Genomic DNA, 139640 nt, shown 5'->3' with positions numbered 1-139640 from the left:
TATTTACGAGGCTGAGATAACTCTAATGATCAACTCGAGACGCATCTTGGAAAGTAGGAAGCTAGGCTTACAGGGCTCTTTGTTGCGCTAAAATGCCCAGATCCTTAGCAACGACAGAGAATATCACATTTTTGCGGCAACGTACCACTCGCTTATCTTGTATGTTGGGCGATTCTTTAATTGCCCTCCCTGGCAATGCGTAGATTGCCTAGTCCGCCAAGCGACTGGAAGGATGGTTCCCTGTGGCAGCCTTTCTGCGAGGGGGACTGTAATAGAGTATTGAAATGTGTTGCGAAGGATCTGCGTGATCTTATGTATGGCTATGTTGCTGCTGATAGCATCTAATAATAGGCTCTTGAATTGGCTATCATGTACTTATCGAGACGATCGGCACACACTAGCGTAAGTTGCGGCCGCATCTTCAGGGCGGTAGGGGACGGTATGCTGCTACTGACTCGTATATGACCCTGTAGATAAGCAAGGCTAGTTTAAAGAGAGCTAGATGTCTCTGGTTTAGCGCAAGTTACAGCCGTATAATAAGTTAACCTGCAACTCATAAGTGTCGCAGACTTTCAAATCACCGCTAGTCTATGCGAAATCTCCACGTTTAGATGCTACTTTATAAGCTGTGTAGGATTAAGCCTACCCTGTCTGCTGTTGATCCATCACCCGGCACCCAGGATGTCATCATCGCACGTCGACCTGGCTATTACAGTGCCTACCTTGGTAGGATCTGTGTTGTCAACCATAGCCATAGTAGTAGTGCTGAGCCTGCATGCGATATGTCCTCCTACACGTCGACACGTTCGCCACGCCCTTATTATCAATCTCCTATTATGCGGTACGGGCACCATCGAAAGGTTAACCATTTATGGGCTTCTAACAACCCGCTCAAGACTTGGCAGATATGATAAATAATACTATATCAGGCAGTCTGGCACTTAAGTATGGCCCACTTGACCAGGTTCTAACCAAAGGGCAATGTACCGCGAATGCGTGGGTGGGCCAACTCACAGTGCAGACGATTGACTTTAACATATTATTTATATCAATAACGGTTCTACTCACCGTGCAAAAGGCCTATCTACTACAGGATTCGTCATTGCGGGGTATTATGTTAATATGCCTTTGTGCATGGATACCAGGGATCATTACCAGTATGTGATTTTTCTAACATGGACTGCAGTTGACACTCACTGTTTTGCAAGGCTTCACCGCCCTAGGACTACAAGCATATGGCCCGGTGGGCGGCAACTGGTGCTGGATTCAAACGAAGTATCCTATCCTACGCTGGAGCTTGTCCTTTGGATGGCGCCTCTGCATATTCTTCTTGGTCATGGGCATTTATACTACGGTGTATTTCCAGCTCAAACGGACGTTTGGACGTTCCGGGGTCTCAGGGGCTTCTTCCGACGGAACAAATATAACCACGACAGACACAGCCTTGCGCAATCAGCACGCCACTACTCCAGCTTGGCCGCCCATCATGAAAGTCTCGTCACTTACCGTTGCTTATGAACTCGGAACCGTGAATGATGCAACCAGTTCATCGTCTACAGCACCCATGAGCAACCAAGCTCACTGTTGCAGCAACCCGGAGCCTGATTCTTCCAATGCCTCGGCTGCTGCCATAAGACAACCGGCGTGGAACAGAGCGTCGCCGAACCTACGGAGAATGATGTTGCTGAACGGCTATCCACTAGGATACCTTATCCTCTGGACTCCCGGAGTGGTCAACCGATTCATTGAAATTAAAGGCAAATCACCGCCATGGCTCGTCGCCTTACTGGCTTCTACACAATACATTGGGCTGGTACATGCAATCACCTATGGCTATAATGAGCAGTTTCGACGCTCTATACAATCTTGGAAGGTTTTCCGGCAGAGACGGGAAAGGATTGAGGATTAATTAATAGAATAAGCAGATAATAGGATCTTATTAAACTAATTAGGCTATCAGTCTCTTTTAGATAACTTTTATAAAATTACACTTAGTATGTAATAGGCTGCCCCTATAATTGCGAGCTATAATAGCCTGGCTTTAAATAATAGTAAGCTATTTAGCTCTTGTTTTATTTCTTATTTATTAGGTATATATATTAGTAATTATTTCTTATTAGTTTTAGGTATAAATTAATTAATTAAGAAAGATTTACTAGCTTATTAATTAGCTAGAAATAAAATAAAATATAATAGAAATTAATAAATTATGTTTTTATTTGCAGGGGTCTAAGGGATTCTCCCTATTTAGATAATCGATGCGATATACATGCTGTATCTTGTTTTCTTTTTTAGAGGACATGTTATAAGAATTAAATAGTAACTAAATTTCAAACTCGTAAATGGAAACTATCATATCATCTGCATGCGTTAAACCCCAAACTGTCCCGAACGTCCGAACGATCTTCTCCATCCAGTCTGAATCTCCATAGACAGGGTCAAGAGATGGCCTGACAAAAATCTTGGAACCGCGACATTCCATGTGCCTGGTACATATACACATCAACTAATCACTCAACATGACTCATAACCTTCCCCTTGGAATCAGAATCTTGGCCGGATCGTCGTTCGGTTTCATAAGGATTGACATAGGTCGTTGCAAACTTCCTCGCGGAGACGCCCTGATCGAATAGCATGTCCAGCTCTGCATAAGAGCGGTCCTTGGGCTCTGGGAGTCGGAAATAAGCCCATACAAAACACAAAGCGCAGTTACCGGCCCAGAAGAATGCCGATTTAGCTCCCCAGTTCCATGCCGTTGGGTTCAGCGAATATAAGCCGATGATATTAGTGTATGCAACCCCAACGATGTTGTAGGCATTTTGCGCTAACACAATCGTTCTTTGGCGAAGTCTCGACGACGGCAGCTCAGCGACGAGGGAGTAACAGACGGGGCCGACTGTGATGTCATAGGTGAAAGTGTAAACAAGAAGCAGTGATCCGATTCCCCAGGAGCGACTAGCTGCCTTTGGAGGAATACCTAGGCATCCGGTGGCGAAGAGGATCACAGTAAGGAGGAGGAGGCACCATACGTAGATCTTGCGGCGACCTACCCGGGCCATCAACGGCCAGGACAGCACCGTACTAATAAACCCCAGGGCGAATTGGGCGATCGTCAGGTCGAAAGCGGAAGAATCTGCAAGACCGGCCTGTTCGTAGAAATATGTTAAATTGCCCATGAAGGAGGAACTACAGATAGTCTGGCAGATCCAGGTTAGGCATGTAATCTTAGTCTTACGGAGATTAACTTGTCCCCGGAAGCAGTCCAGGTACCCAGTGCCTAGGTATATAGTAAGGCTGATATGTTCATTTGTATCTTCTATATGATTATGTTTTGCTGCCTGGTGGCACTCGGTGTAGCATCCTTGGAATTTAATAAGTCGTTCTGCTAGCTCTTGTGCGAAATGCTGAATTGGACCTGACTTACCTTCCCCCATGTGTAGAGAGGCCTCCAGGGTCGTATCAGAGATAATATCTTGAACCAGGTTAGGACCTTAGTGATTTGAAATAGCTACTAGATCTCTATAAAGTAATCCTAACCTAGATTAAATTAATTAAACGGGCTTATCTAGGCATGGTTAGATTATTGCTATTTTTCCTCTTTATCCTCTCCTGGATTAAATTATACTAATATATATAAACTACCTACTAGGTAAATTAGTAGAATTAGAAAGGTCCTCTACTTATTAATTAAGCTCTATTTGCAATTAGGCTTGCCTCCTGTCTTAACTTTAGGTAATATTAGTTACTGCTTTTTTTTATAACTTATATACTTTATAAGTTAACCTTATTTAAATACTATTTAATATCTATTTCCTTTACTATAAGGTAGCTATTAATTACTACAGATTATATAATATACTTATATAGTTAATTATAAGAGGCATAAGGGAGTAAGTTATAACCTTAAAATAAAGGTTACTTATACTAGTAGTAGTAGCCTTAGGGTAAATCTTAGCTATATAGCCTTTTATAGCCTTAAGGTAAGTCTTAGTTATATAGCCTCGTATAGTATATAGTAGCTTATTATATGCCTTTTTATTAACTAAGGTATAGGTAATTTTTATAACTTAAAAACTTATATATATCTATCTGCAATCTGCTTTTAAAGACTTATTATATACTATTCTACCTATTAATATATTTAGAATTCTAGTTCGGGCTATAAGTAGCTTGGGATTACCTGTTATATATGCGCCTGGCTTTTAATACTAAATAAATTTAAAGTTAAGGAATTATTATTATAACTCTTTCTTTAATCTTAAATAATAGGGTTATAAATACTTTATAAGGGATTTTGCTATAAACTACTAGGTTTATTTAATAAGCTAAAAGTAAAGTTCTTTTAACTATAATAAAGTTCTTATACTTTATATAATAAAGTTTGGCTAATATAATAATAAACCTAAGACTGCTATTAATCCTAGGTTTAACAGAGGTATTAAGTAACTTAGCTGCTAGCAGGTTCTTGGCTAATACTAGCTTTCTTAAAAAGCTTTCTTTATTATAAGTTTTACTTTACCTTAAATATCTATTAAAAACTACTAGCACTTACTATCCTTAGTCCTAGGTACTAATCCTCTTAATATAAGATATAGGAATACTTAGTAATATATAAAAAGGTATTAATAAAGTTAATAGTTAAATACTTATTTATTTTTTTCCTTTACTTTTAACCTTATAAGAGGCTATCTAGCTTTTTAGCTTTTGTATTAGTAATATAAATAAAGATACCTTTATAGCAGGCTATTATAATAGAAGTTAATATTAGATAAGGTTTACCTGCCTTAATAATGCAATTACTGCCTTAATTAAGCAGTATAAATACTAGCTATAGGTCTCTTAGCAGCTAGATTAACCTTCTTCCTTTAACCCACCTAAAGGACTACTCTTGTTAAATACTTATAATAGCCTATTTTCTATTAAAATATATTATAATATAATATGTATTTATTAATAAAGCTTTTAAAATAATTTATTTTCCTAATAGTATTATAATTAATTATTATTTAAATTAAATAATACTTAGGCAACTTTCTATAAGTTTTTAATATAAATATAATTACCTAATATTATAGCTATATTATTAACTATAATAGCTAGAAGACCTTTATAATAAAACTAAATATAATTATTTAAGATTATTATATAAACCTGTAGGCAGAGGTTACCTTAAATAAAATAAAAGATATTAGCCTTTACTTACTATAAATAAATATAATAAAGCTATAACACAATCTAATTAGTAATAATATTTTCCTAGGATATTACTAAAGCTACTTAAGACCTAAGTTAATATAATAACTAAGGCTAAAGAAATACCTAGTATAACTATTATATTTTATATATTATTAATAAAATGTATTATTACTAAAAAAAACTAAATTAATAATATTTAAGAGAAACCTTAATATAGTCTAGTTAATATAAGACTTAATTTAATAATAACTATATTACTGTAATATTTAACTAAAGCCAAGGTTATAATATACTTATAAAAAGCCTAGTAGCTATAATAGCTCTTATCTGCTGTATTATAGCGCCTCTTCTTAGGAGTAATTATACCCTTTAATTATAACCTAGAGATACTAAAAAAATATATTTATTATCTTAATTTACTCTTATACTATTAAGCCCCTAGAATATTAAGCTTAAACTAACTTTAACCTGGTTATAAACTTTTTATTATTATACTAAATATAATTAATAAAAATAGATATATAAACTATTTATAAATAAGATAGAAGTCTTAGTAATTAAATAAAGCAGGCTTTAAAGGCAACAGAGTGTAATATTACTAAGATACTTAAGAATAAGACCTATAATATATAATATTCCTTATAGATACTAAATAATTATTATTTAAAATTTATTAAGTTATAGTAATAATAGCGCTTACTGGCCAGGTATGCTTAATTAGTAATATTCTTATTTAATACTGGCTTACTGCTAATGCCTTATATACTATTATAAAGCTATAGGTCTAATACTAAAAGCTATAAATTTAAATTCTAAAATAGATATATATATATAGTATTTATAATCTCTTTAATAAGAGTATATATCTAGTTATAAAAATATTTTTATAATAAAGTTAAGACCTTATAAGTATTAATATAATTATATTATTAATATCTTAAAGTATTAACTTATAATAAAAGTTTTAGCTAGATATAGGAATATTTTTATTATATAATTAATTAAGGTAATAGTAAATATAATAATATTACTAAAGATATATTTAAGGTTTAAGTAATAGAACTTTATTAAGTATTAAGTAAGTCTTTTTATTTATATTAATATATAGCTAGTTCTTATATATATAAGAAAAGTCTAAAATATAATATAGCTTATAGTTAAAGTTATTTATAACTGCTAGTAAATTATATAGTATATTTAGGTATTTAAATAAAAGTTTAATACCTTTTGCCTCTATATATAGTTTTATATTATAAAAGTCTTTATATCTTAGTTAATATATTATTATAAAAATATAATTTTATAGTTATTATAAACTATATAGTAGTAAGAAGTAAGATATTTATAATTAGGCCTAATAATTAGAAGTATTAAGTAAATAATCCTTTACTTAAGGAGTTTAATAAGTAGTTAATATATAATAATAACTTATAGGCAGGTGCTAGAGTTTATTAATATTATAAACTTAATAAATATTAAGATAGAAGATATTATTAAACTAACTTAAGAGCTACTTATTAATTAACTAATTAAAGTTATAAGAGTATAATAAAATATAAAATTAATGCCATTAGCCCTTATAAAGATAAAATATAAGATATCTCTTAGTTATAATAGAATTAACTAGGCCTGCTTTATATTTAAATTTATATATTTAAAGATTAAGTAAATATTTATAAAAATATTTTAATTATATTAAAAAGTAAAATAAAATTATATCTTATAAATTACTATTATAAAAAAAGTTATAAATCCTAAGATATTATTAATATTAAATAAAATAATTAAAAAGGTTAATTATAAATATTTAATATAAAAATAGACTTATTTAAGCTTGCCTTTAAATTATCTAGGTATATAATTAAAAAATAGCTCTTATTATTAAGTATAGTCTTAGCTTAGTATTTTATTATAAGTTTATAATTTAAGAAAATACTATTTATTAAGTATATAAGGTATATTATAAAGAAATATATTTATAATCTTATAATAATTAAACATTCCCTTAGCTTTTATATATATTACTAAAGATTCTTAATACTCCTAAGTATTATAATTATATACTTTAATAAGATATTATTAAATAAACTTTTATATAATAGATTATAAAGTATTTTAAGTATTATTATAAGAAAGACTTATTTATATTTTAATAAAGATATTTAAACTCCTAGGCTTTATTTAATTTTTATACTTCTTAGTATTATAAGTATTAACTATCTCTTTATTATAATAATGTAGTTAAGTATTAATTATACTTAGATTATTATCTTCCTAACTAGAGGCAATAGGAAGTTCCCTTAAAAAGATTATATTAGGTTTAATTTCCCTAGTATTAGCTAACAAACTATTCCCTAGTCTTATCTACATATTCTCCAAGGCAGAGTTAACTTTATAAGATATCTAGGCCTTATAATTTAGGGTCTTAATATGTTGCTTTATTTTTTACTGCTATTAGTCTTTCTGGGTATGTTGCGCTTGCAGATAACGTCGACGTAGCGCAGCGGGGTTATGTTTATTTATAAATTAGAACTTTATTATTGCTTTATGTAGCTAGTAACATTAGCAGATTTTACTTAAGATATTAAGATTTTAAAGCAATAAGAACGGGCTAACCTGGTTAGGAAAATATAACGCTTACTAAGGATATACTAGTCTAGATTAGGAAATTGTAATACTTAATAGTACTTTATTCTCTAATAGCCCTTAAGGTCGTTTATTCTAGGCCCTGTAATATAATAATAAAATAGATCTAAGATAAAAAAAAATGTATTTTTAAGGTATCTAGGCCTATAGGTACCTAGTTAAGCTATATGAGACTAGGAGTTCTTGCTGTAGTTTGGAAAATCTAAGTGCTGGTCCCCCCTGGAGAAGATCCCCCTAAACTGACTGTTAAATCGTTAGCGAGTAACTACTAAATTCTGGTTGGATAGAGTAAAAAAATCCTTTAACCCATTTTCTTAGCCGATTTAACTTAAATCACCTGCGAATAACACCTAGGGCACGGACCATCAAATCGTGTATCAGGACCTGATACGCGGGGTAATTGGTACAGTAGGCAGCGACATTGGCAATTGGCGTCCATTGTCTCATATTTGCCCTCAAAAGCTCTCACGCACCCAGAAAGGCGTGTGTTTCCCCATCGTTGCAAACCTGACCTGGCCTCGTCATGAGCACCCCATACGACAGAGTCAAAGGCTCCGAGGAGCACATTCTCGACATCGGGGAGGGTCGGCAGCTCGCCTTTGCCCACAACGGCCCTTCCGCCTCTCGCGTCGTCGTGCTAAGCTTCACCGGCCTCAACAGCGTCGGCTCTGTCCCGGATGTGCCCGAGCCATGTCGGGAGGTGGGCGTGCACTGGATCCATCCCACGCTGCCCGGCATGGGCAAGTCGAGTGCTAGGACGCCGGGCGACAGGTACCACGTAGCACTCGTACGGGACATGACGGCCCTCCTCAATCACCTATATCCGACGGGCGACTTTGACAAGCTGTACGTCTGCGGTGGGTCGTACGGTACGGTGCAGGCGCAGATGATCTACGGCGCTCCGTATGACCGCTTTCCGGCGGGCCGCAAGATCGCCGGATGTGTTCTCATGGGCGGCTTCTCCCCCTTCAAGTATCACGTCGACTACGCCAGCACGCTCACATGGCATAGCTGGATCAGCGTGGGACCGCCGTCGCAGTTCATCCCCTTCCACATCCTGCAGCGCTCCCTCAGCACCGTCCTTGCGTCCAAGTTCAAGACGTTAGACGGCGCCAAGGGCTTCCTCGACCAAATCCTGTTCTCCAAGATGGACGGCGACGAGCGCAAGAAGCTGGCCGAATTCCTCGCCAACAGGGGCCAGACAGAGGAGGAATTTATCGAGGCGTTCGCCAAGGGAGGCATCCGGTGCTGCGAGCAATGGGGCGGCTTCCACGAGGTGTCGGATGTGATCCACTCGGATTGGGGCTTTGAACCCGCCAAGCTCGACGACGACCATGCGTCTCGGCCAGTGCTGATTGTGGGATCCGATAAGGACCCCCAGGGTGGAAGCACGAACGGGTGGCTGGCTGCCAACTATAAGACCTCGAGACTCAAGACAGTTCCAGGAGGGCACCTCGCATCCTTGTACTATCAGGATGAGATTTGGCGCGAGATATTTAAGATGAGCCGAGAAGGTAGCCTTTAGGGAGACAACCGTCATTCTAGATCATATTACGCCGCCTTCAATTCTAATTTTCCTTTACTCTGACCATCCTAAAATGCATGCCGGCAAACACCTGCTCTCACTTTAGGTGCGTGCGCGTGTCTAATCTCCCCCCCCTCAGCGGGGTGCCTAGGCGCGGTAGCTTAGAAGCAGAAACATTACAAATTATTAACGTCAACGTTAACTTCCGACAGGGTAGTCAAGTATAGTAGGATATTAAGCAGGTAACTGCAACCTCCGCCAAAACACACAACACTCACACAACACGGCCCTTCAAGAGCTACAAAACTATATGCCAGGTCTCGAGGGCTTATTTATGCGGTAAATTAATTAAATTTAAGATATTTTCTGATGTCGATTTCATGATCTTCTTATCGGCTGTGTTTGGTAGGTGCAAATAGTTCACGGGGTGCGATTTAAAGCGGTTGGTCAAGGCAGGCATATTTGTTTAGTTAAGTGGAAAATGAGGCTATGATTATAATCGTATGGCATCGGAGTCAGAAACTTGTCCACTTCTTATCGCCAAAACTGATTCTACGGGTTAACGTTCCAGGCGCGCGCATATTCCCAGTAATAAGGAAACCATCCCGCCGTCTTCCAGTCAATTATTCCGACCACCTTATCACCTCGCACCAAGATATTCAAGCTACTCAGATCGCCGTATGTTAGCACGGATCTAGAACCAGAGCGCTTATGAAATGCAGCTAGCTTTTAGAGGTCTTCAGGTACGCCGGCGTGGCCATCAAATTTAATACCATTCCGTAGCGCCTTGTAAAAGTCATGCACCTTGTTGTATGGACCCCAGAACGGTTCCCCTGGCAAGCGGGCGTCATAAATAGCCCCCCGGAAAACGTTTGCAACATCGATGTTATCTGGAGGTCGATGTCTCGAAGCTGTTAAGCAAAGCTCTTCAGCTGACCAACAATCTTTCCTCTGGCCTCCATCAGCCGCTGATTCCATGCTCGCCCGGCGGCTTCTCCTGCAATTCTCTCCATGACAATATACGATCGTCCTCGATGTATAAAGGCGCAGTAGATCTTTGGGATCGGAATCGAATTATAGTTCTCAACAAATCTCATTATGTGTGCTTCGGCCAAGCTTTCAAACAGGATTATCTAAATGCAAAACCTCGAGGCAAAGAGCACCCCCTGGGTGCTTCCATATCCAAGGCAAATGTTTATCGGTCAAGACTTTAACAGCGAAAATCGTAAGGAACCAGGCCCAAAGGCTATCGTTGATCGGTTTGTCGGTCATGATCGGGATTTGTCAACAAGAGAGATCAGGCGGCGTTATGACAGAAGGATAGACATAACTCTGGTCTGTAGGAATTAGACATACTCGCTGCCGGGTGTTTAGTCGAGAAGTTACCTCTGGGCATGTAGATAGACACGAAGCGAAGGCTCTGTGATACGAAGCAGCAAGAATATTGCAATTAGCATAGGAAAATAATAGACTAATCGCCGCGGCAGAGGTTCGGGGGTTAAATCTGAAGGGCAAAGCGGGAAAGGACTGCCGAGGGGATAAGAGGCGGAAACCAGCTAGTTAAAATCATTGGTATTCATTCGATTAAGAACCCAACGGCAACATACCTCAAGACCTATGTAATGCGATGACGAGGGGTGCTTCGTGAGGGGTCAGAGAGGCGTTAACCTGGTGCACATCAGCCCCGAGCGGTTTAATTAGGCTATTCACCGGATAATAACATATCAACGATGGGAAGACAGCCATGAAGCACAGTTGGGGTATAATAGGTAATCCCGAAACTCATCGATGGCTCGTAGGTTCCGGCCTCACAGGTCGCAGACTGGTCGGCGCGGGTGATATAAAGGATATCGCCGAGGCCGCTTCTAAGGGAGTCTGGAACATAGTCGAAAGGGTCGAGAGGTATCCTGCGGAGGGACTCTCCTGCCAGCTAGTCTAATGCAACCATCAGCCCTAAAAAACATTATCACCAGCGAGAACGAAATTTTTAAAATAACAGCTTTTTGCAGCGCCGTAACACACTATAAAGGGTTAATTAGATAGCCTAGTGCCTATCATACCGCCCAGTACGACCTAGGCACCATGGCGACCCCGTGGCCTTAGGAGCAAACCTGGCCAACAGACTACCGAGAGCACGCCACGAAGCTGAGCAGATACCTCCAGACAGCACTATCTGTTATTGATAACGGCAATGGATAACCTATCGATCTACACGGAGTCAAAGTCGCGTTCATTAAAACTCTCTCTTATCATCAAAATGCAGGGTACGCCCGACCTCGGCCACATCTACGAAGCCATCCGAAATACACAGACCGAGACAAAGATAGCAGTAGAAAACACTACCCATGCCATTAATAACATCCGAGACAAGCTTAATAATACAAATAAAATAATCCAGCAGAACATCACGGAGATCAAGGAGAATGCCGCCATCATAAAGGCTGCAGGTTCTGCCGCAAAGGAGGCAATAAAGGTCAGCAAAGCAACAATAAAGATATTCAGGGACATAAAACCCATCAGCCAGCTGAACCAAAGCAACGTCGCAAACACATACGCTAGCATAGCCGCCAGGGGAAGGCTTGCCACAAGCATCCGTAATCCCCAGAACCATAAAGCATCTTCCATTCAAACACTACGTAAAATCATTATAAACATCCAAGACCCAGTCACCATCGCCAACATCAGAGCCATAAGTCCACGCAGCCTAAAGGCACACATAGGTCGAGCCATTAAATAGAGCACCAACAAGCACATCGAAAAGATCAAAGTAGTTTCATCCAACCAGTTCAAGAGTGGCAACCTCAGCATCAAAACAGCCACAAGCGCAGACATGGAAGCCTTAAGACAATTTGCAGAAGACTGGGAACACAGAATCAGCAACGGCGCCGCCATGCGCATCCCAACCTACGGCATTCTAGCGCACAGAATACGCACCAGCTCCATAGACATAGAACATTTTAAGGAGATCAGAGACAGACTCCTGCAAGATAATAAGCCATTCATCCCCAATACAGAGATCAAATACATCAGCTAGCTAGCCAGATCATTCGCCACAAAGTCAGCATCATCTGTCATCATAGAGTTCGCAAAGGCGGAAGACGCTAACAGGATCATCAACAAGGGCCTCATCTAGCAAGGTAAAGTATTCCAATATGAACGATACTACAGACAATGCCGCCTAAGGCAATGCTTCAGATGCCACAAATATAGCCACATAGGAACCCAGTGCAAGGAAACAACAACATACAGCCACTGCACGCAAGAACACGCCACCCGAGAATATCCCATAAAGAATAACAGAAGGATACCCCAGAAATGCGCCGCTTGCCAGGGCGGCAAGCACGAGGCATGGAACAGCCAGTGCCCAACCAGGAAGCAGGAGCTAGCCAAGGTGAGGGCTACATACAAGGCACGGCCGAGATACCACCCGGAGAATCCAACACTGCTGGTACCAACATCCCAGACACAGAGCCAACTAAGGGAAACGACAACGACAAGAACAGGACAACCAATTCTAGAACCAAGCCAATCCCAAGAAGCGCGGTCAGGCAGAAGCAAGTCGCCCACCAAGAAGCTGCAGAAGCAGACAAACCAAACAAGCAGCCAAACAAACTATAAGAATGCCGACTCTATCAATATGGCCACGGAAAACATCCAACCGAAACATACAATAATAAGATCGAGACGGGCATTAGAGGTCCTAGGCGTCAATACACAGTTAACAAACGACAGTTACCAGATAGACGTTGACAACAACGAAAAATGACCACGAAAGACACGCTCACAATACTGCAGTACAACGTAAGAAATTCGAAGGATACCGTGATGGCCGCCCTCCTTCAGGACCCCAGGATCGGGCAATACGATATTCTGGCCTATATCCTTATTGTTCATCCCAATTTTACTAAAAGAGGAAATTCTATATCTCTTATTAGCTTATACCCCTACTAGTTTCTCTTTTACTAAAAGAGGGATATTATTTTTAATCCCCTACTAGTTTTTTTAATTAAAAGTATATAATAAACTTTCTTATTAGCTAGTTTATTCCTTTAATATAACTATTATAAATAGCTTTATTTTAATAATATAAAGTAATACTAGCTCCTAAGTGCCTATATATAAATTAATATCTTAATTATATATACTTTATAATTATATTATAGTAATTTAATAAGGGCATTATGAATACTAATATATTTATAACTAAGATTTCTTCCTCTTTAATTAACTCTTAATCTTATTAATTATTTACTTTTATTATAAAGTATTAACTACCTTAACTATCTTTAAATATATAGCCTTTAAAGCTATATAACTATTAATCTAATAGCTATAATATTAAGTAAAATAAAATAATATAATAGCTATAATATATAAGATAGCCTTATTTATTATAGAACTAATTACTTAGGATTATTATAACTATAATAAGAAAGCCAAAGCTAATATAAAATAAAAGTTATTTATTAGGCTAATAATATAATATAGTACTTTAAAGTCTAGCTATTATAAAAGCTTAGCTATAAGTTATACTTTATAATATTAATATTATAATTAATTAAGTTAGTTTTATATTAACTAAGACTTTATATAAATCTTAATATTAGTTAAATACTTATTAAAAAGATATTTTTTACTTTTATAAATTTAAAGCTATAAATTACTTAAAAAGATATATTAATATATAAAAAAGGTTTATTTATTATATATTTACAGTTTAATATATTAAAATATATTAGTAATAAGATATTTATAACTTATAACTTAAATATAATAAAACTACTATAATATATTATATACTTTATTTAATTACTTTTTTTTAATAAGAGATTAAAAGCTTTAACTAAAATCTAAATAAAAGACATAAAGAAAAAAAGAATAAGCCTAATAATTATAATAATAAAGATAAATATAAAGAAAAAGATAAAGATAATAATAATAATAAAGCTAATAATATAATAATTAGATTTTCTAAATAGGTAAACTAGTCTATACTAGGTTTATATTTATAAGGTATATAAGGTATAATACTAAGTATTATAAAGTATTATATCTCTTAATAATTAAGTAATATATATTAGGCTTATTAATATAAAAATACTTTATTAATAGCTAGTAAGCTAAGTTTTATAAAAGTGCTAATAAATATGTTTTATATACTAAAGGTAGCCTAATAACTTAATAAGGACTAATAGTAATTTAAGGGTTAGATCTCTAAGGATTATTAGTAATTTATAATAATTTAGTCTTAAAGTATTATAATTTAAGTAATTTAATAAAAGAGGATTATTACTAAGAGAAGTAATCCTTTTATAATAAGTAGAAATTATAAGGGCTATATAATATAGTTATATAAGTTATAATATAATCTCTTCCCTCTATTAAGTCTTGCCCTTAAGACCTATATATCTTCTTATTTTTATATTAGGCTTTAATAAGTACTAACTCTCTTCTTTTATTATTTTCCTAATATACCTTACTAATTATTATATTATAAAATCTTTAATTAAAATCTTATAAAACTTTAAAGTATATTTATTTAGTAAATTTAATTATAAAATTTAGTTTTAATATTATGCCTTATTCCTTCTATAAGGCTAAGGGCCTTTATTATAAAATAATTAAGCATTCTTCTTATTATTTTAAATATACTTAATAAGGTTAATCTTATAATACTTTTAGTATTGCAATTGCTTATTATATATTGCTTCCCTTATTATTATTGCCTTTTGCTAATTGTTTTTTCTTTTTAGTTCCTTATTTAAATTATAAATCTAATTGTTTAAAATAGGCAGAAGAGGAAGCTAAGGAAAAGCTTCTTAAAGCCTAATAAGAGGTTAATAAGGCTATTATAAGATTATTTTATATTTATTATTAAAAGCATTTATTATATAAGTAAGGTATTTAGTTTATTATTAATAATATAAATTCTTTTATAGGTAATATTATTACTTAAAAGGAGGATATAGTAATTCTAGATATTTAGTCTTTTAATAGTGCTAATATTATTAACTAAAACCTGATTTTTAATTCTTTATTTTTTAAAGTTATTAGTAAAAGTTTTTTAAGAGTTACTAGGTACTAGTAAGGTACTTTATTAATTCCTATATATTTTTACTTTTTAAGTAATTTTTTTATTTAATTAGATATATCTTTTATTAATTAATTCTTTATATATCTCTAATTTCCTTTACTTTATATACTTCTAGTCTTATAATTTATTATAGTTTATTACTGGTTTTTATATATATTATATTTATAGCTAATTTAAGTATTAAGATATAATAAATTAGGTAATATTTAATATTTAAGGGTAAATCTAGTTTATATTAATCTTCCCTTATCTTTTATTTAATCTTAACTAGTCTTAAGTACTTATAATCTAGTTTATAACTTAGTTAATTTATCTTAATGTTTTTAATAAATAAGTAAACTATATCTTCCTCCTTAAAGGTTAGTCCTTTTAACCTTTTAGGATTATAATATCTTTATATCCTTTTCTTAATAAATTCTAGCTTAGTCTTAAGTTTATTATATATTTTTCTTAGCTTATTACTTATAATAATTACTATTAGGTTTATATTTTTAAGTTCTTAAGCATTATAATATATATTAGGTATAAATCTAATATTTATATTAAATAGTATAAGTTTTATACTTTTATTATAGGCAGTATTATAAGCTAGCTAGGCACTTAGTAGTTTTTTAATCTAGTTATTTTATTTATAATTAATATAATATTAAAGGTATTATTTTAATACTTAATTTATTTATTTTATTTAGCTATCTGCCTGCAGTTTAAAGGCTATTATAAGTTAGTAATTAACTCCTATAAGTGCTATAAGCAATTACTAAAATTTAAAGGCAAATATTAGTCTTTTATCTAATAGGATTTCTCTTAGCAGTCCTTACTTTCTTATTACCTTATTATAAAAGATATAGGCTATAATTCCTATATTTATTGCCTCTCTATAAGGCAAGTAGATTAAGAACTTTATTAGTCTATTTATAATAACTATAATACTATTATAAAAGATTTTAGTTAAAGGATCTTTTAATAATAGTAATTTAGTTATAAAGTTTATAATAATTAAGCTTTATAGTTATTTTATAACTTTTATTAATTATAATATTTTATAAAGTTTATATTATTATACTTTTATTTTAATATAAATATTATATTATTTAATAATTCTTTTTATTATTTTTTATATTATCTTATAGCCTTATTATAGTAATTACTTTAAGGTTTTAATAACTTCTTAATATATATATAATAGGTATATATAAAATTCTTAAATAAATTCTTATAGTTCTTTTAAGATCTTTTTAGTTACTTTTGCTTATATTTATCTTAATATTACTATTTTCTAAGTAAATTAATATTCTCCCTTATTATTCTTTTCTAGTACTTATTCTTTTACCTTAATAGTGCTAGTATTATAGTCTAGTTATTAATTAATTATATTTACTTTATTATTTTCTAATTCTTTATAATAAATAATTATAAAATTAAATTTATATAGGAATTCTATATAATATAATTATTATTTATTAAGTTTATAAGTTATAGTAAAATATAAAATATTTTAGTAATTAATATAAATCTTAACCTTATACTTATTTCTTATTAAATAGTATTTAAACTCTTTAAAGTAATTAACTATTACTAGAAATTTTTTATTATAAATTAGGTAATTAAGCTTTGCTTTATATAGTTTATATAAATAAAAAGCAATAAAATATAGCTTTCCTTCCTTATCTCTTTAACTAATTTATCCTTTAGTATAAAGTTTAATATATTTATTTTTAATTTAATTTCTTTTTTAAGATTAAATATTACTAAGACTAGTTTATTAAGAATTGCTTTTTTAAATTACTTAAATACTTTTTAAGCCTTATTATTTTAATTAAAAGTTTTTCCTTTTTTAATTAATTTTATTAATAAGATTATAATCTTATTAAATCCCTTAATAAATCTTTAGTAATAGTTAATAAAGCTTAAAAAGGCTTATATTTTTTTAATATTAGTAAGTACCTTTTATTTTATTATTATTAAGATTTTCCTTTTTTTTATTTAAATTTCTTTAGGTATAATAATATATCTTAAAAAGTTTACCTTTATAATATAAAAGTAACTCTTCTTTAATTTAACTAATAGCTTAATATCTTATAATACTTTTAAAACCTTATAAATATATTCCTTATATTTTTCTTTATTATTTAAGAAGATTAAGATATTATTAAGGTAATATATTATAAAGATATTAAGGTATTATTAAAGTATACTATTAATTATCTACTAAAACATTATAGGTATATTAATAAGACTAAAAGGCATTACTAGGTATTTAAATAATTTAAATCTAGTTTTAAATACTATTTTCTATTTATCTCCTTCCTTAATATAAATAAGGTTATATACTCCCTTAAGGTCTAGAACTATAAAGATCTTTTTATCTTATAATTAGTCCTTAAGTTCTATAATAAGTAAAAGTAAGGTCTAATCCTTAATAATATATATATTAACTAGTTAATAATTTATAACTAATTAATCCTTTTTATTTTTCTTTAATATAAAGAATATTACTAATATTACTAATAAACTTAATTCTCTAATATAACCCTTCCTTAATATCTTATTAATATATTCTTATTATACTTATAATTCTTTTTAATTAAATAAGTATAGTTTTTAAAATAGTAATTTTTATTTATAAGATTAATTTTATAGTTTTATTTACTATATTTAAGGACTCTTATTTTTAATTCCTTTTTAAATAATTTATTATATATTTAATATTCTTTTAAAATATTTTTAAGTTAATCCTAGCTTATTATTATAGTTTTATCTTTTTATAAATCTTATTATTTAAGGATACTTAGGATTTCTAATTTTTATCTTTAGCCTATTTTATATTTATATTATACTCCTTTTAGGGGTAATAAAGTCTTTACTTTATACTAGTTTATACTTATCCTCTTAATTATAAATTAAGATCTCTTATTACTTCTTATAATTATTTTATTATTACTATTAAGGTTATTAAGAAATATAACTTAGTTAGTCTTTTAGTTAATATATAGGTTTTATTATTTAAGTTAATTTATTTTAAGGATAATATCTATTTCCTCTCTTAAAGGAATAATATTAAAACTTATTCTTTAATTTTTTCCTTTAATAAGGACCTTAAGGTAATTAATCTCTTAATTTATTATATTATTATTATAATTAAAGAGTTGCCTTTTTATATTAATAAATTAGTATAATAGTTATTTCTTTTTCTATAATAATCCTAGCTTTATAACTATTCTTAAGTTAATAAAGTTCTTTTTTACTTTACTATTAATTTATATATTTAACTATCTTTTCTTAATTTAAGCTTATAGCATTAGGTAATTAGGTTTATTATTTTATATTACTCCTAAAGTACTTATAAGTATAGTTCTTTTTTATCCCTATTTATTACTCTTTTATAGCTCTGTTATTATAAAAGGCATATTACTTTTCTTAAGGCATCTTAATAGGTTTATTTACAATTACTATTACAGCAACCCTTACTATTAATATAATTATTAATAAATTCATTATTAAATAGTTACTATTAAAAGCATTCTTTTAATTCTTTATATTATTTTTTAAGTATCTTTAAGTATATTTTATATCTTTCTAATTTTATTATTTACCTATTACATAATACTTTAATATTATTAAGGTAACTTTAATAATATATTTCTAATCTATATATCCTTTAATATAATCTACCTTACTTAGTTCTTATTATTTTTTTATAAGTTCTTATTTATATTTATTATATTATTTCTAAGCCTTTTTTTACTTATTAATAGGCTTTCTTTTAGTGCTATATAGTTTCTTAAAAAATTCTATTAGTATTTTAAGTTCTTTATCCTTTTAGGGCTTTAATCTTTCTTTAATAGTATTTAAACTTATATTATTAATTAAATTTTATTATTCCTCCTCTTCTTATTCCTTATAGCTATTATAATTATAAAAGCATTATAAATTAGTATATATATTAAAGTCTTTAGGTATGCAGATTTTAAACTTTAATAGTCCTTTATTATTTATATTTCTTTTAATATACCTAGGGTTAATTAGATTATAAGTTTATTATTATTTTATTTAAATTATATTATTATATTCTTTTTTAACTTCCTTAATTAGTTATTAGGATTATTAAATTCCTTTATAGAGTTTCTTTATTTTATAGATTTATTAATAGTAAGATATATTAAATTATAATTCTACTACTTTAAGGTTCTTATATTAATAATATACTAGGTATCCTTTTATTTTTATTTTCTAATAAGGATTATTATTAAGTATATTAGGAATTATAATAGGAAAGTAATTATTATTTTCTTATTCTTATTTATATACCTTATATTAATAGTATTTATATAATAGCTATAATAATTTATTATATTCTAAATAAGTTAAAAATATTTTTATAATATCTTTAATATTAAATTTTAGCTCCTTATAATAAGGGTTTATAGCATTTACTATATAATAAGCCTAAATATATAAGCTCTTAAGTTTATTAATATTACTATATTTCCTAGCTCTTTATAAATATTTATCTTCTATTAAGGTATATATCCTGCTATTATATTTATTAAATAGTAGTTTATATAATTACTTCTATTTATTTTTAATTTATTTATTTTCCTTATAAAGGTATTATATAGTACTTTATATTACTTCTCCTTTATATCTTATACTTTAGGAATATTATTAGTAATATATATAGACCTTATTTCCTACTTTATATTTTTTTTTTATTATTTCTTCTCTTTCTTAAATAATTATTTAAATTAAGATAGTATTAATTATCTTAAATACTTTAAGTTATTTTCTTATATTAAAGGTAATTCTTATTCTCTATAAGTTTTTTAGGTATTTCTTAATTTCCTGCTTTAAGGGTCTCTTTTCCCTTATTATCTTAAGGATCTTAGTTTATTTTATCTTTTTATATTTCTTCTTTTCTTTTCTCTTAAGGTAGTAAATATAATCTTTTTCCTTTTCTTATTATTAATTTTCTAGGTTTTTCTATTATTTCTTTTAGTATTTAATTGCCTTTATTTTATATAGTATTAGGATTTAAGGTATATTTCCTACTTTAATATTTTCTTTTATTAGAAACTTTTCTTATAATTTATAAATTAAGTTATTTAGGTATAAGTATTAGCTATATTTTAATATAATGCCTTTATATAAAGCTATTATATTATATAGGCTTTATATTATTTTTAATACTTAGGTTTATATAACTATTTAGGGTTTTTATTTATTAATTACTATTAGTATTTACTTACCTTAATTAGGATTTCTAGGCCTTTTTAATTAAGGATATTTATTAACTATATATTTAAATTAATTATAATTATAATATTTAACTTTAAATATATTATAAGGTCTTTTATTATTATTATTTTTTTTTTTTTTTTTTTTTTTTTTTTAAGTTTGCAAGTTAGCCTTAAAAGGTATATCCAAGCATCTCTAGAATCTAATATAGTTTAAACATTTATTGCCCCTACAGCCGGCAAAGCTTCATTAAGTCAAATCATTATAGTTAGCTGCCTCAATTGCAGCCTGAACCTAGCTGCACATATGCCAGCTGAAAAGCCCTGCTCATCAGCTGGCCCCAACCTTCTTCCTACAACCCACCTGAAAGGATACCACGCTTCAATCATCCATCACGCAGTAAGTCATCCGACCCGACCCGACTTTCCCTTCTGGCCGCAACCGCTAACAGCATCACAGCTGCCCCGTCACGATGCCTGCTATCCGAAGAAGCCTGCAGGCACCTAGGCCTGACGAGCCTTATCTGACTAAAGGCCATAATATAATCCCTAAGATCGAAGAAGCTCTTAGGCAAAATAAGGGCAAGGGCGATATACTATATATAATGGCTATAGATATTAGAGAGGCCTGGTTTAATAAGGATAATACTAGCTGCATTAGGATAGCAATCTTTAGTTATAAGATCCTCCTGCTTATATAGTCTATTTATAAGAACCCTCTAATTAATAAAGACTTCCTTAAATGCAAGAAGTAGAAGCTTAAGGATCTAGAAAGGAAGTTATGTAGAGGGGTATAGCTAAGCAGGAGGGAGAGGGGGTTCCTTAGGGCCCTTAACGGCGGCTTGCATAACGAGTGGCTTAAGGATATCCGGTAGCAGGCCAAGGAGGTACTGGAGCAGACCGAGAACCTGTGACAGACAGACCAGGCTGGTCATGGTCTTAGACCACGAGAGCGCGAGGGGGGATGTCGTACCGCGATGTGGATGGAAGCGGGGTAATCGCGGGGTTCTGTGGAGGAAAAATGTATTGAGTTTTATGTGAGTTTAGTTGCCTGAAGTTAAAGACCTGAAGTCGTGAATTTGGCGTCGGCGGCGAAAAGAGGATTAAATAAGTCACGAGACAGATCACGTGACCAAATGAGCAAATCAGCTATAACATCAGTGCACCATTAATATAAATAGGGGTTATTATTATTATATTAAGTTACTTTAAGTATTATAAGTCTTAGTTTGGTTTTATATTATATATTAATATATCTTTTTCTTTTTTAATTAGTATTATATTATTAGTTAGTATTCTATTAGGGGTTATATAATCTTCTATATTTCTCTACTTGCTTTTCTTAATATTACTTATATTACTAATTATTAATTTCTATAATAATATTTACTAATTTATTTAAGTTCTTTAGTTTAGGTCTAATATTTACTATTATATCCTTAACTTCTAACTTTAGTCCTAAATATACCTGTATTATATAAGCTTCCTTGCCTTAATTTAGCTTAGCTACTTAGTAGTAATATTTAGCTAGATAGTCTATAGCAGATCCTCTTTATCTAAGTTATTATATCTTTATTTCTGCAGTATGTTTTTTATTTATTACTTTAAAAGCGTTTTTAAGTTTTAATTTAAAATTTTTATATTTCTTATAAATATACTTTATTATGCCTTATTATTCTTTATATAGTTTATTAATATAGTCTTAAATAATAGGTTTTATTAAGTATAATGCCTTATCTTTAAAGAATCCTATATTATATTAAACTTTTAGTTTATTAATAATAAACTAAAAAAAGTAATATATTTAGTAGCTTTAAAGGCTAATAAGGAATCCTTAAAGTTTATTAGTATTATTATTAAATAGTTTAGGCTAATAAGGTTAAAAGATTTCTTTAAGGTCTTTTCTAATTATTATAAAAGCTATAATATATTTAATATACTCCTTATAAAGTTTTTAACTATTTTCTACTTCCTTTTTAAGTACTTTTATAATCTCAGTAAGGTTAGCTACCTTCTTCTTTAAGTTCTTAATTTTATTCTTAGCTATATTAAAGTTATTCTTTCTATTTTTTAAGAGGTTATTATATTACTAGCTAAGCTATTTAAGTCTATATTTAAGTTTTATAACTTCCCCTTTATAAGTACTTAGATAAGTAAAGGTAATATCTTCTTTATTTTTATTATTAATTTCTATAAAAACATCTACTAGGTTAAAGGGTATCTTTTACTATAAATAATACTAGGTATATTTTAAGTTAAAAGGCTAAATTAAAGTAATAGGTATTATTATATTAATATTACTTAGTATTATATAATATAGTTTAAATAAAAGCTATTAATATATAATAATTAGATTTTTTAAATAAGTAAACTAGTCTATATTAGGTTTATATTTATAAGGTATATAAGGTATAATACTAAGTATTATAAAGTATTATATCTCTTAATAATTAAGTAATATATATTAGGCTTATTAATATAAAGATACTTTATTAATAGCTAGTAAGCTAAGTTTTATAAAAGTACTAATAAATATATTTTATATACTAAAGGTAGCCTAATAACTTAATAAGGATTAATAGTAATTTAAGGGTTAGATTTCTAAGGATTATTAGTAATCTATAGTAATTTAGTCTTAAAGCATTATAATTTAAGTAATTTAATAAAAGAGGATTATTACTAGGAGAAGTAATCCTTCTATAATAGGTGGAAATTATAGGGGCTATATAATATAGTTATATAAGTTATAATAAATAAGAAATATATTAATAAGTATAATAAAGTTAAAATTAAGAATTATTTTAATAAAAATAATAAATATTATAATATAAGTAATAATAAAAATAAATTATTTATAGATTTGCTATTCTTTCTTTTATTTAGTCTTTAGTTATACTTATTTAAGGCTATTTTCTAATTATTAATAATATTTTAAATATATTAAAAACCTATTAGGGATATATCTGTATTTACTATTATTTACTATATAGCCATTTTAAGGATTTAGGGACTATTTCTTGCTTTTTATCTAGCCTATAGCTTATTACCTAAGTTAGCTATACTTATATAAATTAGGTAGCTTTTATTCCTTAAGTATATTATCCTTATTTATACTTATAATACTTTTAACTCTATCTTGCCTAGTTAAATAGCTTACCTATTATAACCTAATTATATTTCTTTTATTTATTATAAATATCTCTTATAAGGTTATTATATACTATTTAAAAAGTTAATTAAATTAAAAGTATTTATAAAATTTAATATAAAGTAAGAAGGAGTGCTAAGTAACTTAACTTAGGCTTTAAATAGCTAATTATTAATAATTAATAATAATAGAAAAGTCATATAATTAGAGTTTTATAAGGCTTATTATAAAGCTATAGTAATAACATAAAAGCAGGTAAATAAAATACTATTAAAATAGTAACTAAATATTTATATTTCTATTATTTAAGATAATTTAATATATTAAAAAGCAGGCTAGTTATTTATTAATAAAATTAAAAATAACTTAATAGATATATAATAAATACTTCTTTATAAGCTCTAGAAGTTAATATTTTATAACATACCTTTTATAAAATTTAAATATTAAAATATAAAGACTTATTATAAGTATCTAAGTGTTAGTATTAAGCTTAATAAATCTGCTTTTATAATAATTTACTTTAAAGCTAGTCTGCCTAACTAAGGTATTAAAGTAATTAGTATTTAATATTTAAACTTAAAGCTATTTATATATAATATATTTTTTTATAATAAAAGAATAATTTTTATTATTAGTTATAATAAGGCCTAAGTATTTAATTATTATATATTTTATATTATTTATTATATTCTTATAAATCTTAGCCTTAGCCTTTTAAAGTATCTTATTATTATATATTCAATTTAGGAATTTCTAGCTTAGAAAATATATATAATTTATTATAATACTAAAGAATTCTTTTTCTTAAAGCTTAATAATAAAAGGAAGTATTTATTATTAAAGCAAGCTTTAAGTATTTTAAAAAGTAAGACCTAAAACCTAATTATACTTTAAATATTATTATTATATAAATAAGCTATTTTAGTAATTACTAAGAGGTATTTAATAAAGCTTATTAAGAAAATAAATTTTTATTACCTTTTTAATATAATTAACTTAATTTATATATTTATAATAAGAGCTAGTTATTATCTTTATATATTACTAATTATATATATTATTAATTAAGCTTTTTAAAAAGACTTTAACTAAAGATATTAAAGATATATTATTAATTATTAAATATTTTATAAGTATAGAGTAATATAAATAATATATAAATATATTAAATAAGCAAGTATATTAATTCTATTTCTATTTAAAATCCATGTTTTAAAAAACTCTTTAAAAATCCAAGTTAAGCCTAAAATAGCTATAATTTTAATAGCCTATATATAAGCCTTAAAATAAGCTATATTAAGTTTTTTAAAATTTAAAAAACATCTTATAAGATTAAAAGCATGCGTGAATGGGCGAGAAATTGCTAATTCCTAAAGCGCTAAATGCAATAAACGCTGGTTTGCAAGGAATATTCAGGCTATTGCGGGGTCTATATAGTAGACCCTATATATAATCTAGTATTACTTAAGGATATATTATCCTATAATGCCAGGCCTATTAGTAATATTACAGGCCCTTTAATATATTAAGTATAGGTTTTAATTTTTATATTTATATTAACTTCTTATAAAAGTGCTATATTAATACTAGGCCTTAATAACTAAGTATCTTATAACTTAATATTTTATAATATAATTAATCCTAGGGTTATTCTTTCTTATATTAATTAGCTAATATACTTATAATATATTATAAAATAAGCTATTAAACTTATTAATATAAGCCTAGGGTTTTTACTTATATATTAAATAGCTCCTCTTAAATTAATATAAGTACTTATAAGATAGTATATATAAAAGTTTTATATTAAGCTATATTAATTATATATCTTATTAGTATTATCCTTAATTAAATTAGGGTTATTAAAACTTATAAATTATTATTACTATACTATTATAAGTACTTTTAGGTTATTAGTATTTTTATAATATTTATTTATAAACAGGCAGGCTAATATAAAGTATTTTAATATTAGACCTTAAGATAGCCTAAGTAATAATATTACCTTATTTACTACTTAACCTTATATTAAAACCTTATAAAACTTTATTAATATTATTTAATAAGGAAATATTATATTAAAACCTAAGTTCTTTAATTAATATGAAGATACTTATAATTAGATTTTTAAGGTTTATTATAATTCTAATTCTAATTATATGTCTATAAAAAACCCTAGTATTATAGTTAATATAATATTAAGAACCTAGAATAGGTATATAGCAGGTTAAGGGTAATAAGGCCAAGCCTACCTACTCTCTTCGGGAGCGTGTTAAATAGCTTTAATAGTTCCTTCCTCCTCTGTCTACCGTGTTTGGTGAAACTGGATCTCATAACCCTAGCAGCTCTTTCCAGCAGTGGAAAGGCTTTCTTGCCGACTAGCCGATCCAGCCACTTTCGTTTAACAAGTTGTCAGAGGCTCTTGCCCATCCAGATCAGCCAGCTTTATCGTTATCTAGGCAATGGGACATCGATAGCATGTGGTTTGGGGCAAAAGGCCTTCAAGCAACCCGATCGCCCAACGACTTTCGGTTGTCCTTTCTTCCCTCTGCCGCATTGAATATATCCAACGACGAGGTAGTCTAGCCACACAGACTGGACTTGGCAAGGATGCGATATGTCAAACTCGGAACATTTAACGCACACAGTGCACGCTTCTCCGCGTCTCTCTTCTTCCCAAACGCTACGAAAGATATAACGTTATTAACCCGGAACGCTCTGTTGCTCAAGCTATAAAAAGATCTCTATAATTATATCATAATTCCGGCAGCCTTTGAGGCAATATCTGACCCTTGCTGGCAGGAGTTACTAAGAATATATAAAATTGCATATATAAAATCTTACTCTTTTTAGGAAAGATCTAGGAATAACCGCTAGAAACCAGAAGATATGAGTAGAGCCGTTCATCTTTAGTATATAATTCTGGCAGAGAATCTTTTATAGTTTTAGAATTTGATAGCTAAGAAAGCGAATTCTTTCTGACTGGCTATAAAAAGTAGCAAATTAGTATTATATTTTAAGGACCTTAAGCTACTGTTCTAGTCTTATGACCTAAAGAATATGTTCGGGAGAGCGATACTTAGCAAAAGCCTATATTACTTTCAGGCCTCTGTTCTCCAGGCCTTTAACCTTGCTTATCTGGAAATACGTTCTTGCTAGATTGATATCGGGACTTGTGATTATGTGGTAAGTCCTCTATCTTCTAGTCAACTGGTGCGAGAACCCTGCACTGTGTTTTGGAAGAGTCAGTGTCACCCTCATCTACATGAGCAACTGTCCAGATGTGCACCTACGTCCCTGATGAATGCTTAAAACTTCCAGCGGTTTCTGCTCTGTGACCTTGGCGATTACTAAGTCAAGGCGAAGCATATGCGAGCATTAAATCCGGGCCACCTGGATAAGCATAAGCCAGGAATTATTCGTGCTAAGGCATACAGTTATTATAAAGAACTCTTCTCTGTCATATTTGGTAGATATGAATTATTTAGCTCGGGATATATCCCGCTTCTTGCTTTAAACCAGAGTATGATTAGCGATCTTTTATCAGCCAACCAGGGTCGCCATCGGGCACCAACCTTCCATGTCTATCGTGATGCTTTATCGAAGGCGTGGGATACTAACAAGCGGCATCTTAGAGCTACTATGGATACAAGGAACTCAACAAACTATGGCATCTGTAAAGAGATGACTTTTCGGCTTGATGCAATTCTCATAATGTGGCATGACGGCTACTTCAAGCCAAGACAGAATCCTCATATGGCCCCAAGTCTCTCGAAGTGTCTGCTGCATCTGCTCATACCGACCATAAACCTTTTTAGGTCATACTTACCAAGGACATTAATGACTTTATGTTTACCCAGGCTGCAAGATTTATTGTTCCCTTAAATCACTTATTTCGCGAGGCTGCCATCTCCACCACTATCTCACCACTTTCTCTGATTCTTGCTTTCTATACAGCCCAGCTCTTCTGCCGGCTTCTTACCTATACGTTGACTAGCAAAGAGCAATTCTCGTATGATAATTGGATTTCGCTTTCGCGATGGACTGCCTATAGCCGAACGCACCGTACTAGAGAGCTGCGAGAGCGGCAAGGCCTAGGCTTGAGTGTGATTATTCAAGGCTTAGGAATGCTCTGGATTCTTCACTCATATATAAACTGGTACGACAGACATATCGCCTTAGAAACTCTAATTTAACCCTATATACCTCGGAATCCCTTTCAGCGTGGCCTTCTATCTCAGATGAATGTGCAGCGTCTTGCTGCATCCGCCATTAGTATGGAGCTATCTCTGAGATAGTTACTTCGGCAAGCAAAAACTGATTTTGATTGTGGTTGTCAGCGAAGTGGCGATGAGGTTGTTGAGAAAGTCATCCGCCTGATGACGGAAGAGATAGCCAGGGCTTATCACCAGCACATGATAGCAAAACTGCAATTGTATTGGGAGCGGCTCTGCACTCAGGTTGGCCGCCATGTACTGCCTTGCCTTCAGCGTCTGGAACAGGCCAAACAGGAATCAGCAGCACAAGTCGGCCGTATTATCACTGCACACACGATATTGGAGATCTATGATGAAGCTTGGGGCGCCTATATCCTGATTCACCCTCTATCCACCAGTGAATATTTGCCACCAAATGTCACTTGTTGGATGGCAACAAGAAAGTATATTCCACCCAATGATAGTTGGTCTGAATCTGTATTTCGGCGTCTCTTTGACTGCGAGAATATCGCATCTTGGACTGGTGTTTTCTTCCTTGATCTTTATCAGAAGTTTAAAGGACTCTGGGGATTAGTTAAGAGCCATATAAATCCATTTGAGGATTACTTTAGTCGCGCTATTGGAAGATACATCCTAGTCACGTTCAACAGCGATTCAAGTAAAGACCTTACTACAGATCGGAGACTTGGAACTAGGGCAAAGGAGAAAAACCGCATTTGCGAACAAGCCATGGAGTGCCTGATTGATCTTGTTGGGCCTAGGTGGAGTTACCGAGGAAAGATAGCGCTTGTATTGCCTTGGCGGTTTTCTGATTCGATCATCGGTGCTGAGCGGCATCAGGACTATCTATGCCTTCCCATTCTAGTGATATCTAGTTGCCTGCTAAGTATTCCTAGTCGGCCTACTATTATCCTACTGTCTCGCCATAATATTATGGCCCTTATCGAAGCCATTACGTCTTTTCCCCAAATCAACCAAGAAATCCTTCAGAGAGCCAAATAGATTCGCGAGATGCTCCATAATAAGGGCAAATAATATGCCATGTGTAGTCACCTTGAGGTAAAACAGAAAGAAATGGATGCTATAGCAAGACCTTACTCATTATTATGTAAATTTTTGGCACAAATGACTCCGCCTTAGAGTATTATATAGGACTTTGGCACGATTACTGTGGCATCGTAGTCTGTAAAGTGACTGATGATAAGAAACCTGAGAATCATAAGGATGTTGGAAGGCTATGAAGATGTGCCGTTGCTAGTCAATAACGCTGCGGTTAGATGACGTCATAATGGAAGCTTCTGGAATATTAAGAATTAAGAATGTATAGCTATTCTCTAGATATTAATAAAGTTGCCGGATCTTTTCTAGCAAAATATAATAATACTTAAGGGACTTAATAGATAACTAATAGAAGGCTTAAAGCCATAAACCACTTTAGAACTCCTATTAACTATTATTTAATATAAGATAATATTTAATAAGTCTCCTGTAATATTAACAACGCCATTAACATCCACTTACAACCCATCCAAACGCAATATCATCCTTCTAGATTATATTAGATAGGAAGACAGCTAAGGCAGCTTGCAACAACAAAGCTAGGGTGAATGACCATGCGGTTCTTGATAAAACCGCAACCTCCGAGTCTTTCGACCTTCATTCCATAGCATCTTTTATCACCGTTGTCCTTCCAGATACGATGGGCGCGCCTCTTGCCCGGATCAACACAGATAGTTTGCGCGCGACCGCATGAAGTAAAGTCCAAGCAACCTCCGGGGACGACATCGATCATAGTGCTGCCGATCTTCTGACGCTGACATTGACCGCAGTCCTCGACTCGGATATCAGACTTGGCCTCAAAGATAGTGAGGGAAGGGGGGATTTTGCCAGGGTCGTTGGGGTCCGGGATACCGGGAGAGGTGATGGCGGTGAAGGTGTACACCAGATCGAACAAGGCCGAGTAGTCGGGGCATGTGCCTTGCTCGCAAGCTACAGACATAATTGTAACGATATCATCACCACTGGCTGAGGTGACGGCGTCTTGAGAAGAGGTGTTGTTCCAGTTGGCAGGGTTCTTGAAGGCTTCCTTATCAATGTCCTCCCAATCAATGATGTCTTTCATAGAGAGACCCGTCCACTTCGTTGTCGAAGGACCTGGGGCTGTTGCCACGGGAGTTGCCTTGACATAGGCGACCATAGTAGCTAGGAGGAGGAAGTTGGTGGCAACCATCTTGACGATCTGATTGCTGGAGGCAGATAATGACTGAGAGTCAAGGTTTGAGATAATGTTATAACTAAAGGAGGATGCTTGACTTGTTGCGAAGCCGTTTCTGGGATGATGAGAATCAAACCGAAGCAAAGGGGGAAGCTCGAGGCTTTATACTTCTAGAGTACATCAAACGACATTCAACCACGTCCCAACTCATTTGCTTCTCAGCCTTTGATGAGAAATACCATGCCGTACGATGACCACCCGCTTGTGAGAAGAACCGCTCACCTACTTCGGTTCTCGTAAAATATGGATCTGTTATTGGATGATGAGTGGTTATGGTAACAGATCGTATAAATATCCCGTTTCGGTAGGGTCTGGAACCAGTGTAAAAGGAAGGGTGACAATGAAATATATATTGAGGTTACATAAGCGGTCGAAAAGCGCACCACTAATATCGTCATTCTTCTATATTTATCAATCTTTTCCGTGGACTGTCACCTTGAAAATGGAGTGAAATGGGGCCGGAGGAATTTCAGCTCCGCATCTGCTATTTGCTTGCCAGTACCGGCCGAGGTAAAAGTCAGCCTATTTCGCTTCTAAGTGCCCACCTGGCTACTGCCATGGCAGGAGCAGTAATTGTAGTTAAAGCATCCTGATCCTGCAGAAGGTTCGGACAAAGAACCACTGGTTAGTCCTGTATGGATACTTGGCATTCAGAAGCAACATCCGTGTGACCCACTCTCTTCAAGCGACAGTCCAAAAGTTCCTATCCAATTACATTCCCAACTGAGCCACAGGACACTCGTGCTCTTTCTTGACTTAAGGTTTATACTCAAGTTTAGGAAAAAGTGCTATGTATATACTGCGTATTGCAAGACATGTTGAATCAATATGCACCGCTTCAAGTGAACATCTACAGTGATCAGTAATGCAGAAGAATAAATGGAACTACCTTGTCCCCATAGCACCAGTATCCATTTTAAAGATATCGTCTTCAGTAACTTGCGCTTTGAACTCGTGTTAGAGTCGGTCCGTCCCGTGGACTGAGGCGCCTCTGGGCATTGTGGGTTTGCGAAAATGGCACCAGCCCTACCATACGTGTTTCTGCTAAAGCTACCTGACATATCATGACGAAAAGTGATTGTTACTGTATTAAACCCAAGCCAAGCAATGCACTGAGTGCTTTGCATATATGCTAAACCCTTTACAAATATGCATTCCATAAAGTTACCGAGACGCCGAAGGAGCGCAGATTCTTCATGGTGGATATATGTGTGTTTATGGTCTCATTAGTCATGTCAAGTTTATGTATCGATTCAGTGAATATCATGGAGACTTTGATCAGAATGTATGTAGAAGTCCTCCACCCACAGTCTTTGTTGCTCCACTGGAGGGAGAGATGTTTGTCCAGTATCGACCGTGACCCAGCGGGGTTGAGGAAAGGGTAAAGATTTACAGTCTAAAGATATAACTATAAAAAGGTATTCCGACCTACTCTTATTATTAATTTAAATGCAATAAGAGATCCCTTATCATGTCTTATTAGTTAAACGTATTAATTAGGATAAGAGGTCTAAACCAAGAATTAAAGTAAGAAACTCTATAAATTATAGCTCTCACGGTCTTCCTAATCCTGCTAATGTTGCTGCTTAGAAAATAATATAATTATAATTATTTAATATGCAGCTATTATTCTAGTTAGTCCTTATCTTAATAGGAGTATTAATAAGATACTTAGTATTCTTAAAGATATAGTTTTTAAATAAAGTATAACCTAGATATAATACTTATAATTAAAACCTATTAACGTGTTTTATAAGCGAGTGACCCATATAAGCGAGTGACCCAAAAATCTCAACCTTCTCAATTAAATCGGCAATAAAAATACCACAAATTATCAGATCAATTAAAACTAATCGCTATATTCTTCTAAATTAACCTCAATTTCCTCCTGACAGGTCCTTGTATTATGCCCGGCCCTGCCGCATTTGCTACAATGTAAAACCCTCGGTCCCTTAGACCTTCCGCGACCACCACTTCTCGACGATTCGGCTGCTACCTGCGTATCAACATCCATCTGATCAATTGCTTGTGATGCCTCTTCTATAGTCAAAGGCCCTCCTTTCTGTAGTCTAGTCCTTTTCCCCCTCCGGCGTCGCTTTACTATCCGATTCTCTTGTTCAACTTGTTGAAGCCTATCCTCTAGTAGGACTATCTTATGGATAAGGACGCTTGTTGCCTTCTCAAAATGCTTAACAGCCTCAATAATTGACTCTGGGGAGCTGCTCTTATGGTTTCTAACCCTTCCCTGTAGATATTTAGAATGCGATTGGGCCTCTAGTAGTGTCTTTGGGGTCCTTGCAGTCCAAGGGGTTGAAGGTATCGTGACCTCTGCGGGAGGTGTCGGGGTCCGTAATTGCACATCAAGCTTTGAGATGACATTTTCTGGGTCAAAGGGAGCAAGCCCAGCTCCTCTAAAACCTCCTTTGATATTACTTTCTGTAATAGTAGCTCGGTGGGCGGCATGAAAGGCAGGAAAGAACTCGATCTTGGTGATGTGGTTTATAGAGCATCCCATTAGACGCTCTATTTCTCGCCCATAGGCCTTTTTCAGCGGCCCAAAGCACCCTACATCAAGAGGCTGGAGTAGATGAGAGGCATGAGCAGGCATACAGAGGGTAATAATCTTATTCTCCTCACAATATCTCTCGAATTCGATAGAGTGGTGGCTTTCATGACCATCGAGGATTAAGAGACGATAAGAACCAACTGATCGGTCCTTTGTTGATCGATCAAAGTGCTGTAGCCAGTCAAGACCTAGCTGGTTATTGGTCCATCCATTTTCGCTCAATGCAATGACCCAATCGGCGGGGAGGTTGCATTCTCGGTACCAATTGGCAAGATGATATTGGCCTGAACCAATGATGAATGGTGCGATCGATTGACCTTCTGCATTGACCGCTTGAATCACAGTAATCCATTCACGATTTCCAGGCTGTATCTTCTTTGGTATCCCTCGCCTTTCTGAGCTTGTGACGACCATTCCGGGCTCAATCATACCCATCATAAAGCCGGTCTCATCAAAGTTCCAGATATCAGCTAATTGGATACCGTATTTCGCGATCGTATTCTCTACGAGGCGAAACCAGCCCTGAATAATAGTCGGATCTTCGCATTTAGCTCTCTTATAGTCATATCTCCGAAATCGACATGCCTTTAGCTCTGGTTGTCGTTGGATAAAGTTATGAACCCAGAGCTTGCCGACTGGTAATGCCTCGCGATCGGCAAGTAGAGAATTGGCCATTTTTTCCACAAAATCGCGCCGAGGGGGGAAACCTCGGGAATCTAGGTCAAGGATAAATTGAACTATCGTCTGTTCCTCTAGATCAGATAGGTTCCGTGATTTTGTGGTTATATCACGCTTTGAATGAATGCCATTCCGGCGGCGACCTAAGGTGCGGTGATTGACCTGATATACAGTCGCCGCCTTTCGGATACTTAATTTCGGGTCATTTTGAAGGGCCTGAAGGGCAAGAAGTATCCTAGCTTCATATGAAGGCTGTGGCATATCGGGTTGTTGAAAGATATTGAATTGAATGATGATAATGTAAGTTGAGGGATTTTTGGGTCACTCGCTTATATGGGTCACTCGCTTATAAAACACGTTATAAGTTTATATTTATTAGTAAGTACTTCCTAATATTATAAATATACTAATATACTTAATCTCTTTCTTTGTAATATTCTTAGATTATAATCCTAATAGTATATTATTTATTTATTAGTAACCCTAGCTATACTCTCTCCCTTTATTAAACTCTAGATCAGGCTTTAATTAATTTAGCCATGCCACCAGGCATACTCGCTTATTTACAAATAATAAATGGACAGATAGTTAGTTCCTCAGAGCTGCATTTACTTACACCAAGAGCAGATATATACCTTGTGTCCCTTGTTTTTAAGTTCTGCGGTAGCTCATTTCTGCGTACCGGCCCCGAGATCAAGTGTTCATAGCACTTGTTCTCATACATGTTCTGAGTTCGTCTATACAACTGCAACATGATCTGGAAACCATACGAAGTGTTATGAAATATAAGAATATTATTTAACGTCTGTAATGTATTCGCCCACCGATTTGGCGCAAGAGTCAGAGCTCAACAACGTCTCTTTGTTCGAGGCATCTGTTTAAATGTTCTAGATATGTGCCCAAAAGCTCAAGATAAAAAAGTCGAACAGTCACTTGTAAGTCAATTGACTGGAAAGTATATAAAGGCGTCGAGATGTAAGACTACCCACCACATCAACAATCACGGCTATCAGCACCAACCAGCACAGAACTTCAGTTAAGTATCTCCACCTTCATACCATCCACCGGTCATGAATAACATGACACGTGAGGTCTTTCCCATTTGTTTCTTCTTGATCTGGGTATTTGTCATTCTCTATTGTCTTTCCTTCTGCGTCACCATCCTCAAGTACTTCCGAGTTCTCCTGGATTTCTTCTACACCGTCGTGTTTTACTGTATTATTCCAGTGGGCTGCATCGTATTTCTATTCTACCTGTTTCATTCAGCTGCATAGGTATTTCGGTCACTAGCAGCTTATTAATACAGAGATCGAAGATCCTCAATCTTCAGTATGAACCTTTGGTTGGGCTTTATTACTGGGCTCTGCTTCATGTATGCCTTTGCGTCTCCTAATCTTCTTTTCGGGCACTTCATAAACTTGTTCTTTAAGGTGTCTTGCCTGTTGTTTCTTTGCAACTGCCTTTGTCTGATTAAGGAGGCTCTGCAGCGATTCGTAGGTCAGAGGACTTGAACAAAGATACCGGATGACAGCTCACTGACGAAGAACCTTTCTGTGATAAGATCATAAGGTTGAGGGGTTAAAAGAATCTTCAGCCCTAACAAACTTTTATCGGGATGATAGCCGCCTTAACGCTCACCTCACGATGCTGAGGGAGTAAATACGACGTAACACATAAGCAAGTCTTGAGTGCCACTTTTTATTACTTTCTAACGGTAAGTCAAGTTGACAATATATCAGTGTATTAGTATGGGAGATTAAATTAAAGGATGTTGTGATGGGTAGGTAGAGTTTAGTAAGGAATGGAAAGCTTTACGTTATAGCACCGGGCGTGGAGTATCTAGTATCTTGAGCTTGTTGAGTGGGCTCCAGCTAAAAACACCACATTGTCCCTCGCTTGTAAAACAATTCTTAGTGAACTACGTAAGTGACTGTCTGTATAGATGACAGAGAAATATATGAGATCAGGGACACTAGTCCGCCAATTGCATTATTTCCTTAGGGAGAGTAAACAACCACTGGAGATCCACTGAATACAACTAAACTGACTCATGCTTTTGGCTTGATATATGTAAGTATAACTTCAAGTCTTACCAACTCTGAACAACGGCGGCCAGAAATCATTGCCAAAAAATAACAAATTACCTTATGTTTGCCCTCTTCGACAACCACTACCCAAGGGGCTCTTTGGCAGTCGCATTTTGTGAGACTTGTTCCTCAGTCCACTCCCAGAACCGTTTCGCATGGCCAGTTCCCCCTTCAGCCTCTGTCTTTGATCCTTTTACCATAGCTGGAAGTGCATGCCATAACCTTCCCCACGGTGAAACTACGAGGCCGTTAGGTTAGTGAATTCACAAGAAAGCTTCTCTTGGGACGGTAAAAGGACACTTACTGAATCTGCCCGAGTTCTCGAGAGTCACTTCAGGAGAGAAACCGGCAAAAATATTAACGTACCCGCCGTAGCGCGGAGGATAGAAAACAGTTTTTCGAAGAATCCAAGTCAGAATTTTACCCTGGGTGCGCCAAAGCTCCGAGTCAAGATTGCCGGGGTTGAGCGGCACAGAGATGATACCATCGTTTTTATAGCGTGCAGCATATTCTGTGGCATGGTAGTAGTTTCCAAGCTTACTAATCGCATATTGCTGAAATAAGCTCTGCTTGTTGGTGGTTTTGACTCGTTCTATGTACTTCTTCGTGGAAGTCCAGAAGGCAGCAGTTGACGATGCCCAAACCACGCGAACAGTCCCTGGTGAAGATGTCTTTGCAGTATCGACCAATACCGGTGTCAATCTCTCGGTCAGAGCAAAGCTACCGAGACAGTTGACTCCTAATTGGAGTTCGTATCCTTGTTTGGTCTTGGAGCAGTACTCAGGGAAGCCAACGCCTGCATTGTTAAAAAGAACGTGAAGCTTATCTTCCCTGTTGACGAACTCTGCAGCCGCTGCTTTAACACTATCGAGGTCGGCGAGATCGAGTTGAATGCATATCAATTCGCCTCGTGACTCTGGGAAGGCAGCTTTGATCTCGTCACGAGCCCTTTCATTTTTTGTTGCTGTACGTGCGAACAAGTAGACCTTTGCATTCTTGCTGTAGACCATCTTGGCAATTTCTTTCCCAACGCCAGTGTTTGACCCTGTGATAGCAATTACCTAGAATTTGGAAAGCAAATGTCAGCAAGACTTCTGGTGGTGATGACGGATGGCGACGTACTTTGCCCTTAAGATCGGGTAAATCATTTTCTGTAAATCTTGGGCTGCCAGCAAATAAGCTCTGGCGTATAATATTAAGTGCGGCTGCCATATTGTCGTTTTTGTTAATTCAAATTGTGTCACAGACAAACTAATCTGGCGATTTATCAAGTTGTATCAGGCTATTTATCAAGGTTCCTGTAATGGCAACGCTTGTTCAGTCGATGATTCACCCTCTCAAGCACATAATGATCGACAGAAGCACTCGGAAGCTAATCTTCAATTGTCGAAGCTCAACTAAAAGCGCCAGAGATGATTCGTCATCCGCGGTATGGTACACCACTAGCTCTAACTTTAACCGTAGCCTTGGCCCGAGGTATGACGTCTCATCCTAATCGTCACTTGTCTTGCTTCTATGCTCGTCTGTGTACGCCAAATGGTCTCAGTGTATACAGAGATAAGATAAACAGGGTTCGTTCTGGTACATGAATGCAATTAATCAGGGTTACACATATAACTACTGCAGCTTCAATACATCCTTCAACACCGTCAGCGCCCCAAACAACTCGTTGTCATGGTACTTCCTCGCAACGATCTGAAGATTAATCGGAGCGCCAGTAAAGTCCGACTTTTCCCACATCTTCTTCACCTGTCCACAAGCCTCACTCAACGGCTCATATCCACCAGAATACTTCTCACTCCCCTCCACCTTGACAGGTGTAGGGATCACAACACCAGGATAATCCACAAGGTTATACAGCGACGTATAGTTCCAGAAGAATGCTGTATCGTGAGCTGATGCGGGTCCGATGAATGCAGGTCCAATGAGTATATCCACGTCTTGATCTTCCCAGCTCTTTGCAAATGCCCAGCGAAATTCATCTCTCTCCCGACGCATGAGACTCAAGTCAACAGCTGTCTTCATACCAAGTGGCTCTGCATCCTTCCAGATCCACTCACTCAGAGGATGGATCGGCTCTCCCGTAGCTTGAATGGCGTCTCTTGTTGGCTTTCCACCATCGGGCCAATACATACGTCGAATCTTGGACCAAGCACCTGCCGAGTCAAATACCTTGAACTCCTTGAGCTCAATAAGTTCACTGTATCTTGAATCACGGAGCTGCTCTCGTGCCCACGCCAGAGCCTTCACAACTGGAGGTTGAGGGATGATAAATCCATCGTTGTTGACAAAGCCGATCTTCAAACGACCATTGATAGGAGTCTTGAGGCCTTTCCAAGGGATAGGGACCAATCTCGGGTCCTTTAAATGGGGTTTGGATGACAAAACGCACTGCATCAACAAGTCCATGTCTCTCAAGCTTCGGCACATAGGGCCAGCTGAGGCCAGAACGGTCAACTCAGCTGGGAACGGCATTGCATCGAAACCTCTCATGGGCATTGTGTATGAAGTTGGCTTGAATCCATAAATGCCGCAAAAGGCTGCGGGACCACGGATACTACCGCCGATATCAGTACCAATGCCGAGAACAGAACCTTTCATTGCAATGAGGGCTGCTTCACCGCCGGTCGATCCACCTGCCGAGAGGTTGATGTTGAAAGGGTTGAGAGTGCGACCCCAAAGGGAATCAGTTTCTAGGTGCATGATGGTTTGGGGCTGATTGGTCTTGCAATAAAAGACAGCGCCGAGACTTCTCAGAATTGCAACCATGTCACTGTCTTTTGTATCCTCTCTCAAGCTTGCGAGACAACCCTGGGAAGACAGGGTCCCAGCTATAGCCATGTGTTCTTTGATGCTGATTGGCAGTCCATGCAAAGGACCAATGGGTTTCCCGTGCTTAGCCATGTATTCGTCTAGTCCTCTTGCCTGGGCAATGGCTTCATCCATAAGCCACTGCGTTAGGCAACAGGTGAGTTGATGTGCGATGATAGAACGTTTGGCAAAAGCAGTGGCGACTGCAACAGCTGAAAGTTGGCGGCTAGCAAGTGCCTGCAGTAGACTAACTGCATCGTAGTCTTCTGTGATGCGAACTTCGTCTTCAGTGAGGATGCCGCAAGAAGCAGGGATTTTGGAAACATCTAGAGGAGGATTGGCAATCAATTCGGCAGGCAGATAGTACTCCAAAGGTATTTTGGTCTTGATGGTGTCGATAAGAGCAGCCCGCTTGGCTTCAAAGGCAGGTGTTCCGCGAGGGACTGGCTTTGGCTGAACAGTGAATGAAGAGACAAGCTCTGTATCATCTGCAAATCTCACTTGCACAAGAGACGCATCTTTGATAGTGACTTGTGGCTGGGGAAGTGGAAGTGGAGATGTTGAAACAAGACTCATAGTTGATATGATAAAAGTGACAGATAAACACTGAGGTATTCGAATATGATCAGCCTGAAAAGTAAAGACACAGACACATCAGATGAGTCGAAAGATAACTTCAAGTATTAATACTACTTACTATCAAACCGGGGTCATTATCTGATTCCTCTCGCCCGCCCTTGACCTTCACTCTGAGCTTCGGAATTGCATTCCTTGTCTCTTAGGGTAGGTCGACGCGATGATCTGTCGCAAATACATATCATTGGGCAGAGTCGAGGGTCTAATTTAGTTCAAGCCCGCGTCCCACATGGATGATAAGACTGACCATTCATGTGTATTTGCGCCATCATGTTGCATGGATGTATCACTAGCTTATCCGCCCCCTCCTGATTAGCATTAGCGGGGAAGCGAGTCTCGGAAACGAGATAACTACCTAGCTATCGGTATTCACAGCTTCATCATATCAGCCATATCATCTTTTGCTTGGTAGACAGTCAAGTGATGGGTATATATTGGCAGGCCTCAACGAATCTTTGTCGATCTGGTCCGCCTGCATCCATCAGACTTTCCCAGTCCGCTTCTTTCTTTTTCTGCCTCCCCACCAGCCCAACAATGACCGAATCCATCAGTATCCCTGGTACTGTCCACCTTGTGGATCTGGACCATGACATGCATGCTCGTCATGCCAGTTCATCTGCCGACATTGTCCTCAACCCGACTCCATCCAAAGACCCCAATGACCCCTTAAACTGGACTCCCCGTCGCAAATTACTCTCACTGATATGTCAGAACCTGTACGTCATTAAGTGCATTTCATCATGTTATACGACCATTAACGATATGTAGATACACATGGTTCGCAGGCTTCGCGGTATCTACCGTCTATTCAGTCCTCGTACCCCTCTCTGCTCAATCTGGCGTTTCCATCGCAACTCTCAATGAAGGAACAGGCTACATGTTTCTTTTTCTTGGCTGGAGTCTTCTTTTCTGGCAGCCTTTCTCTTTGCGCTATGGCAAACGCTTGACGTATCTCATCTCTATCCTTGGTGCAATAGTAAGTAACCTGCCGCGTAAGCCTCGTATACATTTCTGACACATCATTGTTTAGGGCACCAGTATTTGGAGGTCAGTCTCTCATCTTGAACCTGATGTCTATCCTTTTTCTAACGGCCTTTCAGTGCATATGTCAGAAGTAATGGCGAGTGGCTGGCAAAGTGCATCATTCAGGGCTTCTTCATTTCTCCCATTGAAGCCCTTCCTGAGATCTCAGTGACCGATATTGTAAGTGCCCAAGCTATTAACCAATGCCTCTGCTTACGCGCTTAGTACTTCACCCACGAGCGCGGTACATACATGGGAATTTATTCGTTTGCCCTCGCTGGCAGCAATTATTTTGCCCCAGTTGTTTGCGGCTTCATTGCCGATCACCAAGGCTGGCAGTGGGTCTTTTACTGGCCAGCTATCTTCTTGGCGGCTGTATTTGTCTTCCTCTTCCTCTTTATGGAGGAGACGAATTATATCCGGGAACCCGTTTCTGAGGTCATTCCTGAGGTTTCTTTCTCCAAGAGTGAGAACAGAAACGAAAAGAGTGACTCTGTAGTTGCAGACACGCCCGCTGCGGAGAATGGCGAGGTTTACAATACCCCCAAAACCTTCATCCAGAAGATGTCACTTTGGCAGCCATCACCGGGACATGGCATGCTCACACGATCATGGCGATCATTGAAGTATTTGACCTGGCCTGTTATCTTCTATGCCGGTTTCTCTTACGGTTCATACCTCATCTGGTTCAATGTCCTCAACGCCACAGCCTCACTGATTCTTTCAGGAGAGCCCTACAACTTTAGTTCATCCATGGTAGGCTTGAGCTATCTTGCGTGTTGCGTTGGTGTCGTCATTGGAGCCGTCGTTTCTGGCAGACTCAGTGATATTCTGACCATCAAGCTTGCCCGTCGCAATGGTGGCATTATGGAAGCTGAAAGCCGCCTTTGGCCCTTCTCCATCTGTGTCGTCATGGTACCTTCTGCACTGATCCTCTGGGGCGTTGGAGCTCAACATGGAATCCATTGGTTTGGACTTGTGTTTGCAATGGGATGTCTTGCCTTCACTAGCGCCGTGGGTGTCACTCTCAGCGTCAACTATCTCATCGATAGTTATCATGGCATCAGTGGCGATGCGATTGTTACTGTCATTCTGATTCGCAACACCATGTCATTTGCAATTAGCTATGGGTAAGCCTTCTTTAAACGGGATCCTGTCAATAGTTGCTAACAACTTGAGTAGCATTACCCCTTGGATAACTCATCTCGGCTACCAAAACTGCTTCATTTCAGCTGCCTTTGTCGGAATGGCAGCCTCCTCTGTGTTTTTCATTATGATGGTTTATGGCAAGATGTTCAGAACTCGTAGTGCTGAGAAATATTATCAGCTGGCTGAGGATGGTCAAGCAAGCCACTGATTGTTGGATGGCGATGGTATTTGCTTAATGGAGTGTAATGGAGGATGAGAATTGCCGTAAGCCTGCAAATATTGGCATTTAAGAGTATCTAGAAGAACACAAGATGTAACTCTCAATTGATGTAGGACTAAAGATATGATCTAGCTCCTCAGACGCGTATTTTAACAACTCCTTATTTCCGCTATTTTCTTTCCAGTTGCTTCCACCCAACGTTGATAAGTCTTATTGTTGTCTTGATAACATCATCCAGTCCAGCAAGATATGCAACGAGGAACTGATTGGACGAATGGGATCTTGATATCGGCTATCGTTGTGCCAAGGGTTTGGCAGGATAACCACCCATGTTAACCCCGCATCTTGAGGACTCCACCAAGAAGCTATCGTCCAGTGATGTTGGAGATGATCAGCCCCAGATAACGCTGCCAGGAACTGAGTAACCCGTTTAGGACAAGATGTCCCTGGTCACACGCCAACGTTAGGTTCAAATAGCGTTTGAAGCTCTCTTCCCCAGTGCCGACTCCAACAAACCCCTAAACTACACAAAAGTCCCCGTCCTTGATTTCTCAGCCAATGTCTCCCGACGAAAGATGCAATGATGAACGACAAAATTACCAACAGTGCTTCCCGGAGAAAGTTACGCACAAAGACTGGTTGCTTTACATGTAAGCCTACAGTATGCGGTCCATCGTGTTGCTAACATTTGGTAACCAGGTAGACAAAGACGCAAGAAATGCGACGAAAACTCCCCAATCTGCGACTTGTGCCGTTCTTCTGGGCGAAGATGTATATGGCCATCACCAAGTGATTTACTCGATCGTCGTTACTCCCACCACTGCGATTCACGGCACCAAGATCGGAGTCTGAAAGAACAGCTACAACAACCCGAAGATGACGTTGGGAATTCCTTGATACCCAGCAGCAGCAATCACCCCGTACAACGTGCTCTCTCTTCCTACAGTCCTTCCAATATTTATGACACGGATTCTGTCTGTCCACTGGACCTCTTATCGCAAGCCGCTACGGTGCACAGCGTGCTCTCTAACCACCTAGAGCTCCGCATCTCAGAACACTTCTCTGACAAATACTTTTCCCTCCTACTGCTACCGGACTGCTACCGCGGATTCCACGATGGCTGGCTTACTGAAATCAAGCAGCTTATGCTGACTCACAAGAGCTTATACTACTCAGTCTTGGCTTGTGCTGCATCACACATATTTCTCAGCGACTCCACGTGGGAAATGCATCCTATTGCTTTATCCTATTATGCTGAAGGGGTGAAAGAACTTCAGCTTTTGCTTAGCAAAGTTTCTCAATATGAGAACCACGACGCGCTCCTTATGTCTGTGATGCTGCTTTATCTCCACGGGGTATGTCCCCTCGCGATTATGGTATGAAGTCAATCACTGACAGCAAAAGTGCTTAGGATGGGGCACGCATAGTGACGTTACACAGCACGTCAATGCTGCGACTCGTATAGTCACTTTGAGACTTCTTGACAGGCCAGTTGGCATTCAACGACTATTCGACAGACTCGCCCTTGAAAGTGTCATCTACCAGCAGTTCTTACTCTCAACAGGCCTATGGTCAGAAAGCAGTCGAGGTGACTTTGTGTTCAACCCATATTTCTGGGACAGTGTTGAGAAGCTTCTCGATAGATCTAAACTCCTTTCAGGAACACCTTGGAATCTTGAAAGCCCTATCTTAGGGGTACCCTTGTCTTTCTTTCGCAACACGATAGTCTTACGGGAATGCTACCGCTCAGGGACGAGTCTGGATCCTGCAGTTCTCCAAAAGATCCGAAATGAGGTTCAAGTTTGGGAGGCACAACTCTGTGATCCAGACTTCGAGTCTATTTACAGCTCCACCGATACAGCAATAAGGAAAGGTAGCTCAACAACCAGGGATGAAACATACTTGTATGCGATAATTGCCTCCCTACTACTTGAACAGATTAATGAGCCTGGAAGTGGAGGGACTCTACCATTGGAGGTATCCAGGGACAAGTGGCAGATTAGACTGTTCCTACGAATTCTCAACAACCATCAAGGCAGCCTAGAATGGGCCAGATCATATGCGGGTAATTGGCCAGCATATACCTTGGGGATATTCCTTTCTGCACCTGAAGATCGACTGGTGGTGAAGGAAGACCTCGAGAGGTCCTGGGAGGTCACAAGAATGACCTACGCCCTGCGGTATTGTCGCGATCTAGAGAGTATTTGGATTATGAGATAGTAGTAGGTAATTAATATGCAGAAGACATGCTGTCAGGCCCGACACCGAGCAAATAGCTACATGCTTTGCTTGGCGAAGCGCCTGTTAAACACATGCAGGTTGTTGATAGGGGTTAAAGCCTTAAAGATGTAGTGATTAGTTGCTTATTGACATAAGGGCGATGAAGCTAGACAAGCGGGCAGACGATATCGCTTTTAAACTTCTGAGCTATTCATAGATAGAAGAGAACCAGATATCTATACATAGCTGGAATTTCCATGCTAATAAGCCTATAGAATCGTCCCATTCACTAGTCACTGTGTCTTGGTCCAGGGTCTGTGGCAGTAATAGTACTTAAGACCTGTTTAAAATGCTCTGCAGCTGCATCGCCTGCTACCTAGTACTTGGGTGCGTATTAGGAACAGATCCAATCTGCTTGCCTGTAGTCTAGTTTGACATAGAAGGTGCCATATTATCCTGGTTCTCCAAGAGAGTGCTGGGGTAGTGGGCTCTGTCGGCGGTGTCTCGGGGTGTCATCAATACCAGTCGAGAATTGTGAGGCATTGTTTTCTTCCCCACGGGTGTTGTATCTATAGTCACCATAGCCCCTGTCAAGGGCGTACTGCTCTACGTCACCCGAGTTCCGCTTTGCGATGCTTGGAGCCTAGCTGATCGCGTCGATGCCTATGTCCTTCAGACTTTCATCATTTTCAGTGGTGGCACGAGATACATCTGTGACACGATCACTGGCCTGAGTAGAAAGCTCGTTGACGGTTTGCTTTCCGTTGTGAACCAGGTTCTTAACGCGCTGTTGCACACCTCCAGCGGCCTCACGCGCCTTGGAAGTTATCTCCGTTGCCTTGGCTTTGCTATCTCCAGCAAGTGTGTTTCCTTTCTCAGTGGCTGCGCTAGCCAGCTCTTGGCTACGCGCCGTTGCATCCTGGGCTATAGTACGTCCCTGGGGCGAGTTAATGAGGGGAGCGATGTAGAGCGAGCTCAATCCCAGCACGGCTAACGAAAACGGAGATGCAACTTTCATTAGCCAGAACACGGCGGTGAAGGCGAGGGAAGCCTGTCCCAATGTTAGTTTGGGAGTTTTGCCTACACCGTTGAGCAGTATCTTGAGTTATAACATACGGCAAAGGTTTTGCCCAGGTCTTCTCCAAAGATAATCTTCTGTACTTGGACGACAGCATACTGGATAAAGTCATGAATGTCTCTTAGTGTGGCATTGAGGATGGGCTCTGGGACCATCTTGTACTCCTTGGGTCGAAGACGGGAGAGAAAGGTGTCGGAGCCGAATGTTCGGCTGACGAATCTAGCGAGAGAGATTACTGTTGGGACAGAGTCAATTTGTGTTCATCTTCAGAGTCATATGCAGTCAAAATATTACATACTTCCAAAAACAACGGCTCCAACCTTTACCGTTATTTGGGTAAGAGGCAGGTAGTGTGTTCCAATCAGGATGCTCAGAGCAACGAGGTATGACCCGAGGGTCCGAACTGGATCCTCCCACTACAGACACATATAAGCAATTATGTTCGTAGTTAGTGAGTGCATACCAAAAACATACATTGATGTACTTGTAGAGGCTGCCTTGGTGAGCTGTTGGACCGAACTTATTAGAGCGATACTCTCCTGCCTCCTTGATGTTGTTTTTCATAGGTATCTTACCTATGAGCTCCTTTAACGGTCCTCTCTCCCCTTGTAGGTTCCGGCCGTTTGGGAACATATTTTCTTCGAGGGTTTGCTGAATTGCGGAAGCCACTAGAGATAGACAGTATGGGCAATCAGCTTAACGGATGGTACTTTTTATTGACCTGTCAGGCCTTACACTTGGAAGGGTCTTGTTCGGATTGCTGAGCACCGTTGGCCTGGACAGGCATGATGATAACGGCTGGTGCACTCATGATGGTATTATTACGGACGAATGCCCGTCTGAAAGACTTGGCTAGAGTTGGTTTCTTGGGTTGACAAGTAAACCCATACAATGGTTTGATCTGGCATATATTATTTGGTCTTGAAGAGGAAGAGTCATATTCACATTCTTTAGAATATCGACTAAATGGGATGCGTCATGTTCACGTCTGCTGAGGAGACCATGACGATGTGGTTTGTGACATCAGCCAGCGGTCATAACGCCTTCGTCATTCTTGAGTAAACACTCCGCGAAGCTTGTTCAAGCCTGATACACGCTATTTTTAACTTAATAAAACAGGATTCGAATGCCATGTCGACTTCTGTGGCTTGAGCCTCTTACATAGTTTGTGCCTGCTTATGGAGTCTACGGAGCTGATCCCCCGTATTCCTTATGATGTACTTTGAGTTCCCTAACTCAAAGCTCAATGAGACCGGATAGGCTAATAGTTATATATGTCATCTCACTGCAGCCGACAGCACTAATACTTACATAAGATAGCTGTAATGTGTAATCAAGGTTAAGCTTAATATTACTTACTATATTAGCAAGAGTATATTGCTTAAACTGTGGGGTTAATGATATGCGTTTGATGATTGTACCAGAGATATACAACTTCTGCGTTTTATATACTTGCAAATCTTAGATTGAACATATATCCTAATGTTAATTAATCCTCTAGATCTCCTGTCTAGTCTAAATTAGCGTAGCCGATGATGCATTTTCGTTCTCTCTTATATTCTAGTTCTAGGTCTTGCGATACCTCAAGAAATCTAAAGATTTTATAGATATCTCTCTGGTATATGTCTCTTGTACTTCCCAAGTGCCACTTGTACAAGGACGCAGTAGGGCCAATGACAGATCTCGATCCACGCTTGTGACAAACCAGGAATCGGTTCACCGTGGCATACCACTCTCTGAGTTCGTCCGTTACCTCGTAGACCGGCGTATGGTCTCCGAATTCGTCTGTCAATATCGGTTTCGCACTGGGGGTGCAGCGCCCTTGATCTGTATGTTGTTTTCCATGAGGCAGTATGCAAATTCGTCGCTGACCTCAGGGTGGAGCCAGCGATTACTTGCACCTTCACCGAGTTCACTTACTCGATTGTAGATAGGAATGCGATGTGCAACAATTGCAGGGAAATAACGTGATAATCTCCCAATTAATTTGCAGTGAGGGTGTTGACAAACAGTGCCATAAAGATATTGCATCATATGCGAACGTGCCGGAACGTCAGCAGCGCCAGAAGATTTTATAACAATCAACGATGCACAAACCCTACTCATTGGTATTGACAGCATACGCTTTTCCGCTTCGTGCAGGGGTGGCTGTAACGGAAACAGTAGATTGGGTGAAGCTGCTGCAGGTCTCAGTGTTTCATAAGCTCATTATTGTAATTATCGTCATCATCGACACGTTTGTAGTCTGGTGCGGGGAAGGCAGTCCGCAAGGTTGGAAGCCCTTGGTGCAGGATCGCATCACCTTCACCGCATCTCTAATTAATTAGACGTACAATTGCGCAGCGATTAACATTACACCCCCGCACGGAGCAAACACTCCGGGTAGCTATGTTTGAGTGAAGGTGTAATTGAAACACTCGAGGGCTATATCTATGGACCAGTGCGCCCTCGTTACAGCGGGGAGTAATAATATCGAACGTCCGACTCAATCAACTCATACATTATTTCAAATTGCCCCTAATATCGAAAGAGCCTTAACTGTGCTGCTACAATGTCAGGCTCAAATACTGACAAGGTACAGGAGGACCTCAAGAAGTTTTCCGCGGAGAACATCGATGCTCACATCCAGGCATCTACGTTTACTGATGACATCCAAAATGTAATATTATTCTTTCAAGACCCTAATACCTAGCAATTTGTTAATACTTGTAGGCTATTCGTCAACATATCCAAACCGAGTACAAGGCCTGATTCTTCTTTCGCAAGCTTGGAGCTGACTGCTTGCGCTCCAATGTTTCACTGCACGGCTTTGCAGCGTAAGTGTATACATGCCGCTGGTAGTTTTATATAGTCGTGACTAATGTCATTTACAGGCTTTGGAAGCGATCCGCCCAAGAGGCTTTTGCTGATGCAACCTGGCTAGAGTCGTATCTCGTCCAGCGTGGTGGCCGATCCAAGCCAAGTGACATCCCTGCGCCCGATATTGAGTGGCCTGATGACCCTGTCGATCCCGTCCAGCCCGTCTATGCGGCCCTGCAGACTGAGAAGGAAATTCTCGAAGATCTTCACCGTCTATGTGCCGCTGCAGAGAAGGCCGGTGACAACGCACTGGAAGATGTCATTGAGAGTCGCTTCTTGCGCAAGGAGACGCGCCATGTCAAGGACTTGGGCGACTTGCTGCAGCAGTGTGTCCGTATCAGCAAGCAGGCTGGTCACGGCTTATATCATCTTGACAAGGAGCTTCGTGCTAACAACGGAGTTGTGCCGTGGGCAAGCTTCAACGATCCTGACAAGTCTGACGAACTACTTCGAGGTGTTGTTAAGGACCTTTACAAAGCTGCGGTCTAGGGGAAGGCTTGAGTCAAGGATATAAAACGTTTGAAGGGGAGCGTTCCGGTTATGTACACTCGTAAATGTTTTAAATGTGAACTTGTACTACTACATTACCCATCCACTATCCTGAGCAGCTGCTGCTCAAAACTGAACCGGCATCGAGCTGGCGGTAAGAATCAGCGCCTGTCTCACTTCTCGTCCGGTGACATCTAATAAAGTCTGTGTTAATCTACGCATAAGTGAGTCCAACAAACAAACAGACTGGGCTAAAGGCCTTTTGATTCTTTATTGTATTTAGTCTCTAGGTAGCTAATGTAGCTGGTCAATTGGGCAGCATTACGGCATTTAGTTTCTTATATCCCACTTGCAAACAACACTGTCTTTACTTACAGAGTTCGTGCCGTCTTGTGGAGCCCATAACGTAAGCGTTGAGTGGCTTGTATGCAGTTAGAGAGCCGCTAAGCCATCTTATATCCAAGCGATACAACAGGCAACCTAACGATAAGCCCAAGATTGCGTAATTCCGCTGTAACATGGCCCAGGGGCCCACAGGACGGAACGAATCTTCTGAGTTATTCCTCGATTCTGTTTATTGCGATTATCTAGGTTATGATTTCATGAATGTATTATGACTACACTCTATGACTTTTTACAATATCCGGGATAAGCAAGAGGCTTCGCATCAATTCCAAAATAATTTCATGAGGTTTTACAAACCAAATGGTAAGCCTTGCCATAATAAGCTCGACCTATACAGCATCCTGTGAAGTCAACCTATGGTGGGAGATGCATTCATATGGAGCAATTTAACCCATCCAGTCTGTCTGTTGGTCAGCTGCTTAATGCGGACTTGTTATGGCTGGGCTGTACCTGGGGATCTGCATGTTGATATGTAATCTGAGGCTGATGCGCTGCTGTTGAGTGAGAGGGGCTAGTGACCTGGTATCCGGGGTGTTGAGGGTAATAATCATATATGGGCAACCTGTATAACATGTTAAGAAATTCGTTAACATGTTAAACAGAACAGGATAAGAAAAAATGCAGATTACAGGATAACAGGATAAGGAACACGATAGTAAGCCAATGAGGCGATGAAATCAAACAATTAATTTATCGGCTCTATTCTATATTAATTAATATCCTCTCTGTCTTCTAAATCGTCATCTGAATCAGTAAGATCATCTTTTACTGCAGAAAACATTATCAGTAACCTAAATCTACCTCGGGGTATAGGTATAATATGGCCTTCGCGCAGCCAACTCCCTATATACTCTACCCTCCTAATGTTTACATATTTAATCCGCAGCCTATCCCATGAGCATGTCCTGCGTGCCCCAGAGAAGGCTCTCTCTAGCTCGGATAACTCTGGTGAGATAGAGAGTATCGCGATGGCTATTCGGCTAAGTCGTGGATATCTTCTCTGCTGCTCAGATGCGCACCACCATTGAAGCATCGTAGAATCGATCTCTATCGGCTGAGCGGTAATAAAGGTCATGAAATCATCCTCAGAACGCAACACGGCGGTCTTTATCTTCATATTCCTCGCCAACTAAGCTAGTTTATTACTCTTGTTCCACAATATCCGCGACAGCGCTCGGAGCGGTCGGAGGCTTAGTAGGAACCTTAATGTTATATTCATTCTCCTAAATCTCTTGTACTTTGCTAATTTCGTTGTCGTGCTACCTATCCGGCTGGTTCTGCTTAATGTAGGCGTCTCATTTCGAAGGGTCGAGAAGGAGAGCGGCGGAATAAACGGGAACGTCCTCGGTCATGGTATAGTAGCGGTTGCGGTCAGAAGTCGGGTTAGATGACTTACTGAGTGATGGATAATTGAAGCGTGGTATGCAGCAGAGGTCAAAGACCTTTCAGGTGGGTTGTAGGAAGAAGGTCGGGGCCAGCTGATGAGTAGGTAAGGCTTTTTAGCTGGCATATATGCAGCTAGGTTTAGGCTGCAATTGAGGCAGCTAACTATAATAATTTGACTTAATAAAGCTTTGCCAGCTATAGGGGTAATAAATATTTAAACTATATTAGATTCTAGAGATACTTAGATATACCTTTTAAGGCTAACTTATAAACTTAAAATAAATAAATAAAAATAAAAAAATAGTAATATAAAAAGGGTTTTCTTATCCTTAAATACGCACTTAGTAGGAGCTATTTTTCTTAGGAAATTAGAATGGTTTTTAGGAGCCAGAAAGACAGACCATAAATATCGCAAGGGTTAATAAACCATACTTTCCAACGCATCTCGGCCACTCTTAATAGCCAAGCTATTATACTATGCCTACATTAAGCTAACATGCAGGCTCCTGACGATACTAAACGCTACAAGTTGCGTGATTCTCATTTGGGTAGTCGTGCCAGGCTGCCTGAGATAATAATCCTAAAGATCCTTATCAGGCAAAACAACGAAAGCGAGAGCAAGATGAGAGAATTCGACGTATCCGTACATATTTGCATAAATGTGTGTATCCATTTGCTCCGTTTATTCCTTTATTCTCGATACTATCGCCTTTCCTTGAGCACAGACGTATAAGCACAGGAGGGAACATCACATCATTCTCGTGACAACCGAACTTCGAACTGTATGTCTTCATTTCGTATCCTAGCACGCCATACCGATATCGATAACGCGACAGTTGCAAAACCCAGTGGCAATGAACTGGGCATCGTTACACATTGTCTCATGCCTGCATCATCAGGCGGCTGCCGCCTTTTCAAGAGCTTGAAGCATTGGAATATCCATCCTATACAAATCGTTCCCGTCGTCATCAATGAACACAGAGGCGCCATCGCTAATCATCAACATTTCGGTCTCAACATGGAAGGGTAGCTGGTAGTGAGTGGCACCACGGTACTCAGTCACGAAATCACCCTTCACAAAGTGACCGGCCTGAGGATGATAACCGTCGCCCTTGATTACATAAATTTTTGCCCCCTCGATGTGTCGATGTCGTGGGAGTACACCTCCAGGCTCAGCTCGGATAAGAACATTATAGGCTCCCGTCTCAGGAAACAGTTCGATAAGCTTGATCCAGATCTTGGGTGCAAGGGGGAGCCACTTGAGGTCGTCGCAATGAATAGTAACGCCTCCGTCATGGGAAGAGCCGTCATTGGTCTTTAAAGGCTGTGGCATGACGACGGTAAAAAAGTTTTGACTTTAAGCTGGGTTGGAATGCTGATTGTCGGGCTTTTGTAGAATATAGACTTTTCTTTTTGATGAGGTGGGAGAAGATGAATGAAACGGCATTACCCTGAGAACACGCTACTAAACTTATATAGTTATATTGGTACCTACATGATAGGTAGAGCAGGGCAAGCGTATGACAAAGGCGGTATTAGTAATCAAAGCCCCATTGATCTATCTCGGAATTTGATGAAAAGTCCAAAAACCGACCGGGAAGCCCGATACAAGGTGGCGCCAGTCCTTCTCCTCCAACACCCCTCTCCCTCGTAACTAAGGCAATTATACTGACTCAAAAAGGTTTCAAGGTTTGCTTAGCAATTTTGAGGGGTTGAAGGGGCCAATTAACATTTTGGCAAAGTCGTAAGTGGAATGACGAAATGAACCTCACCCGAGCATACAGACATCATGCAACCTAACTACCAATGTCTATGCCATACACACTATGCATCGCCTCTCCCCTAAAACTAATGTTAAGTTGCGGGCAAAACTATAACTAGCTTTTCGTTCACATTACGCATACAACTCCCCTGGAACAATGCCAGCACAATTATCGGTTTTGCAAAAGCCTCTTCCACTCATGCTTAATGCTCACTCAAACATTGAACGACTGGATGTTACGAACTTAAGACTTCGAAGAATAGCTCCGAGTCCTCGGTGAGACAATTTTATATCAGTACTTGTCTACTTGTACCATGATGTCTTCTCAACAGAGGGGTTATGGTAACCCTAAAGTTGAGCATGAATCAAAACAAATCAATGCATCGCACCACTGGCGCGTTATTCAGGTTGGGTATTTAAGTTAGGCGGCTTTCTTTCAGTGGATCTCTGGGCGTTATAGAAAGTTATACCGCCATACTTTAGATACACTCGGACAAGGCAAGGACTGCGAAGATCAGGATTCTCGATGACAGCTTCGCATCCACTCCTGGTGGGGATTATGTTGGCAGCGATGATTATTGCGACTGTAAGCATTGAGACCTAATTCATGTTGTAGAAAGGAGTAATTGAAGTAGAGAACTATGAAGCAAGCGAAAAGCCGGGGCCAAGAAAGTAACTACATATATATGTGGTTCATTTCATCTACCGTCCAGTATCTCCGCATATTCTCCGCCCCTAGGCTTTGGACCTCATCATCGAGATGCTCCCATAACACATCACTCCAGCTGCTCATTTTACTTTTCATCGATTTGCAATTAAAGTGCGACTGCGATGTGCGGCAAACGGATAAATAGTTGTTCAGCTCCTGCAGCCCCTTGTGTATGACGCGGTGCTGTTCTAGCAAAGGGCTTTCGTTGCCAACTTGAAACTCCCGCATCCTACGAGCTAACAATGGGAAAAAATATGTCTCCTCAATATTATGATGCATCTCAAGAGACATGCAGAATGACAGGCCCTCGTTGATCAAGTCGACCAATCGGATGCCATCCGGAAGGTCTTCTGCTTCGCAAACCTTCTCGAGAAAGCGCCAAGTTCGCTTGAAATGACCATGCTAAGTAGAACTTATGTTGGGAAATCAAGAAACATGATAGTGAATCTCGTGATGGCGTTCGCTTACAAAATTCTCCATTTTTTCAGCTAATCTATTGTAAGCCTTGAATTCAGCGTCGGTTAAGGGAGCCATTTTCTGGCACATCCCTGATGTTGGGCCGTTTGGTGACTGCTGTTTGTTTTCTGGCATTGTGGGCAGTATGAAGTCGAAACGTCGAAATTATTGATCGATTGATGTAGATGTAGGACTTCTTATGTTCGTCTTCCACGCAGCTTCGACTAAGAATGCTTAATCATCCAACGTGTTTGTCAACTCGATTGATTGGTGAGTCATGTATTAATAAGCAATGTAGACAAGGTCACCAGGGCGAACCTTGACTAATAATTGCCTTGCGAGGCGCTCGGTGGCATAACCAAGGTAAGTGAAAATGCTGACATATACGATGGAACCATTTGTCTTGGTATGTGAGTGGGGGTCTGCCAACTCAATTGTGGCACATCATGTTAATAAACTCTTTCTAATCTGGTCGCAGGCGTGCACGGCCGAGAAAAAGCAAAATTAAGAAGTACCGGTAGAATCAACCCCTAAAAAGCAGTTACAAGGTGTTGGTTCATAACAGCATAATCATCAACAATCAGCAGCTGACAGGGTACTGGAATATCTCAACCTGACCGCCCAGCGTTGCCAATATCGCGATGGAAAACACATCAAGTCTCGATAAGCGACCAATTTACCATTTAGCCACTAGTCGCGAGATCGATTTATAAACCCTAATTGGGATTACGATACAGTTTGGCAAAGTTTTTAGGAGGAAATCTAGCGCGATCATTATGGTTGACATACTTTCAAGATAAACTCTGTCCAGCAGCCCCTGTACGATGAAGTCGAGATCGATTATTATCAGGGCTGACATAAATCTGGCGTGCAAGGGTGTCAGCCACAGGTAGCTTCGAGGGAGCAAGGAAAGAGATGAAGTGGAGGTGTAAATTATATATCTTCATCGGAATCGAATAACTCTCTGTTTCCGAGGACTTATCCGAGTCGTCTGGGCTCTGGGAAACACTCCCACCATCAACTTCGTCGCCAATTTGATCATTAAGTTTGAGTATTTCAAAATCCTCAAGCTGTTCCTTAACCTAGGTATAAACTGATGACGAGGGTAAGCCGCCACAGGTACGGCCAGGCTGAGAAGCTTGGCCGGAATTATCTTCCATCTCTTAGGGTTACTACGATTCTGTGTCATCACAGCACGCCGAACATGCTCGATTATTGTTCCTACGTGGATGAGTCATCCTCTCACGTTTTCAGCGTTTGTAGGATGGTTGGGTTTAAATATAAAGTCAGGAACAGCTGATAGCCCCATCCAACGATTGCGACAGTGCGAAGGCCATGACGGTAGGCGGCAAGCGCTGTGGGTATGGATAGAGTGATGAATATCAAGAGAGCTGCTATGGCAAGCGAGCGAGTAGGGTTACCCATCTTGTCTGATGGATAGTTACAGAAGTAGGAAAGAGATGGTGCTCGCAATGAATTCGTCGTGTTATAGTCCTGAGGAAATTGATTGACAGAAGAGGGGGTGGTAAAATGAAAAACGATTTAAGAAAGATTTGGAAGAATGGTAGAGGATGCGCAGAGAAGCAAGAAATAGATAAATCACCCTCTGGAAGAAACATGCTGTGAGAGGATGTATCTATTATCCGTAACTGAGGATGCCTTATACTAGGTTGTCTGCCTTATAATCCAATTGATGCCTTATGCGGCACTTAAGGCATAAGGCAGTTATTAAAAGTGGATGAAAGGCCAAGTACGTACCATGCAGTACCCACCTACCGATTAGCAAAAAAACAGTTTCCCCATCTCCTAAACCTTCATAAGCCTCCAACTCGTACGTGTTGGAGACGCGAATAGGGTTGATGTTCAATTAAAATGAGGTTAATTTTCACACTTGAGGATCAATCTAGTCCCCAGGAGCTCCTCCTTCTTCTTCTGTCTCTGTTCTGTCCTTTCAGGTGTTTTCCCCGCCACCCGGTATTGAATACATGTTTCTTCTACCGAGGCGCTATTACTAATCCAACAGTACCCAATGTTTAATTTTAAACCTTGCCTGGCTAAATTACTAAATAAACTATTTTACCTTTAATATTATTAAAGTTATTTTAGCCTTTTATTTTTAAATTTATATATACCTAGATATATTTATTTATATAAAAATATAAAGAAAGTTAATTCTAGTACGTTTTAAGATCTAGGTTATCGCCTAATGCGGCTTCTTTATTTGGTAGCTTTGGTATATTAGGGATCTGCCCTATGGCGCCCTTGGCATCGATGTTTTGCCCAAAGAGACATCCAAGCAATCTCAGAGCACAGGAAAGGCCCTGGCTAAGGAAGACAAACCTATCGCGTTGAACTCGACCCAAGCTGTTGTCGTTGCCCTAGCAAATCTGCTGCCCGAAGCGATATATCACGTATTTATGGATAACATATTCTCCTCGTCAAACCTCCGTAGCCTCCCTAACCACGGCCACGGAGCCAAAGTCACGTCTCGCAAGCACAGTGATATTGATGAGGAATTGGCCCGGGATAAGGGCAACGACGGCAAGGCCAGGAAGAGCTACAAATTTAATCAGGTCAAGGTAATCCTTATACCTGATGTCACATTTGACGAGGGATTTTGACTATGCATTGAAACTCCTGATTTCTAACTGAAGGAGTGGCTGAAGTTGGTTTGTTTTATCCTTCCTTGGATCCCTCGTTTTCGTCTGCTATGACGGAGTGTTCTTCACGACCTGTTTTATCCAGGTTTGCTCTTTCTTGGTCAGACAGCCCGTGTGTCAGAGCGACCTTAATCATACGATGTGACAGAGGGTGCTCCGACCCATCTCTAGAACCTCTTGCATCTCTGCACCACCCGAGGTATTAGAGTTGGGACCAAAGCAGAGATGGAGGATATGATGCAAGCCATCGAGGGTTACCTAGACAAGCTTCGACCGATTATTGACGAGAAGATGTTTAAATTGAAGAGGTTAGACAGGCATATGAGTACTTAGACTCAGGCAAGCACCAAGGTAATATTTGTATTGAAATATCTTAAATACAAGCTGTTACCAGCTAGGCTCAGCTTAGAGCTCCTTTTAAAAATGTGAAAATTCACTCTTAAAAGGGTTTATACTTTATTAAAAAAAACCTTACCTTTTACAAACCAGCCTAGTTTTACGTAAGACTTAACAAGCAACGGGTCCCTAACTGGGTTCTAAAACGCAGTATCCTTCCGGGCCCCTCAGCCATTTAGGCCCTCTTCCATGTAGGGGCTGTTTCACTGCCGTCTTAACTCTAGATCTGGAACAACCCAAACGTTAGTGCTACCACCTGCCGCACCTCGTTCTCATTATGTCAAGAAGGGAACAAGCTCAAACAGCTTGGCTGAAACGCTCTGTGTAACTGTGATGGCTTTACTAGCCTAAATCAAATCAGGCTGTTAGAGCTTGTAATGAATCTTGCGACGCAAGGCCTGCGATGCCACTTTTGCTTAAAGAGTATCATAAATAACTGGGGAAGAGAGGAATATAACGCTTCTGTGTTATATCTACGAACCAAGTATAAAGATACCTAACTGCGCACTCGAAATCACTGATTAAAACGCTTATCACAGGATCCAGACATATTACAACTGCTCATCACTCGATTGCCTCGTTACTTCCCCGTCAACTTCACGCAGCTATTATACACAACTACCCTCATCAACATGCAGCTCCCCACCTTTTTCCTCACTATTACCTTCTTCACGATAGGCCATGCTAATGCAGGTAAGATTGGCCCTCCCCTGGCCCTATTCCTCGTTTGTGACTCCATGCTAACCCTCTTTGCAGCCTCGATTCGTCGTCAAAATGGCGGATTTAGCGACTTCGTTACTGGAGCGGGAAGTGCGGTTTTTGGGAATGCAGGAAGCGCATGTTCCGTTGGTCGTGATGAGGGCGAATGTGATCAATTTGGGAGATGCGTGCAGTTTATTCCTCCGAATGAGCAGAGCATCTTGAACCAGGGACGAGAGGTTGATGAATGCATCAAGGGAGGGCAGACTGGCACCTTGAAGGTTTAACAATTTCGTTACTATAGAGGTTAAATACTTGCTGCCTCATTGGACAGCGTTAATTGACGTCTAGATTTCAGACTTATAACAGTACTCTGTAAGCTCTCCCAGCATGGTAGGGTGTATAGTAGGCAATTCGAAGTGTCGAGGGGGTCCTAGACCAATTGAACATCATCCTACTCACCTTTCCCGAGGGCTTCTACCATTAACAGTGCGTTGACTCTCAGTCCCTACTGTACCAAGGGTAAACAGTAATTTATTAAAGACAATTAAGAGGGACACATTAAGAATTGATAGGGGCGCTCTTCCCTTATCTCTATATTAGGATTAATTGGTTACTAGTTGACGTTTGATCTCTCTACGCATCGTATCCGCTGCATCGCCCACATTATTAACCTATCCCTTCAAGGATTTCTTCTCGTATCTCCAAAAGAGGCACTAATCGCCGCTCTTAATGCCGCCGATAATACCACAAACTATCAGTTATTTGCACAGTTCTACGACACCTTGCATGACGCCGGACAGACAACAAGAACAGAGGAGGCCCATCAGAGAAGAAGAGCCTCCTGAAGAGGCAAACGTATACTTGAGAACTTCACTGTATGGCAGCATATCGTGCCCCTACGGAAAGTACACAACATCGCGGTCTGGATACGTAAATCTACGCTTCATTCGGCTATGCGGGACGACGAAATAAAGCTCTGACTAGGCATAGATAATGCCACACGCTGGAATTCATGGTATCGATTGTTGGATAATTTCCTGCAGTATCAATCCCGTGTAAAACAGTTCCCAATTGGCCATGATAGAGAGCTTCAAGACGATATCCTACTGACTTCGGAGTGGGATTTTATTGGACGGACGCATCGTTTCCTACACCCGTTTGCCTCAGTTACGTTGTTGGCCGAAGGGGCGCAATCTACTCTCCCCCAATTACTCTCGATAATGGTTGTTTTATTGCGGCAGTACGAGAAGTATAAGGTCAGTGGCGATGTTTTTTCTTTTATCTAATTGATCGGTCAACTAAGTGTCTTATTTAGGCGCTTTATAGTTTAAAGGAAAACCATGATCCACACATGGTACACTGCATCGATATGGGCTGGTTTGTCCTTAATAAGTACTACACCAGACACCTGTGTATGCCGCTGCCCTCGTTCTCGATCCCTCGAAACGAAAAAAATAAATTGAGCGGAATTGGTAAGAGTTCTGGCACGCGCCTGCTATTGCTTCTGCCCAGCAAATTTGGCTAGATGAATATAATGCCGCGCCAATCCCAGAATCCTTGCGGGTGACTGTAGATATGTCCTCTTCATCTGGGAGGCAGCGCAACAAGCTGTATGGGTTGTTGAGCGATATTGCTGTTACTGGCTGGCCCTATTTTAGATAACGCCGATGACTTCGAAACCTTTATTGATGCACCACCGACCCAGATAACTGGCTCTCGTCTCTAGTGGTGGCTACATCGAGATCAAAGGAAAGCTATCCCGCATGGCAATTGATATCCTCTCAATCCCTCCTGAATCATCTGATGTTGAGTCTTACTTCTCATCGGCGCGGTGTACGCTATCATGGGATAGAGAGAGCATGACCTGCGAGAGCCTGGCGAAGGTTGAGTGTATGGGCAACTGGATGCACGAGGGTATCATTGTACCCAGGTCTCACGGCGACAGGGGCATTATTTCGAGCGTTGTTGTTGAATTTAGCGTTGAAACAGAGGTAGAGGACTTTCTAGATCAGGGCGCTTTCTTGTTCTTTCCTCTAGCCTGCAAGAAATATATGTGGTTTATCTGGATAGCAACATTGCTAAAGTGGCTATGCGGCTATATGGATATCTACCTGGATATATCGATATCCAGATAATTTCTCCCACTTAGCTGGATATCGATATGAGGGCCAGAATTTCGATGGATATCTATATACGCAGGTCTGCTCTTGTGACTTGTATCTCTCCCAATTTAGCTGGGGACTATATCGTTGAAGGATACAGCTGTTTACGAGTGCAACATCAAGAAGGGAGGTCCAAGTAAGAGCCTGCCAAGCCCCCGGCAAAGGGGATGATCATAGGTTGTGCATGACCTTAATTGGTCACTTCGGTCAACATGATTTATTTCAGCGTTCTAGGCGGCAGCCGCGGTAGGAATAGGCACGACTTTAGTGGTATTATCGCCAAACCACACTTGAACTGGCTGGGCTCCTAGATGGTCTGTGGATGGCTTCTTCCTCCCTTTATCAGTATGCTCATCACCTTAGAATACAGTTGTTAGGAAAAGCACAAGAGCGTTGTCTTTCCAAGTTATCTAGTTGACCTGGGCATGAGACGAAGGATAGGATAATAAGGAAAATATATATAAATTTATCATATATGCTCACCGGGTTATCATTCGTTGGGATTGCCCTGACTTCGATAAAGGCATAGTCACAACACCCTGATTTATTAAGCTGCCTATCCCTTTTTAGGTCCTTATGTATGCCGCAGTTAGGGCGGGCTGTGACTGTTGCCCCGTAGCCATAATCACGAAGTCTTTGAAAAAGAGGCGGTGTTAAAAAGAGGTTATCTACAAGTACGTGATAACTCTGCTTTGGCACCAAATCACATAGGGCAACAACGATGCCCTATGTATTTCCTAGCCTCATGAGAGCAGCTACCTCTTCGCCAGATGCCTTTCTCTTCTGTTGGCTGGGGCGGCCTCTCTTTCACCTTGGTCCCCCGCCTAGGGTATTATATTTTAAGCATTTAAAGTGCCAAAGCCACTGAATAAAGGAGCCGCATTAGGCGATAACCTAGATCTTAAAACCTATTAAAATTAACTCTCTTTATATTATTATAATCTTATTAAATTTACTTATATAATAAATTAAATATTTATTTATAAAAAGATCAGATCTAGGGTTAAAAGGCTTAATTAAAATTAATTATATATAAATAAATTAATTTTTTTACTTTTTAAAAGACTTTTAATATAGCCTTATTACTTAAATAAATTAATAAGCCTAAAAGTAAAAAGACTTTATTTATAAAACCATTTAAGGATAAGTAGTAAATTAAACTATTTTTATAAATTATTAATAATAATTAAAATAACTAAGAATAAGCCTAATTATATATAGGTAACTAGCTAATATATACCTTAAAAGTATTTATTTTTACCTTTAGATAAATTAATAGTAAAAAAAACCTTAAGATATCCTAAGACGTTATAAGAATAACTTATAATTTATAGTATTATTATTATCTAGAAAGTATTTAAAATATAAATTATAATAAGTAATTAATATATAAAAGATATACTATTAAACCTAATACTAAGAAAATAATTATATATTTTATTAAAACAAAGTGCCTATTAAAGAACTATAAGTCCTTAAGGAGGGTTAAAGCCTTAAATATATTATAATTAGTTACTTAGTTATTTATTAATATAAGGGTTATAGTAAGTATAATAAGCCTTTTATAGAAGTAGTTATTATTGTCTTAAAGAGTAAAAGTAATGCAATTAAAGCTATAAAACATCTAATAAAGAAATAGAATTAGGCTAAAGGATATAAATATAATGCATCATTCTGCAGATAAGGTGCACTTTATTCATAGACACTTAGCTCTACCTTCTATAACCAGGGACCATAATCTAATTCTTAACTTTCTCCCTACACGCCTTGATTCATCATACTATACTGACAACATGTCACCCCAGTCAAGTTTGTAGCTTTCCTTACTATATCTTACAAACCCTCCAGTCAAATAATACCTTATAAACGTCGTCCTCATAACTCATTCACTTTGTTCTGTCGGACTGGCCAAGCTTGGGACGTAATCTAATATTGAAATTGCAATTTCTACCGTGTCAAGAGTTTCTCACGACTGTTGAGCTCGCGTATCTCCTGGGTACCAAGCAAACCTTCTAGCCGAAGACGTCTAGTTCTCATGCAAATTTCAGTATTCATGACTTTATTCAAAAGCCCGATTTAGGAGGCGGTCCCCAAAGTTGTACTGAAGGTGCACTGTATTAGAGGTCTGGAGTAATAGGGACTGGACGCGCTTGGCAATTTCTGAAAGGCCACTGTCACTTCAGATTCTTTCGTTTTAGTTCAGTATGCACCCGAAAAGTCAGCATGTCCCAGGAGCGTCTCATAACGTGATAACGTGTTTTTTCCTCTTTGTGGAAAATGGCGTACTGAACTAGCGAAGAAAGTCACGGGATATGATTCCACATGCAATCATCTAACTCTATATTCTATTGACACACTCTTCGTAACAAACATCTTATAAGGCCGATGAGGTCGGCGTTGGCTGGACAAGAGCCCATAAATGTTATACATCTGAAGCCAAGCGACGATGACTTCCTGGGATATGACCCATTTTTAAACCATAAGTATTTCCCCTCTGAGAAATGATCGCAGTGATTTCTGCCGGATGAATCCAGCTGAATAATAACATAACAAGGAACATCAGGACAGCGTCAAAGAGATAGAGGTATATCTCATGCTTGAGCAGGTACCCGTCAAAGCCCTGGAGGTATTCAACAACCCTAAAGACAGATCGTACCATGATCATCATGCTGCAAATATATAAGACCATCATGTGCTTCTTCCAGGGAACCATATGGGAGCGTCCCGTTGGGGATTCTCGAATTGATCGGTCAAAGGCCACAGCGATGACGATAAAAACGCCAAAGCAGATGAGTTGGACGAAGAGGCTCCCGATAATGACTTTGGCACCGTTGTTCAAGGCTTCGAGGGAGCCGGAGGATTGGTAGCCTCCTCCTGATATCTACAGTTAGCGTAATTACTCTCAGGGCCACGTAGATCATGCGGCCAAGACGTAAATCGCCCACCGCCACCCTGAAGAATAAATGAGAGGACATCTCTAGTGACAAAGATCTTGGTCATCCACTTTTTGGGAATCAAAGCACGTTTTTCGCCGTCGGTCATGATGATTATCCTGCCAAGCTCCATGTAGATTGTTGCCGCAAAAAGGGCCGGCGCGACGAGTAGAAGAATTGCCTGCATAATATACAGACCGAGCGTCCAGTTGGGGCTCTCGTTACCAGACCTAGCTCGAGCTGCATATCCGATGCCTTCAACTACAAGAAGGCAATAGCCGTTAGTCAATGTAAGCCCGCTCCTAGAGGACACCAGCGTTGCCTACAGATGCCGCCAGCGGTTAGAGGGATCATGAACCAGCACCTTGCCCGGATTAGTTGCCAGAAGTGGAATAAAGTAGTACTCAGAAAGAGCATTGCGAAGATGACTCCACCAGCTACCATCGGATGGTAGTGGTAAAGTGAGAACTGTTCCTCTGCCTGAGCAGCTGGCACGCTTCGATGCAGAAGATACATCTTAAAATGCCAGAGGAATGATGGAGGAAAGGAAATAATAGCCGAAAGGGCGGCGGAAACACGATTGCATGTAAAGAGAGACTGGTATTACAAAGAGGTCAGGCTGGCGTCCTTAACTAGGGAATCGAGAAAGCAATATTAGACACAAAAGAGAAAAGCTGATAATGGTAAATCTCACTTAAAGGAAGATGGTGGCTGTTAAAACATGGCACAAAGGGAGGTCAATTTCGTCTCAACGATTACTAAATTGCGGGGCTGTGAGGTTGTGTCACTATTCCGTGTCTCAAATATGCCTTGTGGAAATGTGCAATGTGAATCAGCCTCGAGCTTTGCCTAATGCCCTCGTAAGAACTCGTTTACTCGTTTATAACCGTCGTTTAACTTCGCTCAGTTATGCCCCTCATTGGGCTCGGCAGCGGCCCCAGTATTTAGGGCCCGCTTTGCAAGCTCACAACCGAGCTGAGAGAGATACGGCGTACATGCATGATAAACGCGTATAATTCAGCGTACCCATTTTTCTTGTCGCCTATACTATGTACCCATCAAGGAGCATTTGCCTGGTTTGTAGTTTAGCAGGGGTGAGTGTACAAGTTTATAGAAAGGCATGCGTTGACTCAGGGGTGAAAGTGGAGTGCGTTTACGAATGATTTCCGATACTGTTTCAGTCCCTGAGCCAGCATATACGAACATTCCGCACCACCGTATGCTCGCTCCGAGCCTTGGAAACCCTTCCCCCCCTGCCCCGGGATGTAGAGCTTTGGCACGATTGCTGCAATGATAAATCTGCTGGAGTCCAGCATTAAATAACACTTAATCACCTCAGCTGCTGGACTACATTAGCCAACCACCAAAAGCTCACCATATCTATACAGCCGTTAAGGTATGTTTATACAACGCTTGAAGATCCTGTTCGCTCACCCACTATCTAGCCTAGAATTACTATCACGCAGAGTAGCCGTGTGCAACTGAATGTGCTGGGCAGGGCGAAACTACCACCGCGTCTAACTTGGTATCATCAAACCTGGCTTTATTCCTTACCCTTTCTGTCGAGATTTACAAATCTTTTGACGTCGCCTTTTACGTGCGGATATGACTGCGACATGACTGAGCCGTACACCCAGGGCAACCTCGTAATCGCTCAGGCAGACATACCAGGGTACATCCGAATCAAGCATCGCAACTTAAGAAACAGCCATTTCAAAACCCTTTTTCTCGCGCAGGAATTGATTGGCGGATCACAACCCGACCACAGTTTAGCTCGGTCGGCCACGCAGATCGCAATCGGGGGTAAGATCTTGAACGGTGGCCATGCCACGATATGGGCGGCTGATTTTAGCCCCAGCGGTCGCTACCTAGCAGTCGCTGGAAAGGACCCGTCCATCAAGGTCTTCAAGGTCATTTCCACGGAGGAAGAGCGTATGGCTGAGGAAGGGGACGAAAACCAGGCAGGCCCAGCAACAAAGAGGTTTTACGCACCTGTATTCCTGTCGACGCCAATCAGAGAGTACACAGGTCACACAGGAGAGGTGCTGTCCTTGAGTTGGAGCAAAAATGACTTCATACTCTCGTGTTCGACAGATAAGACAGTTCGTCTCTGGCACCCAAGTCAGCCGACCTGCCTGCGTGTCTTCCGGCATGCCAAGACTGTCACTTCCGTTGCCTTCCATCCAATCGATGATCGATTCTTCCTTTCAGGATCCTTCGACGCTATACTAAGGCTATGGAGTATTCCGACCACGTCAGTCGCTTATTCGTCTTCCATGACGGATGTCATCACCGCCGTGGCTTTCTCACCGGACGGTAAGGTCGCAATGGCGGGCAGCTTCCATGGCACGTGTATCTTTCTCGATACTGTCGGCTTGAAGGGAAATCATCGAACATGTACCTGGTCTCCACACGCCAAGGTTGAGATAGGCGTCAAGATCACAGGCATACAGACAGTGCTGAAACCTGGCAGCATCGATCCCAACCGCCGAGTAAAGGTGATGATCACGACAAATGATTCCCGAATACGCATTTATAATCTCACGGACCAGACTCTTACTGCCGAAATTGAGGGATTAATGAACCTATCAAGTCAAATACGCGCCCGTTTCAATGAGGATGGGACATATGTTGTTTGCGGCAGCGAAGAAGACAAGGTCCATATTTGGCACTTAGGGTTAGATGAGCCCAAATTGAAACATGAGCATCCTCACGAGAGTTTTCGTACACATTCTGAGGTAGTCACCAATGCCTTGATAGCTCCAGCGGCAAGCCGGGAGATTGTTAACGCCTCAAAGGACCCGATCTATGACCTTTGTAATCCGCCTGCTGTCGCGCTATGTGATTTGCAGGAGAACACAGCTGACGGAACAAGCACTTCGTGCTCGATTTTCGGGGAAACAGAGCTCACCATAGCGCAACTACAAAAATGCAGGGCATACACTGAGCGTAGCAGGCATCCTGGTGGTAATGTGATCGTTACGACAGACACTATGGGAAAGGTGAAGGTATTCCGGCAAGACTGTGCCTTTAGCGAGCGGTGTTTCGTGCCAGGTAGTTACAAAATTTAATAATAAACTGCTAACGTGCATGATAAGCGAATGCTGCACTTAGTATATGCACCCTAAATAACTATTCTTGTACCAGCCTTCAAAAACTAAGCCTGAGCAGGATAATATCTAAAACTCTGCATACAGACCTAACAAGGCCTGGCTTTTAAAGAAAGAACATGTCCATATTCCACAGCTTTTGTAGGAAGTACAAACTTGAGAAATCCTAAAAAGATACAAAACGGCATATTTATTAAGGTTTCTAGCGCTAATGTTAAGTATGCTTACTATCTAAGATTGTTTACTGTATATATTCGGTCTTAGCTAAGCTACATTCTGAATATTAGCTGTTTTATATTTAATTTCGATTTTTATAGAACTTTTATAAATTGCAATTTAAGGTGTAAGTATCACTGCAACACTCGCTTGTCTGCGACATTCGATTATTATGCACGTTACTCTTAAGCAGTACAATCTTTCTAGCTATAAAGTTAAATTTATTTACGTGGATGATAATGTTACCACCTTCGCGGTTACGTTATGTGCACTCCACTATTTTTCACCAATCACAAAGACATCCAGTCACACAGCAGCAGGAACGATCTCCCAAGCACTTCGATCCTCCTAGCCCCACCAGGCCCGACGCATTAAGCTCAACGGTCCCCCTGGACCGTTCATACAACGCCATCGGTCCTTGAAGACCACTTGAGTATATAGACCACATTCATTAGCACTTTTATAGATTCTAGGTCACCAGCTATCAATACAACTTCCTTAAGCCAAGGTCCGCCAAGGAATTCTATCTGTCAAGTATTGGGGTGAAAATCTCTATTCTCATTGTCCTTCTTTTTCTGATGGCTAGGTTAGGACCTATTGCTATTTGTTTAGTAATGGCCTATCTGAGGGGTAGTTACAGTGCTGAGACAGCTCCCTGACTGGTAGCTCGGTCCTCCGGCTAGCTGGTCTTATCTTCACCAATTTCAACATAGATGACTAGCAAGTGTCTGAGTGTGACGGTTGGGTTTCCCAAGGGATAAACTAATCTGTACTAAGTTTATGTTAGTAGGTCTGTAGGGCGTAAACTGAGCAATGCTTAAGTGTCACGTGCCCTAATGGTAGATGCAATACGTGTTAGGCTTGATTAATGTAGACATGCTCTTTGATGCTTAATACTTTATGCTTTTCGTACTGAGTTTTATATTCTTTTGTGCACTTTCTTAATATTAAAAGATTGATTCTTGAATTATCCGTTTTGTGAAGAAACCCTCTTTCTAATTGAACTTGTCTTGCCTGAGTTATATAGATCTCAATAGGAAGATACCTAAAATCACTGACTTGCGCTGTTCTTTTTCTTGCATGTTCCCACCACCTTCAAAAGTATATTAAACAGTGTCAAAAAGAAGCTAATATAAGTAGCTTAAAAGGCTGATAAATATTATCATTAAACATTATAGTTACCACCTATTGTCACAGGCTTAGCAAGCAACTTCTAGTTAATTCTATATAGCATAGGAAATATATATAGAGGTTGCTTTAAACCTCAATGTTACGATCCTCGTAGCTAAATCACGTGGACCCCATAAATTTCCCCCAATCAACTAACGACTCACGCTTTCTCCTCATTTCCATCGTGAGCCGCTCGACAGGGCTCACGATTAGACTCACGGCTCATGCGTGAGTACCGACTCACTACCGCGAGTTACCACAAGTATATAGCATACATTCATTAGCACTTCATAGATTCTAGCTCACCAGCTATCAATACAACTTCTTTACCTTAATAAGCCTAAACCACACTATTAACTATTAAGAGACGTGACACTTCGCATTGCTCAGCATCACGCCCTACGTTATCTGCCAACATAAACCTAGTACGGACTAGTTTATCCCTTGGGAAACCACAACCGTCACACTCAAGCAGCAAGCAGGAGACAGCAATATCACACACAAGAAGATAAATAGCACACAATTCACCTTAAAATTTAACAATACGTAACACTCGCTTATGGGACACTGTTGAAAATAGTCTTAAATTTTTAGGTATTTTGCTTGAGGTTTTAGAGTGTTATAGAGTAGGCTTTTTTTAAATTATTTAGTATAGTATGCCGCCTACTTATTATATAGTTATACTTCTTTTAATAATATAACTTACTAACTATATTATAATTCTAGATTGCTTTATTATATAGCCGGCTTTAATAGTATTAAGTCTTACTAGATATCTGCTTTATTATTATTAACAAATATCCTCTATACTACTATCACAGTCTTTACCATTCCTAGGGTAAGCAGTTAAAGAATTTATTAAGGGCGGTGGGGAGTTTAACACTAACTAGCGTGCACGGATAAAAAGGAGGTAATTTCTTAACAGGAATGACGACGGGGGATTAGCGCATAGACTAAAAGCGTGTAATTTACTAAATTACCAGCAGTCCTTAGCATAGTAGTAGGGCGCCAGAGAAGAAGACCATGGCTTAAACTAATGCTGTCTTGTCGATCGAGACATGCTGCATTCGTTGCGTGGTATACGATCCGAATAAGTGGAGCCTGTTCCTAGTGTTGAGACCCTGGTAGAGAGGAGTTTGGCTTCGTAGTAACTTAGCGGGGTAAATCAGAGGTCAAGAGCTGTCTGAGTGAGGAGCAGTGTCAGCGATTTGCTGGAGGATTGGTAGAGATTGCACGCATTGAGCCTAGTTTCGTACTAGACGACGCCATTATGATTACAACCGCAAGGCGCCAATGCGCATCGCAAACTTGGCCCAGAAAGAGAGTTAAGCCTGTGATACATAGCAGACCCGTCTCCACGGTACTTACACGGACTTTAATAAGCTTGTCGGGTTTATCATCAGGGATCTACAGAACATGTTTGCTCTCGAAACGCCATCATCGGTGAAGGGTCCTAGTGCCCGTGGCTCACGAGAGAAGATGAGGTACGAGACATTTCACTCTTTGCGACCTAAGGTGCTAAGTAGCCAAATCCACGCTCGTCGGATGAATCCACGGACTGAAGCCACATCTCACTTCGCGTCTAGGTGTATCGGCTTTGGAGACGGGGTCCCCTCCTAAGATAAACTTAGAAACGGCTATTGTTTTTCTGCTGGTGCAGACAGATACTTCATCTCTGTGATACCCTTCACTTCTGTTACTTCTCTTTCATCTTACTATTTGTGCCGGTCACTTATTTCATCCCCCAGTTGTTCACTAGGCACGTCTCAAAGGCGACCCAAGTTGAATAGCAAGGTAAAGGGTAGGCACCGACGGAGGTAGGACCCCAGCAGCACGTCATCTAGAAGTTGACTGACCCTCTCCAAAGCCATACAAAGTCACATATGAGTTGAGTTGCGTAACATGGTATGTTGAACCTAAGAAACACGAGATTAGTCGTGCTTACCGACACGCGCCTTGTCCAGCAAGCGCTGGCACATCCGCTGCGATGAGGGTTATCCGCAGTGGTATGTGCAGTCGCACTACTCAGCTTCACTGTTTTCTAGTTCCCGCATAGTCACAACTGCACTAAGCACAAGGTCAAATGTGTATTCCATGATGTATCAACACAGGGCGAGACGCTGCTGAGAGCGCCTTGACAGGAGCGCCACCAACAATCTATACCGATCACCAAGTCCAGCCGACCGTGGTTGGTCAACGCCAGGGCAGAGGTGAGACAATGGCGGAGAACTGGGTTGATACCCGTCCCAGGTATCAATGACTGGATAACATTGCAACCGACAATGTATCCTGAAGACGAATTGTGCTATATTTACCTTGCCGCCAAGAAGAACGATGAGCTTTCGATCATGGACGCGCATATATTGACGATCCTAGCCTATTACGCACCGAGGTTAGTTGATATTCAACTGTAACTTTCAGTTTTCCGGGCTAATCTTTCTCACCCAGCTTCTTCAAGATTGTGTCAACGTCGCGGCAGGCGATGAATGGACTCCTCGCCCTTTCGGCTTATTAAGTTACAATGGCCAATGGCTGCCAATATGCTCGCCAAAGAGCTTATCATTATCAGATGATGGCTATTAAAAATCTAAGACACGCCGTCACTCATTTTAGTCGACATAACGCAGATGGAGCACTGGCCGCTTCTATGGCATTAATCTGGCTCTCTGAAGACATGTAAGTGAATTGACTGTTAGTAGTACGCAAAAGTCACAGAAACAGGTCGAGCCGGAATCAAATATCTCGGGGGATTTCAGCTGTAAGCCTTTAACACTTTACCCCCCAAATTACCTTCATACAAAGTACCATCCAGATGCTCAGGGTTTGTTGTGATTTGGGGCACAAATCAGATATCTACCACATAATGGTAAAGGCATGGCCGGGCTCGAACGGAACGGCTTTCGTCCTTGACTGGCGCCTCAATTCAATAGCCAAGGTTACAGAGTCCAATTTCTCACAACGTATGATCATAGAGATGCAAAAGTTCACAGCCGTCTTGAGGCAGGAAGAGGCTGACGATTATAACGCCAAACAACTTCAACATATCCCGAAGGTGGGGAGGATATGATCGCGAATTCAGGTCGAGAACGTATTGGAAAATTGTATCTTCCTCAAGATCAGTTAAGTTCCGTGATATAGGTGTGCAGTCGTGTCGTGCAGGTACGCGGCCCTGTCTACGACACAAAGTTGTAATTGAGACATAGTAGATCGTAATTGCGCGATGCACCTTCAATCGTGTGTTATTCTGAAGCCCCCAAAAGGGAAGAGCGACGTGAAATTGTTTATTTGGTTGTCGCATTTGTTTTGGCTGAGGAATGTGGGCTAAAGCATATTGTACAACACTGTGACAATCCACCATACTTTCTGAATCAAAAGGTATAACTTCTGCCCCTCTGCAGGCTGCATTGATATTTCCTCATTGGACTCTTAAAAAAATGTGGTTTCTAATGCTGCTGCCAACACAGGAGGAAACTCCTTATAAGGCTCCATTCTACCCTTTACTGTTACTTCCTCCAGCGTCTTTTTCTTGTAACCTTGTAATTCCCATACGTGGTCCCCAACAAGCTCGACCTGCTTGCCTGCACCCCTTGGGTAGCGGTATGAAAATGCAAGAGCGCAAAGATCCCCATTCCGCATCCGTATCTCAATCTCCTGTTTGGCCTGCTCTAGGCTGTGGTGGTATACCTTCGGAGGAACGCCGTGCCTGCGTTGCAGTGCTGCAGGGATCTCAGAGCCCGTGCAAATGAATTCGCGGAGACCGATAGCTCGGCCGTTAAGCTGAGCGATAGGGGTCCGGGCGAAGATAGCTGCGTAGGCGGCGGCAACGTATTGTCGGGAGCTTCAAACCTAGTGTAAGAAAGCGCTAATAGGCAATGTGGATATTGATGAGCATACCAAAGATTAAGGCTCTGATGTGCGCTGCCTCCGGTGTGGACGATCCTATTCCCTTGAATGTCGACTCCGACCAGACTGAAAAGAGTACCGAATTAATCGAAGGGTTCACGATATCGAGGCTTTACTCACGGAGTGGAGAAAGTTGATTCCACCAAACTACCAGGTCTTACTACTGTCGTCGATATACCAGCATCCCTTGCGGCCTGCTCTACCTCCGCCTTCGCTCTAAGGTTAGGTATCAGCATCTGCTCCTGGGTCATCTTGTGAGCAAGGTCTGAAGGCACAAAGAGGCGGACGTCAATGTGGGGAAGTGCGCTGATAAGGGCGAGTTGGTGATTGACATTCTGGTGACCGACCAGAGAGCTTTCATGGTAGTCAGTAGAGTTTCTGAGGCGCGTTATTAGTCTGGATATCTTACATCAGGATGTCGATATCTTTGAGAGCATCTTGAATGGATTTACGGTTCTTAAGGTCTATCTCACAGGTTGGTGTCCCTGCAGGAAGGGCACTTGTGTCTGAAGTTGCCCGGTGGAGTACACTGACTGGCCCGCCCGCGGCAATGAGAGAATTTGCGATGGCCGAGCTGGCCCAGCCGCGATGGCCATACAGAGCAATCCGCTTAAAATGGTCCATGGTTAGACGGCTGGTAAGGAATATAAGCATTATTGTGCCGTTATCCGTGAAGATGGTTGATGATTGTGCTGTAGTTGCAAAATAATACTAACCTTATCTCGCTCTCTACAAACATGGCCCCCCCAGAACAAAAGACCCTCGTGCTTGGTCCATCTTCCGGCATTCGAGAGGCCCTTGCTACCAAGCTCATAGCCACATGCACAAAGGTGATTATCGTCGGTCGACGTCGACATAAACTCGAAGCTTTTCTCAAGAAGCACGACGGAGATAATTCCAAGGCCATAGTCTTTGACGTCACAAACCTCACCGCAATCTAAGACTTTGCCGAATCCATCACCCAGTCTGACCCAGACCTTGATTCTGACATTCTCAACTCGGGCATATCTGCCATCCACCTCACCGCAGCCTTTGTTCCTCACCTTCATAAGCAGTCTCAGGGGCATCTGGTGTCCGTCAGCGCTACGTTTGGACTAATTTCTTCCACGGTCTGAACGCTTGACTACAACGCATCCAAGTCCCTGCTTCACCCTTGCATCTTAAATGTTCGGCAGCAGCTTCATGAGGGCGGTGCTGGCCATGTTTTTTTGATTGAGGTCTTTCCGAGACGTTTTCAGAGGAAATACTCTCTGTTGTTACAATATTGTACCATATAGCTCAAGTATCAACTGTTTGACAGCTTTTCTCCACCTGACGTAGTACATGCATTGGGATTTCCTGGACCAACAGGATATGCGGTCTGTATTAAGAGACTGACTTCATGGAACTGGGCGTTGGAGCTAACAATAGCTTAGAGGATACTGCGACTGAGCGCTGTTAACGCTCTGATGTTTCAACGGAGCAGTCGCCGTCTGTGTGATCCAGGCTCTTGTGTTATCATCAGTCGTGCTAGGCAGAGGTGGAGAATACATAGAAAAATAAAATGTGTCTGTTTCTTTCCAGACAAAAAAGTAAAAGATTATGTCCGAAACGAAAGTTAATCTATCCTAAGGTCACAGTCGAAGCTGGATCCAACTGGTGAAACTCCAAAAACCACTCCGCTCCTTGGGTGACGAAAACCTCCTTTGCAACCTCTTGCGGTACGTTCTGATACCTCCATCGAAAGATGTACGATTGTGTAGATCTATTACCTTCGTTACTAGTTGTATAGGCTCCTAGAAGCACACTCAGTGTAGAATATTAATAATTTGAAAAGGAGACAGGGGCCGCAATTCCCAGTTCTTGTGAACGTGCCCACACCGCGACTGACAATTGTAGTCGGTGCATGTCCGAGTTCATAAGGTATATCTGTGTCAGAGCTAGAGGCCGTGTAGAGGGTGTAGTAGATGGCATTCTCGGCTCTGATACTTAACCGAATGGGGTTTCGGAGCGATGACTTAGGTACTGGTCTAACGGCTGGTGTAGGAATGTACTTTTGCTTGCTTCCGAGCCCGGAAACCAAGAAGCGAAAGTGAGACACTAGTATTGAATTAGTGGCCGCATTTGTGGTGGCATCGGCTCGCAGCATGACGATGCCAAGGTTGATGTTCCCGACTTCGTTCAGGAATACCGTGACGCTGGCCTTCTCGTCGATGACGATTGGCTGGAATGAGACGACGACACCATATCGGAAAAGCGTCGCCGTCTGCAGCCTTGTGATTATGGTCATATTAACGACCTGATAGTCGCCGTGTACAGTGGAGGGGAGACGTGTGAATACCTTTTGATGTACTGGCACCTCCTGTCTGGCCTATTTAAAGATTATTATATTTCTAATTCTGGTATAGGCCGAGGAAGGCCAACCAGTAAACTTTAAATCAGTATGTAGAAGCTAATACGCATATGGTATTATCTTTAATGAAGCTAGCGCTTACAGGATACACACCTGGTATCCAAACTCATTCCCCCAGCCAGCAGTGATGGTATGTGATGTACGATAAACGAGTCGTTAAACGAGTCGGAGCGAACTGACCGAACGGGCCTAAGCCCAACTTGGGAAGCGTCGTATACCATACGAAAGCACTTGCTGATCCCTCCACTACGTCGATTGAAGTGCAAGCTGCATCCGGCATATGCCGTCCCGTACCGGTGGTTCGTACGTCTTGATAGTTACAGTATTTATCATGAAAAAGAGCGGATTTGATCATGACATGAACGTCAGGGCACCTGGAGCTTTCACCCAATTTCTACCTGCAACATACACGATGTCTGAGCCCAAATTACAGCTGGGAGTTATGTCTCCGTCCCTTTTTATCCACTCCATGTCTTCGTCGTGGAAAACAATTTTCGGAGTGTTATTCATTGTGGTAAGTTTTGGCGTACATTACTTTGATCCAGTGTAACTGAAAGACTCTAAAATAGTGCGTATTTTACATCGTTCTACATGCCATCTACAATATCCGATTTCACCCTCTTCACAAGTACCCTGGGCCGTGGTGGCTGGCGGCAAGCCGTATACCATACACAGTCTCAATACTGCGAGGAACTGTGGTCCAAGAAACCCAAGCGCTTCACCAGAAGTACGGCCACGTTGTGCGCATCAATCCCGATACTCTTTCATTCACATCGAGCCGAGCATGGACTGCTGGGGTTATTTCCAACACTCATGTCGCGTCATGATCATCCAGCAGTATGAACCGCATGCCTTTCTAACACTTCCTCAGACATATATGGGCCGAAACAACCTGGGGGCCGAGGAAAGATTCCCAAAGACCCCAAATACTACACAAAGACACAAAGGGTACGTAAAGGTCATTTATTTCCCCTCGAAATCAACCTTTGACTGGGCATTTCGGAAGAATTGCTCTACGATGTGGAGAGGTGGCATTCCTAACGTTTTTGGGTAACGTACAGGCAATCTTCGGTAAAGGCAGTGACCGCCGGTTTCTAAAGAATAGGTTAAAGTCATCACACCAGGAGGACCACCTTCAAAGATATACAGCCCTCTTTATCTACGGGCTTCAACAATCACAGAGCCAGTCGGAAACAGGTAAAGTCGACCTCGGTTGCTGGATCAACTTTCTTACGGCAGATATTGTAGGCGAAGTCATCCTTGGTGACAGCTTTGGTTGCCTTGAGCGTGGCCAAAGTCATCCTTGGCTCGCGGCCATCCCATGGGTCGTAAGAATCTTCAATTCTGTTGGAGAGTTGAGCCTGTATCCAGGTGTGCTTCGGGTGATTGATACGTGATGGTCCTGGAGCGGGAAGCTACGGAAGACGTCGATGACGGTAACGGCCATCTCTAAGCGAATTGAGAAACTGCCTCATGGGTTCGAGTTTATATCACGTGGAACCGAGGCTACTGGACAAGAGAGGTTCGTTCCCTAAGCTGACATAGTGCTGCAATTTGGAGGACGTTGCTGATGTTGCTGTAGAGTATCACCTACTGAAAGGGAAGTCATGGTGATGGCTCTGATCATCGCTGGAAGCGAGACAAGAAAGTACTTCCGGCTGAAGTTCGATCTATGCTTTATACCCACTACTGATTGGCTGACTTTCCAAAGCTGCCACCTTGCTCACAGGTTCAGTCTATCTGCTTTTAAAGAACCCCATAATACTTCGAAGGCTCACTTTAATGCTACGCACACAGTTCCACAGCAGTTCCGAAATGACACTACTTGCCCTTCAAGGGCAGGAGTACCTCAAGCCGTCTTAAAAGAGATTCTCCGCCTCTATCCTCCTGCACCAGGAAATCTATTCCGTCGGACGGAGAAGGAAGGGCACGTTGTGATGGGAGAAATAATTCCACCTGATACTTGTCTTACCATGCATTTATGGGCGGCCCACCGGTTTTCGCTGAACTTCCATGCCCCGGATGACATGGCTCCTGAGAGATGGTTCAAGACTCGCCCAGCCGAATTTGAAGGGGATGACAGGGCTACAATGAAGCCGTTCAGCATGGGACCGCAAAATTGTCCCGGGGGGGAGTAAGTAACAGTTTCAATCCCTGGTGCAAAATCAGCACTGTTGGCACTTCCGAAGTCTCACACCTAGTAGCTTTGCTTGGGCCGAAATACGCCTGGTTCTCGCGCACATGCTATGGCATTTTGATTTCGATCTTGCGTCGGAAAGTGGCGGCTGGATGAGCTGGCAAAAAGTGTTCGTCTTTTGGGAGAAGCCGCCTTTAAAAGTGAGGATTACACCAGCACGTAGAAGGTCTCATAGCCAACCTGGAGAGCTGCGGGACTGAGAGAGTGGACAGGTTGGATTTAGGGCCGGGTCCCTATAGGCGGAAAAGAACTTTGATGTTATTAGAAAAGGTTTGCGATATTTGTTTTAGACTGCTATTGCTTTTACAACATACACATCTTGTGCTTACCCCCCTTTGTCCTTCCAATTCTTTCATCCTTAGCCTTTCAGCATCGTCCAAGCGTTTCTGGTGAGAATATTGTGAGACTTTGTCCAGGAAGACGTACAGATGGCGAGATGATATAATCTATTTTGACGAGAATAGATCACTCTTTCCGCTACTTTATTGAATCACTTATGGTGGAGAGAATCCACCGAAAAAGGATATGTAGGTCAGTGTGTTCACATTCTTGGCTCCTGTGAAAGTAGATGCTCCTTGAAGGAATGGAATTGAAGTCCAAATATAGCTCCTATCATAAGAAACCCTTTTTTTTTTTTTTTTTAAGGAAAAAACAAAAACGCATAATAAGAAGAAAAGGAACAAACCTCAGCATCGTTAAGAATCAAGTTTGTATTAAGAGTCTGGTAAGAAACTGCAAACAAGACATATTTACTCCGCTGTTAGTGGTAGAAGGCCGAATAGAAATACAGTAATAAGGCGCTCTCCAATATTCACTTCTAAATGCGTTTACCAAACATATCCTTCTACATGCCACATTGGATTGGAATCTTTTCAATCCACATCACTCCCTTCTTAGCTCGCAATTCTGTTGTCTGATAATATCATCAGTCCGTCATGGAACGCGGCGAACAGAGAAGTCTAGTCTACGTTCTGAGATCAACCCTGGCGTTATCCGGGTGGCTGTGGCTACCCCCTGTTACTTAGCTGCAGGATCCCGTTACCTCTACCTTGGTAGCTTAACTTATCAGAAACAGAGAAAAAGTGTTCTCAGTTTCGCATGAACTCTGGCCAAACCGACTTCACCATGTACTTCGGAAGCACAGCTACATCACGAAGAACGCTAAAACCTTTGGTCGTGAACTCAGTGAACTAAGCACCCAACGCTATGACGCATTAAGCATTTCTTCCCTTATCGTAGGAGCACGACAGGTGGATCCAAGCTAAAGTAACGAGTGGACCTTTTTTCTGCGTGCTCGTATCTCGTTCAGTCGGTTTTAATGGGATCTCGCATCGTATCAATTAACCCTTTGATCCACAGCACAGCAAGGGATGTCAGTTGTACTCTACTGCAAGTAGGCTTGTTTCCCACGATCAGCTTGTGGCCACACTGTGTCTCCGTCGGAGAAAAGATATCTAACCCTCTCTATAGCCTCCTTTCATCCTCGTTCAACTGTCTTCATCAGTTTCCACTCCTACTGCAATATTCGCTCACTTTGAGCCTTGTTCACGCCGAGTCTCCTCGACTTTCTCCCTTGCTATTCTGCTCCAGTCGGGCTTACAAAGTCCGTACTTGCAACTCACCTTCAACATGGCGAGTAGCCAAGGAACGGAAGGAGACTCGGGTTTCGATGTTAAGTTATATCGATATACTCCGTCGCTGGGAGCAGCTATCGTGAGTGTTGTGGTCTTCGCCGTTCTCACTATCCTTCACGCCTGGAAGCCGCTCAGAGCTCGAGCGTACTACTCTTTCAGCCTTCACAATTGGCGATCTCTGTGAGCAAAACCCAAGGTCCAGGCAGATTCGCGTAGTAATGCTAATGGAACTTTACGCAGTCCAAGCAATTGGTTACTGTGGTCGAATATGGAGCCACTACGATACTCTGTCGGTTGGTGGGTTCGTCCTACAAGCTATCCTAATTCTTGTGGCCCCCGCACTCTACGCCGCCTCTATTTACATGATCTTGGGCCGACTGATTCGCACCCTTCGAGCTCAACACCTATCTCTAATCCGAGTTGAGTGAGTTACTCGCATCTTCGTTACCGGGGATGTCATCGCATTCTCACTCCAGGCTGGGGGTGGAGGCGTACAATCTGGCGGAACGCTAGACCTTTATAACTCCGGCGAAAAGATCATTATCGCGGGACTATTCTGTCAGATCTGCGTGTTCGGCTTCTTCATGATCACAGCCATCCTTTTCCACCGCCGCATAAGCAAGGCGCCAACTCGTATGGCGAGGAGAGGTGGTATTCCTTGGCAGCGATATCTCTACGTCCTTTATATCGCCAGCTTTATTATCATGATCCGCAGTGTGTTCCGTGTAGTTGAGTATCTGCAGGGAAATAGCGGATATCTGATATCTCATGAAATATTCCTTTATATTTTCGACACAATCCTCATGGCCGCTGTTATGTTTATCTTCTTGATTTGGTATGTGGAACAGCTCAGTCTTAAGAAGAAGACCCACTGGCGCCAGCGCCAGGAAGATAGTGACGGCGACGGTGTGTTGAAGGAGCTGAGTCAAGGGGTCTGAAAGGTGCCGCTTCTGCATTGGATTGCGAGATTTGGCTTGTGTGGATTATGTTCTGGCCTGTTGTAATGCGGCTCTGTGATTCTGCAAGCCAGAAATGGAATTAAACGAGCTTGGCTAAACGAGAGAGTCGGGACTAAACACTAGGGTAGCCAAGAACGGGATACTGAGCGGGAACTGGCGGGACAAGCCGAACTATCTATGCGAAAGTGGGCCATCATTTTTCGAAACTAACTGTAAGCGGGCTTGCTTCCCCTTCTAATGGGGTCAAACAACATTAACCTAGGTCGGGGCTATGAGATGCCTGCGATTATCAGGAACCAGTGATACTTAATAGCGGTTTGATCGGATTCACAATTTCGTCCCAAGCTCATGCCACAATTGTATATAGGCAAGCGGAAATGTTGTCTTCGGCGAACTTTCTGTCCTCTCTCTTCAATTACGCCCTACAATCCCCACTTTTGCTTCTTCTACTGTCCTTCATTGCGTCGTGTATTCTCTTAGGTCTCTTGCTTATTATACTTTTGTTTCTTCTATGGTTATAAGTTGCTTTTTCCTCTCGTCATTGCCCTCTTGTTTAACCCCCAGCATTCCAACCGGTACTTTCCACAACCGTATCGAATATGAGGACGTTCTTCCACTGAGACGAGGCGCCTACAGGTGGGGACGACAGCCCAATCCGAGCCCACTAGATGTAGGCCGTGGACCAGCCACGATTACGCTATGGGCACTAGGCCACGAACCTATTAGTGGCTTCACGGCTTGGCCGATCAGATTGTGCTAGTGGCTTGGAATTTTGGAACCCGTCGTATACGATATCTCCCGCATTCGGCATGGAGGCCCGCGAGCTTACTTCCCAACATTACTCGCTGATGAGATCTTCCTTTTTCCATTAAAGCGAATCTAACAGCATTACCACTATTCGCCCTTTGTTTTTAATATCGTCCTTTCCCTTGACTTTTGACAAGCGCTTCTCCAGAGTCGGTATGGCCCGCAGCGGTCGGGGAGAGCAAGGCTGGTACAGTGCACCAGCCACAATCACGATAGCTGGTCTGTCTCACTATTAGGCTTTGAGGGTGTCTCACAGAGGCAGAAAGGGAATTTCAGAATTTCAGGATAAATATTCCGTTGTGGTGTAGGCCAAAAAGATGATCATTACAGGTCTATCTTGCCAGATCTGGGTATCTAACCTCTTTCAACACATCCATTCTCTTCTATCATCGCATAAAATAATTACCGACTCGCACTACAGAGGAAGGCAAGATGTTTGGCAACGATAGTTGAAGGTCTCTAGCTCACAACTCTCATTCTATTGGTCTGTGGCGTTTCAGGGCCATGAAGTATCTGCAAAGAAATGGCAGGCACTTACTTTCTCACGATATTCTCTCTTATGGCTTCCGCGATTTTCGGCTTCTGTCATGTTCATGCACTTGATCTGGTATGTGGAACAGCTAGAACCTAAGGCTAAGAAGACTCAACGGCGCCCGCGCCCGCAAGGTCTTGGCAGCGAAAATTGCGCTGGGATAGCTGCTCATGAGAAGGGCAACGGCATGACAGATATTTATTTTTTCGGGGGGAGGGGGGGATTTTGAGATGGTCGATCTACAGCGTTGACAGTGAAGCGCTGAGTTGTCATTGTGGCGGGAGGTAGAAGCAGCGGATAGACATGGGTACATACATGCCGCAACTGAATAGAAAGAATGTGAAAGATGCTTGCCAGGTGCCATTGTGATCAACGGATTTGATTTGTGGCTGAGTGGTGCGTCATGTCATCCACTTTGGCCATTAGACATTTGACTTCACTTGTTTTCTTCCCACGAGGCAAGTCATAGCCACATCTAGTCGATTCCCCCACTGCGCTTCGTAGCATTTTTAACACTAGAAAATCGTCAGTGCATATCACTTTGGTAATTTTATTGGCCAGCTGTTCGATACACTTTGGTTTGGCGGGTCCTGGTTTGGTGATACGATATGCGTATGAACTGGGATTTGGGACCAGTATGGGTGATTAGTGACGGCACTTGGTAAGTCACGAGCTCATTACAGAGTGTCCGGGCCTTATTTTTAGTTCAGTCGTTAGCGATTGCCAAGATATTCCCCACCGATGATGCTGAGTATGAAGGCCAGTTACTGATTATAAAATCAAAGCGTTTTGCTCTTCCCCCTCTGTTTTTCATTTCCATTGCTTGACTAGACGATTAACCGTACCGCACCGCCCGACAAAGCATCGAAAACCAGTAACCATCACTCCCTCTGGCAGCTGCTACAGGACAATCGGAAGACCGCACTTGATCAGATTAGCATTGCCGGGCGACCATCAGCCAGGATCTACCCCGAGTCGGAGACTTCATCTTTGGTGCCCAAGGGATGGACCAGCTCAAGCGAGAAAATGCCTCTTCTGGGAGTATCGTGCGCAGTCAACTGGAACTCGCTCCAGGTCTCTCAAACGCCTGGCTGTCCGTTACGGTGGCTTGGGTTCAGCAAATGACCTTTTTCAAGGCTGTTCTTATTGTTTACTGCCTCAACGTAGTAGCATGGGGAGGAATGATCTTCTTGCTAATGTGCAACGCGGCACCAGCTATGTGTCACCCGACCTGCGACGACATCAACTCTCCACGCCGAAAATGGATCGAAATAGACTCACAAATTCTCAACGTCCTGTTCTGCGTACCGGCATTTTGGCTCGCCACTCGAAGATGCATCGAGTCCTCGAAAGCATTTCAGTACATGGCGAGACAAGATATAACCGCCTTGCGCCAGCTGGCTGCGACATACCGGGAATGGTTTCGACTTCCTGGATCTGAATCCCTATCGGCTCACGTATGCCCGATCGAAGTTGAGGCTTGGCTACATCAAACCTCATCTCCAGAGGACATATTGCCTTGTCCAGTACGGAGTATTCCAGAGCCACCACCTTCTGGGCGACGAGCGACGCCGACTCGACTGTGGAAACTTCATGCAATCATTGGTTTGAATCTGTTGAATACGATATTCCAGGTTATTGTCTCTTTATTTATGTGGTGCTATACCTTATTTTATATATTCTATATCTTAATTATTATATTTTTATATCTAAGGATTAAAAGCTATATTAAATTAATATAAACTCTTTCTTTATTTTATATTAACTTTAATACCTTAAATCTCTTAGTATTATTAAAGATATAAATTATACTTTTAGAGTTTAAGATAAAGGAGTTTTATAATAGGTATTTATTACTTAATATTAGAAAAGTAATTACTTTCTTTAAAATTAAGGCTTATATATTAAATAGTTAGTTTAACTTATTTTTTAAGGCTTAGGCTTTTTATTAAAGCATTTTATAAAATTCTTAGACTTTTTATTTTTATTTTTTAAGCCTTTATCCCTAGAGGTTAAGCTGCCTTTATAATAATAAGAATTTCTTAAATATATTATTTAAAAAGGCTATCTAATATGCTTAAAGGTTAGGTTTTTATATCTTTTTTTATATAATATATTTAGCTTTAGTATTTTTACTAATTAATATAAATACTTTATTAAGCCTTTATTTATTAAGCTCTTTTATAACTTATTAGTTTTTAATTAGCTTTACTTTCTTTTTTTTTAAAAGATAAGGCTTAAAAAGTAGTTTTAAAGCTCTTTTTTACTATATATATAATACCTAGTTTCTTACCCTTCCTTTTAAGAGATTATATCTCTAAATAAACTTAAGTAAAAAAGGTAATTAAGAAGTAAGTTCTTTCTTTAATAGCTATTTTATTTTAACTTAATTTAATTTTAAGGAAGATCTTAAAATATTGTTTTAAGTTTTATAATAAGTCTTAAAATTATATATTTAAGTATTATATTTATATAACTCTTTTAATTTTTATAATTTATATTACCTTTATTTAAGTAATAATTTATTCTTCTTAATACACTTTACTATTTAATATTAATAAAAATACCTTAAAATACTATTTTTAAGCTTATTTTCTTCTTAATATATTATTAATATTATATATAGCTTTTAAATTAATAAAAAATACTAAAATATTATTTATTATATAGATATATTTAGAATATATAAGTATATTTTAATATAATATAAATTAATGTTCTTAGTTAAGTAATTAAGTATATTATAAATTCTATTAACTTACTTAATATATTAATTAAGGTTATTTTTATAAATTATTATTAAGGCCTTATAAGCCTCTTAGTCCTCTTATATTAACTTAATATATAAGGTTATTAAGTTTTTAAATTAGTTAATTATTATAATAGAGGTTAAAATTTATAATTAAGGCTTATTTACTTTTTTTATAAGGTAATTATTAATTTTAAGTTTCTTTAATTCTTAAACCTATAAGATAGTAAATTAGCTTAGGTTAATAAGTTTTCTAAGGTTATATACCTATTTAATAAATATCTTTATAATATAAGAGTACTTAACAAAGTCCTAATTATTAAGTTTATTAAGGAAGTAGGTCTTTATAATTAGTATTAATAAGATCTTAATTAATTATTAAATAATAAATTAGTAATTTATTACTTATAATTATATCTACCTTTAAAAAGTATAATTTTATAACTCTTAATTATTAAACCCTTAAATTAAGTTATTAAATTAAATTATCTAATATATTTATAGTCTTTTCTAACAGAGAGGTAATTTATTAGGTTGCCTATTTATTTTAGAAATAGCAGCTCCTTTTTACAAAATGCCCTACTAATTTGGCTTTAGCAGTTTAACAGGGACTGTTACTAATAACTTCTTAGAAGAGAAGTAGATTATAGGGTGTAATAATACATATAGCCTAAAGAGATAATTAAATTAAGCTACTTACTCCTCTGCTCCTTAAATAGCCTAAATATAATAATTAGGTTTTCTAAATAGGTAAACTAGTTTATACTAGGTTTATATTTACAGACTGCATAAGGTATAATACTAAGCATTATAAAGTAGTATATCTCTTAATAATTAAGTAATATATACTAGGCTTATTAATATAAAGATACTTTATTAATAGCTAGTAAGTTAAGTTTTATAAAAGTGTTAATAAATATATTTTATATACTAAAGGTAGCCTAATAGCTTAATAAGAAATAATATTAATTTAAAGGTTAAATCTCTAAGGATTATTAGTAATTTATAGTAATTTAGTCTTAAGGCATTATAATTTAAGTAATTTAATAAAAGAGGATTATTATTAAAAGAAGTAATCCTTTTATAATAAGTAGAAATTATAAAGGCTATATAATATAGCTATATAGGTTATAATATAATCTCTCCTTTTTATTAAGTCTTGCCCTTAAGACCTATATATTTCTTTATTTTTATATTAGGCTTTAGTAAGTACTAACTCTCTTCTTTTATTATTTTCCTAATATGCCTTATTAATTATTATATTATAAAATCTTTAGTTAAAATCTTATAAGACTTTAAAGTATATTTATTTAGTAAATTTAATTATAAAATTTAGTTTTAATATTATGCCTTATTCCTTCTATAAGGCTAAGGGCCTTTATTATAAAATAATTAAGCATTCTTCTTATTATTTTAAATATACTTAATAAGGTTAATCTTATAATACTTTTAGTATTGCAATTGCTTATTATATATTGCTTCCCTTATTATTATTGCCTTTTGCTAATTGTTTTTTCTTTTTAGTTCCTTATTTAAATTATAAATCTAATTGTTTAAAATAGGCAGAAGAGGAAGCTAAGGAAAAGCTTCTTAAAGCCTAATAAGAGGTTAATAAGGCTATTATAAGATTATTTTATATTTATTATTAAAAGCATTTATTATATAAGTAAGGTATTTAGTTTATTATTAATAATATAAATTCTTCTATAGGTAATATTATTACTTAAGAGGAGGATATAGCAGTTCTAGATATTTAGTCTTTTAGTAATGCTAATATTATTAACTATAACCTAATTTTTAATCCTTTACTCTTTAAGGTTATTAGTAAAAGTTCTTTAAGAGTTACTAGGTATTAGTAAGGTATTTTATTAGTTTTTATATATTTTTACTTTTTAAATAGTTTTTTTATTTAATTAGATATATTTTTTATTTATTAATTCTTTATATATCTTTAATTTCCTTTACTTTATATACCTCTAGTCTTATAATTTATTATAGTTTATTATTAGTTTTTATATAAATTATATTTATAATTAATTTAAGTATTAAGATATAATAAATTAAGTAATATTTAATATTTAAAGGTAAATCTAGTTTATATTAATTTTCCTTTATTTTTTATTTAATCTTAATTAGTTTTAAGTATTTATAATCTAATTTATAACTTAATTAATTTATTTTAATATTTTTAGTAAATAAGTAAATTATATCTCCTTTTATAAAGGTTAATCCCTTTAACTTTTTAAGGTTATAGTATTTCTATATCCTTTTCCTAATAAATTCTAGCTTAATCTTAAGTTTATTATATATTTCTCTTAACTTATTACTTATAATAATTACTATTAAGTTTATATTCTTAAGTTTTTAAGTATTATAATATATATTAGGTATAAATTTAATATTTATATTAAATAATATAAGTTTTATACTTTTATTATAGGCAGTATTATAAGCTAGCTAAGCGCTTAATAGCTTTTTAACCTAGTTATTTTATTTATAATTAATATAATACTAAAAGTACTATTTTAATACTTAATTTATTTATTTTATCTAGCTATCTGCCTGCAGTCTAAAGGCTATTATAAGTTAGTAATTAACTCTTATAAGTATTATAAGTAATTACTAGAATTTAGAGGCAAATATTAGTCTTCTATTTAATAGGATTTCCCTTAATAATCCTTATTCTCTTACTACCTTATTATAGAAGATATAGGCTATAACTTCTATATCTATTGCCTTTTTATAAGGTAAGTAAATTAAGAATTTTATCAGTTTATTTATAATAATTATAATACTATTATAGAAAATTTTAATTAAAGGATTTTCTAATAATAGTAATTTAGTTATAATGTTTATAATAATTAAGCTTTATAATTACTTTATAACTTTTATTAATTATAGTATTTTATAAGGTTTATATTATTATACCTTTTATTTTAATATAAATATTATATTATTTAATAACTTTTTTACTACTTTTTATATTATCTTATAGCCTTATTATAGTAATTATTTTAAGGTTTTAGTAACTCCTTAATATCTATATAATAGGTATATATAGAATTCTTAAATAAATTCTTATAATTTTCCTAAGATTTCTTTAATTACTTCTGCTTATATTTATCTTAATATTATTATTTTCTAAGTAAATTAATATTCTCCCTTATTATTCTTTTTTAATATTTATTTTTTTATCTTAATAATGCAGGTATTATAGTCTAGTTATTAACTAATTATATTTACTTTATTATTTTTTAATCCCTTTTAGTAAATAATTATAAAGTTAAATTTATATAAGAATTCTATATAATATAGTTATTATTTATTAAGTTTATAAGTTATAGTAAAGTATAAAATGTTTTAGTAGTTAATATAAACCTTAACTTTATACTTACTTTCTATTAAATAGTATTTAAACTTTCTAAAGTAATTAACTATTACTAAAAATTCTTTATTATAAATTAAGTAATTAAGCTTTACTTTATATAGTTTATATAAATAAAAAGTAATAGGATATAGCTTTCCTTTCTTATCTCTTTAACTAATTTATCCCCTTAATATAAAGTCTAATATATCTATTTATAGCTTAATTTCTTTTTTAAAATTAAATATTATTAAGACTAGTTTGCTAAGAATTGCTCTTTTAAGTTATTTAAATACTCCTTAAGCCTTATTATTTTAGTTAAAGGGTATTCCCTTTTTAGTTAGTTTTATTAATAAAATTATAATTTTACTAAATCCTTTAATTAACCTTTAGTAATAGTTAATAAAGCTTAAGAAGGCTTATATTTCTTTAATATTAATAAGTACTTTATATTTTATTATTATTAAGATTTTCTTTTTTTTTATTTAAATTTCTCTAGGTATAATAATATATCTTAAAAAGTCTATTTTTATATTATAAAAGTAACTCTTTTTTAATTTAACTAATAGCTTAATATCTTATAATACTTTTAAGACCTTATAGATATATTCCTTATATTCTTCTTTATTATTTAAGAAAATTAAGATATTATTAAGGTAATATATTATAAAGATATTAAGGTATTATTAAAGTATATTATTAATTATTTATTAAAATATTATAGGTATATTAATAAAATTAAAAGGTATTACTAGGTATTTAAATAATTTAAATTTAGTCTTAAATACTATTTTTTATTTATCTCTTTCTTTAATATAAATAAGGTTATATACTCCTTTAAGGTCTAGAGCTATAAAGATCTTTTTGCCTTATAATTAGTCTTTAAGTTTTATAATAAGTAAAAGTAAGGTCTAATCCTTAATAATATATATATTAACTAGTTTATAGTTTATAATTAATTAATTTTTTTTATTTTTCTTTAATATAAAAAATATTATTAATACTGCTAATAAACTTAATTTTCTAATATAACCTTTCCTTTATATTTTATTAATATATTTTTACTAAACTTATAGTTCTCTCTAATTAAGTAAGTATAGCTTTTAAAATAGTAATCTTTTATTTATAAAATTAATTTTATAGTCTTATTTACTATATTTAAAGACTTCTATTTTTAGTTCTTTTTTAAATAGTTTATTATATATTTAATATTCTTTTAGAATATTTTTAACTTAATCCTGGCTTAATATTATAATTTTATTTTTTTATAAATCTTATTATTTAAAGATACCTAGGATTTCTAATTTTTATCTTTAGCCTATCTTATACTTATATTATATTCCTTTTAAAAGTAGTAAAGTCTTTACTTTATATTAGTTTATATTAATCCTCTTAGTTATAAATTAAGATTTCTTATTACTTATTATAATTATTTTACTATTACTATTAGGGTTACTAGAAAATATAACTTAGCCAGTCCTTTAGTTAATATATAGGTTTTATTATTTAAGCTAGTTTATTTTAAGTAAGATATTTATTTCCTCTCTTAAAGAAATAATATTAAAACTTATTCCTTAATTCTTTCCTTTAATAAAGACCTTAAGGTAATTAATCTCTTAATTTATTATACTATTATTATAATTAAAATATTACCTCTTTATATTAATAAGTTAGTATAATAGTTATTTTTTCTTTTATAGTATTTCTAGCTTTATAACTCTTTTTAAATTAATAAAGTTTTTCTTTACTTTATTATTATAAAAGGCATATTGCTTTTCTTAAATTTATTTAATAAAGTAACTTATATTCTTTATTATTATAATTAACTCTTTTATAATAATCCTTAATATATTCTTTTTCTTTTAAAGAGTTATTTATAAATTCTTTATTATATAGGTATTATTAAAAATATTTTTCTAGCTTTATATTTTATTTATTTAGTATAGTTCCTTGCCTAAATTATTTATTATTAATTAAAACCTAGTTAAAACCTTTCTTTAAGTTAGTAGGTTTAAAGAGGTATCCTTCTTTTATGTTCTTAAATTTGTTATTTTTCTTAGTTAACCTTTATTATTTCTCCTCTTCCTATTCCCTATAGCTATTATAATTATAAAAGTATTATAAGTTAATATATATATTAAAGTCTTTAGGCTTATATATTTTAAACTCTAATAGTTCTTTACTATCTATATCCCCTTTAGTATACCTAAGGTTAATTAGATTATAAGTTCTTTATTATTTTATTTAAATTATATCTTTATATTTTTTTTTTACTTCTTTAATTAGTTATTAAGATTAATAAATCTCTTTATAAAGTTCCTTTATTTTATAAATTTATTAATAATAAGATATATTAAATTATAATTTTGCTATTTTAAGATTTTTATATTAATAATATATTAAGTATCTCTCTATTTTTATCTTTTAGTAAGGGTTATTATTAAGTATACTAGGAATTATAATAAGAAAGTAATTATTATCTTCCTTATCTTATTTATAGTTTTTATACTAATACTAATTATATAATAGCTATAATAATTTATTATATTTTAAATATATTAAGAATGTTTTTATAATATCCTTAATATTAAATTTTAGCTCTTTATAATAAGGGTTTATAGTATTTATTATATAATAAGCTTAAATATATAAACTTTTAAGTTTATTATTATTACTATACTTCCTGGCTCCTTATAAGTATTTATCTTCTATTAAGGTATATATCTTATTATTATTTTTATTAAATAGTAGTTTATAAGGTTACTTTTACTTATTTTTAATTTATTTATCTTCCTTATAGAGATATTATATAGTATTTTATATTACTCTTCCTTTATATTTTATACTTTAGGAGTATTATTAGTAATATATATAGACCTTATTTCCTGCTTTATGTTCTTTCTTTATTATTTCCTTTTTTTCTTAAATTATTATTTAAATTAGGATAGTATTAATTATCTTAAATACTTTAAGTTATTTTCTTATATTATAAGTAGTTTTTATTCCTTATAGGTTTTTTAAGTATCTTTTAATTTCCTACTTTAAGGGTCTTTCTTCCCTTATTATCTTAAGGGTCTTAGTTTATTTTATTTTCTTATATTTCTTTTCTTCCTTTTTCTTAAAATAATAAGTATAATCTTTTTCCTTTTTTTATTATTAGTTTTTTAAGTTCTTTTACTATTCCCTTTAGTATTTAATTACCTTTATCTTATATAGTATTAGGATTTAAGATATATTTCCTACTTTAATATCTTTTTTTATTAAAAACTTTTCTTATAGTTTATAAATTAAACTATTTAAATATAGATACTATTTATATTTTAATATAGTGCCTTTATATAAAGCTATTATATTATATAGGCTTTATATTATCCTTAATACTTAAGTTTATATAGCAGTCTAGAGTTCTTATTTATTAATTATTATTAATATTTACTTACTTTAATTAAAGTCTTTAAGATTTCTTAATTATAAATATTTATTAATAATATATCTAAACTAATTATAATTATAATATTTAATTTTAAATATATTATAAGGTTTTTATTATTATTATATTAAGTTACTTTAAGTATTATAAGTCCTAGTTTAGTTTTATATTATATATTAATATATTTCTTTATTTCCTAGTTAGTATTTTATTATTTATTAGTATTTTACTAAGGGTTATATAATCCTTTATGCCTTTTTACTTACTTTTCTTAATATTACTTATATTATTAATTATTAATTTCTATAATAATATTTACTAATTTATTTAAGTTCTTTAGTTTAAGTCTAATATTTATTATTATATCTTTAACTTCTAAGTTTAGTCTTAAATATACCTATACTATATAGGCTTCTTCCCCCTAGTTTAGCTTAGCTACTTAGTAATAGTATTTAGTAAGGTAGTTTATAGTAAATCCTCTCTGCCTAAGTTATTATATTTTTATTTCTATAATATATTTTTTATTTATTACTTTAAAGGTATTTTAAAGCTTTAATTTAAAGCTTTTATATTTCCTATAAATATACTTTATTATTTCTTATTATTTTTTATATAGTTTATTAATATAATCTTAAATAATAAGTTTTATTAATTATAATACTTTATCTTTAAGGAATCTTATATTATATTAAACTCTTAGTTTATTAATAATAAACTAAATAAAATAATATATCTAATAGCTTTAAAGGCTAGTAAGGAATCCTTAAAGTTTATTAGTATTACTATTAAATAATTTAGGCTAGTAAGGTTAAAGGATTTCTTTAAGGTCTTTTCTAGTTATTATAAAGGCTATAATATATTTAATATACTTCTTATAAAGTTTCTAACTATTTTCTACTTCCTTTTTAAGTACCTTTATAATCTTAATAAGGTTAATTACCTTTTTTTTTAAGTTTTTAATTTTATTTTTAGCTATATTAAAGTTATTCTTTACAGTCTCTAGGAGGTTATTATATTACTAGCTAAGTTATTTAAGCTTATATTTAAGCTTTATTACTTCCCCTTTATAAGTACTTAGGTAAGTAGGGGTAATATCTTATTTATTTTTATTATTAATCTCTATAAGAATATCTTTTAGGTAAGGGGGCATTTCTTGCTATAAGTAGTATTAGGTATATTTTAAGTTAAAAGGCTAAATTAAAGTAATAGGTATTATTATATTAGTATTACTTAGCGTTATATAGTATAGTTTAAATAAGAGTTATTAATATATAATAATTAAGTTTTCTAAATAAGTAAACTAGTTTATACTAGGTTTATATTTATAAATTATATAAGGTATAATACTAAGTATTATAAAGTATTATATCTTTTAATAATTAAGTAATATATTTTAAGCTTATTAATATAAAAATACTTTATTAATAGCTAGTAAGTTAAGTTTTATAAAAGTATTAATAAATATATTTTATATACTAAAAGTAGCCTAATAGCTTAATAAAAAATAATAATAATCTAAAAGTTAGATCTTTAAGGATTATTAATAATTTATAGTAATTTAATCTTAAGGCATTATAATTTAAGTAATCTAATAAAAGAGGATTATTACTAGGAGAAGTAATCCTTTTATAATAGGTAGAAATTATAAGGGCTATATAATATAGCTATATGGGTTATAATACTAAAGCACTATTTCTAACTATTTTTAAATACCTAGCTTTAGGGGTTATATTATAAACTAAAAAAATCCTCTAACTAGTAGCTTAATACTTTAGCTATTTAGTTTTATTAGTTATATTTAATAAACCTATACCCTTTACTAACTTAACTTATTTATTTATTATATTTACTTATTATATTTATAATCCTCTTATATTAGGTTTTAATAACTAAAAGCCCTTTCTTAAATACTATTAAAAATATATTTACTAACTAATTAACCTTTTAGCAACGGCAGATACTATAATTAGAGACTAATCCAGCCCTTACAAACCCTTTTTAATACCTGTTAATCCTAAGTCTTAAGCCCTATATAGTCCTATGCATATAACCATTTGCCTAATTATCAGCCTAACCTTAGTTATATTCCTGACCAGAGCATATAGCCGTAGTATATCGTTAACGTCATGCCTATTTACATATTAACGAGAACGGCAGCGCCGCCCATAAGGGCTCCCATGGCAACGGCAGCAGTAGGCATGGCACCTGCGGCTTTAGAGGTGCTTGTAGTCGTCGCAGATGCGGTCGCGCTTGCTTTGGCACTCGCAAGAGCGCTGCTAGCCGACGCCAGAGCTGAATGAAGAGAAGAGGAAACGGCGCCCTTTGCAGTCTGGATATCAGAGCTGATTCTGGCAATATTACTGCTGATACTGGCGGCCGCGGCAGTATTAGTATGCGTAGATGGAGAAGCCTCGGTGCTAGTAGGAGTCAAGGCAGCGTTCCCGGTCCTGCTCCCAATAGCACTGGAGATGGAACCACGGGCGCTCTCGACGATACTGGTGGCTTGACCTGCGGCAGAGGACGCTGCGCCTTTTGCAGAGGAGATAATGCCGGTGGCACTGTTAAGGGCAGAGGATGCTGCGTCTTTGATAGAGGAGACCTCGCTTTGTTGCGCCTATAGGATAATATCTTAGTAGCCTGATAAGAATAAGAATGCTCTGTGATAAGCTTACCTGAGAAAAGACGGCAAAGACGATAGTAAAAGCAATAGGAGAGAACTTCATACTGATAACGTGAGTATTACCAGTGTATTAGAGTTTAGCCGTAGAGGTAAATATAAACTAGGAAGTCTGAATATATGTTAATAAAAGTAACATATAGCAGAAGAACGAGAGTAGAAATGAGATGCAGCGGAGGATGCTTATTCTATATGTTTATTTAGTGCCCATGTATAACTGTGCGAAAACTCTTAATATTTACGTCATCTCAACCCCCTAACTGGTGTCCTCTGCAGCATCCCAAGCCAAGTTATAAACTAATCGATGGTACGTGGAAATTAGTTACATATTTATGCACATCCTCTTTCCAGTCCGGTTTTCCCTAGGTTTCTATTTAGGTCTGGTAGGCATGTTGAAGTAGCTAGGTCTGCTGGATTTAATAAAATGAAAACAGCTACCAGCTGCTTACCGCCTCCGCCTGTGAATGGATGTTAATGTTGTTGGCTAAGCAAGAATGATGAATAAAGTTCGTTCCGCCTAATTAAGTAAACTTTCTAACTTCAAATATGGGAATCGTAAGTGGCACTACAGTAAGTTACGGCACAAAACTCAATCTGTGCTCCAACGTGCCGTTAATACCGAGACTATTCCACTCTCTTCCCCTAGGGCCAGAGACTCGCAAATAGTCATCTAATTTAAAATTAAAACAAGTGAAACCATTGGGTATTATACACTCAGTCCCGTAGAACGGCTAACACTATAATACGATGTAGTCTTGCCTAATAGTATGCTATAATTCTTCTCTGCTAGCCATTGACACCTCTTGCAAATATGTTGTTATCTTATTTAGAGGCTACTATTTTCAGAGGAGAGCAGATCGAGAGGTGTAATAATAGGTATAGTTAGAAGAGATTATTGGATTAACGCTGCTTTTCTCTATTAAGGGAACTAACGAAGGTCGGTCTTGTCTAGCGCTACTTGTGATATTTACAATTATTATAAATGAAATCACGATGATTGTGATCCTTGCTATGTAATCACCTGTTGGATTTTGGTGCTGAGTGATAAGCAGCCACTAAACCTAATACTAAGAAACTGGACTTTTTACAGGTGTATTATGCTTTCCTAAACTAGCACAGTGTATTATGCAAAATGCGACCTTGCGATCACTGCTTCAAGCTCAATGTAATAATATTGATATTTCCGAGATTGCTAATAGAATGCGACGACCGAAGATGGCGTGATTTATCCTCTTCGAAGCATGTATATACCTTCAATTCTATCACGAAACGTAAAACGAGCAGTGCGTTAATATATGTGCACAATGGATTATATTTAGCTGACACTACGTTTGTTATCTTTTGGCCATAGCATATTCAGTAGATGTATGCGCAGGATTCGTTTATTACTTCATTAGTTTATCCTGTTCTTAATTACTTTTCCTCGTCTTGCAATGTGCACTACGGGCCAGCTAATGCATGTTTGCTGGGACCCACATCGGCATGGAGCTCGCCTTGGTGGCTTTGAATCAGACAAATGAGGAACCCAGCCTGTCCTCTGATTCCCTCCATCTCAGCTACGTAACATAAGGACAACCAGGTACCGAGGACGTCACATTTAGCGCCTTTAGCATTGTGTTGTCTTCACTTCTGATGCCTTAGCTATTAATTGTATAGTTTTACTATGTTAAAAGTAATACTATAGCTTGAACTAATAGGGTATTAATTAAATATTAAGACTATAATCATTCTTCGCTAGATAAGGGAAACCGTGAATTCGCTATAACTGATATGCCACAATTTAAGGTTGAGAATATATATGTGTAGAGGCTGCTTGTAATACGCATACTTGCACCTGAACTTACGATGAAGTGCCACTCGGAATGAACCTGCCATGTTGCTCTATGACTTACTTATATAAGAATGGAAGACGCGTACGAACCAGCGCCACACAGTCAAGGACACGTCACTATTACACCCTCCTAGGCAAAGGGATTCAGGATAGTTGCAGGGCAAAATATAAAACTGGAGCAAGAGAAATACTATTAAACATCTGCTAATTAATAGATAGAGTAGGTAAGTAAAATGGTCGCACCTAATTATTACGCTATAGGGCAAAAGTGTTACAGCTTGGTTTACTATAGCTCTTACTTAAGAATGTAGACTAGAAATACGCCGTATTTCCATCTAAGCCTATAAATCGAGAATATAAAATGCACTATATTTCTTTTATAAAGGCCTATGCTATTTATAGAAAAAACAGCACTTTTAAATATTATAATATATAGTAATTTCTAGTATATTTATTAAAAAAAAAAATAAGACTTAAATTATATTTTTCTTTATTAATATAATATATCTTTATAAAAGGTATTTTATCCTCTTAATGCCTTTATAACTTTACTAAAATAATAGGCTTAATTATAATATATATAATAAGTATATATTATAAATAAGTATATATTATACTTTTCCCTCTTATATTTAACTTTTTATTTAATTAATTAATTCTTAATTACTAAATATATTATAATACTTAAATAAAGCTAAAACCCTCCTTACCTATTAGGCCTTTTAAAACAACTTAAAATTAAATACTTAATATATTATAAAAATATACAAAATTAATAAGTATTACCTATATTATTATTAATATAGTATTTAAGTATAGAGTATTTTATCTTAAAATTATAAATACTATTTAACGTAAGGAAATAAATAATATTTTAATTATTTTTAATTTATATATATAAGGATTTCCTATATAATTATATTTTATAAAGGAACTAGCTAATTCTCTACTTACTTATAATATATTACTTATTAATAAGTACTAAGCTTATAACTTTATAAAGTAATAATTAAAGCTGAAAATATATTTATTTTATAAATATAACTATTAAAAAGCTAAATATAATCTAATTAATATTGATTATTAATTTAGGCTTATATAAAATATAATTATAAAATATTATATTTAATTAAATAATATTTAGAACTTTAATAAGATTAGCTTTAAAATAGGTATTATTATAATAAAAATAGTTATTACTGGTTTAAAAAGGTAAAAAAGGCTTAAATTAATATAGCCTAAAAATTAAAAATAAATTCCTATAATCTAGGTAATTAATATAAAAGGTTAATTAATTATATTATTTATTATTAATATAGGCTAATGTTACCGTATTAATTAATATTAAGAATATAACTCCTTAAGTAATTAAGTTATTATAATAAGCTAATATAAATAAATAAATAATAAGTTAAGTTTTAAGTAATTAAAGTATTTTAATTAATCTTTTACTAAGTACTTAAATAGTTCCTATTTTATTTTAATCCTTAATAGTTATAAAAGCTATTACTTAGCTAATTATAAGAGATATTATAAGGAAAATAAAATTATTATACCTTATATACTTATTTATATATTTTATTTACTTTAGCTACTTAATATAAAGTATTTTAAGCTATTAAAGCAGGCTTATAGTTAAGAAATAAAGTATTTAATTAAATAATTTATAGTTTATATTTTTAAAATTAATATTATAATCCTAGTAATTATATTATATATATATTATATTTTTTACTAATTATATATAGTTATTATAAACTAAGAGATTTTATTTATAATTACTAAGATAGTTATAATATAAATACTAAAATTATTAGTAATTCTTAGAATTACTTAATACTTTTTATAATTAGTTTATAACTAACGTGTTTTATAAGCGAGTGACCCATATAAGCGAGTGACCCAAAAATCTCAACCTTCTCAATTAAATCGGCAATAAAAATACCACAAATTATCAGATCAATTAAAACTAATCGCTATATTCTTCTAAATTAACCTCAATTTCCTCCTGACAGGTCCTTGTATTATGCCCGGCCCTGCCGCATTTGCTACAATGTAAAACCCTCGGTCCCTTAGACCTTCCGCGACCACCACTTCTCGACGATTCGGCTGCTACCTGCGTATCAACATCCATCTGATCAATTGCTTGTGATGCCTCTTCTATAGTCAAAGGCCCTCCTTTCTGTAGTCTAGTCCTTTTCCCCCTCCGGCGTCGCTTTACTATCCGATTCTCTTGTTCAACTTGTTGAAGCCTATCCTCTAGTAGGACTATCTTATGGATAAGGACGCTTGTTGCCTTCTCAAAATGCTTAACAGCCTCAATAATTGACTCTGGGGAGCTGCTCTTATGGTTTCTAACCCTTCCCTGTAGATATTTAGAATGCGATTGGGCCTCTAGTAGTGTCTTTGGGGTCCTTGCAGTCCAAGGGGTTGAAGGTATCGTGACCTCTGCGGGAGGTGTCGGGGTCCGTAATTGCACATCAAGCTTTGAGATGACATTTTCTGGGTCAAAGGGAGCAAGCCCAGCTCCTCTAAAACCTCCTTTGATATTACTTTCTGTAATAGTAGCTCGGTGGGCGGCATGAAAGGCAGGAAAGAACTCGATCTTGGTGATGTGGTTTATAGAGCATCCCATTAGACGCTCTATTTCTCGCCCATAGGCCTTTTTCAGCGGCCCAAAGCACCCTACATCAAGAGGCTGGAGTAGATGAGAGGCATGAGCAGGCATACAGAGGGTAATAATCTTATTCTCCTCACAATATCTCTCGAATTCGATAGAGTGGTGGCTTTCATGACCATCGAGGATTAAGAGACGATAAGAACCAACTGATCGGTCCTTTGTTGATCGATCAAAGTGCTGTAGCCAGTCAAGACCTAGCTGGTTATTGGTCCATCCATTTTCGCTCAATGCAATGACCCAATCGGCGGGGAGGTTGCATTCTCGGTACCAATTGGCAAGATGATATTGGCCTGAACCAATGATGAATGGTGCGATCGATTGACCTTCTGCATTGACCGCTTGAATCACAGTAATCCATTCACGATTTCCAGGCTGTATCTTCTTTGGTATCCCTCGCCTTTCTGAGCTTGTGACGACCATTCCGGGCTCAATCATACCCATCATAAAGCCGGTCTCATCAAAGTTCCAGATATCAGCTAATTGGATACCGTATTTCGCGATCGTATTCTCTACGAGGCGAAACCAGCCCTGAATAATAGTCGGATCTTCGCATTTAGCTCTCTTATAGTCATATCTCCGAAATCGACATGCCTTTAGCTCTGGTTGTCGTTGGATAAAGTTATGAACCCAGAGCTTGCCGACTGGTAATGCCTCGCGATCGGCAAGTAGAGAATTGGCCATTTTTTCCACAAAATCGCGCCGAGGGGGGAAACCTCGGGAATCTAGGTCAAGGATAAATTGAACTATCGTCTGTTCCTCTAGATCAGATAGGTTCCGTGATTTTGTGGTTATATCACGCTTTGAATGAATGCCATTCCGGCGGCGACCTAAGGTGCGGTGATTGACCTGATATACAGTCGCCGCCTTTCGGATACTTAATTTCGGGTCATTTTGAAGGGCCTGAAGGGCAAGAAGTATCCTAGCTTCATATGAAGGCTGTGGCATATCGGGTTGTTGAAAGATATTGAATTGAATGATGATAATGTAAGTTGAGGGATTTTTGGGTCACTCGCTTATATGGGTCACTCGCTTATAAAACACGTTATACCTAATATATAAATTATATTTATTAATACTTTTAAAAATTATAGCTTACTAGCTATTAATAAGACTTCTTTATATTAATAAGCCTAATATATATTACGTAATTATTAAGAGATATAATACTTTACATTGCTTGGTATTATAGCCTACTTTATTTATTAATATAACTCTAGCATAGACTAGTTTATCCCTTAGAAACTATACCTATTATACTTTAAGAGGCAAATATAGTATTAAGCTATTATTAAAGGGTAAAAAGAACCTAAGTATAAGATAAAGGACTATAACTAATAAAGCATAGCTAGGAATTAATTATTTAAATAAAAGTTAATAGATAAGTAGTAGCTAAAATATTAAGAAATAGTAGTTAAGGAGGGCTAATATAACTAAGAGGTTTAATATTATAGTATATATATTAAGATAGAATATAATATAATAACCTATTAGGTAGTAATTAAGACCTTTAGAAAAGGGAATAATAATTTATTTTAATTAATTATATAATTTATTTTATTTTTATTTATATTCCTCTCTTATAGGTTAAGATTGTTATAATACTTATTTAGGTATAATACTTACTTATTATATATATTAATAAATGTTATTACTTAGGTTTAAAGTAGTTAAGTTAGTAAATATTTAACAGGGCTTAGATAACAGAAACATAACGCGTTTTACATTTTAGGTTTTCTGATTTTATTAGCGCAGCACGAGAAACGCAATATGTTTCTATTAGAGGAAACATGGGGCGAAAATGCTGGACTGTGATTGGTCAAAAACAGGAAACGCAATGCGTTTCTGCAAATAATTCTCAATTAGGGGTACACGACAATTAGAGGTATACGACAATTAGGAATAGAAGAGTAGGGACTATGGTCTGAGATACTGGCCAGCCGGCCACATGGCGCGATTGAGTTCACCATTGCTTGATGGGCCATTACCAACTTACAAAGAGGCTACCTGTCTGTCTCCACCCCTACTATTAGCGCGGTTTCACTGAAAATTTTTTGTACTTTAATACTGGTGTCACTGAACCTGGATACTACTGTAATATTTAATATAGTTTAATAGCTATAATCTTTAATACTTAAGTAGGAAAGGGATATAAAAGAGTAATAAGTTATTTATATATTTAAATTATTTACTTACTTATAAAGTGCCTTAGTAGGTATATATTAAATAAGCTATTTACCTTTAATTTAACCTTTTTTCTTTTCTTTCTTTTCCTTTCTTTAAATTTATTAAAAAGTAGTAAGACTAGCACTCTATATGTATATCCTTATTTAATACAAACTTTAGCTATATCTCCTTTTTCTTACTATTTTAGTACTTATAGTTAATTTTCTCTCTCCTTTATTAGTTCTCTCTAAGCTCAGCCTAGCGTCTGCTATACTACATAATTGGAACGACTAGTCTAAAAGGATCCTGTTTTAGTAGATCACTACCATCATTAGCTAAAGAATACAGCAAGACTATCAGCACTGACCGGTAAATCAACAAGTCGTCTAGAAGGTGTTGATTTTTGTAGGGCTGTCTGAAACATTCGCTTGGTTGGCCCTCGTTGCTTTCTTCTATTTCCTAAATATTGAAAATCTTCTAAATAGATTCTAAAAGTTTTTTTTAAGCCGCTTTGCAATGTATGTGCTTGTCACTAGTCTCTCTTTGAAAGAGGTAAGTGTGACAGTTAGGATATTGGAAGGCTTGCCTAAAATCGTAGAGATATTCTTCCAAGTCACTAGAAACAAAATTGTCAGAGTGGATATGGCTGTTGCGGTATCCTTCCTATTGCTTTCGCTCACTTCCTGGATAGCGCCATTGATCATTTCTTGTATACTGAAGCCGACAACACTCAGTATCATCTTCCTGCAAAAAGCAATGGAACTCCCGTCCTTCAGCCAGGTGTCGATGGTTTCGAGTTCGGCTTCCAGTATCCCTTGATTTGATTTCGGACCCTTCCAAGTGCCATTATTATTGCCAGTGGTTTCAGAAACGTATTTTGAGCAGAGTGCATACGCTTGCTCCGTCAGCCTGAGCTCCTTGACTGGATGTCGAGTTATTCCTACAACACTCGACATTGCCCTTTCCGCCAGGAACTCCTCGCCTTTAATGAAATTTTCAACCGGTTCCAGAGAGAGCTCCCGGTGGCCTGATTCCTCGAGAGCCCAGAATCGGCTCTGGAGCAAAAGTGTGTTAAGCTTTCGGCGGAAATTTGCTCTCTTGTGAGGGAAGATTGTTGGGGACACGGCTGGCTTGTCTGCTAACACAATATATAATGGCCCATTAGTTGCAAGATTAGGGTGCCAGAGGCAATCGCGTCTGATTAATTTGCAGCATCCTGGCCATAGAGCTGGCGACCGCCAGTAACAAAGCTGGTAATAATGAACACTTTTGCCATCGCATGTGCAAGTGGATTCCGTTTTGTCAATGAATCTTTACTTAGTGATTGGTCAATGTCCTTCCATCCATCCTCATTTTCATACATGTATATAAAGGCCTTTTCGTGATCGGCAATTCGGCCCGGACCTGCCTTAAGGATATCCATGTATCCATTGGCTTGCAAGAAGGTATTGCGTATATAACCTGGGGTACGCTTGTGGGAAGGAATTTTCATGACCTGTTCAGGGCTGTGCATACCGAAAATGCCGACTGCTCAAGCAGTGGCTGGACCATCGAGAAGTGGTGATCAAGGAAGGTCGATACGAATGAAGGAAAAGCACTGTGGAGCGTATGGCAGGGCAGGACATAATGCAAGGACTTGTCAGATAGTTATCGCCATGTCGTTGGAAGAATATAGCGATTAATTTTACTTGATTAAAGATCTGTTGTGGTTTTATGGCTGTTTCTATCTTGGACGTCAAGATGCGTTGTTGCACTCGCTTATCATGTACGTTATTACATGCATAGTATCCTTCTTATTTAAAATTATCTGAGAACTAATAACAAAATTTAAATACAGATCCCTCTTCTACCAGTTGGGCGCCTACAGATGTGACAATTAGTATAAGAATGACAAGTGACATCATAAAAGCAGCGAGGGTGACTGCATTGGCGGTAGGGTCCAGGAATCTCCACATCTCGCCTCTTTGAAGTCTCTGTCTCTGCTTCAACCTCTATATCATTCTTTTCCAACTCTTTAATCCAGCTGTCAATCTGTTTGGTCATTTCCTCATCTGTCGCAACAACAATTTTTCCATCGACTTCAATTACATTGCCACCATACTTTTCAACCAAGGCTGTATCAGGGTACTGTGCACCTATTTTATGAAGTTGATCCCAGTTTGTAACCCAGATGGCATCTTTAGGAATCTCAATCGTATACTTGGCGCTTACAAAGCTACCAGTAAATAGAACTTTAAGGAAGGAGGATCCTATCTACTTATTAGACCTTGACTCTAGCTTTATTACAGTAAAGAGGCATAACTATACCAGTCTTCATATTGATAGAAGGTAAAGAGGCTTTTTGGTGGTTATTTAACACGATAATACTGAGTAGATTTGTATCTGGCATTAAGTAGGATACCCTTTGCCTCTTGCAGCTCTTATACCTGAGATTCTGAATAAATCACATGTTAGAGGCTGCGTAAGTATCGCCGTTGTTGGTCGATAATAATCAGAGTTTACGAGAATTTAGGACCAACATGCATAAATCCTTCCTAAAAGGAAGGCTCCGTTGGAAAGAAATTACCGCTATGACAATTGAACAGACCGTTTTCCCGGACAAAGGCCTACAGATTAGTCTAACTTTCACTCTAATCTTATTTTATACTGGCCCGTAGTGAACCTTTTGAGTTAACATGGTAGCGCCAGTATTATTCTAACAAGAGGGCGCAGCAATCAATCCGTACAAAGATGCAAGCGACGCCTCTAGTAAGATATGTGAAGCACCTTCGTGAGGTTATAAAACGCGGATCTAGCGGATCAGGTTTGGAACTCGGCACGCCAAGCTGGTTAATACGTTCCATTTTGCAGGTAAAGTGCATATGTATGTTGGTTGTTATCTTCCCATTTTGGAATGTGATCTGCTTTAAGCTTGCCGAGAGCCGAGCGTAATGGGACTTTTGGAGACTTATCTCGTATGCAAGCTTACGAATCTTTTAGTTTGTCGAGCCATCTTTTGATGACTGGTTAGTGGGCTATGTGCTGTTGGGTCGAAGCGAATTTCTCGAGTTGACACATAATTTAGGTTTGATACGGGCCGAAGGTGCTTTTGAAAAGGCGCAACAGTTCTAGAACTTGCTAGTTCGGCCAATTAAAAGAATCAGGGTTCCAATTCGTACTACGTAACTATCACATGTCATCACTACTGAAATCCGGTTTATTTAAAGATAAGCCCACTCCCATGTTGGGCCTTTATCTCTCACAATTCACCGCCAGTTAACATTCGATGAAATATTCTCCAATTATGTCTCAATCTGGTTCGGAGCATCAAGAGGCAGCTCATGCTGAAGCAACTTGCCCCGGCATTGCATATAAAGATCTTTCGCCAGAACAACAAGAAATGAGCGACATTCTATATAAAATGGAGCGCCATGACCTAGACCTATGAGGCATTGTACACCTCGGCCGTGACGGGATTTTCCGCTACCTTGATGCTGATCGCAATATCCACTATGCAATTGCTCTGAGGCCTGCGTTAATAAAAGCTTTATTAGACCGCGGCCCTTATGATAAGGAGGAAGAGATAGTCTTTCGCGGAGTTGATGGAACAAAAGTTCCTAAAGAGCAGTGGTATAATCCACTCCCGGGTATCCTTCCCGAACCACTATCTAAGGAGCATCGGAAAGAGGGCCGAGAGTTTATTAAGAAGAATAAAGAGAAGATTGACAAGAATCGTGAGGCTTCTAAGAATTACAAGGAACGTCTTGTATCTATAGAGTCAGATCATAAGCTTGAATAAATATACTGGAGTGTCGCCAGTTGAGAGACTATATTTATGCATAATCCGCCGAATTTGTGCGATATGCCTGGCTCGGAAAGAAACAAGCCGGAGGAGCGGCACCGGATGAAAGGTGGCGAAATACGACTGACCGTCGAGAAGTTGGATTAAAAATCAAGGCACATGTAGAGCGTTTCGGTAGAAAAGAAGAAATAACATATACATAGAACGTCGGCCCCGTTTGTGATTGTAATGCAACTTGCCCCCACTGTTGTAGCAATAGTCCATTCATTGCGCTAGGGGGAAGCCAGCCCTCCTTGAAAGAATGCTAAAGACTTGTGTTTCTATGCCACTACAACTTTACTGAACCAGCTCGCGACGATAAGCATCGCTCGTTATGTCACGACGGGTAACACTAGCAGCCTGCATAAGCTTCCTGCTAAACTCGATATGCTTAATGCCTTGTATAGTAGTAGTACGTTACTGCTATCTAATCTCAGTAGGTATATGCTCGTTCTCTATAGTAAAAAGTCATTATTAGCCTCCTTATAATAGTATAATAAAGAATAAAAAGCAACTTACTTAGCCAATACTTAATAAACTTCTTCTCTACTATGCTGGTAGTGCTATTAGCTATAATCTTAAAGAAGGAAGCTATCTTGCCCTACCTAAAGCCGTTAGCTAGCCTGGATAGTGAGTGCTTGGGGTTAGTCCTGTTAAAGGTGGCCAGGAGACCTATTCTTGCCTTAGTAACTCATTTAACTTTTATTAGGTTGTCTGGAAAGTAGGTAAGGGATGTGGCCTAGATGGTTTTATTAAATGGGTTTAGGTTAGCAAAGAAAGCATTAGAGCGACTAGGTTGCTAGTGTTAGCATTAGTTATGAGTAAATACTGGCGTGATATACCTCGGAGAAATGTCATGCTTAAGAATATTATGGCGGCTGAGGTTAGCAAGATTAAAACAGGTGTTTGGGTAGTTAAGGCTAGTCCTGATAGCCTGCATAAAAAGAAGGACAGCATCTGCGTGCTTAATATTAAAACCGGTAAGTATGTCATCCTTGAGGATGTTGAGGGTTATATCCTTGCCGCTACGAGGAAGGTAGCCGTGGTTGGCTAAAGTGTTAAGGCCCGGGCAGGGACTGCGAGCTTTATTAAATAGTTAGTATATAATACCTAGAGGTTATAGATATTTAGGACTAATATCTATAATAAGAGCGTACTTATAGTTCCCTGGACTAGGGCGATTTACTCTTAAGGAATAAACTTATAGGTAGATAGAAACTAAGGGAGGGCAAGAGTAGGCGTAACTATACTAGAGATAGTAACTAAGGTAGTAAACTTTATAATAACTTTAAAAGGCATATAATTCTTAGTAAAAAAGAAGAAAAATAATATAAAACTTATTAATTTTAAAAATTTTAAAAGCTAAAGTAAAATATTATATTATACTTTATATCTTTATTATTATATATATCTTTCCTTTAAAATACTTATAAATATCTAATATTTATATCTTAATTATATAAATATATAATATATATAATATGTATACTAATTAAATAAGTATATTAATTAAAAATCTTAACCTTTTTTAAATAAATTATAATAAAAGTATTATAAACTATTTAATTAATTAATTCTAATTATTATATTTATTTCTAAAAGCCTTAATTCCCTCTTAATAAGTTTTTATATTATATCTAATTTTACTATAAGTTTTATATTACTAAATCCTTAATTATATTAAACTTCTTTAATTACTACTTTTAGATAATTTAACTACTACTTATATATTTATATCTATTTAATTAATTAAATCTTAACCTTTTTATATAATTATACTTTTTTTATTTTATAGTTAGGTTCTTTTTATTTTATATTATTAATTAAGTATTTTATTTACCAATTAAACCTATTAGTTTTTAGCCCTTAATAAGGCAATTTTATATATATTTCTCTTTATTACCTTAATAAGAAATTAATTAAAAGGCAATATAAAAGACCAGGAAGAACTTAATTTTAGAAATATAAGTTAAAAATCTTTTAATTAGCTATTTTATTTTTTAATTATATACCTTTTTTAATAGCCTAAAGTACTTAATATTAAGGGGCTAAAATAGGTAAGAAGAATAAGGTAATATATAAAATATAATAATATTATTTTCCTTATAATATATCTAGAAGTTAGTTAAATAGTAATTTTTATAATTATTAAGGATTAAAAGATAATAAGGATTAGTTAATTATTTAGTTATATATTAATTAAAGTACTTTAGCTACTTAAGGCCTATTTTATTATTTATTTAGCTATTTTAAGTTATAGTAATAGCTTAAAAGGCTAGGAGGTTATTTTCTTAATATTAAATAATAAGGTAATATTAGCCTATAATTATAATAAATAAATTAATTACTTAACCTTTTATATTAATTACTTAAATTACTATAACTTATTTTTAATTTTTAAGCTAGATTAATTTTAGGTTTTTATACCTTTCTAAGCTAATAACTACTATATTACTTAATATAATACCTATGATACAGCTAGTTTTATTAAAGTTTTAAATATTATTTAATTAAATATTATATTTTATAATTATATTTTATATAAGCTTAAACTAATTATAAATAATAATTAAATCTTTATATTTAGGTCTCTAATAGTTATATTTTTATTAAAAATATATCTTAAGTTCTAGTTATTATGTAATAAATTTAATAGCCTAATACTTAGTAATTAATAACTTATTATAATTAATAAGTAATTAATTAGCTATTTTTTTAATATTATAATATTAAGAAGGAAATTCTTATAAATTTAGGTTAAGGATATACTAGACCATAACCTATACCTCTAAATTACTTAATTTCTAAAACTTTAGAACTTAATTATAATATATAGAGATATTATTATATTAGGTATAAAGGGTTAAGAAGTTAATATTATAGACCTTTATAGCTTATTATAAACTTAATTTTAGGTCTGCCTAATAGGCCTAAAATATAAGAAGGATTTAAACCTCTTTATTAGATTAAGATATATTATTTAATTAAGAATTAATTAATTAGATAGTTAGATATAAGGTTAAGGGATTTTTAATTAGTATACTTATTAAATTAGTATGCTTATTAAATTAGTATGTTAATTATATATATTAAGCTTAACTTTAATATAAAAAACAAATAAAGTAATAATAAAAATGTTAAAGAATTATTAATATTAAGATTTTATTATTTATTATAATATTAATAATATAAGTAAGGACAGGGTTAGTAGGATTATAAATATTTATTAAATTTAAGTATTATTTAAAAGATAATAATTAAAATATATTAGAAATTAATTATAATAAATAAGTATATAAAAAGTAAATAAAATTTTAATTTAAGGTATAATTAACTACTTATTAAATATTAGTTTTATTTTAATATTAATTTATAATTAATATTTTCTTTTTTTTATTATATTATATTATTAATTTAGTTTAAGATTTAAACTTAATAATATATTACTTATAAAATACTATTATATCCTTATATATAGCTTATAATAATAATTAATATTATTATATTACAACCCACGCGGCTACGTCACGTAGCCCCTATAATTTCTACTAATTACAGAAGGATTACTTCTCCTAATAGTAATCCTTTTTTATTAGAATACTTAAATTATAATACTCTAAGACTAAATTAATTATAATACTCTAAGACTAGATTACTATAGATTACTAATAATCCTTAGAGATCTAACCTTTAGATTGCTATTATTTCTTACTAAGCTATAAGGCTACCTTTAGTATATAGATTATATTTATTAGTACTTTTATAGATCTTAAAGTACTCTAGATCGGCCATCTACTAACGGCCAAAGCGAAGGATGCCCTAAATCTAGGACCTAATCTTCACTACCAGGATGCCAGTCCTTAGAATCTAGGGGAACATCTTCTAATATTGTAATACTTTTCTGAAGAGCTTGGGCTAGTTTAGCCGTTAGGATGCCATTAGACTTAATGACGCAAGAGGTAAAATCGTATATAGACATTAGACCTGTCTTTTCGTATAAGTCTGCCTTCGTTATAGTTCGCTAATGCACTAAATCAGTTATAAGTATTTGAGTGTTATGAAGACCCTGGTGTTCATTCTGACTTACAGCGTCTATCATAGCAGGGCTAAAATCGGCATACGTTAGGTATAAGGTCTAATCTATTTCCAATGCTTCTTACTTCCACTTACTGGCAATATCATGGTCCCTCACTTTGCGCCACTACTCTGGCTTGTCAGACAGCTTATCAACAAGCTTAAGCATGCAACTCTCTCGGATAGTAAAAGTAGCGGCTTGCCACCCCTCTTCATAATTGTCCTCCATAAATAGGAAGGGAAATCGATATTTAGCATCAGGCATGTACCCAAGAGGTAATTCGAGACCTAGTTTGCACACTACAAACTCCTTTTGGCTGTTCTACGCCGGGATAGAGTTAGCTTACGAAGTTTAATAATATCAATGCGATCGTGAAACTTACTTGGTTGGGAATCTCCATGCCATATAAAAATTTGGCTCGCTTTATCAGCAAGCCGATCTCTGAAGTTGAGAATGTATTGTATTCAAGGTCGTGGGTAGTTGCAATCCATGACTTTGCGTCGCGTCTTGGTGGACTGTTAGCTGCCACCCAGGCATTAAAAGCGCCCCATTGTTCTTGAGTGAGCTTTGACATTGCATGGCACGTCGATAAGATCTTTTCCTCGTCGGGAGTAAGAGACTTCGGCCTCAAATCGCGAGTGCGAGCCATTGTGCACTAAAGAAAGTCTGATCATAAATCGATTACAGTTATTATGATCTGGCTTTGCCTTCTAAGTACCGCAACCCGTCACCTAAGAATAAAGCCAGGGGGGTTTGTGATTGCTCACTCATCGACTATTTTCATGCTATTGCTTCACCTGTTTAGACATGAGTCAATAGGGAACATTTATCCAATAGCTCGATTACTAGAATGGCCAGTCCCTCTACTCTGCTTTGAACAGCTCCAAGATATCATCAGCGCTGTTCACAGCCGCAACATCCAACGCCGTCCGATGATATCCATCCTCCGCCAATGGATCCAACCCTTTCCCCATCAGAAACCTAAACCTAACCACTCTCGGTGAAATGGGATCTTCTCTAGTCCTTGAATATGCATAAACCTCCCGCCCCGCAACGACATGAAGTAGAAACTGCCCCCTTGCATCGACAGCAGTCCAGTCCACGCCCGCCTTTTCCAAGAGCGCCCATAGCATCGATTCCTTTTCCACGGCGAAACGCCTTTCAATAGCACTCCAGGGCTCACTACTTTGGAAACTATGCCGTGGAACCAAATCAGGATTGTGCTTGTTGAAATAGGCTCTGGTTATCTCAACCTTGAAATCGCCCTCGCGGAGGTAGGTGAAGATTGGGGTCTCGCCTGCTTCGTTTCTTGCATTGATATCCGCACCATTCGATAGAAGCAAGTCCATGATTATCTTCACAGGCCCTTGCCAGGCTTCAACATCGTCTTCATCCACGGACAAAATCCATGGACTCAGGAAAAGTAAGTGAAGTGGCGTATCCCCATTTTCACTCTTTGCACAAGTGTCGGCTCCTGCAGCTATAAGCATTTCAATAAATGTCTCGGCACCTTCTCGTACATTTCCCAGACGTCCATACTGATCTCGACTACCCATGGCAGAATGTAGTGGAGTTTTGCCATCGTTGTCAGCCTGTCGTAGAAGCTCCGGTGCTAGAGCTACGATATCATCGAACAGGCTCTTGCTGTAAAGGACAGAAGAGCTGAGGTGCAAGACATTCTGACCAAGGTTATCTGTTGAGCGAACGTCGGCACCTCTCTTGATCAATGTTCGAATTGCCATTTCATCGCCAACCTTTACAGCCACATGAAGCAGAGGAACACCAGCGGTATTCCTCAAGTCTACATCCAGACTGGGATGCTGCAAAATAATGTCGATGAAGTTGCTCCGTTCTTCGCGTCCAGTAATGGGGTTGTAAACCTTTTGCTCGAGCGTTCGATGAGCAATTGTCGTGTGATGGAAACGAGCGTTTGGATCAGCACCAAACTTGAGTAATAACTCCACCATCTGCATGCAAACTTCGGTGTCGCCATCACGCCTGCGAATAATACTAATCACAAGATTCAAGGGGTAAAGCTCGTCTGAAGGGCAGAAAGTACACATTCTCAAGTCCAGTCGCACTTTCACATTATCTGACGAAGGCGTCGGGCGACCATTTGGATCTACACCAGAGGCTAATATCAACTCCGCCAGATCAACGTCTTTGGCCAGGATTGCCGCACGCAGCTCTGGATGGTCAGCAGTGGCCCCATGCTGAACTAGCAACTTGAACAGTCTTTTTTTATCAACAGCACGAGATAGACAAGAGTTGCCTGCATCGTCCACGCTGCTTGGATCTGCGCCTGCCTGAAGTAGCATCTCCGTAGCTTTACCACTCCATTCAGGTTTCTCCATGTTCTCAAGACTCGCGTTGAGGGGCGTCAGTCCGTCTTTGTCTCTGACCTCCAGGTTCACACCTTGCTTCAGTAAGTATGGCAGTGCCTGGCCAATATGCCACCAAGGGTGATGACCGCCTCGAGATAGGACGTGCAGAAAACTACCCTCTGATTCCTTCACACTTTCCAGTCGAACGACCTTTGATAGCAAAACTCGGATCACAGGCATGTTCGGCTCTTCCGATTCGCATGCAACACGTACCAGCGAAGCAATGCTCGTCTCACTTCTTTCCTGGAGGGTCGAGGTGGTCTCTGGCGTGAGTATGATGTCAAGAAGCCTCGCAAAGCCTCGTTTTGCCAGGTCGGCGAGAAACCTGTAAAGATCTTTGACTTCGGGGGAATTCCCGTTGATGTAGTCAGGAAGGTCATCATAGAAATGCGAGATCATAAGTCGGCTTAAGCGGGCCAAAAAGTGAGTACGGTCGTCGTGAAGTGAACATTTACTCGTCGAATCCCATATCTCGAATATCCTCCTTTGTCTTCGTTCTAGGCAGAGTTGTGCCTCAGCTGCGCAGGGCAACTCATTTTCAACACCTAAAGACTTCCTCGCTCGCATGAGGCACTCCACGGTTATATCATGGTCTGGATGAGTAGCAGATTGGCGCTGTTCAGCAAATTGTAGTTCGGTAGTTGTGGCCACTTCGACAGCCGCGGCAACCGCCATATCGAGAAGATGCCATTTGGGTGCTGCTGCGTTGCCAATTACAAGGTCCAAAGTTGTCTCAATTCTTCCCCCAATATATGACGGCCGTCTTGCATCATCAATAAACACACCACCGGAATCAGCGTCCGAACTCCTCCGCCAACTTGCTTCCTCTTGCACATAGTCAACGCAGCCGTTCAATGCAGAACCATCGTACGTCTCCATCTCAACGACTGCGCCAGCACTAATAAGAAGCTCAACGGACTGGTAACTGCCAGCGGCGCAAGCGTAGTACAGAGGGGCCCGACCACGCTTATCCTTGAGGTTGACAAGCCGTTGTATCTCTTCGTTGTTGGTGTTGGCCGTGAGCCATTCCAAAAGAAGGCCAATGACATTGCTCCCTCGGCATCGGGCTGCAAGATGAAAGACGTTCAATCCTTCATTTGTGACCAGTGTCGCATCAGCACCGGCTTCCAAAAGTCTCAGAGTAAACTCGCTGGAGTAAGTTGCCGTGGTATGAAGGGCAGTAGCCCCGTTAAAGTCCTTGACATCAATGTCTCCGACCTGCTCCAGCAGGTATTCAAACAACTTATTCTTCGATAGGTTTCGCTGATTATACTCGCAGGCGATGTGAAACGGCGTTCTTCCCTCCATGTTGGCCTTTTTCGGATCCATACCCAAAGCTGTGATCTTCTGAAGACATTGCAGTGAAAGCGACCAATAAGAAAACTTAGGCACTGCTTCATGCCAGGCAGTGTTTCCCTCGATATCGGTCCCCTGAGGATCAGCTCCAAGTTCAATGAGAAGGCATAACACGTCAAGATCAGCTTCGGACTGTCGACCACAACAGTTTCTAACTGCAGGATGTAGCAATGTCCGCCCTCGCTTGTCCGTGACATCGAAGCGTGCCCCTACCTCGGCCATAAAATGTATAAACTCATCCCCAACGGGCTCTCGCATGGCGCGAAACTTATCAAGAGTGCTGAAGAGCGGTGTCTGACCTTTATCATCCACAGCGTTAAGATCAGACTTCGTCAGCTCATTGAATGTCCTCAGGGTGGTGACCGACGGCTTTCCCAAACGACAACACTTGGACACCAGCTTGTGAAGAGCAGTCTGACCCTGCTTGTTTCGTAGATTTGGGTTAAAACCACCTTGCATCAATCTTTCCAGCATCTGTTGGCCTTCAGGACTGGTCATTTGCTCATGCGTGGCCAGATAATGCAAGACGCTGTTACCCTCATTGTCGACAATATGAACGTCGGGCCCAAGATCTAGAAGTTGAAGGGGGTGTGATATTTCATATTTTGAGCTGCCAGACTTCGTATTCAACATCTTCAGTAACATGGTACTGCCATCTTGATCTGTGGTGTTGATATCTGTCTTGCTGGCTATCACCTTCATCACATCAAAGGTGTGCGCAACATGAAGCGGCGTGTTATTGCGAGAATTTATCGCATTAGGGTCTGCTCCAGAATCAAGTAGAAGCTGCGCCATTAGCGAAGTCTTTGCCACGTGAAGCGGCGTGTTCCCTTCGCTATCGACATAGTTGACTGTATCATGATATTAGATCCCTCATGATAAACTGACTAAAAAGGGATACTTTTCACTTACCATCGGCACCGGCATCAAGAACTAATTTGAAGCACTCTGTGACGACTTCATCAGCCGCAGCATGACGAATATGTGTTTGCGGGTCCATCAAAGTTAGATCTGCCAAAGCATGCATAACATTAGGCCCTGCCATTTCTTTGCCAGAACCACTAGGTTCTGTGTGGACATACAAGGTATCAGGCACGAGCTCAAACTTGCCAGAATCACTGTTGCCAGAACCACTGTTGCGAAAATGGCAGGTGTTCGGATCTGCACCAGCTTCCAATAGTATAGATACTGCCTTGGGGTCACCATGCTTGCACGCCAAGAATAAAAAGGTTGGGCCATCAGCACAGGCATTGATGGCCACCAGGCCAAGATCAAGGATTAGACGCATGACCTTTATGTTCCTGGAGCCCTCCATAACCCAACTTAAAGCCTCGTTCGCAGTCTCCGTAGTCTTGACATACGGTATGAACAGTTTTGCAATTGTATCGTCGCAGGTGCTGAAGGCCATCCTAATTGGTTTATATGATATGTGTGATTCCTCGGATATCCCTATCATGTGTGACCGCCTCTTGTTTCTCTCTTGTGTCTTCCACGGGTCAGCGCCCGCTTTGAGGAGGCTCTCAACAATGGCGGGCTGTGATGCACCTTTTGTTCTGGAACTCTGGCCGCCGAGTGCCACGTAAAGTGGTGTGTCTCCTTGGTAATCATGCTGGTCCAGCTCGGCCCCGTGCTTAACAAGGAGGTGGATAATTTCCAGCATTCGCTTCTCCACCGCTTGATGCAATGGAGGCTGAATCATCTTAGTTCCACTATAGTTGACTGCTTCTTCCCCACAGCGTTCAAGAAAATTCTCAATAAAATTGGTCAAGCCCAATCGCATCGAGAAAAGTAGCACCTCAGTTTCAAGCGACATCTTCTCATCTCGAACCCAAGGATACCCAGACAACCCAGGATGCCCAGGATGCCAACTTCTCGTGTGAGTCTGCTCTGCCAGCGCTGTAAGTCGCCAAGCAGATTCCGGAGTCATCAGCAGTGAGAAGGCTTTCTCATTCGTTTTCTCCTGTGGAAATTGTCGTCTAGTGGCCTTCTTAGCGTGAGTATGCCAGTTATTCACCGCGTAGTTCATGAAAGGCGGGAATTCTTGTTTCGCTAAGACAGTTCTTCGGAAGAAAGTGCTATTTTCCACGAAAGTAATATTGTCTAGGTGCCCTGCTTGGAGATACGAGAGACAGAGGTTTGCGACAAGGTCGTGTGTCGGGCCAGGCTCAAAAACGGGAATGTCTTCATCAGCCGATGAGCGAGTAAGTCCAAAGAGATACTCAGTCAGAGAGTGATGAACAACGCGAACAGTTTCGTCAGGAAGTACCTCTAGCAGTGGCCCGCAACAGGTGCGCACATGGCTCTTGATAGTTCCGGCGTCTTGACCATATTGAGGCTGAGTCACTCTGATGCAGTCAGATATCTCGAGCAGTCGCAAGGGTCGAGTTGCGTGGGTTACAAGTTGCAATACGAGCATTTGTAGTCCTTTAGGCAGTCCAGTGCGACCCATATGCTCCCTGAGGAGGTGTCCATATATGAAAGATAGGCTGACGGGCATTCTTTCAAGGGTCTGGAGGATTTCCGTTTCGGTTTCATGGTCGAGTCCGGCGATCTTATCCATTGTCAACTTGGCATAGAGAAACAGCCCATCCGCTTTCTCGAGGGCTATGTTCTTGATTGCATCCTTTGTTTCGGGTGACAGCTTAGAGCTGGCAAGTCTGTGCTGAAGATAGGTAGAAATATCCGGGTTAATGGCTTTCTTGTCGACACGAATGTCCAACAGCCGTAGGTTTCGCACGATCTTCTCAATCGTGGCAATGGGTCGGCTCGTAATAATGAGTTTGACTCTATCAGGGTGCATATTTCCGAGTTGATCGATCAACTGCAAGAAATGTTCCAAGGCATCGCTGTCCATCTCATCCAGGGCATCAACAACACAATAAACTTTGGGCATATTTTTCAACGCAAGTCGAACGAGGTGCCAAAGCTCAACCAAGGACAGATCGTCCACAAAATCAAGATTGATGGGCTCTGATGTCAGATTCATCAATGCGAGTTGCAGATGAGGACTGAAGGGCAAGACTTGAGCAAGCCAGTCGCGGAGGGCAGATTCGGGGCGATGGTTGGATTGGATGGTATGCCGGAAGAAAAAGTACAGAACTGGGCATTCTTCGGATGATAGATGATGGATGAGTCTCGAGGCAAGCACAGATTTGCCGGTGCCAGGAACACCTGCGGATAATTAGCCTTGCAGCTCGGCTCAACTGACATTTATCACTCACCACGAATCCACAGAATTCCATCATCGCGACCGTCATGCCATTGTTGGAAAATAGGTGAAACAAGAAGCCACTGGCTAGTACCCTCCAAATAGGAGCTGGTATGCTTGTTCAGTTCACTGCCATCGCCTTCATACTTGGTAGGTCTGAGCCAGGCTCGCACATTCTTCAAAGTAGCCTCATCTTGAGGCAGAATGTTGGGTTCGTTGTAGTCGGCGATAGCCAAACGATCGACAACTACGACATCGTCTAGCGGCCTGTCCAATTCGTCCAGCAACATAGATGTTATAAACTGTATAAAATAGCGTTTCAGCGTTCAATGATAAAGATGGTTTGACATGATTAAAGATGTGATATTGCCATGTTATAACTAACTGTGCTGTGCCGTAGGGCTATGTCAGCGCTACTAAATTAGGAAATGTCCGATCTTTGAATTATTCGGTTAGGCAGAAGGCTTGGCATTATGACCCATTGAACTTTCGACCATTTAGATACTACGTAGTAGTGAACCCCGCTACCACGTATGATCTGCCACCCTACAGACAAATTACATCTTTGCCAAACTTGCCTGTCTATCAATCATGTCTTTCAAGAAATTGTCCTTACTGACCAACCTCGCCTGAGTTTCTTCGAACAGTCGGGGAATTCCTGTTTGGGAGTATGGCAAGTCCTGGAGGACCATGCGGCTGAGGCCCTTAGCAGCGAGGAAAACCTGGGGCATTCCATGCCCTGTGAAACCGCCCATTATAAACATGTTTTCTCGACCAGGGACGCGACCTATACGTGGAAGTTGGTCTGATGAGTAGCCCATAACTACGTGATGGCATGGTTAGTAAGTATCTAAGTAATATTAAGAACAATGACTTACTTCCAGTCCATACTTGATCAGTATGCGCACCGCTGTTTTCCCAGCCACGAAAGTGCCTCTGCATATACCCCTCGAAGTAATCCTTCGCCCTTTCAATAACCTTTATATCATCTACACTGCCATACCAGTCCTCCGTGTATCTGAAGTAATCACTTCTGGCGCCACCAAAAATGATGCTTCCATCAGGTCGAGGGATCAAATAGTCAAAGTTCGAGGGTCCAAATCGAATGGCATACGAGTCAGCCAACATTGGTGGATTGGGTGCTACTATTCGGCTGCAAATAGCTCTATACGGTATGATCTTTTCACGATACTCTGGGAGTAGAGCGGCGGTGTAAGCGTTGGTTGCCATGATGACCTTTCGTGCCTTGAGAAGGCCGCGGCTGGTGGTGATAGTCCAATTTCCGTTGGCGTCTGGAAAATCCGAGATTTTTGTTACTCTGGTATTGGTTTGAAGGTTCAAGTTATTATGCTTTATAGCTTCGGCAAATAGATGATAGATCAACTTATAAGGCCATAGATGGCCAGTCGTATACTTAAAGGCTCTTTTTGCGCCTTTAATACCGGATATCTGGTAAACAAGATTCAGATCAGCAAGGAAAGCCGCCATGGTAATAATAATACTTACCGCTTCTGCGTATTTGCTATCTATGTAGAACGCTCGCTTAGTTGCGCTTACGCCAGCGTTGATGAGCTTATCATAGCCTGCCTTTATCGCCGTGTTGTGCTCCTCTGACAACTGGACATCAACAGCCTGCGTCAGGACAAAATCGCAGTCCAAGTTATTCTCTAGAACATAGTTCTTGACAGCCTCGACGTTTGCAAGCTCAAAATCGGCAATCTCAGCGGCTGAATCGATTCCATACTTTGAGGCCATACTTGAGCACAGGTTGTATACATCAGGCTTGATATGACCCCCTGGTAGCATTAGAGAGGCTGTCGATAACATGAGAGTGGCGGTAACTAACCATTTCGTCCCGTAGCTCCTGAGCACAGCTGGCGAGCTTCCAAAACAACAATGGACTTATCTCTCGATTCGGGCTGCGATAGCATGTGCGTAACGAGCGAACCGCCAGAATATCCTGCCCCGATGATGAGAATGTCGCATTGAGAGGGCAGTTCTTCTGTCGATCTGTAGTTATCAAGTGACCCCGGAGAGCCGCGCCAAAATGATGGCATCCCATTCGGCGGAGGAAATGGCTTTGACGACATGATAGAGAATCGATGGGCCCGAATGTCTAGTAGGTTTCCGAAGACGTTCTAAGCGTCAGATCAGATGCCTCTAGCCTTATTTAAAACGACCAAGCTTGATAAAGGCCTTTTTCAAACGTGGCAAGCTATATCGATTGGATTCTCCAGGCCTACGAGATGTCAACATGCCAGCGGGTTCTACTTTTGGGATCGGCATGCCTATAAATGCCTGAAGCTTGTACCCCGCATTGCCTTTTGAGATTTGTACGCCAATAATAATTCTTACTGACGAGGAAAACTGGGACTGTAGACACTAAGAAATCAAGACAAGACCACTGGATTGTTGTCTCATTTAACCTGCCAGTTTTAGGTAAGAAACGCGAGACGTCAAGAGCCAGTGGCATGAACCAAAGCACTTTCAAAACCAGATACCGGGTGGTTAGGACAGTATGTGGATAGATACACAAGGCCTGTGCTTCGCTCGTAATTAGCTTATTTATAAGGTTAACAGGATTGACCAATACTTATTCATGACGTGAAGAATATAAAATATTAGTACTGGAGACTTGGTATTGCTTAAATAATTTAAGTAAAGATTTATTTATTAAAGTATGAATTATCTTAGACACAATCGTAGAGCGTCACCAAGATGTATAATTGCACTCTCTCTGGGCACTTACGCCTTAAGTTCAACGATCCAAGATAATGCTATATCGCCTTTCGTAAATTTATCAGAAAGTTGCTATCAACACATCAGTGAAATCGTCTGTGATGGTGATCCTTTCCTCATCTCGCCTTCCAGGCGGGGCATATATCTGTATCCCGACGATTCACGACTCATCCTCCAGGCTTGGCATTGCTGCTAAACCAGGACTCCCTGCCATCTCCAGAGATAAGAAGTTGGGGAAACGAAGGAGTCTTTTGTTCCCGGTAACTTCGTCATGGTCAGATGACCAACTCCGACTGCCGATCTTGCAGCTATAATATAGAGCTTTCCTGACAGAGACCTCGCCTAGTGCTCTATACCAACATTAATTCTACGTAGAATTTATTTATTTTATATTAAATAACCTAGGGTAGAATTAGTTTTTATAGGGGAGTAGAATTTAATTTCTCATATGGCAATGTTGGGGTTCGGGATCACGGGCTATTCAGAGAACAAAAGTTTATTAACACAATATAAAAATGAAGTTGAAGGTAGAAGCAGCTTCGACGATTGACCTTGACTCTATCCCGCATTTTTTGTAGCTCTGTAGCACGAGTTATAAGAGTTTGTAATGATTTTCTGACTAAAGGTTAATAAAAAGCTCGCTAATATAAGGAAGTCCTGCGTTAGAAAAATCTAAATAGGAAAAGCGCAGATTCGCAATGTCAGAAAAAATCGAAAGCAGAATAGTATTATCGTCAGAAATATTCAAGAGAGGAATAGCTTCATGATGCCGCATATGATTGGCTTACCTAAAGAACATAGTGTGACGGGATAGCAACCACGATAGATAACCAGAGGTGATAGATCGATTTATCTCGAGATCTCTAACTACTTCCAGGCTGGAGAGGAGGTTTATAAGTAGTTCTATCGCCCATAAAGGCTTTCTCTGTACTATTAGAAGCTGATCTTGCAATAAAGAATACCGGAAAGGACTGTAGGATTTATTCTTAGATCATTTGATAAGGGTATTATCCTATCACTTCACGAATAAGCCACTAAACTTTATTTACTTAAGAAAATAACTGCCGAAATTGTAATCCTTTATAAAAATGCTTGATTCCCGTTATAAAATAACCCCCTAGTGCATTAATAATACATCGCCTTACCTCCGCTTGGTTTTTCTTATCTTATTAGAAACACGTTTTTGCTTACCTTCTCTACAAACCTCATAAACAACCGCCTAATAACTTTTACTAGGGAACTCAGCATCGCTTAGACCATCCACACAGAAGAAACCATCTCTTCTCCATCTAACATATCTACTTCGTTCAATACGAACATAATATGCTTAAGGAACCACCAAGATGTCAGGGACAACCCCGAAAAGTACACACGGAAGAGGAGCGGCTAGCCGCCCAACGGGAGCATTCGCAAAAGTACCGTCAACGTATATAACAACAAGATAAAGGAGAATCTTTGTCATTCACCGGATACTATCAGCATATCCCTCATGTTCCAACCAGTTCATCAGCCATGGCCCAATTGCCACCACACATCATCTTACCAAATAACTCCTACCTACCACTTGACCTTAGTTATGGGGGCCCAGGACAACCTAGCTCTCTTTTATATAACGGCAACACTGCGGCTCATGATAGTCCTAGTCATGATCTAGGTGATTACTGTCTGTTTGATAGTAATAGCACTACTAGCCATAAATCTACTGCTTCGAGCGCAAGTACCAGAGACTATCAGGTGTTATTCTCGGATCTTCCTACTAAATACATAAGAAATCATCAATCCGAACAAGGTGACGAAATTCAAGAGCTCCTCGAAGCATTCGGGAAGGGCCTCCATATTTCCCCGACAGCCTCCCTAGGTATTTTCATTATCCTATACTATATTTATTAAAAATGGTACAAGACGTGCGCTGACCACGGCTATAGATGATCTTTAATAAGATTTCGACACTCTATCATCTAGTAAAGAAGTCTCCAAACCCGACCATCGATTATTAGATACTTCTTACGAGGAGCAGACAGTTCCCTCACTTGAACGTTATCTTGCAAGAGAATAGACCGAACACCCTAGTTGCTCGAGACAGTCACATAAGGAAGACCATAAGGAACTAGCAAAAAACAAATATCATCAGTCTTATAATTCTCTCAACGATATTATCGCCCGGCTTAATAGCTTAATCGGTAATGAAAATAACCGTCACCCACTCCTAAACATAATGGATCCTTCGTTCGATCTTCTGAGTCATACCTAATATACTGAACCTGCTAATAATAAGGGAACCTCTCGAAACTCGCCTCCCCTAAACAACATATGTAGCCATGACTATCGGGAAGCATGCCAGATAGCGTTAGAAGGAGCGCCTAATAGGGGTACGCCACCGAGCCTCTGCCTCTCAAAACGACATAGCATTGAGAATCCACTTGCAGAGGATTTCCTCCAGAGAACTTATAATATTAATAGCATTTATAGCTTTCCTTTATCACTTACCGTTGCTAAATTTAGTATCCAATAGTATCCCCAGCTATATACAATCTTCAATCACATAGACAATATATACTTTAGTATCGACATTTCGAATAACAGCTTTACTAGGCTAGGTACCTGTTCTAGGGGAAGCTCTCCACATCGGCAACCCCTGCACCACGTTCCTAACTATTGTTTTAGATAAGTCTAGGGGTTAACTAATACGTTTATATGGATTTTCTTTCTAGCCTTATATATACAGACTTCATAAGAGGAACCCTTGAAACGAACCTGCATTGCCCGGGACCAATACTCTTGCTGGTATGATCATGTTTTGTTTCTAGCTATCGCAGCTGCGGTACAGGACCTAAATATACTCCAGTATATTCCTAAGAACCTCAACATTGCCTAGACTAACTCTCATGCTCAGCAAGAAGGAATTTCCACTAAACGGCTCTTAGATATGAATGCAGAATTTGGAATACTCGGTCAGGGTAGGAGAAGTACTTCGCTCTCTTACATCCTCCAGAATAAACATCTTAAGGCCATATAGGAAGGAGTTCATACTCGTGCGGCAATATACCCCCAATTCGCCGGTATAAAACTATATCTAGGTGCCAAAAACCTCAAACTTGTCTACATGAACACCGATATCAGGCAAACAATTCGAGCCTGGCGTAGTTAGTGGCAGAATGCTATAGATCAGGCATTTCTTGATCCTTCTGATACAGACGTCGATATTAGGCGCCAATATACTCCTCGCATTGGATCTATCGCCGAAGCCAACGTCCTCATGTAGCGACGATGCTGTCCGAAGCAACTATGGAGACAACAACAAGCATAGAGCAGTCAGTATAACGCTATGTATCCATTTGTATGCAGCTCGCTCGAAGACATAGCGACCTCAAAGTCCCGGTCTGTTCCTCTTCGGCTCATCAAATACCCCAGGTTTACACTACGTAATACGATTAATATAACAATACAGCCTGCAGATAAGAGCCGAGAGGTCGGTAAGGGTCTCATATACAGTCAATTCTATAACCTTGTCAAGATTCCTTTCGATACTGCTAAGCAATACCCGTTTCAGAATCATCAACTCGAAAAGATGGCTCTCGATCTGTCATACGTAGCTGACTACGAAAGATCCACTTAAGGAAGTTATGCCAATCAAGCCTTGCTTAGTCTGGCCTATCGTTTAAGTAAACTACAGGTAAGAGTAAGCTTAGTTTAAGATGATAAAGGCAATGTGTCAGTCCCTTTTAGTTATAGGGTTTAAGCAGAAGATTAAGTCTTAGTAAAGCTACTTGACTTTATCCTCTTATATTCTGATTCTTTAGAATCTACGTGTTAATCTAATCCTATTATAGTATATTAAGATTAAGAACTTCTATTTTTTGCTATCCCTTTAACTACTATAATGCGTTTCTTATATAGTATTATTAATAAATATTGCTTTCTTTTTAAATATATTAAATCCTAAGCTAGGGCATGGTACTCTCTGCCTGAAACTGTTATTATAATATTAGCGCTTTAAAGCTTACATTTTATAACTTCTGGAATTATTACTAAAGAATTAATACTTTGAAAAGATTATTAGCAATAGAGTAAACAAGTTACCTCGCAAAGTGGCCAATATTAAAGTTCTAAGGTTAAGCAAGAACGCCTTAGATTAAATAGAATATTAAAGGACTATGGTTTAGGCTGGTAGCTCTTAGGTAAGTTTAACTGGGATAAATGGCGTTTTAGAGGTAATATAAACGAGAGGTTGGTTGTAGGTAATAGTCTCCTATATATCGAGTATGGTTAATAGTGGAAAGTTATTAAAGATATTTATAATATCTATATAAGGATATGGCAGGTAAATAAGTAGGTTAAGTAGTACTTTATGCGCAAATCATAGAGAAACTGAAATATCTAGTTTAAGTATTTATCTAATATAGTTATTAAGCTCTTCTAGTCTGAGGTTTGGCAGGCGGTAAGAAAAAGCCTTGACTAGAAAAGTTCTCAGACCTTACAGATAAAGCAGCCGCCAGTTATCCCGCAGATCAGCCTCCTCTATATTACTACGATGCTCTCGCAAGTTCCTTATATAACTATCGCTGCAATATCAATCATACCTGACCTTACTTTTTAACAGGCAATAAGATTTGCTCCTCTTCTATATAGGATCTAGTATGCGATTATCTCGGATTTAATTTATATAATAGTTACTTGGAATTACGCGATGGCCTGCAGCTGTTATATTATTATATAGCTGTTTGATGTAGTGTGGAGATAATTAGTGAGGTACTAGGCTATAGTAAAGCGTGCCGGTAGATAAAGAACTTGGCTATCTTCTCCTACTAACGAACTGGATTCTTCCTTGGCCTTTAACTAGATTACTGATTTTAACTATAAAAGAAAGTTATAGGAAGAATCTCAAGCGGCGACTTATCTAGGTTTCCCTCATATATGCTCCAGCAAAGCTAAGTCCGTTCTTAAGTCCAAACCTTCCAACACATCCTTTACAAGACGAAGAACGCTATATAACAGTCTATGATAATTTAAGACAAACTTTGACCTGTATTATAGCCGAGCGTTTTAGAGCATCTGGCTGGATAGAAGATTGCGATCCCTTTAAGCCTCGTTTCTATTAGACGTCTGAAGATTTGATACGATATGTTACAGGCACTGTAACCATAGGTTCCTTTAAGATCGGTCGAGCTATACAGTCAGGGAGCCGCAAAGGGTTCATTTATCCCCTGGCTGAGCGTGGCCGACTACCAGTCTTGCGTCTTACGGATCGTATAAGAGGATATATACTTAAAGAACTTGAACGTTTGTTTAGCGATATCATTCGCTCTGCGCAGTCAGAATCAGAGTTAGGGAGGGGCGCGACAAGCATCGAATCACTAGAACAGATGCCGCCACCGATAGTAAATCTAGGCAATTGCATCGATATATATCTGACCTATTCTCTAGAACCGAATTTAGACTAACAGTCAACGCCATATAATAGCTTTATTAACTCTTTAACTAGCTCTAGTAATAGCAGTAATAATAATATAGTAGATTTAGATAGTAATTAAAAACTACTAAAGAGACTAAGGCATACAGTATGTTGTAATTAGTAGAGATTCTATTATTAATTAAACCTTTTTAATTTTCATTTTTTTTCTAAGTGCAATTAATCTAATTCCATATTAATAGCATATATTACTGCTTTATTATCTCAAGCCGCGCCAAAACGTCAAGGCCACCCTGCAAGGAAAGTCCTACAAACGGAAGAAGAACGGCTCGCCTTGCAACGCGCGCGATCGCAAAGGTACTACTAACGACAGCATAAGTAGTCTATTAATTCCTACTGCATTGCCATTAGATTACAGAATGCAGAGTTTATATACTATTATTAACCCTATTTGCCTGCCTTATTATTAATTATAAACCCTATTATTAGCCTCTACTTAAAGCTATACCTTTATATATTTACTCCTTTAAAAGAAGATTTAGTAATTATGCCTATTTATATTAGTAATTATAATATATTAATAAAGCTAAATATAATCCTAATAGCAGTATTAATATTATAAAATCTACTAGTTTAGAACTATTATAAGAATTTATAAGTTATATAATTAAGTTTAAATAATATATTTAAAAATAATTATAATTTATTATTTAAAAACTCTTTAATATAACTTAAGCTTATCTTATAAAGATAAGATAATATAGGAGATAGCTATAATAAGGTTATTAATAAGGGCAAAGCTAATTCTCTATAGCTTAAAGCTTAAGAAGAAAAGCTATAGGATTTAGTTAATAAGGTCTAGCAGTTACTTATTATAACATTACTAGATAGAGAGGCAATAAGTTAGGATAGTAATAATGGCCTGGCAGAAAGTTTATAAATCTATATATTAGGCATGGCTCTGTCTTAACCGAGGTACTAACGCGACTTCCTAGATAAAATCGATTTACTAGTAGCTTCCGGCTCAGTGCTTTTATAAGATAATAATATAAGATTCTCGACTCCACGATCTCAAGGTTCTGCTCGCGGAAAGGTGGCAAGATAAAGCCATCTAATATCATTATCTGCAACGCCGTTATTACAGTTACGAAAGACAAGCACGTTGGATAATTAGGTGCGGCGGCCTTATACTTGCTTATCAGACAACTCTTCTAGTAAGGTAACCTTATAAGCATATAACTATAACAGATTCCTTCTACTATTAGCTACAGGTATATAAAGGTTTATATAAGAATACTTAGGCTTTATTAATTATTTTAGTGCCATATTGCTATTATCCTTAATACCTAGAGGATTTAGAGTAAAATAAATCTATTATAGGCTTTACTTATAGAACCTCTGTTATTGGCTAGAATGGGAAGGCTATTTTATTACTAATAATATTCTCTATAGTATATAGCTAGCTATTAAGCTAAGAGGCTATTAGGATATTATAATACTTATATATACTATTTATTTTAATAAGCCTTAAAATAACTTTATTTAGCTAAGCTAGGCTGAAATTAAAGATATAAGATAGTATAATATTATAATATTATTAAACTTTTATTTAGGTATTAAAAATAAGGTTAATTACTAATTACTTATTATTTATTAGTTAGTATAATTATATTTCTTTTTTTATAATTTATTTAAAAGTTATAATAATTATTATTATTTTATACTTTAAGATATTTATAACTTAATACTTTTAGACTTTATACTTATATCTATTTATAATATATTAATTACTTAATAAGTAAATAGCTAAATATATAATATTATAATTATAAAATATGCTTAATAATTTCTAATTATATAAAAGTAATATTATAATAAGGATTTAATAATAGAAAATTAGCCTAAAATATATAATTAAATATAATAAAAGCTATATTTATTTAAGATATAAGACCTAGACTTATAAGAGGTTAGTATTATATTATACTAAATTAAGGTAATATTATAATATTTAGGCATAATATTAAATTATAATACTACCTCTATTAGCAATAAAAAGAGTAGTAATAATAATACAGATATTATCTTAAAGCTAGCTAACCCTATACTGCTCCTGTTTTAAGAGTAAAGTAAACTAGTAGGATATATATCCTAGTAATATAAAGAGGACTACTCCTCCTAGTTAACAGATATAACTATAAAGTAAGGTATTTCCTTATATTGTTTTTTTTAATTAGATATTATAAAGAGGTTAGAGGGTTTAACTAAGGAGGATAGTATAAATAAGCTACTACCTTATATCCTTAACTTAGTAAAGGATCTTTTAAGGTATAGTATATAGGAGTTTTTATTAAATACTAACTTAATATATTATAATAAACCTTATAAAGCTAATATAAAAGGCTTAATAAAGGGTAAATAAGATTTGCCTTATCTTTATATATATCTTAATTATAATACTTAATATCTAGAAAATAACAAGATATTATTATCTTATAATATTAATAGTTTTTATAGCTTTTTTATATTTCTTAATATAGCCTAGCTAGGGATTTAATAATATACTTAGTTATATATTATACTTAACCTAGTTAATAATATCTATTTAAATATAGAAATCCTAAATATATATAAGCAAGATAGTATAGTAATACCCTAGCCTCTCTATACTATCTCTAATTACTGCCTTAGATATATTATTAGCCTTATAGGTATGTTTATTTAGGCCTTCTTTCCTGCCCTTTTCTTTAGTAAGCTTTTTAATCCTTATAGCCAGACTTATATTCTTAAAAAGAACTTTATATATTAATATAAGGTAATACTACCTGCTATATAAGCTATTATTAATAATAATAATATAATTTAATATATATTAAAGATATATATTATTATATCTTTATACTGCAATATGCCTTAAGAAGTATTAGTAGCTTTAATAGTAATAAAGGAAGAGGAGGCTAATATAAAAGAAGAACTAAATAGGTTTATTAAAGTAAAAAGATAAGATAGTCTGGCTATATAGCTAGAGTTATAATATAAGTACTTCTATATTATATTTTAGTCCTGCTACCTTATAGCTTTATAAGAAGAGATATATTTTAGGGCTACTCTCTAGCTTAAATATATAGGGCTATAACTCTATATAGCTACTAAGAATACTAAACTAATATAGATACGGCCTACGTTTAAGTCGGCACTTATAGAGTAGTAGTAATACTGGAATTCTGCAGTTAATAAGGCGTATATTAATCTAGAAGTTACTTATATTAATATCAGCCGATATAGGACTATATAGATACGTGCTTATCTAGCGCCGTTGCTATATAGATAGGCTCTGGCATTGCTAGCTATAGTAAGGCTAGATCTAGAATTAGCTATATTATTATAAGGAACATGCTTATAAGAATAAATTAGGCAAATATTAGGCTTTATTAATCTATAAGATAACCTATTTATTTATTACTTTTTATAATATAAAAGATATAACTATTACTTTTAATTTATTAAGTTAGGAGCTTTAAAATAGTTTTATATATAGCTAGTTTTATAACCTTATTAAAGTTCTTTTTAATATAATTAAGTAATACTTATTTTAAAATTACTATATTAAAAGTATAATACTAGACCTATTATACCTTAAAGATTAATATAACTTTATATAAGGAGTATATACTTACTAGTCTTAAGTATAATATACTTACTATTTAAGTAAGCTTTATATTTATTATAATATTTTTATTATTAACTAGAATAAGGATAATAATAGTAATAATATTAAGATATAATATAATAAGGGATTAATATATTATCCTTTTATATATAATATATATATAGAGGATAGGGTATTATTAGCCTTTTTATAATATATTATTAGTTTATTTTTATTTAGTCCTTTATAAAATGTATTAGGTAATAATAAAAATAAAGAAAAGGATTATTTATTTTTCTTTATTCTTTCTTAAATATTAGCCTATTTTCTTTATACTAATATTAATTAATATTATTTTCTCTTTAAGTATATAAAATTACAGACTGGCTTAAAATATTTACTTCTTAAGATTATTATTATAGTAGTAGTGCTTTATAGACTTTAGTTTAGTTATAATTACTCCCTTAGTATAAAAGAATTAGTATTTTAAGGAGATAAATAGATATTAATATAGTATATTAGGGTTAAGGGCAAAGAGGTATAAATTACTAAGGTAAAGTAAGAAAGGCTAAATCTAAATAAGATATAGTATTTAGTAGTTTACTTTTAATATTAGTAATTAACTTACTATAAGTAATAACCTTTTATATTAGGGTTATAAGTATTAATAGAGAGTCCTTAAGGATATTTAAGATATTTATATTTATATATAGTAAGCCTAGAGTTAGTTAGGGCGATATTAAGTATAAGATAATATAGTAATAAAGACATTATAGCTTAAATACCTATACTTTATAGTTATTAAACTCTTTTAGCAGGATATCTAATATATAGCCTTAAAGAGTATTAGCTAGAAAATAGGCTTTAATATAATAAATAAAGTATTAATAAAATATCTAAAGTCTAGCTTATTAAGCTTCTGCTATAATAGGCTATTAAACCTATTTTATAATTACTAATATTTTTTTTATTTTTTTTTAAGTTTACAAGTTAGCCTCGAAAGGTATATCTAAGCATCTCCAGAGTCTAATATAATTTAAACATTTATTGCCCCTATAGCCGGCAAAGCTTTATTAAGTCAAATCATCATAGTTAGCTGCCTCAATTGCAGCCTAAACCTAGCTGCACATATGCCAGCTAAAAAGCCTTACCTGCTCATCAGCTGGCCCCAACCTTCTTCCTACAACCCACCTAAAAGGATACCACGCTTCAATCATCCATCACGCAGTAAGTCATCCGACCCAACCCGACTTTCCATACCTTCTGGCCGCAACCGCTAACAGCATCACAGCTGCCCCGTCACGATGCCTGCTATCTGAAGAAGCCTGCAGGCACCTAGGCCCGACAAGCCTTATCTGACTAAAGGCCATAATATAATCCCTAAGATTAAAGAAGCTCTTAGGCAAAATAAGGGCAAGGGCGATATGCTGTATATAATGGCTATAGATATTAGAGAGGCCTGGTTTAATAAGGATAATACTAGCTGCATTAGGATAGCAATCTTTAGTTATAAGATCCTCCTGCTTATATAGTCTATCTATAAGAACCCTTTAATTAATAAAGACTTTCTTAAATGCAAGAAGCAGAAGCTTAAGGATCTAGAAAGGAAGCTATATAGAGGGGTATAGCTAAGCAGGAGGGAGAGGGGGTTCCTTAAGGCCCTTAATGGCGGCTTGCATAACAAGTAGCTTAAGGATATCTAATAGCAGGCCAAGGAGGTACTAGAGAAGACCGAGAACCTGTAAGGATAGAAGCAGGGTAATTGCGGGGTTTGGAGGAAAAATGTATTAAGTTTTATATAAGTTTAATTGCCTAAAGTTAAAGACCTAAAGTCGTGAATTTGGCATTAGCAGCGAAAAGAGGATTAAATAAGTTACAAGATAAATCACGTAACTAAATAAGCAAATTAGCTATAATATCAGTGCACTATTAATATAAACAGAGGATAATTACTAATATAATATAAGCTATATAAGACTATACCTTATTATTAGTAATAAAATATAATTAATAAGTATAAAAGATTTCTTTAATAACTTATTTTTATTAAGCTTTATTAATATAGCTATAAAGTATTAAAGAGGGTAGGCTTTACTACCTTATTAAAATATAACTTATTAAAGTATTAAGCTTATAGAGATAGTGCTTAGGGTAGCGGCTGTAATATAGTAGTATATATAGCTTAGGTAAATTATATTATTAATATATTAGATTTTGCCCTAGCTATTAGATATAAAGCTTTTAATAATAGTAAAAGAAAGTAGGGCTATTAATGTTACGATTTGTGCCCATAATAGCGCTATAAGGCTTCTATAAGGCAGCTATAACACACCCATAATTGCTTGCATAGCGATTATGGCCCGATCTTTTGCCCTGTGGCTTAACGGCTTATGCAACCGTTACACGATAATCGCTGTTAAGCAGGTGGCCCGAAGGTCAAGGGTTTGATTCCCCCTTGCAGCCTTTGGTATAGCTGCTCACAAGGGTGCCTACGAAACGCAGTGGGGCAACTGCGGGGTACGCCTTGGGAGGTTGGCAGCTGCGCACCGCACAGGGCTTGGTTCCCCCTGTGGCGGCCGGCTTTAGCAGGCTTCGAGGATAAAAGCCCCTAAAGAGGGAGCATCGTGTTACGATTCGTGCCCGTAATAGCGCTATAAGGCTTCTATAAGGCAGCTATAGCACACCCATAATTGCTTGCATAGCGATTATGGCCCGATCTTTTGCCCTGTGGCTTAACGGCTTGTGCAACCGTTATAATTAATCTTAAATGCCAGCTTACTTAAGCCTTAGTTATTTATATTACTTTATCTTCTAAGTCTATAAGGCATGTTAAGCCTGCTATATTAATGTAAAAGGTTAATAATGCAGACTATTAGGTTTCTACTTAAGATAATTTATTATAATTACTATTAGAAGTATATAAGTATTAGTTTAAAGATAAAGGCTAGGTAAGTAATATAAATAATATAAAACTATATTATTACTAGTTTACTAAAGACTTAATTAGTAATATATATAATTATATTAAAATTAATATACTTTAACTTAGCTATATTATTAAGGTATATAATAAAGGTTATATCTTTCTTATAATAAAAAATAGCTATTTGCCTTAATTATAAATAGTTATATATATTTAAAATAAAACCCTAGATAAGCTTAATTAAGTTTTTAGCAAGCTATTAGAGGTTAGTAATATTTATCCTAGCTCTTTAAAGGGGAGTATTATACCTAAAATTAGATAGTCTTATATATTATTTTTATATTCTATAATATAATAAGCTAAGTAAGAAGCTTCTAGAGGTCTAGTAATATAGTTATAAGGATTCTATTATTTATAGCTACTAGCTAGAAAATATCTATAAATAGTAAAGGAGTAAGAAAGACTCTAGAGATATTTCTAATAATATAACTATATATAAGTTAATAAGGTTATTATTAATACAGATTTAATCTATTTAGATAATATAGGTTTAAGTATGTAAATAGAGGAGATAGACTAGTTATAAAGATTATAAAAATATTTAAGAAAGGCAGTTAAGGACTAGATAATAATAAGGCTAAAGTAATATAGTAATTAGTAAATATTAATTAAAGCAGATAAAGGGCTTTTTTATAATAAATAATATAATAAGTACTTTTTATTTTTATAGTAAAGATAATACTAGTTTAAGCTATATTCTTAAATTAGATAGGGATAAGTAATATAAATATATATAAAGCATATATAATAAGATAAGAACTATAGATATAGTATAATGTATTTTCTTATATAATTATAAGGCTACTAATATAATATATATATATATATAAAGTTATAATTATAGCTATTAATAAATAGAAAAAAAGCAAGTTATTAAGTCTTAAAATCTAAATAAGGTTTATTATTTAGGTAAAATAAGTAGCTAAAACTTAATAGAAAATTATATAACTTTAGCCTATACTATATATAGACTGATTTTTTAAGACTAATATTATACTTAACTTAGAAATTCTATAATATATACTAATTAAAGAAAAGAACTCTATATAATACTAAATACTAAATAGCCTTAGTTAAAAGGATGCTTTATAGCAGTTATAATATAAAATATATAGTAACTTGGAATAGGTATATAGTTTAAGGTAGTTAGCTAGTATTAAAAAATAAGGCAGTATAGACCTTTATAATAAGACTTAAAAAAAACTATATTATAACTCTAGCATTATTATCACTACTCTAATATATATTCTTTTAATATAAGATATATTAATATTTATATAAGTATACTAAATAATACAAGCCAAAAACATACTTCAGTATATTTCCCTATAATACTATATATTGCTAATAGAAGGGTATCCTTTCTACACGTAATTCTATCCTAAAATCACGCAAACTATCTAATCTAGAGGAACAGATTATAGTTCAGTTTATTCTCAATCTAGATTTGCGAGGATTCCCCCTATAACTGCATTATATTAAGGAAATAGCTAACTAATTACTCGCCAACCGCAAGATGCCGCCTATTAGCAAGCGCTAGGCCTCTAACTTTATTAAGCAACATAAAGACCTTAAGATATATTTATTCTATAAATATAACTACTAGAAAGCTAAATATAAAGATCTAATTATTATTTATAACTAATTTAAGCTTATAGTAAATATAATTATTAAGTATAATATCTAACCTAATAAAATTTATAACTTTAATAAGACTAGCTTTATAATAGGCATTTTTATAAGCAGAATAGTTATTATAGGTATTAAAAGGCATAAAAGACTAAAATCAGTATAGCCTAGAAACCAGGAATAGATTACAGTTATTTAGGCAATTAATGCCAAGGGCCAAGCAATCCCGCCGTTTATTATAGGCGCAGGCCAATATCACCTCGCCAACTAATACCGAGAAAGCAGCCTCCTAGGCAATTAGGCTATTGCGATAAGCCCTAATAGCTAGATAGATAACAAGATAGGACTTAAGTAGCTAAAGCACTTTAACTAGTATATTACTAAGTAATTAAAGAATTACTATTATCTCCTAATCCTTAATAGATATAAAAGTTATTACTTAGTTAACTTTAAGAGATATTATAAGGTAAATAAAATTATTATACTTTATATATTGCCTTATTTATCTTATTTACTATAGCCTCTTAATATTAGGTACTTTAGCCTGCTTAAGAAGGCTTATAGGCAAGAAATAAAGTATTTAATTAGATACTCTATAACCTATATTTCTAAAACCGAGTTCTTCCTGGCTTTTTATACTACCTACTAGGCCATAATAATAGAGAAAAATATTAAAGTAGCCTTTAGAGGAGCCAGACTTACTCCTCTTAACCCTAAAAGTGTAATCTTAAAGCTCAATATGCAGCTACAGACTCCAACGCCTATAAAGGAGGTAGTTAGCCCCTTAACCCCTTAGGTCTTAAAGACCTTAAAGACTATCCTTAAGGCTAACTCTTAGCTTAAATATCTTAAAAGGAGAATTAAAAGGCATAAAAGTAGCTCTCTAGAGTTAATTCTAGAAGCATTAAGGTCTTCTTCTAAGGGAACAAAGATAGTTATATATAAGGTTGCCTTATTAGAGGCCAGGGCCTAAGATCTTAAACAGGCAAATAAGATACTAAGCCAACAGCATAAGGCAAAAAGAACCCGGTTATAGAAAGGAGGTGTAATGATAGTAGAGGAAGGAAGGCAAGTAATTAACCAAACGGATGCTAATGCGCAGGCGGTAGCTAGACTATCGAGAAGTAGTGGTCAAGGAGGGCCTACACGAAGGAAGGAAAGGCGCTATAGAGCATGCGGCAAGACAGGATATAATGCAAGGACCTGTTAGATAGTTATGGCTATATCTCTAGAAGGATATAGTAATTAATTTTACTTAATTAATAGTCTGTTATGTTTTTATGGCTATTTCTATTTGAGATGTTGGGATGTTGTGTTGCACTCGCTTATTATGTACGTTAAATGGAGAACACTTCCCTTCCATCATTTCCCCTCTACAAGTAACAACATCAATATAAACCGCGCCCGCATTTCCATTTCTTTACATTATATTAGGCACTAGCAACACCTCGATAATATGGCCAGGCCTTACGAAATGATTAACATGCTATGGCAGCCTCCTAGCATACGTCAGGGGAGGATTCATTGCAAAGAGAAGCTTAATAGAACCCTTCCTAAAAACTTAAAGTACTATGGTTACTGGGGTTATATTATCTACTGCATGCACTATAGTCTTAAGTCTAATAAGCAATAGGATTTGCTACTTAATGCTTTAAAATGGCAAACTATGCTTGCAGTTAGTTACTATTAAGATATGCCCTTTAAAGATAAGCTAATGCATTAATAGGCTGGTTTCTTACTAAAAGCCTAGTATTATTAAAGCTAAAAGGAGTATTTAGATAATATTAAATAAATTAAAGATTTGTTTTATCTTGAAATTCGTGAGGATTTATTACTTAGTGGCCTTGGAGTTTATGAGATCTGTAAAATGTGCCTTTATAATAGACCTAAGGAATAAGAAGCTATGGCAGGGCGTTGGTTTAATTTTATTCTTCTTGCTAATAGAATAGTATTTAAAGCTATAGAAAAAGGCAAGTTTATTATTAAGGCAGTCTTATATAATTAGGAGGATGGCTGGAATAATTAGGGCTAGGTAAGAATACTAACGGGATATCTGCTTGCCCTTTAGCACTTGTTTATAGGAAGGGATGATAATTACTATACGGTGCTATCTTTTGATGGTCTAGAAGAGGACCTAGAGGAGTATATATGGCCTGGTAGCTAGGACATGGAGCCTATAAGCAAATGCTCTAAGATACAAAAATGCATTTACTACAGTAATAACAGTAGCCAGGAAACTCTCTATAAATTAGAAGGCACTTAATAAAGCTAATTTCTATAGAAGTAACGAATTATACTTACCTAAAATACATAAATAATTACCAAATATCTCGTTTGCAAGACAAGCTAACCAGAGACGTGGCCACTAGAAGTATTGCCATAATCATTTCCTTTATAATTCGACTAAACAAGGGATCGTATATATATAACACAAGAGCTATAAAGCGGCATTTCATCAATTAATAGTCAAACTGTAACTAAGATATTTCAGTTGTTGTCTGAAGTTCAGAGTAAATGTCTAAGGCAGGGACCAGTCTCCAGTCCAGATGTCGGTCTCTAAATCGCTCTCTGGCCCATCACACTTCATCCAGTAATACTTATTAGTAGATTGTAAGTCGGCAAGCAGAAGTGCTTCCCAAAGTTCAAGCAAACGGCCTGTTTCTAGCCATACCTAACCCCAGCCACCATTATCGATATAATCCCAGTTATAGCTGACTGCCTTAACCACAAATTCGTTTCATGCGATGCTATCCAGTACCGCTTTATCAGCGACCAGTGCGAAACAGAACTTAGCCCCTGCTATCTTCTCTTTTGCCTTATAATATTATTTCTAGCAAACCTCTCATATGCCATTAATATCGAGACCCTTAAGATAAGAAGGATCCTGATGCGGAAATAGATGAAACAAGCTCTTAAATATGTCCAGTAAGGCTAAATAATTGTCCTTCTTTTTGTAATACCCGTGCCGCCAAATGTCCCTCTTCCAGAGCTCTTCAGCCTCGTCACTCTCGTAATACCCGATGGAGAGTAGGGTTTGCTGCCTCAATGCTTGGAGAAGGACATTCTAGCTATGATCTGATTCGGGACCATAATATGTGCGATATATCGCAAACCCCTAGTTTTTGTAGTATTCGAAATCCTCGGGCTTAAATCGGTTGAGTCTTAGCATCTCAGGATGGCGTTCAGCTTTTCGGGGAGGATTCTATAAGAGATCCAGGATTTCTAATAGTTCTGCCATTTTCAGGCTCTGCTGGTACGACGGCGATGCTCTTTCAAGATTAAAGAGGAAGAGAGGTTAACACGTTGCAAAAAAACAGAGGGAGAAGTAGCTCCTTTTCTTTAGGCAGCAAACACAAAGAGACCCACATGAGGTGTTGGCCAACAGTATTGGCATTACTAATGCTCTGCCGACGTAGAGGGACCAGATGGCGCAAAATTCGGGAGTTTAATTGCCATAAAGTTGGGATTAATGCTGTAATTATAGCCCAGTGCTCAAGCACTTTATATATATATAGAGATATAAATGCAGTTATAATCTTGACTTAACTGTCTACTAGTAATTAAGCCGGAACTGAGAATATCTAGACCTAATTTGTAGACATGCAGTTTGAGCTTTGGAATAGCTGCCAGTTAGATAAATAGAGGCATTACCTGGCTAAGTATACCTTTCTAACTCCTCTCTAAACCAGTAATACTTAATCTCCACATAAATATTAAAGCTAATAAAGTTATATAGTAAAAGTAACTCCTAAAGGCTTAGCATATTGCCGGTTGGAATTCTTATTTAACCCCGCCTGGCTTAATCCTTATCCTAATTATAACCAATAACTTTAATTATAAACACTCTATAGGCAATATCTTTTAAGATAGCCTTATTAATAATAAAGATAAAGCAAGATTTTACCCCTTTAATATTCTTCCTAGCCTCTAGAAGCTCCTTATAATACAGTTCTTAAATTTTAATAGTATTAAGACTATTAAGTAATAATAAGTCTTCTCTTACTATAAGACAAAATAGCTTCTTTAATTAGTTTATGTTATCTATATACTTGCTTTTATATACATATAAACCCTACTTCTATTTCTAGTCCTCTTAATATATTATTTTAGCCTTATAGTAGCCAAGTATAAGGTAAGTTTATTAAGTTATTATATCAATAAGTGTCCCTTAATGCTTACCTAAGTTAGGACTATAATATATCTAGTAAACTATAAACCCCTAGTTATAATAATACTAGGCATTTGCTGGATCTCTCTTATTAAGTAGACGCCTCTTGGCTCCTGGTTCTTTTCGTAGGGGCCGCCATAGGAAATCAATTATCTCTGAGATCGACGGCATCTCTGTACTGCTAGTGCTTGGTGTAGATGTTGTCTGTGGGATTGGAGGATATTGGAGAATGTTATCGGTTTTGAAAGGACTGAGATAGATGTAATGCTCTAATAAGAGGTGCATTTGGTAAAACTCGCTTAAGCTATTACTATGTTTACAACAATAATTCACCAACGTCATGTGCTTGATGGCTTACGGTAGGCGTCGAGGAGGACGCCATACAAGCTCAATCATATCCGCGACCGTTGGCATTGTAGTCGGGCTGGCAGAATTCTAGTTATTGGTATCTGGAAACTTGTGAGAGATAGACGATCAAATGGTGTCAAGTACTGAATAGCGGCATTAACAAATAAGGGAGACGTGGCTCTTTTAGGACCAATTCTGCCGAATCACGTATCATGGTATCTACGCAAAGAAATTATGTAGAAGAGAGTTCACATTGTAATTCATGTTACATCTATTCAAGAACGTGTCGTGGGTATACATTCCTCTCTTCTGAGTGTAGCTATACTAATTGGATCATACACCAACACAAACCCAATACTTGGCCCAGAGGGCTGTGCATTTAGATCCGATTGCCGGATTCCACATCACCAGCTGCGCAAGAGAAATACTGTAGTACTTCTGAATAGACGCACAGGTTGTTGTTGACTGGACCTGGTGAAACTTCTTGCAGTTGCTAACCAATCCAGCCTGGATCGGCGAAGGCGTCTCGACCCCATTACCCGGCTTGGTCGGTGTTCCACCAATGACCCCAACGCAGACGTTGTAGTCAGCCCATAGTCCCTTACATTCCTTACCAACAGCAGGATTCCACTTGACGAAGTCCGCCAAAGAAATCTTATAATAGTTCTGAATGGAAGCACAAGTTGTAGTCTTCTTTACCGTGTGAAACTTGTTGCAGTTGCTGACCATGCCAGCCTGCACAGGAGGAGGCGTCTTGATTCCATTGGAAGAGCCCTTGGTTGTCGTGGCGGCCTTTGTAGTCGTCTTTGTAGGGGGCTTCCAGCCGACAGTTGCAACGCAGACCCAGTAGTTGACAAGAAGCGAAGTGCAGTCCTTACCAACAGCGGGATTCCACGAGAGGAAGGTTGAGAGCGGGAGGTTGTAGTAGTTCTCGATGGAGGTGCAGGTAGTGGTGGACTTGATCTGGTGGAACTTCTTACAGTTCTTGACCATGCCGTCTTGGATAGGTGAAGGTGTTGTAATGCCATTTGCAGGCTTGGTAGTAGTGGGTTTGGCTGTTGTTGTGGTGGTTGGTTTGTAGCCTTCAACGCTGACGCAGACCCAGTAGCCTTTCCAGAGAGAAGTGCAGTCTTTGCCAACAGCGGGATTCCACGAAAGGAACTGGGACAACGGTAGCTTATAGTATGACTCAATGGAAGAGCAAGTAGTGGTCGATGCAATCTGGTGGAACTTGTTGCAGTTCTTCACCAAACCCTCTTGAATAGGAGACGGAGTCTCAATGCCACCAGTCGCTGTCGGCTTCGGCATAGTGGCCGAAGGCTTAGCAGTAGGGGTACCAGGAACGCCAACACAGTAGTAGTAACTTGCCCAGATGCCACTGCAGTCCTTGCCAACTGCAGGATTCCACTTGTAGAAAGTATCAAAGTCAAAGGTACCGAACTTCGACACGATCTTAGCGCAAGTGTCGCCCTTGACAGCCATGTGAAATGATAAACAGCTTTCGATGAGTCCCTCTTGTGTCTGAGTCGGCTTAGGCACGCCTGTGGGCTTGGTTGTAGTTACAATAGTCTTTGTCGGAGGGCTTGTTGGTGTTCCTGGAACGCCAACGCAATACCAGGTATTGGCCCAGATACCGCTACAGTCCTTGTCAACGGCTGGATTCCATTTGAAGAAGTCATCGAAGTCAAAGGTCTTGTACTGGGCGACGATCTTGTTACAAGTGTCACCCTTCTTGGCCATGTAGAAAGCTGTGCAGCTCTCGATCAGTCCGTCTTGGGTAGGACTGGGCTTGACATCCTTCGTGGGTTCGGGTTCAGCGTTCTTAGTCGTGGTGATCTTGGGGGGGTTATCTTCGGGCGGCGACCCAAAGTTCACCTCGACACAGTAGGCATGGCCGACCTGGATACCTGAACAGTCGTCCTTGACGGTCGGGTTCTAGGTGAAAACCACTACTATTAGAACTTCTAATTCTCCAAATACTGAACAGCTGAAGAATTCCATACTTACATATTCTGTGAATTGCTTGACAGTGATTCCCCAAGGCTCTACCCAAGCCTTGCAATCAGCGGTCTCGTCGGTCCATGTGTCGTAGTAGGTGCAGTCAGATGGGATACCCGTATCGGTAGGTCCGCCAGGCTTGACATCACGACGAATCCTATGGCCTCTATACCCAACAGCACCAACGACCAAAAGACCGTTGGCGATGATAGAGGAGAAGTGCATGATGAATCGTTCGCCCAATTGCTGCCCGTAACGTTTCAGACAAAGATTGAGGAGGAAGCTGAAGCCAGTGATTTAATTATTGCGGAACTATCCGTTAAATAATCTCAACAGTATTGGATGCCTGGACCGAGTTCCCAACCATCTTACGAGCTTTCGTTTTGTGTTCTATTTCCCTTGTACGTTTGCCAATTCTGGCAGTTTCTCCGTTCCTTGGATGTACTCTGATGGCCTCAGCAATTGGGCTCGGGATCCAAGTTCACGGTAGGTTGCTGCGCTCGGATCTCACCCGGTCATCCGACGAGTGACTGGGTAGCTTGCTGCGCGTTTGCTTTTTCACCGGAAAGTGGGTTAGCAGTAATTACCATGGCATGTCACACCGCACTGGGTATTGCCCCAGATAGAGGGACAGCACGGATGACAACCGTGGACAGTCATGCTGTTGATTGCACTAGAGTGTTGGTTGACAACTCTTGGCAAGTAACGTTTCTTCCTCACCATGTCAATGCGATAACATGCAGGGTCAGTAAAATCGGTCCGAGTTTAAGCTGTTGGTTATCATCTCTCGTGTTCTTACCCCATTGAACACCTTTCATCCAACTCCACAACTCTAAATACCCTAATGCAGGTTGAATTACCTAAAAAGCAGCAACCAACAGTGTTTTTGATATCTACACTCAGACCTGACTGTGGGCTCGGCCATTGCCGGACTTCGCGGGGACTTTCACAAGCCGGAGTTATTATAACGATTTTTTTTTAGAGTTTGAAGACCGGCAAAATGAAAAAGACTAGGGTTGAGACTCCACTGGATGTTTGTTCACGATTGCGCTAATTAGTTGGCACGTAAATCAGGCAGTCGTGCTCGCGCCTCGGCATGAATTTGCTCCGTGAACCCAACTCTAGTAGTGATGATCCACTGGAAAGACATTTCGTCAAAGCTCACGAGGCTCGTGAAAGTTGCTCATTAATCGTGCGACTAAAGCAGAAAGAGACGGTGCGTAAAGGATGCTTCAGTATGAGTAAGTATTCCGGGGCGGAGATAACTCCACTCTTATGATTGACAAATCGAGAACTCTGTAGTTAACAACTTCAATGACTGTAGCAAGACAGAGGAAATACCAATACATGTAATTTCTCCTCAATATAGTTATTCTAAAACGAGTCTTTTAAGATAATAACAGATGAAGACAATGAGGAGTATGGTAAAGCTAATATTGGTTTCAACTACTACATTCGTTTCCGCCTACAGCTCTTGAGCAGGTCCAGTTGAGTCATACGTAGTATTCCAACCATCAATAGGTGCAACACACAAAGCCTCTCCCGGAACCAGGCTCTTGGTGCACTCGTCATTGTTTCGGGACAGAGTTGGGTTAACCTCATACATGACGTCCTCCTTGCAGATCTCATGTGCCTTGCAGATATCAGCGCATGATTCTCCTTCCTTGATGACATGCCACAGTCCACACTTTAGTGTCGTCCCATCAGCTACCTCGGCCTTCTCAGGCGGTTCCATACGCACCACTTGAGGGCCGTTGGCACTGCTGAATGGGAGCGGGGTCTTGGCTACAGCATCGGATGAAGCAGATCGGGAACCAGCACCGAAGGGTCCAATGCAGATTGGCTTGCCATAGAAGTCGGTCGCTTTCTGTAGGTTGGTGCAGTCGACATTAATCCATGAGTTATAGTATTCAACAGTGTCCTCTATAACTTTCAATGACCGCTCGATAGACCAGCAGGTATCTCCAGGTTTGACCACGTAAATGGGACACGTTGTAGGTAGGCAAAGCTTGATGCCTGCGGGAATGTCGCGACAGTCACCGATGAGCTCCTGGTTGCCCATGTACAAGTATACACCTGCAACGCCTGGGTTCGCTCTCGCAATTGAATCGCAGGTATCTCCCTCTTTGGTGGTGTAGTACTTGTTGGTGAGGCAGTATTCTTCGGGTTTCTCGACCTTAGGCGGCGGTGGCATCTCGGTTGGGCCGGAGCCGCCGCAAGTCTTGTATACCTTCTCGAGTTGCGACTGGTAGAAGTGGTCGTAAATGGAGTACGATGATGATTGCATGATCGCGAGGCGGCGGCGGTAGCAAATATGACAGAGCTCGTCACGGGGCATCTCTTCACCATCTTTCAGCTCGGTGAACTCGCTGATGATATCTGACAATAAACCGTTAGCTACAAAGCCTCCAATGGTCGGAGACGAAACTGCAACTCACCATTGCAATAGTTCTTGGTTTTGGGATCTTTGACACATGTCTCGTTCCAGCCAGACCAGATGTAGCCACCATAGCGTTGAGGGACACCGCCCCCATAGTCTTCATCAGCGCATGCATCTACAACGGTATTGAACCAGCTTCGAAGCGACGCAGAGCAAGTGCCAGTGCAAATCTGATCTGTCAGAGTTACGTTGTGAAGCGATCCGCGATAACGCGGCTGCATGAAGGAGTGTATATGCTCGTGGCAGGCAATATCTGCAGACATAGCCTTGACGCAAGCATCGCCAACGTTGCGATCCTCGAGATCAGATGCGTTGTAAATCTTGAAGGCGGCGACTGCGCGCAAGCATAAGCCCAGAGAGAGGGCAAGACGCTGAAAGCCAACCATGGTTGCTTGGAAAGGTCCTTTGGCAACTTTCGTTGAACGAGGAGAGAAGCAAGTGAGTGAGTGATGTCAATTGATCAACAGAGCGGACTTGGAAGAAGGGTCAATCCATGACGAGCTCCACAGCGGGCCGAGGTCTCTAACCTAATTCATCCTTCAGACCTTGTCGCATCCGAAATTTGTCAGACGATGAACTAAGCTTATTTCTGGCATGTTTGTTGCCAACCATGCAGGGGAGAAAGTCAAAAGCAATTAATCGCTCATGTGGAAGAGCGATGGCGAGGGGACGGAGCTCATTCCGCGATGCAAAAGGCCAGCATGTTGGCAATACGAGGAACTTTGCAAAAAGCTGAACAGTAACCAACAGTGCCAAGACGGCTCAACAAAGCGATACTAGGGGATGAGCATATGATTTTTGCTGCTAGGTCCCCATTCTTGGCCTGGCATTCACGGTTGATACCACAATGTAACGCTGTGTTGGTAAAAAGTTCCGGCTGGTGGAGGCTAGCAAGGGTCATTGACTCATGATTTCCAGGGTCCGCCCATGGCCCCGTCGAGGGAGGGTAATTGTTACGGTTTGCCAGCTTGGTTGGGATTTGGGAATCCACTACTCGAAGTCAATTTTAAACAAGGGACAATTCGAAGCGCCTCCGATCTTCCCGGCTGAGGCAGATCACCGAACAAATCACCGGTCCGCTTCTTGTGGCCTTGAGAATAGTGAAGAACTTACTCAAATGAATGTGCTGTACGCCTTTGTCTCGCCAAGAGTTACATAAAACTTTTCCCCTTGTGATCTATGCTATCTTGAAACGTGCAGACCAATCCACTATCAATTGATATCATTGACTGTATACATCTTCATTCTATTACTACGGAAAAACTCGCTCACAATCTCACGTTGCTTTGGTCTGCTACCTCCTTGTACAGCACACTATCATTGTCACTTGAGACGATTTTGCCTTTATCTTCCAGGTATAAGTGCCAGTTGGGACGACAACTATGCGTTTTCGCGCCTGGCTTTTCGTCGTGCTGTTGTTATGTTTGTATGTAGCAGCAGATGACACGACCTGTAGCGCAACCAAAAAGTGCAAGCAAGGATGTTGCAACAAGTCTGGAAACTGCGGATTTGGCCCTGACTGTAAGGGATCCAATCACGCATTCTTTGTCATGTCCCTGTGCTGACGCGAAGCAGATTGCGGGAAATCAGTGTGTCGTTCCGACTGTGATAGAAAGTCGGACTGCAACCCAGGATTCGGCAAGCAATGGGCCAAGAGCGATAAGTGCCCCCTCAATGTCTGCTGCTCCAAGCATGGATACTGTGGTGTAAGTACAGAGCATCGCGTAATTTCGCAGACTGACAGGTAACTCGATAAAACTAGACAACAAAAGACTTCTGTGGAAGCAAGGCGGTTAAACGGCCGAGCTGCAAGAAAGGCGGCGACATGCAGCGTGTCGTGGGCTACTTTGAAGGCTGGGCTAAGAACCGGCCTTGTGAGGTCTTCTCGCCTGAG

At 37.7% G+C, this 139640-nt stretch overlaps 36 protein-coding genes across 36 annotated transcripts in view; 18 read left to right on the top strand and 18 right to left on the bottom strand.

Annotated features, from left to right (window-relative positions):
- Window positions 1-548: 548 nt before the first annotated feature.
- BKA55DRAFT_586667 (G protein-coupled glucose receptor regulating Gpa2-domain-containing protein) lies at window positions 549-1954 on the top strand. The gene is made up of 3 exons (XM_046194594.1): window positions 549-841; window positions 897-1157; window positions 1209-1954. Exons 1-3 carry the CDS (start codon window positions 682-684, stop codon window positions 1907-1909), a joined length of 1122 nt encoding a protein of 373 aa, XP_046041120.1. The 5' UTR covers window positions 549-681; the 3' UTR covers window positions 1910-1954.
- A 556-nt stretch (window positions 1955-2510) lies between these two features.
- Window positions 2511-3059, bottom strand: BKA55DRAFT_530265 (uncharacterized protein; the record flags this gene model as incomplete). The annotated part of the gene is made up of 1 exon (XM_046189134.1): window positions 2511-3059. One exon carries the CDS (start codon window positions 3057-3059, stop codon window positions 2511-2513), a length of 549 nt encoding a protein of 182 aa, XP_046041119.1.
- A 219-nt stretch (window positions 3060-3278) lies between these two features.
- Window positions 3279-3488, bottom strand: BKA55DRAFT_491325 (uncharacterized protein; the record flags this gene model as incomplete). Its single annotated transcript, XM_046186259.1, has 1 exon — window positions 3279-3488. A coding segment is annotated over one exon (210 nt), but the record flags the coding sequence as incomplete, so codon positions are not given.
- A 4697-nt stretch (window positions 3489-8185) lies between these two features.
- Window positions 8186-9855, top strand: BKA55DRAFT_586665 (Alpha/Beta hydrolase protein). Its single transcript, XM_046194593.1, has one exon. It carries the CDS (start codon window positions 8366-8368, stop codon window positions 9365-9367), a length of 1002 nt encoding a protein of 333 aa, XP_046041117.1. The 5' UTR covers window positions 8186-8365; the 3' UTR covers window positions 9368-9855.
- Window positions 9815-10464, bottom strand: BKA55DRAFT_600240 (kinase-like domain-containing protein; the record flags this gene model as incomplete). Its single annotated transcript, XM_046196499.1, has 4 exons — window positions 9815-9889; window positions 9932-10075; window positions 10115-10257; window positions 10305-10464. 4 exons carry the CDS (start codon window positions 10462-10464, stop codon window positions 9815-9817), a joined length of 522 nt encoding a protein of 173 aa, XP_046041116.1.
- A 17683-nt stretch (window positions 10465-28147) lies between these two features.
- Window positions 28148-29065, top strand: BKA55DRAFT_530165 (uncharacterized protein; the record flags this gene model as incomplete). Its single annotated transcript, XM_046189128.1, has 1 exon — window positions 28148-29065. A coding segment is annotated over one exon (918 nt), but the record flags the coding sequence as incomplete, so codon positions are not given.
- A 556-nt stretch (window positions 29066-29621) lies between these two features.
- Window positions 29622-30293, bottom strand: BKA55DRAFT_530288 (uncharacterized protein; the record flags this gene model as incomplete). Its single annotated transcript, XM_046189136.1, has 1 exon — window positions 29622-30293. One exon carries the CDS (start codon window positions 30291-30293, stop codon window positions 29622-29624), a length of 672 nt encoding a protein of 223 aa, XP_046041114.1.
- Window positions 30294-35471: 5178 nt separating this feature from the next.
- Window positions 35472-36921, bottom strand: BKA55DRAFT_657577 (uncharacterized protein). The gene is made up of 3 exons (XM_046197489.1): window positions 36792-36921; window positions 35974-36730; window positions 35472-35907 (listed from the first exon to the last, which is right to left on the bottom strand). The coding sequence occupies exons 1-3, from the start codon at window positions 36879-36881 to the stop codon at window positions 35753-35755; spliced, it is 1002 nt and encodes a 333-aa protein (XP_046041113.1). The 5' UTR covers window positions 36882-36921; the 3' UTR covers window positions 35472-35752.
- A 167-nt stretch (window positions 36922-37088) lies between these two features.
- Window positions 37089-39279, bottom strand: BKA55DRAFT_628810 (amidase signature domain-containing protein). The gene is made up of 2 exons (XM_046196910.1): window positions 39178-39279; window positions 37089-39110 (listed from the first exon to the last, which is right to left on the bottom strand). The coding sequence occupies exon 2, from the start codon at window positions 39054-39056 to the stop codon at window positions 37287-37289; it is 1770 nt and encodes a 589-aa protein (XP_046041112.1). The 5' UTR covers window positions 39057-39110; window positions 39178-39279; the 3' UTR covers window positions 37089-37286.
- A 371-nt stretch (window positions 39280-39650) lies between these two features.
- BKA55DRAFT_547098 (major facilitator superfamily domain-containing protein) lies at window positions 39651-41496 on the top strand (the record flags this gene model as incomplete). Its single annotated transcript, XM_046190992.1, has 6 exons — window positions 39651-39832; window positions 39885-40092; window positions 40147-40163; window positions 40217-40319; window positions 40365-41269; window positions 41322-41496. The coding sequence occupies 6 exons, from the start codon at window positions 39651-39653 to the stop codon at window positions 41494-41496; spliced, it is 1590 nt and encodes a 529-aa protein (XP_046041111.1).
- A 532-nt stretch (window positions 41497-42028) lies between these two features.
- On the top strand, window positions 42029-44011 carry BKA55DRAFT_628805 (uncharacterized protein). The gene is made up of 3 exons (XM_046196909.1): window positions 42029-42158; window positions 42208-42863; window positions 42913-44011. Exons 1-3 carry the CDS (start codon window positions 42089-42091, stop codon window positions 43726-43728), a joined length of 1542 nt encoding a protein of 513 aa, XP_046041110.1. The 5' UTR covers window positions 42029-42088; the 3' UTR covers window positions 43729-44011.
- Window positions 44012-44371: 360 nt separating this feature from the next.
- On the bottom strand, window positions 44372-45617 carry BKA55DRAFT_698403 (Reticulon-domain-containing protein; the record flags this gene model as incomplete). The annotated part of the gene is made up of 5 exons (XM_046200511.1): window positions 44372-44779; window positions 44845-45041; window positions 45105-45222; window positions 45281-45474; window positions 45542-45617. The coding sequence occupies 5 exons, from the start codon at window positions 45615-45617 to the stop codon at window positions 44372-44374; spliced, it is 993 nt and encodes a 330-aa protein (XP_046041109.1).
- A 1740-nt stretch (window positions 45618-47357) lies between these two features.
- Window positions 47358-48154, top strand: BKA55DRAFT_600233 (ferritin-like superfamily; the record flags this gene model as incomplete). Its single annotated transcript, XM_046196498.1, has 3 exons — window positions 47358-47465; window positions 47573-47622; window positions 47680-48154. The coding sequence occupies 3 exons, from the start codon at window positions 47358-47360 to the stop codon at window positions 48152-48154; spliced, it is 633 nt and encodes a 210-aa protein (XP_046041108.1).
- Window positions 48155-50587: 2433 nt separating this feature from the next.
- On the bottom strand, window positions 50588-51381 carry BKA55DRAFT_586646 (RmlC-like cupin domain-containing protein). Its single transcript, XM_046194592.1, has one exon. The coding sequence runs from the start codon at window positions 51276-51278 to the stop codon at window positions 50841-50843; it is 438 nt and encodes a 145-aa protein (XP_046041107.1). The 5' UTR covers window positions 51279-51381; the 3' UTR covers window positions 50588-50840.
- A 1002-nt stretch (window positions 51382-52383) lies between these two features.
- On the bottom strand, window positions 52384-52950 carry BKA55DRAFT_657564 (uncharacterized protein; the record flags this gene model as incomplete). The annotated part of the gene is made up of 2 exons (XM_046197488.1): window positions 52384-52818; window positions 52885-52950. The coding sequence occupies 2 exons, from the start codon at window positions 52948-52950 to the stop codon at window positions 52384-52386; spliced, it is 501 nt and encodes a 166-aa protein (XP_046041106.1).
- Window positions 52951-56560: 3610 nt separating this feature from the next.
- On the top strand, window positions 56561-56914 carry BKA55DRAFT_600230 (uncharacterized protein; the record flags this gene model as incomplete). Its single annotated transcript, XM_046196497.1, has 2 exons — window positions 56561-56621; window positions 56685-56914. 2 exons carry the CDS (start codon window positions 56561-56563, stop codon window positions 56912-56914), a joined length of 291 nt encoding a protein of 96 aa, XP_046041105.1.
- A 4300-nt stretch (window positions 56915-61214) lies between these two features.
- On the bottom strand, window positions 61215-62241 carry BKA55DRAFT_530290 (RTA1 like protein-domain-containing protein; the record flags this gene model as incomplete). Its single annotated transcript, XM_046189137.1, has 3 exons — window positions 61215-61666; window positions 61738-61986; window positions 62052-62241. The coding sequence occupies 3 exons, from the start codon at window positions 62239-62241 to the stop codon at window positions 61215-61217; spliced, it is 891 nt and encodes a 296-aa protein (XP_046041104.1).
- A 1100-nt stretch (window positions 62242-63341) lies between these two features.
- Window positions 63342-64796, top strand: BKA55DRAFT_657555 (WD40-repeat-containing domain protein; the record flags this gene model as incomplete). The annotated part of the gene is made up of 1 exon (XM_046197487.1): window positions 63342-64796. The coding sequence occupies one exon, from the start codon at window positions 63342-63344 to the stop codon at window positions 64794-64796; it is 1455 nt and encodes a 484-aa protein (XP_046041103.1).
- Window positions 64797-67540: 2744 nt separating this feature from the next.
- BKA55DRAFT_586638 (uncharacterized protein) lies at window positions 67541-67932 on the top strand. The gene has a single exon (XM_046194591.1). It carries the CDS (start codon window positions 67638-67640, stop codon window positions 67839-67841), a length of 204 nt encoding a protein of 67 aa, XP_046041102.1. The 5' UTR covers window positions 67541-67637; the 3' UTR covers window positions 67842-67932.
- A 730-nt stretch (window positions 67933-68662) lies between these two features.
- On the top strand, window positions 68663-69301 carry BKA55DRAFT_586636 (uncharacterized protein). The gene has a single exon (XM_046194590.1). The coding sequence runs from the start codon at window positions 69034-69036 to the stop codon at window positions 69286-69288; it is 255 nt and encodes an 84-aa protein (XP_046041101.1). The 5' UTR covers window positions 68663-69033; the 3' UTR covers window positions 69289-69301.
- A 346-nt stretch (window positions 69302-69647) lies between these two features.
- BKA55DRAFT_530163 (uncharacterized protein) lies at window positions 69648-70748 on the bottom strand (the record flags this gene model as incomplete). Its single annotated transcript, XM_046189127.1, has 4 exons — window positions 69648-70059; window positions 70116-70190; window positions 70245-70478; window positions 70534-70748. The coding sequence occupies 4 exons, from the start codon at window positions 70746-70748 to the stop codon at window positions 69648-69650; spliced, it is 936 nt and encodes a 311-aa protein (XP_046041100.1).
- A 113-nt stretch (window positions 70749-70861) lies between these two features.
- BKA55DRAFT_530168 (uncharacterized protein) lies at window positions 70862-71065 on the top strand (the record flags this gene model as incomplete). Its single annotated transcript, XM_046189130.1, has 1 exon — window positions 70862-71065. One exon carries the CDS (start codon window positions 70862-70864, stop codon window positions 71063-71065), a length of 204 nt encoding a protein of 67 aa, XP_046041099.1.
- Window positions 71066-73088: 2023 nt separating this feature from the next.
- Window positions 73089-74870, top strand: BKA55DRAFT_720800 (cytochrome P450; the record flags this gene model as incomplete). The annotated part of the gene is given in 7 exon segments (XM_046201005.1): window positions 73089-73331; window positions 73426-73464; window positions 73545-73909; window positions 73925-74038; window positions 74099-74164; window positions 74228-74650; window positions 74721-74870. Coding segments are annotated over 7 exon segments (1400 nt in total), but the record flags the coding sequence as incomplete, so codon positions are not given.
- Window positions 74871-76342: 1472 nt separating this feature from the next.
- BKA55DRAFT_720790 (RTA1 like protein-domain-containing protein) lies at window positions 76343-77417 on the top strand (the record flags this gene model as incomplete). The annotated part of the gene is made up of 3 exons (XM_046201004.1): window positions 76343-76491; window positions 76550-76766; window positions 76824-77417. 3 exons carry the CDS (start codon window positions 76343-76345, stop codon window positions 77283-77285), a joined length of 828 nt encoding a protein of 275 aa, XP_046041097.1. The 3' UTR covers window positions 77286-77417.
- A 2319-nt stretch (window positions 77418-79736) lies between these two features.
- BKA55DRAFT_479960 (uncharacterized protein) lies at window positions 79737-80309 on the top strand (the record flags this gene model as incomplete). The annotated part of the gene is made up of 1 exon (XM_046186193.1): window positions 79737-80309. A coding segment is annotated over one exon (573 nt), but the record flags the coding sequence as incomplete, so codon positions are not given.
- Window positions 80310-90322: 10013 nt separating this feature from the next.
- BKA55DRAFT_547086 (uncharacterized protein) lies at window positions 90323-90911 on the bottom strand (the record flags this gene model as incomplete). Its single annotated transcript, XM_046190991.1, has 2 exons — window positions 90323-90802; window positions 90861-90911. The coding sequence occupies 2 exons, from the start codon at window positions 90909-90911 to the stop codon at window positions 90323-90325; spliced, it is 531 nt and encodes a 176-aa protein (XP_046041095.1).
- Window positions 90912-98104: 7193 nt separating this feature from the next.
- On the bottom strand, window positions 98105-99995 carry BKA55DRAFT_681755 (uncharacterized protein; the record flags this gene model as incomplete). Its single annotated transcript, XM_046198269.1, has 4 exons — window positions 99847-99995; window positions 99405-99788; window positions 98220-98767; window positions 98105-98125 (listed from the first exon to the last, which is right to left on the bottom strand). Exons 1-4 carry the CDS (start codon window positions 99926-99928, stop codon window positions 98105-98107), a joined length of 1035 nt encoding a protein of 344 aa, XP_046041094.1. The 5' UTR covers window positions 99929-99995.
- A 785-nt stretch (window positions 99996-100780) lies between these two features.
- On the top strand, window positions 100781-101161 carry BKA55DRAFT_586630 (uncharacterized protein). The gene has a single exon (XM_046194589.1). The coding sequence runs from the start codon at window positions 100805-100807 to the stop codon at window positions 100964-100966; it is 162 nt and encodes a 53-aa protein (XP_046041093.1). The 5' UTR covers window positions 100781-100804; the 3' UTR covers window positions 100967-101161.
- BKA55DRAFT_586628 (uncharacterized protein) lies at window positions 100782-101495 on the top strand (the record flags this gene model as incomplete). The annotated part of the gene is made up of 1 exon (XM_046194588.1): window positions 100782-101495. A coding segment is annotated over one exon (348 nt), but the record flags the coding sequence as incomplete, so codon positions are not given.
- Window positions 101496-105191: 3696 nt separating this feature from the next.
- On the bottom strand, window positions 105192-106083 carry BKA55DRAFT_547084 (uncharacterized protein; the record flags this gene model as incomplete). Its single annotated transcript, XM_046190990.1, has 4 exons — window positions 105192-105361; window positions 105530-105560; window positions 105735-105755; window positions 105817-106083. 4 exons carry the CDS (start codon window positions 106081-106083, stop codon window positions 105192-105194), a joined length of 489 nt encoding a protein of 162 aa, XP_046041091.1.
- Window positions 106084-106120: 37 nt separating this feature from the next.
- BKA55DRAFT_628788 (ankyrin repeat-containing domain protein) lies at window positions 106121-112720 on the bottom strand. Its single transcript, XM_046196908.1, has 3 exons — window positions 112396-112720; window positions 110087-112345; window positions 106121-110025 (listed from the first exon to the last, which is right to left on the bottom strand). The coding sequence occupies exons 1-3, from the start codon at window positions 112670-112672 to the stop codon at window positions 106298-106300; spliced, it is 6264 nt and encodes a 2087-aa protein (XP_046041090.1). The 5' UTR covers window positions 112673-112720; the 3' UTR covers window positions 106121-106297.
- Window positions 112721-112739: 19 nt separating this feature from the next.
- On the bottom strand, window positions 112740-114636 carry BKA55DRAFT_586625 (FAD dependent oxidoreductase). Its single transcript, XM_046194587.1, has 4 exons — window positions 114229-114636; window positions 113889-114178; window positions 113261-113831; window positions 112740-113205 (listed from the first exon to the last, which is right to left on the bottom strand). Exons 1-4 carry the CDS (start codon window positions 114470-114472, stop codon window positions 112940-112942), a joined length of 1371 nt encoding a protein of 456 aa, XP_046041089.1. The 5' UTR covers window positions 114473-114636; the 3' UTR covers window positions 112740-112939.
- A 10863-nt stretch (window positions 114637-125499) lies between these two features.
- On the top strand, window positions 125500-125712 carry BKA55DRAFT_530186 (uncharacterized protein; the record flags this gene model as incomplete). Its single annotated transcript, XM_046189131.1, has 1 exon — window positions 125500-125712. A coding segment is annotated over one exon (213 nt), but the record flags the coding sequence as incomplete, so codon positions are not given.
- A 7314-nt stretch (window positions 125713-133026) lies between these two features.
- Window positions 133027-135531, bottom strand: BKA55DRAFT_547082 (uncharacterized protein; the record flags this gene model as incomplete). Its single annotated transcript, XM_046190989.1, has 4 exons — window positions 133027-133264; window positions 133319-133395; window positions 133660-135207; window positions 135316-135531. The coding sequence occupies 4 exons, from the start codon at window positions 135529-135531 to the stop codon at window positions 133027-133029; spliced, it is 2079 nt and encodes a 692-aa protein (XP_046041087.1).
- Window positions 135532-136771: 1240 nt separating this feature from the next.
- Window positions 136772-138132, bottom strand: BKA55DRAFT_547081 (uncharacterized protein; the record flags this gene model as incomplete). The annotated part of the gene is made up of 2 exons (XM_046190988.1): window positions 136772-137685; window positions 137745-138132. 2 exons carry the CDS (start codon window positions 138130-138132, stop codon window positions 136772-136774), a joined length of 1302 nt encoding a protein of 433 aa, XP_046041086.1.
- A 996-nt stretch (window positions 138133-139128) lies between these two features.
- The window catches only part of BKA55DRAFT_600220 (uncharacterized protein), a gene marked incomplete at both ends in the record, with an annotated part of 4221 nt that continues 3709 nt past the window's right edge, over window positions 139129-139640 (top strand). Inside the window, 3 exons of the mRNA XM_046196496.1 lie at window positions 139129-139267; window positions 139322-139452; window positions 139509-139640. The exon at window positions 139509-139640 is cut by the window's right edge and continues 471 nt beyond it. Of these exons, the coding sequence (XP_046041085.1) occupies window positions 139129-139267; window positions 139322-139452; window positions 139509-139640 (402 nt within the window). The remainder of the gene's footprint in view (window positions 139268-139321; window positions 139453-139508) is intronic.

Source organism: Fusarium redolens (assembly GCF_020744475.1).
Source record: "Fusarium redolens strain MPI-CAGE-AT-0023 chromosome Unknown BKA55scaffold_36, whole genome shotgun sequence".
In the NCBI taxonomy this organism is placed as follows: Eukaryota; Fungi; Ascomycota; class Sordariomycetes; order Hypocreales; family Nectriaceae; genus Fusarium; species Fusarium redolens.
Note: the sequence above shows the minus strand (reverse complement) of the source record. Positions and strands in the feature narration are given on the sequence as shown.

Bases quoted from the DNA above. Each gene is read 5' to 3' on its own strand.
- BKA55DRAFT_586646 (XM_046194592.1), bottom strand. From the start codon at position 51,278: ATGCCACAGCCTTTAAAGACCAATGACGGCTCTTCCCATGACGGAGGC.
- BKA55DRAFT_628810 (XM_046196910.1), bottom strand. From the start codon at position 39,056: ATGAGTCTTGTTTCAACATCTCCACTTCCACTTCCCCAGCCACAAGTC.
- BKA55DRAFT_586636 (XM_046194590.1), top strand. From the start codon at position 69,034: ATGCTCAGGGTTTGTTGTGATTTGGGGCACAAATCAGATATCTACCAC.
- BKA55DRAFT_586625 (XM_046194587.1), bottom strand. From the start codon at position 114,472: ATGTCGTCAAAGCCATTTCCTCCGCCGAATGGGATGCCATCATTTTGG. The intron at 114,179-114,228 runs GTTAGTTACCGC...TAATGCTACCAG, and splicing joins AGGAGCTACGGGACGAAATG to GGGGTCATATCAAGCCTGAT. The intron at 113,206-113,260 runs GTAAGTCATTGT...GCCATCACGTAG, and splicing joins TGATCAAGTATGGACTGGAA to TTATGGGCTACTCATCAGAC.
- BKA55DRAFT_586630 (XM_046194589.1), top strand. From the start codon at position 100,805: ATGAAATATTCTCCAATTATGTCTCAATCTGGTTCGGAGCATCAAGAG.
- BKA55DRAFT_586667 (XM_046194594.1), top strand. From the start codon at position 682: ATGTCATCATCGCACGTCGACCTGGCTATTACAGTGCCTACCTTGGTA. The intron at 842-896 runs GTACGGGCACCA...AACCCGCTCAAG, and splicing joins TATCAATCTCCTATTATGCG to ACTTGGCAGATATGATAAAT. The intron at 1,158-1,208 runs GTATGTGATTTT...CTGTTTTGCAAG, and splicing joins GATACCAGGGATCATTACCA to GCTTCACCGCCCTAGGACTA.
- BKA55DRAFT_628788 (XM_046196908.1), bottom strand. From the start codon at position 112,672: ATGTTGCTGGACGAATTGGACAGGCCGCTAGACGATGTCGTAGTTGTC. The intron at 112,346-112,395 runs GTGAGTGATAAA...AATTATCCGCAG, and splicing joins TGGAATTCTGTGGATTCGTG to GTGTTCCTGGCACCGGCAAA. The intron at 110,026-110,086 runs GTAAGTGAAAAG...ATCATGATACAG, and splicing joins TCTTGATGCCGGTGCCGATG to TCAACTATGTCGATAGCGAA.
- BKA55DRAFT_657577 (XM_046197489.1), bottom strand. From the start codon at position 36,881: ATGGCAGCCGCACTTAATATTATACGCCAGAGCTTATTTGCTGGCAGC. The intron at 36,731-36,791 runs GTACGTCGCCAT...TCCAAATTCTAG, and splicing joins TACCCGATCTTAAGGGCAAA to GTAATTGCTATCACAGGGTC. The intron at 35,908-35,973 runs GTAAGTGTCCTT...ACGGCCTCGTAG, and splicing joins CGAGAACTCGGGCAGATTCA to TTTCACCGTGGGGAAGGTTA.
- BKA55DRAFT_586665 (XM_046194593.1), top strand. From the start codon at position 8,366: ATGAGCACCCCATACGACAGAGTCAAAGGCTCCGAGGAGCACATTCTC.
- BKA55DRAFT_586638 (XM_046194591.1), top strand. From the start codon at position 67,638: ATGTTTGCTCTCGAAACGCCATCATCGGTGAAGGGTCCTAGTGCCCGT.
- BKA55DRAFT_628805 (XM_046196909.1), top strand. From the start codon at position 42,089: ATGATGAACGACAAAATTACCAACAGTGCTTCCCGGAGAAAGTTACGC. The intron at 42,159-42,207 runs GTAAGCCTACAG...TTTGGTAACCAG, and splicing joins AAAGACTGGTTGCTTTACAT to GTAGACAAAGACGCAAGAAA. The intron at 42,864-42,912 runs GTATGTCCCCTC...TGACAGCAAAAG, and splicing joins TGCTGCTTTATCTCCACGGG to TGCTTAGGATGGGGCACGCA.